General features: G+C 38.4%; 1 protein-coding gene across 2 annotated transcripts; it reads right to left on the bottom strand.

Moving 5' to 3' along the window:
- Positions 1 to 67,174: 67,174 nt before the first annotated feature.
- Positions 67,175 to 115,320, bottom strand: PCTP (phosphatidylcholine transfer protein). Of its 2 annotated transcripts, XM_020991931.2 has the most exons (7): positions 115,063 to 115,320; positions 91,328 to 91,445; positions 80,116 to 80,195; positions 75,304 to 75,475; positions 72,023 to 72,090; positions 71,400 to 71,475; positions 67,175 to 68,836 (listed from the first exon to the last, which is right to left on the bottom strand). In XM_020991931.2, the coding sequence occupies exons 1-6, from the start codon at positions 115,198 to 115,200 to the stop codon at positions 71,401 to 71,403; spliced, it is 651 nt and encodes a 216-aa protein (XP_020847590.1). In that variant the 5' UTR covers positions 115,201 to 115,320; the 3' UTR covers positions 67,175 to 68,836; position 71,400. The 2 variants fall into 2 exon arrangements, with proteins under 2 accessions (XP_020847590.1, XP_020847591.1); XM_020991932.2 differs by lacking the exon at positions 71,400 to 71,475 and having other exon boundaries at positions 115,063 to 115,317.
- Between the last annotated feature and the right edge of the window lie 28,859 nt (positions 115,321 to 144,179).

The raw sequence follows: 144,179 nt of genomic DNA, 5'->3' as shown, positions 1-144,179 counted from the left end.
TTGTGCATATAACACATGCAACCAACATCATGGCATTGGGCAGGGCTCAAAGATCAACCATTCAGAAAACCCCTTCTCTAGTTACTGAAACAAAACTGTCCAGAATTAGGATTGATCATCTGTGAGGAGGCCATATTTACCTAAGGGAGGATCAGCTTAACTTCCTTCCCTCTTTGCAAATAGAAGTTGACATTTTAAAATCTAATTTGGATAACATAGCATCCCAGCCTAGCAAATGTCAAAGGTATTGTACTCACTCTTAAAGACTGATCAGAAGACTAGATTAGAAGACAACGTAATTGGTTTAACTGTACATCTAGTTCAAAGTCCCAAAGGGGGGACTCAGCTGTTCTCTCCACAACCTTCTCCCCCTCCAGCTGTTACAGTTTCTTATTTGTCAGTCCACTTATGGGGAAGCTCAGGAACTCAGTAGATGTGCAAGATCAGAGATCTCACGTTCATAGGTGAATATCAACTGCTGGATTCTACACTGTTTCTTGGAGGTCCATTGGGCCAACTGAGAGAATGTTACAGAGTCAAGCCTAGAGGATCCCAAAGCTCATCTCAGGCACCAGTGTGACTGTGGGTTGATGGCCTGATGTCATAGCAGGAAGGGGCCCTGTTTCAGATTTTAGACCTTTACTAATGCCAAACAGCATGAGTGCAATATACTTTCCCCTATTTTCCCCATCTTTCCCTCCAATCTCGTTACTTTTAGGTATCTAATACCTATTCTGCTACTGAGTTTATTGAATCAGAATACTAAAGGAAGAAGAGTTCTAAGGGAGAAATCATTCCAATTCCCTCATTTTACAGAGAAGGAATTTGAGTCCCAGGGAAGTTAAATAACTGACCCAGGTTCTTCCAGCTAAATCAGTTGTGAAGAAGAGGCTGGAACTTGGGTCACCTGAAGCCCAGTACAATGCTCAAAACACTCAGTGCTTCCATTTACATCATCTTCCCCAAGGACGTTATGGTAAATAATCAAATGCTTTAAAATTACATTATGAAAGTTACATAGATGCTAAACAAAGCAATTTTCAAAAGGAGCACTTAGTTACATTGAATCTAATCAAAGTTGAAGGATATAGGATTTTGTTGGCCAAGACAGATCATAATTTGTCTGTATTTTTTTTCTTTTTTTTCTCTTTTTTTAGGCAATTGGGGTTAAGTGACTTGCCCAGGGTCACATAGCTAGTAGGCGTCAAGTGTTTGGTCTGAGGCCGGATTTGAACTCAGTTCCTCCTGACTTCAGGGCTGGTGCTCTATCCGCTGTGCCACCTAGCTGCTCCAATTTGTCTCTAATTTAATACATTAATTTTAGTGAATTGCCTAAGCCTTAGGGAAATTAAGTGACTTGCTTATGGTCACACAGCTAATAAGTGGCAGAGTTGGGATTTGAACCTGAGCCTTCCTCACTCTGTTGTACAACATTTGAGAAAATTCTAGAAAAAGCAATGTATCTGTATTCTTCTAGGCCATAATAAGATGTTCAGGGATGGTTAAATGATGATATCTCTCAGTGGGGGACAGACCCCCTCTCTAGGGTGATAGACTCCATCGAACATCTTGAAATGTTTTACCAACATTTGTAATTTTGCAATATCCCAAGCACATTTGGCCTTCATCCATTTTTCCCTTAGACCCTGAGCCCAAGTGGAAAATATTAATACATCTGCTCTGAAGTCATTTAGTCATCAAAATGTTCCTTGGTGATAACTATTCAATGTCCAAGGCTTTATGAAAGCAACCTTTTCCTTCTATTTTTTCCCCCTTGGAAATGAAGAGCAGAAATTGTCAATAGCAATTGAATTCATTTTTTAACTTAAAAGACAGGTGGTAAGGTTTGGAGGGGTCACTGACCTTGGGTACAGCATTGTCATAGGATCATATATTTAGAACTAGAAAGAACCTCGGGAGTACTTAATTTAGGGTTCATGAACTTTTTAAAAATATTTCAATAAGTATTTCAATATAATTGGTTTCTTTCGTAATTCTATATATTTTATTATATGCATTAAAGATATTCTAAGTATTGGTTCAGAGGCTTCACCAGACTATCAAAGGTGTCCATAACACAAAAAAAGATTAAGAACCTCAATTTAGACTAACCTCAACATTTTACATGGCAAATATAAATAATAAAGACAGAAATTCAGGCTAGATCTGTAGAGAACAAAGACTCAGCCTCATGGTCTATTTAAACTTTATTTACATGTGAAGAAAAAGAGACTCTTGGGAAATTCTAACCCTAAGTCAAATAGTTGTCTAGGACAGATAATTATGATCTGTATGCTAGACATTTTGTTATTCAGTCATTTTTCAGTCATGTCCTACTCTTTGTGACCCGACTTGGGGTTTTCTTGACAAAGATACTGGAGTGGTTCGCCATTTCCTTTTCCAGCTCATTTTTCAGATCTGAGGCAAAGGGGCTTGGAACCTCTGGGTCAAAGCATGGCATTTTAGTCGTTTTTATTTGCATAATTACAAATTACTTTCCGAAATGGTTGTACTGATTCACAATTCAAACAACAATACACTAGTGTTTCTCTCTTTCCACAACTAGAAAGGAAAATTTAATAAAACTAGAAAGAATAGGGCCAAGTTTTAAATGCCAGAGTTTTTATTTTTATCTTCAAAGTAATAAGGTACCACTGGACTTTATTGACTAGTAGGTAGCATGGTGCAACATACACTTTGGCAAGATTACTTTGGCAGCTGTGTGTAGGACAAATTTGAAGAGAGGAGAGATTTAGGGCAAAGAGACTAATTATGAGCCTGCTGCCATAGACAAGGAGAGAGCTAATGAGATTTTAAATGAAGGTGACAACTGTGTGAGTAAAGAGGAAAGGATGTGTTTGAGAAGTTTTGTGGAAATGAAAACAATAACACTTGATAACTGACTATATAAGTAGAGTAAGAGTGAGGAGTCCAGGATGGCCCTAATGAGGTGAACCCAGGTGAGTGGAAGATTGGTGGTGCTGCCAATGGAACAGGGAAGTTTGGGAAAGGGGTGGGTTGGGGGAGTACGCGGAATATCAAGTTTACTTTGGGAATATATTGTGTTTGAAATACCTCTGTGACATTCCATTTGAAATGTCCAATGAACAATTCATGATTCAGAACTGGAATTCAAGAGAAAAAATAAAGCTTTATATAGGAATGATCTGGGAGTCATTTTAATAGGGGCAATAATTGAGCTTATTTATGTACCTATCCACCATGTTCTGGGCCAGGCTTTATGAAGGCCAGTATTGTGGTTCAGATTTGGGATAGAAACACAATGAGATACTCATGAGCCATAAAATATTGAACAAAGAGAAGCCTATCCAACCATAAAAAGAATTAATGTAGCTACAAATTTTGTTCAAGTGAACAAAATTCTCTTCCCCTCTCTGCATTATTATATCACAGTACTCAGTCAGAAAGATGTATGGAATCCCATGGTAAGGAGAATTCTGTGAAACCTAGGGAACGTGAACTCTCAACTTTTATGCAAAAGGCATAAAAGGAAACCACACCAATGACTCAAAGCCTAGTTCCTCGACCAATCAAATTTGGAGATCCACCTCCTTGCTCCTTTAAAGGGAAACCCGCCTCACCTACATAAAACAGATGCTTCTCTTACTACATAATATTGTTTGGTATTAGGGACAAATAGGGATAATTTTACCTCTATTTGATTTCTTCCTTCCTTCCTTCCTTTCTTTCTCCCTACTTTCATTCTCTTTCTTAGTTTTCTCCCCTTTCTCTCTTTCTTTCATTCATTCTCTTCTTCACTTTTTCTCTTTCTTCTTTCTCTTCTGTGCTCAGAACTGGGCAGCTAGGTGGAACAGTAGATACAATGTTTGACTTAGAGTCAGGAAGATCTGAGTTCAAATCCTATCCTAGACACTTAATTGGCTGTGTACGCCTAGGCAAGTCACTTAACTTCTCTCAACCCCAGTGTCTTCATCTGTAAAATGAGGTTGAAAATAGTACCTACCTAACAGAGTTCTTTTAAATATCCATTTGGATAGTGTATGTATAGTGTTTTGCAAATTTCTATGTAAATTCTAGCTAGTATTGAATCAAATACTAATTTTGACAATGGACAGCCATTTACCCTTGAATTTATTTTAAAGGTTTCTAGTCTTTCTGTAACCAAAAAAGCCATTCCTGGTTTAAAATTGTTTGCCATATTAAGGGAAATTATATTTATTCTCAAGTATTTTCATATTTTACAAATAAATGAGTTTTATTAAAGGTTTTTTATTTATTGCATTATACAAGTTTTATTATTTTTGTCATTTAAATTGTTTAATAGGTGTAGAGTTTTTCTAATGTTGAACCATCTGTGCATTCCTGACACAAAGACATCTTCTAGGGCAGCTATGTGGTACAGTAGATACAATTCTGGGCCTGGAATCAGGAAGTCCTGAGTTCAAATTTGACCTCAGACAAAAGCTGTATGACCCTGGGCTTGTCACTTAACCTCTGTTTGCCTCCATTTCCTCATTTGTAAAATGGGGATAATAATAGTACCTACCTCCTGTGGTTGTTGTTGGGATCAAATGAGAAAATAATTGTAAATTGCTTAACAGTGCTTGGCACATAGTAAGTATAATATAAATATGGAGAATTATTGTTATTGTTAATATTAGCATGAAATTGAATATAACCATAATTGATAAAATTTGATATATACTACTGTATCCTTTTTGCTAATAATTTCTTTAATATATTTGCCAAAATATTCCTTAATGATGTAGGTCTTTAGTCTTACTTCTCTGCTGTATTATTTCTCCCTGTATTTCTTGGGTGTCAAGACCATATCTACCTCATAGAAGGAAGTTTGATAATTTGTCTTCTTTTTCTATTTTGCACTTTGTTTATGTAATATAGAAGTTAATTGTTCTTTAAAAATGTAATAGAATTCACTTAAAAGTCCATTTGGGACTGGGTTTCCATATCTACTGTCTTTGAGAGTTATTTTTATGGCTTGTTCAGTTTCTTTCCCTGAGATTTTATTGCTTAAATTCTCTTTTACTATTGTTAATCTTGATATTTTATCTTTTTGCTAATTTTCATTAATTCCATTCAAGTTTTCAGTTATATTGGAATTATAATTGGCCATAATAGTTTCTAGCACTTTAAAAAAGTTTTCTTCATTATTCTTTTTCATTTTGCTAATTTCCTTTTCACGGGAGGACCAAATTAACTTGTTTGTCTATTTTACTGTATTTTTTAAATCTGCCCTTGCCTTTGTTTTTATAACTGTCATCTAAAAGCACCAGGTTAGAGGTTAAAAAATAAAATGGGAGTGTAGTGGTACCATTCAAAAAATGGAGAAGTTGAGGGTGGGAGGGTCAATTTTGGAGAGAAGATGACATTAATTTTAGAAATGTTGAGGTTAAAGTGCCAGTGGGAAAGCTGAATTTTTTCAACTGATGGGCAAGGCAACAAGTATTATTAAGTACTTACTACGCGCTTAATTCATACTGGGGATACATATATACAAACAAAAAGATAGACAGTCCTTACCCTCAAAGAGCTTCCATTTTCAATACGGAAAGGCAACACAGAAAAAGGAAATGAAAAATGGCAGGGAACGTAACAGGGAAAATACCAGAGTAGGGTCATGATGGAAAAGTCCATTTTCAGAAGCACATCTACATAGATAGGAGAATCAAATTCATAGAAATGATAATCAAATCCACGAGAGTGATAAGGAGATCAAGTGAGAGATGATAGAACTGAGAGTGTAATCTGGCTAACCTCACATATCCATCCATGAAGGGCTTAAATAACTTAAGCCAGGCTTTTGAAGTCATAGTATAATGGCAAACACTTTAAAACATACTTTGCCATGTTTCTTTTTTTTTTTTTGTACTCTATTCCTTCCATTTTAGATCTCCAGCATAAAATTGTGATAAATGGATCAAGGAATTACTGGACCATTAATGTTGCATTTGAGGGGTAACAACACATACAGGAAGATTCAAAATACCTAGTTCAGGATTCAGTTCATAAAGATAGTATTAAACACATGTGATGGAGAGATCCTTCATTTAGGTAGAAAATAGCCCCAGGCTTCATGGAGCATACAGTTTGAAAGGAGGACATGGCACATAGACAAAAACATTATTACGTGTGTGTGTGTGTATAAATATGAACATATATAATATACATATGAATGCACATATATATCTATAAGAGAAGTTCAATAAAAGTGCTATGAGAGGTCTGAGGGTTGAAAGGTCATTATCAACTAGAAAGATCAAGATTTTTTGGAGAAGGTAGCATTGGAATTCTGCTTTAAAATATAGGCAGTAATTCAACAAGCCAGGAGAAAATTAGAGATGATATTCTAAGCATGGAGAACAGGATGAACAAAGTCAAAATCATACCATAATAGATCTAGAGCTGAAGGAGAACTCAGAAGCCATCAATCCAATCAACTCATTTTACAAATTCAAGAACTGAGGCTGAGAGGTTAAGTGATTTGCCCACGGTCACACAGGTATTAAGTGTCAGAAGAGAGATTTGAACCCACGTCTTTCTGATAATAAAATGATAGGCCCTTGCCACACACACACACACACACACACACACACATGCATAGACTGAGTCTATCAGTTCTCTATTTAGAGCTGGATAGCATGTTTTATCATGAATCCTTTGGAAATGTGGCAGGTCATTTTGTTGACCAGTAATTAAGTTTTTCTACCTTGATTATCTTTACAATATTGCTATTACTGTGTAGATTACTACCCTCGTTCTTCTTTCTTCACTGGTATTAGTTCATACAGATCTCCCAGGTTTTTTTTTTTCTGAAATCATTCCCTTCATTATTTCTTACAGAGCAGTACTATTCTATCATATTCACATGCCACACCTCGTTCAGCCATTCCCTAATTGATGAGCATCCCCTCAGTTTCCAATTCTTTGATATTACAAAAAAAGGCTGCTGTAAATATTTCTTTACATATGGATCATTTTCCTTTTTCTTTGATCTTCTTAGATAGTAGTAGTGATGGGTCAAAGGGTAAGTGTAACTTCATAGCTTTTTGGTCATAGCTCCAAATTGCTTTCCAGAATGGTTGAACAAGTTCACAACTCTACTAATAGTACATTTAGTGTGCCTATTTCCCCACATCCTCTCCAACATTTCTCATTTTATTTTTTTTTGTGTGTGATTTTAGGCAGTCTGATAAGTGGGAAGCCATACCTCATTGTTTATTTCTCTAATTAGTAGTGATTTACAGCATTTTTATATGGCTATTGATAGCTTGATTTCTTACTTGGAAAACTGCCTATTAATATCCTTTGACCATTTATCAGTTGAGGAATGGCTTTTAATCTTACAAATTTGGTTTAGTTCATATATATTTTAGAAAAGAGGCCTTTATCAAAGAAACTTGCTACAAAGAGTTTTCCTCCGGTTTCTTGCTTTTCTTCTAATTTTATCTGCATTGATTTTTTAGTACTTTTTTGTTTCATATAATCATAATTGTCCACTTTATTTCCTGTGAACCTTTGTATCTTTTGTTAGCCATGAACTCTTCCCCTATTCTTAGATCTGACAGGTAGACATTTCTTCCCTGCTCTAATAATTTGTTTATGATATCACACTTCATGTTTAAACGTGCATGCAGGATCAATGCTTTACATCCATTATTGACAATTTTTTTGCTAAAAAACATTTAAGGTCAGTTATTGTTGGAGCTTTTTCTGCCACTTATCCTGCATTGTCTTCTGCCTTTTGTTTTACTGCTTTTATTTTATTTGCTGTTGCTACCAATTCTTCTACCTTGTATTTACTAGGTATTATTATTATTATTATTATTATTATTATTACTATTATTAATTCTCTCTGCCTGAGATTTGTTTAGCTGCATTCAGATCTTGCTTTAATTCACCCAAAGAGGTTTTTTTTTTTTCCCAATGAGTTTGGATCTTCCTTCAATTCCCTGAAGGTGTCATTTACTTTGTTGCGCTCATTTATTTCATTGATTGTGATCCTTAGTTTGATGATTCAACAAACGTGTACTAACCATCTGCTATGAACCAAAAACTGCGTTCAGTGTTGGGAAAACAATGACAAAAATTATACTGCCCCTCCCTTCAAAGAGTTTATAGCTTACTCAGGGGAACAATGTATATATAGATAAGTAAAAGCAAATGTATATTATATACATACATTATATATATATATATGTGTGTGTGTGTGTGTGTGTGTGTATACATACATACATACATACACACACACACACACACACACACGCACACACACACACACACACACACACACACACAAAGAAAATTTAAAAAGTAATTTCAAGGGAAGAGAGCATTAGCAGCATGGAGAACAGGGAGGAAATAAGGAAAGAGCTCATGAAGAAGGCAGCACCAATTGACCTTTGAAAGGAGCTAGGACTTACAGAAATGGACACGAGGAAAGAGTGCATTCCAGGCATGGAGAACAGGTCATAGGAATACCCAGAGGCAGAAGATGGAATGTTGAGTATGGGGAGGGTCAAAAAAGCAAATTTGGCTGGACATAGAAATGGGCATTTCTTCTGGTATTTTCCTCCCTCTTATTCCTGATAAACTTCACTTTTTTAAAAGTTGTATAAGCTTTTACAAGTTTTTCTCAGTCTTTGTTGATGCTGCTATATATTCTGTTATCTTTTGGGATTTTTAGTTCATAATTTTAATAAGGATTGTAAGACTCTGGATCTCTTGTAACTTCGTATTCTGTTATTATTTCAGAAGCTGTCTCAGTGGATTTTTAAAGCATTCGGGATGGTTAATCTAAAAGGCACTGAAAGGCATGTTGGCTGATGTAGAACGTGATGATAATGATCCATTATTGGTTTTAAAGGCTGGCTTTTCTACTAAGCTTTCTTGGAAAACCAGACAAGCCCATAAGCTCTGAACACACACATAACAGACTGGATTCAGTCCTAGAAGAGCCTGATCCTAAAGAGAGAGAGAAGGCAGGCTCTTTTTCTCACAGTTTCTCATTCTTCATACTTCCACCTCAGAAAGTGAGAAAAATGATTATTTTCTTATTATATTAATAACCAATTTTATATATGGGACCCAAAGATCCCCCTTTTACTTTCTCATTCAAAGCCCAGTCTCTCAAGGAGATTTCAGGCCTTACCCAAAAATTCACCCCACTCAGACCATTTTATCTAGGTAGAATTCTTACTGTAACCCCACCATTGCTCAATTCAAGTAGGACTGGGTGGAAAACAGATTGTTTTGTAATGATCTAGGATTGTTGACTTGATCAAAGTCACATCCCCCCCCCCAACCTCTCGTTAGAAAAATCCCACCTGTCATAATACTCAATTCCATCATTGTTAACCAATCAGAGTTGATTTTCACCCTCAGGGACACTACCTTTTCCAAAGGCATCTAAACATTCAGTTACTTTGATGCAGGGCATTTGGTCATAAGAGAGACCACTGATGTCAATTTATTATTTGCTAGCCTAATTAATAAATTGATTATTGATTACCCAGAAATTTTGTCTCTCAGACTTTTGGAGCTTTCATTCATCTCAAGACCTAGGGAGAATTACTTTAAAACTTAGGTTTGACTGATGTCAAGGACCTCCCCAAAAGGAAGGGGTGAAAAAGGTACTCAATACAATATAAATCAGGGATAGGACAATTACTCATTTCCTCTCCTCAAAAGAAATGTTTTTCACAAGTGTGCATTAACAAAGACAAACAAGCAGTAGTAATAACATCAACTCTATTATCCTCTCCTGAAAAAAACAATACTTAAAATATCAAAACATGAAGCATTTTGTGGGACTCCTGAGTTTACATTTTACTTGCACTGTCTTCTTTCCAGCAAATCTTCCCAGGTCTAAGTCTTCTGGAAATCCAGGCCAGGGTTTAGGTTCATCTTCTCCAAGAAATACTAGAGTAGTTTTGGGAGGAAGGGTGGGAAGGACCCTTCTACAATGCAATTCACATTGGCTGAGGGATTAAGAGATACCAACCTCTCAAACACAAAAGGTCCTGTCCCAGACTGGAAAAATACATCCCAGGATTTCCATTTAGTCATTTATACTAAGGAAAGAAACATAATTCAAAGAGAAGATATAAGTAAAGCTCTTATTTGGAGTTTCAGAGTTGTCTAAGCCAAGATATTCATTTTAGCTGTCATGTATTTACAGCTGCCAGGATTGGAGAAGGGAGCTGCTCCCTAGAAGAAAGAGGCATAAAGAGTTCTGACATGAATGACAGGGACAGAGAGACAGATGCCCCCTTGAAGGTTCAGTGAGTGAACCACTCCTCACAGGTCTGTGGCAAATCCTCTGAAATGCATCTTTAACACACTCTCTCTGACCCCTCTCCTTCTTAAGCCACCACGGGATGAGAGACCAAGTGACCACTCAAGATTTGCTGCATCATTCAAAGGCAACACGCCCTCCACTAACGGGCTACATGTTTCCCCAGAAGTGACCAACACACAGGCTCAGTTCTCCATCACGTGTATTCCAGCAGAGTATGGGCAGGGGTGGGAGGGAGGGAACATAGATATATTTACACCCTATTATAAAAATTAGGAAGTATATAAATATATAACCAAAAAGGCATTTTGGATTCATTCAGCTTTCAAAGGCAGTGAAAAGAATGCAAAAATGGAAGAGATAATCGGCAACCCAAAAGCAAAACTCCTATTTTTGACAAAAGAAAGGATTCTTAGATAAATTTGCAAATTCAACAACATAAAACAGAATTGTTTTGCATTAGAGTTAGTCATAGAAATAATTATAGCATCCTTTTTGTTTGTTCTTTCCTGATCTTAGTTCAATGAATACCTACCCAAATTTGAAATGTCCAGGCTTGTGGCAGCAGAGGAGTTCTGAACAATTTTTCCGCCGTTCCTTCAGAAGATTGATCCAAGTTTGGATATTTTACTGGTTGACACGTACTTACCCTGCTGTTTTACCACTAGACATGTACCCACCCTGCTGCCAACCCTTTGATGATGAGTCCCTCTATGCTTAGTCAAACTAGTTTGGACAGTTCAGAGGCAAGGTGCCTAATTAGTAGTCCTGCAAATTACTTTCTATTCTGATGAATTTTAAGAATCTACCTGTCAGCAGATTATAAAATTAATTATAAGCTGAATCACTAAATCCTATTTGTCATTCTTAACATAACAGTGAGTCTTTTATCTTTAGCATTTCTTTTGTGTGTAGGAATAAATTACTTGTCCCGAACCTGATTCATGTTGCATATTGACTCTTTTTCTTCCCCCTTTTGGGAGAAACCCAAGACATGAGCCATAACTTAAGCTTTGAGTAAAATCATCCCTGGAGTGCGAGGTTGAGGGCTAAACATGCTAAAGAATATGAGAAAAGGAAGTCTCTCCACCTCTCAATTGAAGATAGAGTCTCCAAGATTTAGTGTGATCAAAACTAGATGGTTGGGTACAGAGAAGGGAGTAACCAAATAACTAAAGACCTGGTGGACTCAGCAACTATTCTTTAATGTTAAACTTTTAAAATGAAAAATATTTATGGGATGAATTTGAAGGATGGAATACATCAAAATGTGGTCTACAGGAAATACAGTCAATGCAAAAATAGAAAAAGAGTTATACAAATGTTCAGCTGAAAGGCTACTCTTATTTTATGACTAACTGAGAGAGGGGGCAGCAGGGATGATATCAGATGAAGGCAATTCAAATCAGAATACATTGTTAGATTAAGCAAAGATATTTTATTATGGTAAAAAGAATAATGAGAGCAATAAGTCAACGAAAAATATGTACACAGTAAATAAGATGGCAATTAAACTAGTAAAAATAAATCTCATCTTTTCAGAAGAAAAAAAACACTTAATTAAATTGTAGGAGAACCTTGTAGAACCTGTAGTTAGATCTTACAAAGTCATTTATTAGGTTGGCATTTTTTAAAAAGCAGTAGCTACAAAACACTTATCACTTGCCCCCCAAATCTGAAGCATAATCTCCCATAATACATATATCATCCACGGTAAGAGTAGGCTCAAATTTAGAGTGCTATGGTAGTGAGGGGTTCATATAGCATATACATATGACAAAGGCAATTCACAATTCCTAGTACTGCAGGTTCTAGAAGTCCTTTTTCTCTTTAGAGTCCTAATACAGTTTTCCTGGAAGACAAGGTCTCCTCTGGGTGGTTTGCTTTTCAGGTTTCATATATATATATACATATATATATATATATATATATATATATATATAGAGAGAGAGAGAGAGAGAGAGAGAGAGAGAGAGAGAGAGAGATACAGAAGATATATATATATATACATATATATATAGAGAGAGAGAGAGATACAGAAGATATATATATATATATATATATACATATATATAGATATACACATACACATATATATGTATATATGTATGTTTGTATATATGTATGTGTATGTATCTGTCTGCAATGTGCCTCTCCAGTCTCTCAATTGTGTCTTGAAATTGCTTGAACTAAACTCTCAAAATTCTAGAAGGGGTGACTCTGACTGTGCTGTTGGATGCCATGTATTATGGGGGAAAAGAAGAAAGAAATCCATTCCCCTCACTCCACAAAGTTCAGGAGCCTGTACTCTCCCTGTCAAATTGTTGAAATTCCTCAAAGACTTGGTTTTTCTTTTTCTTTTCTTTTCCTTTTTTTAAGTCCCCTGGGTAATGGATAATTTGTTTGCTCAGTCAATGCAATTTTTCTTTTCCTGCTTCAATCAGAGAGGTGTTCGCACCTCATAAAAGGCATCACGGGTGTGGTCAAATTTTTATAGTTAGTTTAACACTTTGTTAACACCTTAAGGTTAGATTGTGGGATTGGGGGTAGGGTGGGAATGTGTTCCTTCATAGTTATTTAATATGTCTGGACCTCAGTTTCCTAACATGCAAAATGACGAATTCAGACTAGATATCCTCTGAAATATTTTTCAGCTTTAAAGGTGTAATGCTATGAATTTTAAAAAATCAGTAGAATAATCATTGTTAATGAAGAGGTTAAAATGGATTTGTAATTGCAAATGTTAAAATTATCAATGAGAATATCCAGGAAGCTCTAAAAACAATTAAAATAAGAAATTACTTCAGAAAGGTAGAAGGATATAAGACAGACCTATAAACATCAAAAACTAAGATAAATTAATTTTTAAATACAATAATATCATAAAAATCTAATATTTGCATATTACCAAGACACATAGGAGACCTTTTAAAATCATATCAAAATACTTTTTGACAAATAAAGGAATAATAGGATATTTGGTTGGATAGCACCTATATGTGTTTAGAATGATTTAATACAGTAAAAATGTCAATTCTTCCTGAATTCTTTTGTAGAATCTATTCTGTTTTCAGCCCTGATGGCAGAAGCACTAGAGAACAAATCTTGAGATGAAGTCAATTTAAGAGGTTCAGAAGCAGCTCACTTTAGAAAAGCTGGTTTTGGGGGTAGTAGGACTCTGCCCTGGGAAAAAGTCTACAGTAGGGAAAGAAGTTAGTAAAATCCTCAAAGAAAGATGAAGATACAGATAAAAGTCAAGTTTAAGGTAAGCTAAACTGACTGAGGTATCAGGAATAAGAAGAGGGGAATTCATGGAGTTTACAAAAAAATAAAAATAAAAGATATATTCTTTGCAATAACATCATCTAACAATGCCCTATATTTGGGTATTCATTAATCTAGGCACACAACAGATCTATTTAAGATTATTTCAAGACAGTTTTGATGGAAATGAAGGAACAACTGGAGGACTGGTATAATATCACTTATTCATGGCTAGAATAATTCAATATAATAAAAAATGTCAATACTCTCCAAATTAATTTATAGATTCTGTCCAGTCTTTGACCATGAGTGCAGGGCCAGCCAGGCAACAAAACTGATGGATTCATTTTCATTTTAGGAACAGCATCTGGGGATGCAGACTGACAGGGCCCCTCCCTTAGCTGATTGCTTAATGTACTACAGCTGTGTTCTGATCTGCCTCTGCCAGATCTCATGCAATATCCATCAAAAGACCAATGGGCTACTCTATAGAACTCAATAAAAGTTATATGGAAAAACAAAAGGCAAGGAATATCAAGGAGAAACTACTAAAAAAAAGTTGATGAAAAAGGACTTATCATACCAGAAATCAAAACATATTATACAGCAGCTATTATCAAAATTATCTGGGATTGATCAAAAAAAATTTTGTTTTAAATCAATAGAAGAGAATAGAGATTCCTTAAACAGAAACAACTGTGCATAGCAGGTTAGTATTTGATACAAACCAAGGATATCAAGCATCAGAGAGAGCAATCATTCTTCAAAAATAGAAAAGACAATGTCACCCTAGACTCATACCTTAAACAGTATATTATGGTAAACTCCAAAGGAATGAATTAATATTTTTAAACTACACATATTTAGTTGAGAGAGAGAGAGAGAGAGAGATGCATTTTCATAGTAATATGAAAGTGACCCTTAGTTCTCGAACCAAGATGTCAGAGAAAAAGCAGGGACTTGCCTGAGTGCTCCCAAATTCCCCTCCAAACCACTTTAAAATAACTCCTCAAAATGAATTCTGGGATGGCAGAACTAACAAAAGGATAGAGTGAAGCAGTTTTTCAGCCTAAGATAACTTAGAAGGAAAGTTCTGTCCCACAGGGATGAGAGTGGAGCACAGTCCAACACAGGCAACACCCCTCCCCCCCAAGACAGCAACAGGCTTTGGGGCAACTGAATCAGCAGCAGTAGCTTCCAGAGCTGTCAGCCCACAGGTGGTAAGAGGGTTGACCAACTGGTCAGAAGTGGATTATAGGGGTCCATTTACTGGCACTGGGTGCAAGATTCTGTTGCATTGCTCATATGCAGATCTGGGTCACGGTTCAGGGTCTCAGTTCCAGGGCAAGAAACACTAGCACACCAGAGCTTAAGGCAATAGGGAAGTGGGGACCCTGGCCACAGTTTCAGAATGGAAAAGCATGCTTGTGGTCACTTATAGACCATACATAGCACAGGCCAGGAGGATAGTGAACACACCTCTCCTTAGATCATACCCCTTGGAAGAACTAAAACCTTACAGGTCCACAAAACTACCTCTGAAAATAGCTACACAAAAAGGCTGAAGCTTGGAACAGTGCCATCTCCATCCCAGGAGCAGAGCCTAACTTTAACATAAAGTTCAAAGTCAGGAAATAGGCTGTGAGAAATGAGCAAACAATGGCAACAACAAAAGAACCTGACTAGAGAGTTACTATGGTGACAGTGAAGATTAAAACACAAACTCAGAAAAAGACAACAAAGTTAAAACTGCTACATTCAAAGCCTCAAAGAAAACTGTGAGTTGATTTCAGGACCCAAAAGAATTCCTAACAGAGCTCAAAAAGGATTTTTAAAATCAAATAAAAGAAGTAGAGAAAAAAATTGGGAAAAGAAATGAGTGATTCAAGAAAAACATTTTTAAAAAAGAGTCAATAGCTTGATAAAGAGGCACAAAAAATACTGAAAAAAAATAACACCTTAAAAAACAGGCCAAATAATAAAAGAAGCACAAAAATCCACTGAAGAAAAAACTCCTTAAAAAGCAAAACTGGCCAAATGGGACAAAAAAAAGTACAAAAATTTACAAGGAAAAAACTTCTTAGAAAGTAGAATTGGCCAAATCAAAAAAGAGGTTCAAAAGGTCACTGAAGGAAATAATTCCTTAAAAATTAGAATTGCACAAGGGGAAGCTAATGACTCCACAAGACATCAAGAAACAATAAAACAAAATCAAAAGAATGAAAATATAGAAGAAAATGTGAAATATGTCATTGGAAAAAACAACTGACCTGGAAAATAGATTGAGGAGAGATAATTTAAGAATTAGTTCACTACCTAAAAGTCATGATCAAAAAAAGAACCTAGACATCATATTTTAAGATATTATCAAGGAAAATTTCCTTGGTATTCTAGAACAAGAGAGTAAAACAGAAATTGAAAGAATCCATCTTGTTGGTTTAAGAAAAACAGGGATAGACTTATATGAAATAATGAAGAGTGAAAAGAGCAGAACAAAGAGATTGTTGTGTACAGTAAGAACAATGTTGTACTATGATCAACTCTGAATGACTTGGCTATTCTCAGCAATACAATAATCCAAGATAATTCTGACAGACAAATGATGAAAAATCCACCAGATCAAAGCATACTTTTTGAATTTTCTTTATTTTTCTTGTTTGTTTTTTGTTTGTTTTCTGTTTGTTTTCTTTCACAATATGACTAATATGGAAATATGTTTAGCTTGAGTACACATGTATAACCTATATCAAATTGGTTGCCTTCTTAAGGACAGGAGAGAAGAGGTAGGGAGAGAAGGAACTTAGAACTTAAATTTTTAAAAAATGAATGATAAAAATATTTTTACATATAATTAAGAAAAATATTTTTTTTAAAATGGTTTTGAGTATGGAACCAGCAAAATGAAACACATGTCAGTCAGTTGACTGAGGCCATGGGGCACATGGCCAGTCATCATGGAACATCATTCATCTGTCTCTCAAGATATCTTATCCACATGCAAGAACGTTCACATAGAACTCATTGCCATTTTGACCTTTATAATTCTTTCTTGAATATTACTAGTGTAAAGAGTGGGAACAGGAAGTGCTTGGTCAAGCTCACTGAGCCTAAAGAATGGGGCTTTTGTTCTGCCTTTGAGATATATCCTTAGGAATATCCACATTAACCCCACATTGAGGCAATTTTAATGCAAAAGTTCTTGCTTTGGCTTGTTTCCTGCACTGCTTTGGCAATTTGGTGAAGCCTAAAGCCCTGTTCTCAGAATGATATCTTTAAGTGCATAAAACAAAATATATCAGATTAAGAGAAAAACAATTACATTGAAAACAAGTTACCAAATAACCAAATTATCAAGCTTGAGTTGCTAAGAGTCAGAGTAGAGGAGTATATGCTCCAGCTATGATGGACTACCTATGCAAAGGTACAGAGACAAGTGATGGAATGTTCATCTGTGGAGAAATAAACTAAATGCTGGTGTGGTTAGAGGAAATGTTGGATGGAGACAGAAGTCAAAGATAATTCATGAGAAGCCCCCAAGATTGAAATTGATCTGTGTAAACCCATAAAGAGTTAAAATAACTTTGCTTGTTAGTATCATCTTCCTACATGTTTCTAATTCCACCCAGTTACTGAGACACCCCCGCCCCAGAAGAGACATACACTTGGGGTTTTAAGAGAGCTAACTCTTCATCGTCCAGTGAGTCCCACATCCCTCCTCCACATTATCTAATCAAATATTCAATCATCAAATGGCATAAACAAGCAAGTCATGCAGAAATAAAATTGTAAATGAGTATCAAAAAATTTCCTTTGCTCTCCAGTAATGAAGGAAAAATGCAAATATAGTAAAAACAACTTTGTGGTGCTATTTCATGCTTATCACACTGGTAGAAAAATAATTACAAGTGACAAAATTCAATGTTGATGGTGGACTTGAAAACTGGTGAAATCTTCTTAGAAAAAAGTTTGGTAGTATACAATTAATAATCATTATACACTAATCATACCCTTTGATTCAGTGGCCCCAGTGTTTGTAATTTGCTCTGAAAAAGTAGCTAAAAGAGAAAAAAAAATGTCTTTAATACTTCGAAGAACTACAATTCTGTTCTAAAAGATGAATTCTTAAAGTATGGAGTTATAGGAAATGTCACCCATAGACTTGGGGGGATGCTTTCCTATAAGATTCTCCTTTTCTATATGCACATAAATGGGATTTAGCCCTAAGAGAGGCTAACCCCAAAGAAAGGGAATCAAGCTTTTGTGCTTCCTCTCTGACTCATTATGAGCCCACACAGGAGTTCTAGGGAAAATCTTTTAAAGCTTAAGTATGACTTATACCTAGGATATACTTTCATCCTGTAAAAGGATATCAGTTATAGGATAGCTATTCCCTACACAAATACTTAAACATAAAAGATAAAAAATGTGTGAACCAATACTTTTAAAACATGAAATAATAACTCATCACCTATTATACTCTATTGAGAGGTAAAGATAACTTTTCAGGACTGCTCAACAACTATCTCTTATTCACCTTAGAATGATCATCAGTCTCCAATGAGCTTGTGATTCCAGGTATTCCAACCATCCAAGGCATGACTTGGACCTTTTTAGATGTATCAGCTGCAGTGTCCTCCTGGTGGAGCTAGTCATCTCCCTTAGGAAATCATGGCAGCTTCTACAATTTCCTTCTTTTTGGCATCCAAATTAATACTTTCCAATATTCAAAAAAAAAGTCAATTTCTCAGAATCCCTAGGTTCAGGGAAGTAAACAAGCAAGTAAAACAGAAGAATCAGCCAGTTTCTTTAGGTCCAAGTTCAGTCTTGCCAAGGCATGTACGTGTTCTCATTGCCACATGCACACAGTTACCATTCTTGACAGAAGGAAAGGAAGAGGAGCCACATCCCCCAACACTATGCTGCTGGTGCTTCTCCTATTCATTAAGTACTTTTAGACCTAATATTTGGCAATTTTCCAGCTCACCTCACACTATTCATCTCCTAATGACCACCTGTTTGCAATATGCATGGACTTTGCCCATCCCAAGTTGTTTTGCCTTCTAATATTTTATCTGTCATGATTTTTGTTGCTCATCTGATATATCCTGGCAAGATTCTTGCATTTCATGAATGGCTGGTCTCTTCAGCCTATTACCATGCACAACTTGACAGCTCCTCACCATGTCATCAGTGACCACCATCAATTAGACTCTTTATATGTGACCCAAGCCCAAATTGGAGTTCTGATTTGTGACATATGTGGAGTACGAAGAGGGAACTGGTTACTGGGATGAGAATATTTAACTTGGGGTCCCAGTTTTGTGACTTACAAGTTGTGTGTCTTTGAGCAAGTCATTCACTACTCTGGACCTGTTTCCTTATCTAGAACACAGCTTCTTAAACTTCTTCCATTCACTACCCCTTTCCACTTGAGAAATTTTTATGCGACCCCTGATATATAGGTATATACAATAGGTAAATAATCAAACACTTATTGATAATACATGATAAAGAAATTTATTTTAAGACAATTCTTTGGTATACATATAATTTTACCATTTATTAAAGATGAAAGCAAATTTGCATACTAATGAGATGGAAGTGCTTATTTATTTACAAGTAAATACTTTTCATTGATAGTAACAAATTTCTCAAAATATTGTTTTTCTTTATTTGACGATTTTAAAAGTCATTCAAAATATTCTTTTGGTTCATTGCAGTACACTGCACACTTGGTATTAAGATGCCATTTTAGTTTGTCTGGTTTCATTCTCTCCACAGCCAAAAAAATTTCATTACAAATTAAGCAAAGAGGTTTTCCCACACCATCATCATTATTAGAAGTAAATCCATATTGTAAAATAATTTGACACTTTTTCTTTTTCTTTTTTTTTTTTTGTCAATTTAGGTGTACCTGGTAATGAAAACTCTGGCACATTGTCATCAGTATTTTTACCTCTCCTGTCTACATTTAGACACTTATCTGTAACTGAAAAATATTTTGGTCTAAAATATAAATAAGTATTCCTAATAATTTCTCAAATAAATACTAGCTTTAGTCTATGAAATTACATATGTTTGCGCTTAATTTAAAAAACTGATGTTCACATTTATATACACATACAATGGTGATGGTGGAAAAATATTATTAAAGGGCTTTTGTTATTAATTGCTGCAATTAAACACTTATGTTTCTGTAAAAGAAGGAGATAACAGCAATTTTTAAAATCAAACATTTTAACATAATACAATCCAAAGATATACTAATCTGATATGCTAAGGAATGATGGTAGGAAAACATTAAAAGTCTTTATTTTCCATAATTAAACTATGATGTTTCTGTAAGAGCAGAAAACTGTATGTACAGTATAAACACTGCAATTTATAACATACAATAGTCTTGAATCTGAGATGAGGTATTTCTGGCAGCATTCATTGATGTTGTGTTGCATGATGGCATGCGCAGTGCAAAGCGCACATGTTGTGTGTTCAGAAACAAGACTGCAGTGAAATCAAGCAGTGCAACATGGGCAAGTGCTGCCAGAAACACCTTGGATTCATTATGTGTTTATTTTGAATTAATTTTTGTTTATTACACATTCAAAAACCTTTTACTATTGTCAAATTTTTCACAACCCCCCACATTCAGTTATGCAACCCAATATGCAGCAGAGACCCACAATTTAAGAAGCACTGGTCTAGAAAATAAGGGGATCAGACTATATGATTTCTAAGATTTCCCCCACCCAGAGGATGCAACACATAAGGAAACTGGGCATATAAAATCAAGAGCCAATAAAAAGGAAACCCCATTTGCAATGACTATATCCCCATGCTTGGAACATTCTCCCTTCTCACCTCCAATTCCTACCTTCCCTAGATGCCTCTTACCTTCTGCAAGAGAGTTTTTTCGGTCCTCCCACCTCCCCATCCCAATCAGTCCATTCCCTCTGAGATTATCTTCAAGTTACACTATATATATATATATATATATCTCATAGATATGTATTTATTTGCATGTCGTCTACCCCATTTCAATGTGGGTTCCTTGAGAGAAAAGATTATGTTTTTGACTTTTTTTGGGGGGAGGGGGTATCCACAGCATTTAGAGTAGTGATTGGTACATAGTAAGTAATTAATAAATGCTTGTTGACTTCATGACAAGTAAAAAGGAAGGAAATGACCACTGAAGCTAGGTATTCTCTCCCTGACATTCCATACCAAGTCACATTCCATTGGATTTAAGACTTTGAAAGTTTACCTTTCCCTCTGCAAGGCAGCCTTTTTGTTCATGGTAGTGGCAACAGCTATCCAGAATTGAATTTTCCCTTCATTCTTGGTTTAGGCCTCAATAAGGCCACACTCCCTCAGAATCTGGACAGATTTCACCCAATGTGCAAGAGAAGGGAGCTTCTTTTTTTTGGCGGGGGGGGTTGGGGGTGGGGCCACGGTTGTTAAGTGACTTGCCCAGGGTCACACAGCTAGTAAGTGCTATGTGTCTGAGTCCGGATTTGAACTCAGGTCCTCCTGAATCCAGGGCCAGTGTTCTATCCACTGGGCCACCTAGCTGCCCCAGAAGATGACTTCTTAAGCAACCGTCAGACAACCCAGCAATGGCACTGCAGAAATCAAGACATAGTTCCTTTTTTGTTCATCTGACCTCAAATGTTATGCACTGGCTATTCACTAACATGTGGTGCTGGGCAAAAAGACAACACTGGGGAGCATAATCCAAGGTCTTATGGCCTTGATGCATGAATGTGGGAGGATGTGGCTCAGACTGATTTGATATATTTCATTCTATTTCTCATTTTATACTTTATTGATTTCCCATTGCTTTCTATTTTAATTGATTTTTTAAAAAAATAATAATAATAACTTTGAAGTTAAATAGCAAGTGCTAAATTATTTAAAAGGAGGAAGTTTGCTGGGGTTGGGAACACCTGAGCATTAACTCAGATAATTTGAAACTGAAATCGGCTTTTAAAACTTGAGAGTAGATAAGGAGGCTCTACTTATGATAGCCAGGGCTGGCCTAAAGAAATCACAGGCTATTTCCAAAGTACAGAGTAGGGGCATGGGGTAGAGGAGAGAATCCAACTTTTATATTTCTCTTCAACCATAAAACCCAAAAACCTATACGATGACTTCTGGCTAAGTGACAGGTTGGTGAAGTGAATCCACATGGGCAGAGAAGAAATTCACTGGGGCCTTTGTTATAAACCCAACAGTCTAGTTTCAGCCTAAAGCCTGTGCGTTTCCTGCCCTATTAGAGGTCTGTAAAATCAAATGCCTGATGATAATGCTGACAGCTCCTGAAAGCAGTTCCCTCAAGAAAGAATATTGCCAACCCTGCTCCCAGAACCATGAAGTTTCTGACTGGGCCCCTGTGTGTTATTTTCATTTCAAGATGAAGACTAAATTGCTGGATGGTTTCTTGCTGGGCCATCTGATAAGTCCATCTTTAAAATGTGGTTTAGAAAAGTTACTCCAGGTCACTTGTCCAGCAGACTGCACTGACCTTCTTGTTGTCCATCCTTCTTGCAGCTTTTGCATTCTGTTAAAACTTGATCTTTTACCAGGAAATTCACTCAGACATGGAAGTTCATTTGAGGTTAAAACTGTAAAGTGGCCAATTATCTTTCATTCATTGGTTGCATGTGATCTTTAGCCCAAACTCTGGAAATAAGGACAGCATTTTGCAAAATCTCTGCTCCAAAGCTAATGTTTTGGAAAGAAAAACAGTATATTGGAAATAAATTACATGGTCTTTAATCCATTTTAGTATTATTGCCTGTTAACACACAGTGTTGCTTGCCAACACACGAGAAAGCTACAGTCTTCTTAGCAACCAGCTTTCTGATTTGCTGAATTTATAGCATCTATGTCATATCCTTGAACTGAACAGGACTAGCGAGTAAGCAGCCTGGGGTATTCAGCCTCCCTGGCAAGATGACCCAAAGGAAATCATAAATCACATGGCTATGATTTCAGTTTAGTCACATCACAGGCCTTTAAGAGAAGGGTCAGGTGATGTGGACAGTGATCACAGATTAAGAACTGGAAAGGATTTTAGAGGTCATCCAGTTCAAGCCTTTCATTTTACAAGTGAAGAAATTGAGGCTCGGATAGGTAAGTGACTTGTTCAAGGTCATAGAATCATAGCTTTAGAGTAGGAAAGTCAATAAACATTTATTAAGCACCTACTGTATGTTTCAGGTACAGTGTTGAGTTCTGGGGATACAAAAAGAGGCAAAAGACTGTCCCTGACCTCAAGAAGCTCACAGCATAGTGGGAGAGGCAACAAGCAAATATGCACAAACAAGCAATACCCTGGATAAATAGGAAATAAACATAAGGAAGACAATAGAATTAAGAGGGTCTGAGGAAGGCTTTCTGTAGAAGATGGTATTTTAACTATTGATTAGAGACATGCAAATTAAAACAACTCTGAGGTACCACCTCATAGAGATCAGATTGGCTAATATGATTCAAAAAAAAAAGGAAAATATTGGATTTTGGAAGGGAGGTGGGGAAACTGAGACACTGTTGGTGGAGCTGTGAACTGATCCAACCATTCTGGAGAGCAATTTGGAACTATGCCCGAAGAGCTATAAAACTGCATATCCTTTGATTCAGCAATACCACTGCTAGGTCTATATCCCAAAGAGATCATTAAAAAAAGGGGAAAGGACCTATTTGTACAAAAATAAATATTTATAGTAGCTCTTTTTTGTGGTGGCTAAGAATTGGAAATCAAAGGGAATCCCATCAGTTGGGGAATGGCTAAACAAACTGTGGTAGGTGATTGTAATGGAATATTATTGCACTATAAGAAATGATAAGCAGGATGATTTCTGGAAAAAAAAAACTGGAAAAGACTTACATAAACTAACGCATAGTGAAGTGAACAGAACCAGGAGAACACTGTACACAGTAACAATAATATTGTTTGATGAAGTACTCTGATGACTTAGCTATTCTTAGCAACACAATGATCCAAGACAATCCCAAAGGACTAATAATGAAGCATAGTATCTGCCTCCAGAGAAAGAACGGATATCATTTGAATACAGACTGAAGCATGCTATTTTTCATTTTTTTCTTTCATTTTTTTTCTTTTATTTGATTCCTTTTGTACAAAATGACTAATAGGGAACTGTTTTACATAATTGCATATGTATAACCTATATGGGATTGCTTACCATCTGGGGTGGGGGAAGGAGAGGGAGAAAAGGGAGGGATAGAATTTGGAACTCAAAACTTCAAATAAAAATGTTAATACAAAAAAGAAAATAATAAATTTAAATATGGAAAAAAGAAGATAGAATTTTAGATGGGACTTGAAAGAAGCCAGGAGGCAGAGATGAGGAGTGAGAGCATTCCAGGCATCGAGGGAAAGCCAACAAAAATGCCCAGAGCTGGGAGATGGAGTGTGTTGTTTGTGGAACATCAAAAAGGCCACTGTCACTGGGTTGAAGAATATGTGGTGGGGAATAAAATATAAAAAGACCAGAGAAGGTGGGGCTAAGTTATGAAGGGGTCTGAACATCAAATAGAGGATTTTGATCCTGGAGGTGATAGAGAGCCACTGGAGTTATTCTATGGGAAAGGGAGGAAAGGGAGAGGGGAGGGGGGGTGCCACGATTGGACCTGTGCTTTAGGAAAATCATGTTAATGGCAGAATGGAAGATGGATCTGAGTGAGAAGAGACTTGAGGCAGGCAGACACAGCAGCAGACTATTGTTACAGTCCAGAGTGGTGGCAGTCAGAAGAAAGAATGGGGCATAGTTGAGAAATATTGCAAAGGAGAAATCAAGAGTGGGTTTTTTTTGTTTGTTTGTTTTTAAGATGTGGATAGTGAGAGATAGTGAGAAATTGAGGGTGATACCTGGGGAACTAAAAGGATGGTGGTACCCTTGACAGTACTAGGGAAATTTGAAAGGGGAGAGGTTTTAGGTGGAAAGATAATAAATTTAAATATTGGATGTGTTGAATTTAAGATGCCTATTAGACATCCAGTTTGAGATGTCTGAAGGACAGGGGAAGATGTGAGACTGAAGGACTGGAAAGGATCAGCTCCTCTAGTCTAACTCTTTCCTTCTATAGATAAGGAAGCTGAGGTTCAAAGAAGCTAAGTGACCTGCCTACAATCACTAAAGTCACACAGGTGATGACAGAGGAAGGCTTTGAATTCAGGTCCTTTGATTTCAAATCCAGAGCTCTTTTCATTGAGACTCGCTGCTCCCTCTAGAAGAGCAAAGCCCTAGCTTAAAAATGCCTTTGTTTTTGTTCCTGAGGTGCTAAATGTGTTTGAAATATCTCCCCTCCCTTCCTCCTCCAGCTGCTGCCACCTCCCCCCACCCTTCTTTGAATGGAGTGGAAGGGAAATAGGAAAGGGGTGGAGAGGGAAGGAGATCTTTAGTAAAGTTAATGAAAGTGAAAAGTAGGGAGAGGGAGGCACTTCTTAAGGCAGGAAAAATAGCAGTCAGGTTGACATTTAGCCCCTCTATGTATGCATACAAGGGTAGATCTCAGAATGGAGGGTGAGAGACTGCTGTCTTAGAATAAAATTGTTGTGAATTATATGAATTCTTCTGCAGCCTCTCTTGTTCATTCACCATTGTCTTAGAAGATTAGTCATTAATAATTAGTGAATGATATTGTTCAGTCGTTTTAGTCACCTCTGACTCTTCACGACTCTCTACCTTTTTTTTTCCTGTTTTTGTTTGTTTGTTTTTGTTTTTGGCAAAGATACTGGACTGGTTTTCCATTTCCTTCCCCAGTGGATTAAGGCAAATAGAGGTTAGTGACTTGCCCAGGGTCACACAGCTGGGAGTGTCTGAGGCTGGATTTGAACTCAGGTCTTTCTGACTCCAGGACCAGCACCAAGCCATTTAACTGCTTCCAAGTACACAGTACAAAAGAGAAATTAAATTAAATTAAAAATTCAGCCTTGTCTTTTAGTGACTTTGAGTCTAAAAATAAATAAATAAATAAATGAAGACCTTAAATGATAAAACAGACATTTTTGGCACATTTGGCAAATGGAGCAGTAAAAAGAATGCTGGATTTGGAATCTGAGGATTTGGGTTCAATACCTGCTTCTGTCACTTTGGGCAAGTTATTCAGCTTCTCTGGACCAGAATTATTTCATATGTAAAATGAAGGGTGACCTCTAAGCTTCCTTGATCCTATTATCTTATGTAGCATGTTGTAGGGCAGATATAGAAACCATTTTTTGGTGTTAAGTTCTTCATGGATTTGTTTAAAGGGATCTCCAATATATTACTATGCATTTGAGTAAAGAAGGTGTTAGGTTTTCCTGCAACCTCGAAACAAGGCATAGAGGAATATAAAGGCCATATCGATTTACAAAGTCAAAACTCCTCTGAATCAAAAAAAAAAGAACATTGACTGAGTAAACAAATATTTTTCTTTTTGTCTTTGCATCACCAAAACCTAGCATAATGCTTGACAAAAAATAGATGCTTAATCAATGTTGACAAAATTTAATTAAATTACATTGTATCTGTGTAAGGGGAATAATACTTCCAAAGAATAATAGACTTGGAGTCAAAGGTCTTGGTCTGAACTTTGGCTCTTATTACCACTTTTTACCTATGAAATCTTGGCTCCATTATTTCCCTCTGTTGGCCACAATTTTCTATCTGTGAGAGGATTGGATTAGATTTTCTCTAATGTACTTTCCAGCTCTAAGACCTCACAGAGTAATGGTGAGGGAAGCACTTTATAAAGGGCCCTATAAAAGGAAATTACTATGTAGATCACAGGCTTTAAAGGAAAGGGGCCTTTAAAGATCATCTAGCTGCTCCACATAGGTTAAGTTACATACCTAGGGTCATACCAGTAATAAGTAGCAGAGATTCAAGTCCAGGATCTTTGATTCCAGATCCAGCATTCTTTCCATACTGCTGGGTTGATGAGTGAAGAGTGCAGCATAACATGATTCCTAAAGTCACTTTCAACCCTGAAATCCTACGGGTCTGTTTCTAAGTAGACCCAGGTCTGACCTTACCTCCCCAACAGCCTTTGTGAGACAGTCCTCATTCCCTCTGCACATATCACCGGATATCATTTTTGGGAATATAACTTCACACAATTTGGGCCAATAGCTGACCAATGGCCCAAAGACAACAGGGTTATCAGGTATTACCTCACGTCCCCAAAGCTAACCAGAGCCAGAGGAGGGTCCTTTTCCCAGCACAAGCCTCCACCCACCTCCCTCCTGCTGCTGCAGTGGGGAGCACTGGCTTTGGAAGGATGCCTAATCTCCAGTGTGGGACTTGAACCTTTGGCCTCCGGGCCAGAGGCAACAGAGCTACTAGCTGGGTGACACTGACCTACTTCCTGATTGGGGAACTAAATGGAGCCAGAGGTATGTGAGGCATTTCTTTTACTGGCCTCAGTAGGACCAGCAAAATCAAAAGCTGCCCACCCCCAAGGACAGTTGATGACCTTCAGAGAAGTCTCCCAAAGGGAGGAGTGTATCTAGCTTGCTTGTTTTGGTTTGCCCAACACTTAATATACTACCTGACATATATACATAGTGTGCGTGTGTGTGTGTGTGTGTGTGTGTGTGTGTGTTTGTACATATGTATAGAGGGGGAGAGAGAGAGAGAGAGAGAGAGAGAGAGAGAGAGAGAGAGAGAGAGAGAGAGAGAGAGAGAGAGGGAAGTTGCTATAAGTAATGAATAAGGATTTGAAACCAGGTTCTTTGAACTACAAATTCATCACTCTTTTCACTGGAAAAAATGTGTGAACTTACTGATATTCTCCTAAACACTACATTGCTTACAATTACATTGTATGCTATATCAGCTACAAATTGGTTACAGTTATCTTGTATACTGATTCCATTTGATGGTGCCAATAGAGAGGAAGAGATCTAGCTTGCATCCTCTTGAAAGTCAGTTTCACAGTGTTCCTGCACCCCATTGGTAGCTTTTTTTTCTCCCCTGTTCAACACTCCCTTTTAAATTGTTGGCTCTGAGTTTATCTCCACGTGGGAAAATTGAAACTATTGATTAAAATGAAATCTTTGATTCCAATTATCCTGAAGCCAAGATAGCTGGGAGTGACACCATATTGGATAGGCCTAAAGCACACCACAGCCTTTGCATTCTAGCATATATTGGTCCTTTCCATTCAGTGCTAAAGCCCTATTAAAAAAAAAACAAACAACAACAGTCAGGGGTGCTGACTCTGAAATAATATGTACATCAGAGGTGTTAAACATACAGCCCACAGGCCACATGTGGCCCTCCAGCATTCCTAAGTACTGCCAGAAACAGATTCGAATATAACTTGGAAATGTTTAACAAAATGAACAAAAATACAATAAAACATAGATGGTTTTAAATTTTAAAACTAAATCAATATATAGTGTGAAGGGATCCTTTTCATGGATTAGTAGCCCTCATTTCTGTTTGAGTTTGACACTACTAATCTACATTCATATTGTTATTTGAGTGTTATTAATCTATTATAAGAATGAATCCCAATCTACCATTTGTTTTCTCTGTGTTTCCTCCCTTAAATATCATTCTCCTGGCCAGATAAGTTGGCTTATACCAGCCCATAGTGCAGGACGGGAACAGTCTCCCATACGATTCCATTGATAGGGCTGAATAATTATCCATATTTTATACAAGGAGGTACCTGAGACTCAGACAATTTAAGTAACCTGCCCCAGATTATACATCTAGTAGAATCAAGGCTTGAACACAAGTCTTGATTCAATCAACCACTTTTTTTTTGTTTTGGTGGGTGACTTGCCCAGGATCACACAGCTAGTAAATATCTGAAACTAGATTTGAACTCAGGTCCTCCTGACTCCAGGGCCAGTGCTCTATCCACTTTTCAATTCAGTCAGCCCCAACAGTCAAGCAATCTAAGACAGTTTCACTAAAACTGTTTGAGCTGGTGCAAAAATGGTGTATGTTTATAGAATACTTTAAGGTTTCCAAAATGTTTTTCTCACAACATCCCTGAGGTATGTGGTTCAGGTATTATTATCCCAATTTTACAACTAACAGCTAGATGACTTACTTATAGCTATGTAACTTGGCTTCAGAGCTGGTATCAGAGCCCAAGTCTCCTAAATCAAAACTCTAGCTCCCTGGAGGTCAGTTTACATTCCCCTTATGATGAACGCTAATTTCCCTGATTCTTTGGGGACTCTGGCTTTCAGCTATTCAGCTTATCACTTAGCCCTAGACCCCTCCATAAAACATAAAGCACTCCTAACTCCCTAAACAACCTCATTCCTAGCAGAGTATCAGGACTTTGAGCCAAAACATTACCTAGTTCTTGGCAGGCTCTGGAGAGGACTTGTGGTCACAAGACCACCATGCAGGACTCTCACAGCTGAATGTGAGCATTCTGCTTATTCAAGCTGCAATACCATCCAATAATATTTTGGAGCCTTCTACTCATATTCCAGCTGGATCAGGGAAGTCAAGCTGTCTGTCCAGCTGGGTTTTCATTATTTTTATTTGAAAGTCTGAATCATCAACCGGCATCGTTCTGCAGCCAGGTGGCCTGTTAGGATTCAACGTCAAGTCTGGCTCTTTGGCAGAAGAGTGAGTCAAAGGTACCTCTGAGAAATTCTAGTAGAGTTGAGTATTTCCTCAGTTTTCAGGCAGTCCCCATCTTGAGTTATGTCATCCTTACATGGCAAAGTGGAGGAAGATATTTCCCACTAATAACTGATTGAAACACTGTTGAAAGTCTTGGAAATGATCTATGTGTCCAGAAACTGAAAAATAACTAAATAAGTTATATTACACTTGTGTAATGGAATATTATGGTGCCATAATGATACAAGTATACAAGGAAGTATGTATGAAGTGGGCAAAGTAAAATCAGCAGAATTAGAATTGTAGATAGATTGACTACAACAAGAAAGAAAGAAAGAAAGAAAGAAAGAAAGAAAGAAAGAAAGAAAGAAAGAAAGAAAGAAAGAAGGAAGGAAGGAAGGAAGGAAGGAAGGAAGAAAGAAAGAAAGAAAGAAAGAAAGAAAGAAAGAAAGAAAGAAAGAAAGAAAGAAAGAAAGAAAGAAAGAAAGAAAGAAAGAAAGAAAGAAAGAAAGAAGAAAAAGAAAGAAAGAAAGAAAGAAAGAAAGAAAGAAAGAAAGAAAGAAAGGAGGGAAGGAGGGGAGGGAGGGAGGAAGGAAGGAAGGAAAGAAAGAAAGAAAAACAAAAAGAAGAGATAAGGTGGGGGAAAGAAGAAGAGGGAGAGAGAGAGAGGAAGAGATGGGGGAGACAGAGAGAGAGAGAGAGAAAGAGAGAGAGAGAGAGAGAGAGAGAGAGGAGAGAGAGAGAGAGAGAGGAGAGAGAGAGAGAGAGAGAGAAGCCATAGGTAACAGAACTTCAGACAGACCAGAAAAAAAAAGGACATGGAACAAAAAATGTCTCTTTGCTTACTCCTCATTCATTCATTCCACTTTGTTAGCTTCTAAGGGTTTTCTGTTGACTGTGTATGCTTGGTTAATTATTTTGTTGATAGCTACTAAACTTACATTTTTTAAAGAGTTAGAAATCACACAGAGGGCTGCAAGGAATGCCAGGTTAGAGACTGACCTCACCATAGTCAATATTTTTTGAGCACTTAACCATGTAAGAGTTTCTGGAGACACAGAAGAATCCCTGCCCTTCCAGATCTTGTTATCTAGCTGGAGAGATAAGACAAAGATACAGAAAAAAGAAAAATAATAATGTCAGGCAGTATATGATAAGTGCTAAATGAACAGTACTTAGGTGTTGAGAATTCAAAGGAGGAAGAGGTCAGTCAGCATGGACTAGGATCATCAGGGAAGCCTTTGTGCAGGAAGTGAGAATTGAGCTGGGAACTGTAGGAAGGAAAGGACTTTGATAAGCAATGAAGAGGGAGGAATGTCTTCAAGGGAGGTAGCCTGAGCAAAGGTTCAGAGTCAGAAATACACTCACTTACTCTTAAGGGTTGATGTAGGCCTACTTGGCTGGAATGGGCAGTTTGTGGCGAGCACAATAGATTGTTGATGAATGATTTGCTCATGGTAGCCACAGTCAAATATTGCACTTTCTGATAGACAATAGCATTCACAAGCTTTCATGTGCACAAAAAAGCACACACAGAGATCCGAACAAGCCTCTTTCAAGTCCTCTCAGAAGAAGAGTGATAGCAATTAAATGTAATGAGAAAGATTATCTAATGAGGGCCCTGTCTTAGAAATATGTACTACGATCCCTAACCGTTGACAATCCCCATAAAGGGGTTGATGAGCTCGATTCTGAATGTGTGCAATGATATGGAATGTCTCCTCCATGAGACTGTGAATTCCTTGAAAGTAGAAATTGTTTTTGCTCTTTTGCCTCACTTTATATCCCCGGGGTTTAGCAGTGCTTGGTATATACTCCTTATTAATAAACAATTTATTTAAAATTCATGTTGACTGACTAATGAGGGAAATGTTCTTCCCACCCACCATCAGGCTGGCTCATGTGCTCATGTTCTACTAGACCAGCCAGTGCCTGAGATGGGGTCTCCTCCTTCATTCCTTGGGTATCATTGTAAGGTCTTGAAAGTTAGAAGAGCCACCAGAGATGTAATCACTGACCCTAGGAAGGAGCCGTGCTTGAGAAGTGACTACCTGCTTCACCCAGCCCAGCAATGGATCAGCCCAACAGCCAAGATGCCAGGTCCTGAAAGCAAAGGTACAGATCTATCTATCTGGCTATACTGAGCTTGGAAGCGAACTTGGTAGGGCTAAACGGTTGTGACGGCCCCTTTAAGTTTGAGTTTACTCTTAGTATTTCTGAGGGTGCAGGAGCTAAGAATAGAGCAGGGGTAGGGAACCTGTGGCCTCGAGGCCACATGTGGCTCTCAAGGCCCTCAAGTGCAGCCTTTTGACTGAATCCAGGGTCCCCACCCCACCCCTATCTGTCTGAATATCTGTCTGTGCCTCTCCAACTCTGTCTCTCTCTTTGTCTCTGCCTCTCTTCCTCTGTCTCTTTCCTCTATCAACCTAATAAGGCTTCTCCAACCAAAGCACTTTGTCAATCTTAAAGTACCCTTTAGAAGTAAGCTTTTACTTTTATTGAGTAGGGTGATTCAAGTCATTTCAATGCAATAAACCTTTGTTGACCAACATCTTATACCAGGTGTTAATATTGTAAAGACAAAAAAAAAAAGAATCTCTGCCCTTGGGGAGCTTGCATTCTATTGGTTATAATAAATGGCATCTTTAAAGGCCTTACATCATCATGTCTCTCTAACTTTTAGGGACCCCCATCTAGCACCACCACAGGGTCCCACTGTCTGAGAACAGAAAGCCTCACCCAACCATTCCTATATTCCCCCAATCTGCAGCTGGTGAGTTTTGCAACAATAAAGACCAATTGAAAAATTTATCAGCCTGCTTAACAATGACAATAACAACAGCTAGCATTTATATAGTGTTTTAAAGTTTGCAAAGCAGTTTGTGTATATGATCTCATTTGATCCTGAAAATGACTTTGGGAGGTAGGTGCAATTATTATCTCCATTTTGCAGATGATAAAATTAAGACAGATAGAAGGGAAGGGACTTGTCCAGGGTCATAGAGCTAGTAAATGTCAGGGGTAGGATTTGAACAGAGGTGTCTCCTCCCCCCAAGTCCAGCACTCTATCTAATCTACCACCTAGCTGTGACTTATTGGATATTCTGTGATTGACTAGTCACCTCACTGTGGGGCTTCAGAAATGGATATTTGTGGTCTGGTATGACTAAGTATAGAGTGCTATAAGTGAAATCTATCCAGTAACTTTTCCATTTACAGTGAGCAAGAGGTTTAAGTTTATTATAAATACAGGATACATTCTGACCTGGGGAAGATTAGGGAGAAGAACTGAGGAGACTCATGATGCTAAGAGGAAATAGGCTAGAAAACAAGGGAAACCACGCCCCCCCCTTCCTGATCAAAGTTTGTGCTCTGCCCTGTTTGACTAAGTCACATACAGTGAGTTCAGAGACATGCAAAACTGTGGCATTGCTGGTGTCCTGGGCTCTGCTTAGAGAAAGGCTACAGAGAGCTTGTGTCCTCTAAAAAATTCTGAAATCTCAGAGATGAACTCATTGGTTCCTTCATGTGCTGATTACCCACTGTGTGCAAGGTACTGTGATAGCTGCTACAATGAGTACATATATAAAGAATAGAATGCAATTGGACAAACATTAAGCAACTCCCATATACAGGTTGTTGTGTGTGCTCAGTCCTGGGGATCCAAAGACAGGCATGGCATACACTTTGCTCTCAGGGCTTACAACCTAATGGAGTTAAGGAATGCACAAACAACTATGAAACAGGGAGAGATAATTTAAGTGCAGTGGAGAAGTCCAAGAAAAATGCCATGAAAATTTGGAGAGATGGATCGTTTTCAGAGGAATGGTGAAGATCGTTAAAGAATCATAGGATAATAGATTTCAAGCTGGAAGGGACCATAGGTATCATCAAGTCCAATACCCTCATTTTATAGGAAATGGAGGCACGGAGTCATACAGCCAGTAACTGTCGAAGGTGAGATTTGAACCCAGACCTTTCTAATTCTAAATTCAGTGCTTAATCCAGTATATCATGCTGCAATCTATTCCAACTTATTCACTTGCAAGTGAGGAAACTGAGGCCCAGAGATGTCAATTAACTTTCCAAAAGTAATTCAGGAACTACATGGCAGAGCCATCACATCATTTGAACCCCAGTCCTCTGAGGCTAAAACCCTTTCATGGAGAAGTTGGCATCAGAATTGGGTCCTACAGAAAGGTAGGGGCTTCAGGAGAAGATGAGGAATCCACTCTAAGAATAGGGGACAGAATCAATCATTTTATGAAGATGAGGGACAACAGGACAAGAAATGGAGGGGGCAGATTAGACACAGTCCTTGCCCTCAAACAACATACAATCAAAAGCATAGAATGACAGAATGTCAGGGCTGTAAAGGACCTTGATAAATAGTCTAGACTCCCTCATTTTACAGGAAGGAAATTCTGGCCCAGAAAGGGAAAGTAACGCCCAAAACTATATGTCATGTTAGTAGTAGAGCCAGGACTAGAATGTTGGCCTCCTGACCACATTCCAACTACAGCTAGTCCCACACACAGTGGATAGAGCCCTGGTCCTGGAGCCAGGAAGATCTGGAGTTCACATCCAGCCTCAGACTCTTACTAGCCACATGTCCCTAGGCAAGTTCTATTAAATTCAATAAACATTTATTAAGTATCCACTATATTTCAGGCACTAGGGATACAATTAAGGGGAAAAAAAAAGATATTACTTGCCCTCAAGGAGCTTACAATCTACATCTAACATACATGAGGAAGTTGGAAAGGAGAAAGGGAAACCACCAGGAGTGTGAACCTTCGAGTTCAAACCTTGGAGTTAGAGCAGAGCTATGCTCGAAAAGTGGAGGGTTAGCCACAGAGTTTAAGGTCAGCCTTCTATAAAAGAAAATTTTGAGAGTTTAGTGCTCCATGGAAAGGTATTGAAGACCTCAGTTTTCTCAACTGTAAAACGGGGATAATAATAGCAGCTACCTCACAGAGGTAGGATAGGATTACATAATATTTGTAGTATAGTGCCTGGCACATAGTAGAAACTTAATAAATGTTTATTCCGTTCCCTACCCCCTTTTCCTACCACATTGGTATAAAATTATTCTAATCCCATGACTTTTAAATGGTGGTAAAAGGAATGATGTTATCAAAAGCAGTTATTAGTTCTGTTTATTGTTGGGGACTAGTCTCTTCCTAGCAGGCCATTTCAGAGACAAGATTTAGCCCTATTCTTTGTCAGAAAGGAGAGTCTAGAAAGGTCTCAGTCAAGCATGAGACACAGGCAAATACACTGACCCTCCCTTCACACAATATCTGGTGCCACTTCTGATCAGCAGGAACCTGAACTTCATCACAGGGGCATGATGATGCATAATGAATGTTGTTGTTCACTTGTGTCTGGCTCTTTGTGACCTCATTTGGGGTTTTCTTGGCCAAGATACTGGAGTGGTTTGTCATTTCCTTCTCTAGCTCCTCTTACAGATGAGGAAACTAAGGTAGACACGGTTAAGTGACTTGCCCAGGGTCACACAGTTAGAAAGTGTCTGAGGCCAGTTTTGAATTCATAAAAATATTTTTTCCTGACTCCAGGCCCAGTGCTCTGTGTACTAGTTTCCTGATGTACAATGAAAGCACCACGCAAAGAAGAAGAAGAAAAGTGGAGTGGGATTAGAGAACAAATAGCTATGCTGAAGCATTACTTTCAGCAAACTGAAGAAAAAATAATCTCCTCTGATGTCACAAGATCCCACTACTATGAGGAATATCTCAATTAAATCAGGATTTATTGAAGCATATAATGGTAATATAATACAATGGAAAGAGCCTGATTAGGAATTAGGGGACCCAGGTCTAATGCCAGCTCTGCCACAAACTAGCTGAGTGACCTTGGGCATATTACTTCTTTCTAGGTCTCAGTTTTCTTCTTTGGAGATTAGCCAGAATCAAGAGCAAAGTGGTTAAAAGTTGCCAAGAGATAGAAGTAATCCTGATTTAAGTGTAAGACAGCTGGTCTCTAAAAACCACCCCACCCCCTAGCCCAGAAAGACAAGAATCTAATCACAGAAAGTAAGGGATTGATAAGGTATTAAATTAACTGAAAAAAAACCAACAACAAAATATGGCTGCTCTGGTGACCTCTTTATGAAGCATGAAGAAGTTCTTTGAGTGAATTAGAAAGGGAACTTGTCCATTGGTTGGTCAGTGGTTAGCTCTGCACCCAGACGGCTCTTTAAAGACAGTCAAACAGTGACACAGTACGTTAAAGACAGTCTTTGCCAGGAGCAAATTGGTGTAGTATGACCAGAGCCCATATTAGAGGGCATTAGGCAAAAGATAGACTTTTTCTCTCTTCTTCTCTCTCCTACTTGCCCAATAGAAGACACCCCATTCACTAGGTTAAAATTTTATCAGTTCAGGAGAGTCTAGACATGAACCAATAGTTGTGTAGAGACATGTACTTTTCAGGCAGACATGGATAGAGAGAAGTAGTTACTCGAAAGAGGTAACATGCTCTTTAAGGAACATGACCCCTGGCAGCAGAGAAAAGAGCTGACTGTGGAGTCATGGGAGAGCTAGCTCTCACAATCCAGAGGGGAGCTGAGTGAGAACGCTAGGAAGGAAGAAAAGAACATTGAGATCCTCTGGTACCAGAAGTATGCATTGTCTTGTTTGTGTTTCTCATATGCTTACTTCCCTCTCATTATACTCTAAAGTCATTCCCACTCTTCCCACAGATACTGTGTCTGTTTGTCGGAGACTGTTCCCTAGGTTTGAGCTAATTGTATCTACTAGCTACTGTAAATGTGAAACATATGGGGTAGCTGTAGCCTACAGGTTATCCCCTTGAAAATCAACATAATTGCTGCCCTCTGGAGAAGTAATCCAGAAGCAGAGCTAGGCAAAGAAAAATTTCCTGGCAATTAGAGTTATCCAAGTGGGTATACCTCTACTGGAGGGCTTCAAGGAAAGGGTGGATGGCCACTTGTTAGGGGTATTGTAGAAAAGATGCTTGTTTAGACATGGGTTGGACATGACGCTCCTGGCAGTCTCTTCCAAATCAGATATTCTATGACCAGAAAACCTCCAAGGGGTCTGAGAGTCTCAGACTCTATGACATTAAAGTCAGTCTATTTGACTTGGGCATATCCTTAAAGAGAATCATGGGCTGTTGGCCTCAAAGGTAAGACTCCATCATTACCAATACAGAATATGATGTCCACATCTTATAGAACTTGATGCTGTGGCAATACTTAGAAAGTAGAAGCATAGATTTAGAACTGGCAAGGACCTCAAAGACCTTCTAGTTCAACTCGTTCATCTTACAGAGGAACTGGGGCCTAGAGAAGTTAAGGGACGTACCCAAGGTCACATAAATATAAATAGGTAGCAAAGCCAGGAATCAAATCTGGGTTCTCCTATTCCAAATCCACCAGAGTTTCCACTGTATCACATGGCCTCCTAAATAAACATAATCTTAGCTCCACGTACCATTACCAACTAACCTACCACCACCATGTTGCAAATAGAGCCCCATCCCCCTTTGACAGTATACATAATTCAGCAAACTAAATCAGTGCATTGACCACATCTGAAAATGCATATTTCCATCTGAATTTCTAGTGCATCACAGCTCTGCAAAAGGACACATGATATGCTTCATCCTCTGTCTTTTAAAATTACTATTTCAGATCAGATCAGAGTTCAAAGTTGTATTTCTTCACATGTTATTGTTTTTCAGTCATCTTTCAAGTTTTTTCCAGGCTTTGTGTGTATGTGTACATGTATGCATGCATATGCATTTATTATTTATATGTGTATATGCCTGTATTGTACTGTATGTACATGTTTGCTGACATGTATCAGTGGATATGCTCATATGTATGTATATGTAATATAAAATGTGTACATGTATGTGGATTTATACATACGCATATATACATATGCCTGCATATTTATATGCATGTGTTCTAAATCTAACAAAATTATCTCTATATACACATGAACATGTACATATACACGTGAATATGTGCATGAATACACATATGCACATATCATGTGAATATGTAGTATATACACTCAATACATGGTATATTATATATGTGACATAACAGCATAACATAATATATGTATATAATGTATGCATATGGCCTATACATATGCTATACACACACACACACACACACACACACACACACACACACACACACTTCTTAAAGGAAGAGAGAGAGAAACAGAGGGAGAGGATGTGTGTAAGCAAATGGTAGCAAATGGTAAGAGCTAGCCTTGAAATCAGGAAGATCTGGGCTAAGGTCCTGCCACTGACACATTCCAGCTTTGTGATCCCAGGCAAGTCACTTAAACTATCAGTACTCTAGGCAATTCTCTAAGCTCAGGAGTTGTAGAGAAAGTGCCAATCTGCATTGGTAGAGAGAGTTTCCTCACCTGGGATTTCACTATGCTCTATGAAATCTTATTCTCTATCTTTATATACTTATTTTTTTAAAAAGCTATACATAACCAAAGTTTATAAATTCTTATACAATCCTTATTCTTGTTCTTTTTTGTAAAACAAAATGTTTGTTGATAACTAGATTCCCATTTAAAAAAGGAAATAAATGAACTACTCTATTTGTTGGGACTTTTGTCTTTCCTAGAACACACATCCAATTCATGGATGCTGACACCTCGAAGAGCTGCTGTCTTATGTAGTTCTTTTGCACATGTGACTTGTGAGGCCTTAGATTGAGCTTTCAGATGATATTTTCTTCTCCCTCAATTTCCCTGCCCTTTTTGGTCTTGCAGCCTCCAAGTATCACTGAAAACTCCATGGGTGACTGCACAATACCCGGGTCACCCTAATAAATATTGACCTTGTATAAATTTCACGGGTGAGGCAGACGATGGCTCTCAAGCAGCTTGCACAGAAATCCCCCTTTATGCAAAGTTATAAATCGCTTATGAATAGAGCCCCACATGTTTGATGAATAAGTCTCTTGGATTCAAATGATGACTGATTCCCGGTATTTTTTTTTTTGAGCTGTAGTGCAAAACTTAATTCAAGCAGGCAGTCACCCTCCCGAAAGCTACAATGTCTTTTTGTTGTTGAGTAAGGTGAGAAGCCCATAATAGGATTTCAAATGTAAACATATCATGTCTTAAAACAAACAACACTCAGTGTCATTGCATATTTATACCTCGAATGAGCCTGACCTGGAGGAAAGCCCCCAGAAACCTCTAATGTTATGTTCACTTAACTTGAGGGTTTAGGGGCTTGCTGGTAGAGAAGTAAGGGTGTTAGAGACTAGAGGTGTGGAATCCATTTTCTGTAACCACATTTTAATCAACTCTTTGGTTTCATTTGGAAAATTGTGTTATTCCACACAGAAGGGTCTGTGTAGAGGGGAGAAATTTGAACAAAGGACACAAAGAGGCTATTGGGGGTGAGGGTGCTGTCAAGTGGACAAGGAGAGCTTTTAACCTTTTAGGGTTTCACAGAATCTCAGAGCTGGAAGGGATTTTTTTTAATGTTTTATTAGTGTTCTTTTCTTTTTTCTAAATCACAGTCATATCTCCCAACTCTTCTCCCCATAGACATCTCCCTTGTAACTCATAAGTGCAATCAGGCAAAACAAATCATTATATTAACCACGTTTGACAAGTGTGTATCTGTAGATCACCACTTTTCTATTGAAAGGAGACATAGTTTATTATTAGTCTTCTGAGGACATAACTGGTTACTTCAGTGATCATTGGTCTTCCAATGTCATTTTTCTTTAAACTGTTGCAGTGTGTACAGTTTTCTCCTGGTTCTGATCATTTTTTTCTGTATCAATTCATAATGCAAGTTCCCAGCTTTCTCTGAATTCTTTGAGGGCAACTAGGTGGCACAAGGATAGAGTTAGGAAGACCAGAGTTCAAATTTGACCTCAGACACTTACTAGCCATGTGACTTTGCACAAATCACTTTAACCTCTGTTTGCCTCCATTTCCTTATCTGTAAAATGGGGTTAATCATAGAACCTGCCTCCCATATTTGTTGTGAGGATCAAATAAGATAGCAATTGTAAAGTGCTCACAGTGCCTAGCACATTAACTACTACTATTATGTTTATAGCAATGATATTCTTACATCACATTCTTCCATTACATTCATGTACCACAATTTGTAGTACAATTAGGTCATTTCCTAATTGATTGGGAACCCACTTTTTTTTTTACATTTCTTTGCCTCCAGACATACAAAAAAGGCTGCTATAAACATGTCTTCTTTGGGGTATAGGTCTAGTAATCGTATCATGGGAGACTTCAGAAGACATATAGGCCAAATCATAACTGACCAAGCATCCGTTCTGTAAGAATCTCATCTTTGGAAGGGTTCTCAGAGGCCATCTGTTCTAATTCATGTCTGAACAAGTATCCACTCAATATACATGAAAAATCATCACTCAGCCTCTGCTTGGAGAGCTTCAGTAAGGGGAAACCCAGTTCCCCTTATGACACTGCCCATTCCAATTTGGTGTGGCTCTAATGCTTAGGAAGTATTTCCTTATACCAAGCCTGCTTCTCTGTCCCCTTGGCCCATTGCTTCTGGTTCTGTCCTTTATGGCCAAGAAGAACAAGTCCAGTTCTCTTCCACATGAAGACAGGAATACACAGTCACACTACTATTCTTCACTAAGAAAACTAGGGAGATGGGTATGAGAGAAATTCAGAAGTCTATCTAGTTTCTTTGAATTGGATCTGGAAGTTCGCAAAAGAGGGATATGATGTGGGAGCCACCTGAGAAAACAATGGATCGTTTCTCATGCTTTCCTATTCACCTCTTGACTTTTGCTCATGTCCTTCCCACTAAAGAGCCTAAAACGCTCCTCTCCCATCTTGCCTTTCCAAGTGTCAACATTTTAGCAGTCCTTCAAGGCCAAACTCAAATGCTACCTCCTCAGTGAATCTAGGGTCACATAGCTAGTAAGTAAGTGTCTGAGGCCTGATTTGAACTCATAAGGATGAGTCTTCTTGATTCCAAGTCCAGTGCTCTATCTACTGTGCCACCTAGCTGCCCAAATGCTCATTAATGCCTTACAACTAATAATGATAAACCATATGCTTATTGAAGTGGACAGTTCTTACTACTCCTGAGGCTTCTCTTCACCTCTAATATCTCAGACATCCAAGACAGCAATAGCTTGGAGCCAAAAGATCCTGCAATGCAAAGTACAAGCCTAGGGTCACCTTATTTGCTCATGCATTAATTCAACACGCTTATTAAGTCTCTACTATTGCCAATCACTGTGCTGGGTGGTATTCTGAGAACATAAATATGAAAAGGGGAAAACTTCAACAAGCTTATATTCTAGGGTAGACATAAAATTTACCTAGATAAGTAAGTACAAGGTAATTTGAAAGTATTAATAACTAAGAAGGCCAGGAAGAATTTAGGAGGTGACGCCTAATTGAAAAAAAAAAACACTTGAAATAATCTCACAAACAACCATTTTTTTCTATTTCTCAAAAGTTTGCATATATATATATATATATATATATATGTACACACACACACACACACACATATATATATGTATATATATATATACATATATATATATATACACATATATATATACATATATATATATATATATATTTCCAAGTCATGTGAGATAGGTCACCAGCTATATTTGTGATTGCAATAGAATACATTAGTTTTCATAATTCTGGAGAGAGTAATCTAAAGAAACACTATAACAAACAATGTAATTGGCTTCACTGTGATGTAAAGAATCTTTGATTTTTATCACAAAGGAATTACCTGTGTGGAAACACCTTCTGTCAACACAGACAATACCTGTGCCTTGCTAGATGGGTCCTAGAGAGCTGCCAGAAACATCTAAATGGGGGCAGCTAAGTGGTGAAGTGGAAAGAGTACTGGCCCTCGAGTCAGGAGGACCGGAGTTCAAATCTGGTCTCAGGCCAGACACTTGACACTTACTAGCTGTGTGACCCTAGGCAAGTCACTTAACCCCATTGCCTAGCAAAAACAAACCAAAAAAAAAAAAAAGAAACATCGAAATGTTAAATAACTAGGTGGTGAAGTGGATAAAACGCTGGGCCAGGAGTCAGGCTTCAGACACTAGCTGTGTAACTCTGGGCACTTCCCTTTTTGTCTCAGTTTCTTCATCTGTAAAATGAGCTGGAGAAGGAAATGGCGAACCTCTCCCATATCTCTGCCAAGAAAACCCCAAATGGGGTCACGAAGAGTCAGACACGACTGAAATGACTCAATAACAACAACAGCAACGTAATCATTTCTGCTAATCTGTTATTTGGTCATGAAGACTCCAACAGGACTGAACAACAGAAAGAGAGAGAGCAACGTTTCTTGAGGGTAGGGCCTGTTTCAGTTTTGTGTCAACTTGTCATACCTTGGATGCCATAATAACCTTATCATATCTAAAGTATAAGCCAAGTGCAAGGTAAAGGAAGAAGAGTCAGGAGGAGGCATTTTATATTTAGCACACAATTTGTTTGTACAACCAGCATGATGCAACTGTCTAACATCATCCCTTTCCTGGACTATTGCATTAGCCTTTCAATTTATGTTCTTTATCTCCTCTCTTCTCTCCATTCTGTTCACCAAACAACTATCAAAATAATTTTCCTGAAGTGCAGGTCTGATCATGACACTCATCTCCTATTGGAAAATGGCTGTTGGTATTATATATTTGTATCAATTTTCTATTTTCTTAGAGATAAGCTTTTCACCAGTCATATTCAATGTAATTATTTTTTCCCACTCCACAATTCTTAAATTCTACCTTCAATGGTTTTATCCCTGCAAAACTGTGTTAATTTTATGTGATTAGAATGACTCTTCAACACTTTCTTTGATTAAGAATTCTCTCCCTAACTATAGTTGTGAAAAGTACTGTCCTCATTTTCTTCTGGTTTTTCAATGGTATGCTATTTTATTTAGGTTGTCTATCATATTGCTGGGTGTAGTATAAATTGCTGTCCTAAACCTAATTTGTGCCAAACTATTTTTCCCAATAATTCCTGTCAAAAAAAGGAAATCTTTCCCCAGATAATATTTTATTCTTAACTTTATCAAATACTGGACTACTGGTTCTGACTTTTTTCTGTTTTTTGCTTACCTCATCTGTGCCACTGACGTACTTTTCAACATTTTTAACCACTACCAAATCATTTTGATGATTACAGTTGTGAAAGCTAGATTAGACGTTCTTAATTGTGCTTCCAAAGCAATTGACATCCCCACAAAGGCTTATGGCTAGACTGACAGTGCTTACATGAATGAACTATGGGGAAAGGTTTTGCCCTAGGGAAAAAAAGCAATGCTATCTTTGGGTCAGGACAATGGAAAGTACCTGATTAACTTGCAGTACTTACTCCTACGGTGTTAGAATTTAGTCACTGTGCACCTCCTTCTAAATCTTCACTAATCTCCTTTATATTTCCCTCTCCCTATGCTACAGTATGCCCATTCATGTTTCAACTCTGTATCAACCCCAATTTATTCTGTGACTCCATAAAAAACTGCAAATCAAAAAAATTATAATATAAATACAGCCAAATGGCAGAACATATATTTCTACTCTTGTAACAGTGTGAGCTCTTCATCAGCCATATTATGAAGTTAAAGTAAGGAAAATTTAATGAGATCTGACAAGAAGCCATCTCAAAAAAATTCAAAATTATCAAAAATACCATTGGAAACACGGACTCAAATCCACTATCATTAATAATGAGCCTTAGCAAATCTGTATATCGTACCCTGAAGTATTAATTAATGATAGTATGAAGCCATTATGATTATTGAAACATTTAAAATTTAAGCTTTAATTAGCAAAAATGATAAAATTCTCTCACCTATAAAAATCTCATATCTGCACACTTAAGGAAGAAACTAAGAAAGAGAATTTTAACCTTTTCTTTAAAAAATTATCTTATTTTCAGTGGGTTTTGAGTACATTTGTTAAAAAAATTTAAATACAACCCCTTCTGATTAGTTTGCAAGAATAATAAACAATCAATCAATGACAATTTTTTAGGGGATCAGGCACTGTGTTAGGCACTGGGGATGCAAATATAAAGAATGAAAAAATCCTTACTTGCATGATATTTGTGTTGACATTAGGGAACACGGAAATTCACTAGCTGAATTTCAAAAAAACACTTTCACATAATTAGAGAATGGCTTTGAAAAATGAGTACCATGATTTAATAAGTTCAACCAATGATGCATTTCTTCCATCTGTATCTACATGCTTCTACAAGCTGTCTTTTAAAACTATGACAGTCATTAAAATCAAATGCAGAAAAAAAAAACTTAGAACCAGAGTTCTGAATCCCTGTATCACAAAATACGAAACCAAGATTTTCAGAAATAATAAAACATTCACTCATTTTCCCTAAAAATATTACTATTGATAATAATTTTAGTGAGTCAGAAATGCTTTTATACCATCAATGAATAAAATTATTTTTAAAATATTGTTTATTTCATCATTACTTCATCCGTTTAAAATTTCTGGGTTTTGTACATTTTATAATGTATATAATACATTAGTAGAATGATATATTGTATAATTTGTAAATATGTATACCTATATCGTGCGTGCTCAAAATTTTTATTGATAAGTATACATGTTCAAAAAAGTTTAGAGGCCACTTGTCTATGGTTCCTTTAAGCATGAAGCATTTGTAAGGGGAGGGGGACTTGAGAATCAGACATGTCTACTGCTGCCTCACTGACTTAGTTTCAGAGACTTAGGCTACCTCATCAGGGGAGTATGACTGATATACTATGGCTACAGCCTCATCAGAAGGATCTATTTGTCATTCAATGTTGTCATTCTAGAGTTACTAGATTCCAGATAGATATATAAATGCCATGTTACTATGATGCTCCTCTGGAAGTTACACTTGGAGTTTCTTTCTGTTGCATTCTGTGTATTTTCTCCCTCTGTACTTTGCCATCTATTTGCAATATTTTGGGGCAATTTTTTCTATATGATTTCTTGCAGTATGACCTTTGGGTTTCCTTTTTCATGTCTTCATGGGATATTTCTAATCCTCAAATTATTTTTATATCATATCTTCAAGTTTAGTCTTCATTTTATGTAGCTTTTACGTCTCTCCAATCTTGTTTTTTATTTAAACTTTGTTCCATTAGTTTCTACCTGCCTCTGAATTTTTGTGCTTTAATTTTTAGAAAACCTACTGTCAGAAAGTATCTCTGCCTCTTGTAGTAAGTTTTCTAGTTTCGTATTTGATTTGCAGATTCCTTTAAAAATTCTGATTATATCATCAAATGACAAAAGTTGGAAATAACAAGAAAAAAATCTTTTTTTTTTTTGATGAGGCAATTTGGGTTAATTGACTTGCCCAAAGTCACACAACTAGTGAGTGTCATGTGTCTGAGGCTGGATTTGAATTCAGGTCCTACTGACTCCAGGGCTGGTACTCTATCCACTGTGCCACCTAGCTGCCCCTAAACCTTTCATATTTAAAGAATTAATCAAAAGAACATAGGATTACCCTACGTTTACAATAAATCAAAGGAAAAATAGAATTATATTCTGAGAAGCAAAAGCAAAAAAATTGGGAGTCATCCAAAGTAGCACATCCTATAACTTTGAGCCCTAGCATTAAAGAAACTAATTGCTTATTTAACAAAAATGAGATTCAGATCATTATTTTATAAGAATTCAAAGTTGAACAGGATATTCAGCACACAAACTAACCAAACAGAATAAAGATAAATACTTTTAGATAGGAATTAAAAAGTAAGAAATAAAATGTGCATTTTCATGCGCTCGAGGGCTACACAAGACAAGGAATGTGGGATGAGGGTGTCTTTAACGTTGGCTTAGTCTTCTTTGGAAAAAAAACCCCTCGTATAGTTTAAGGTGACTTGATAAGGTAAAGAGAACATCATTAGACTAAAAACTCTAAAGGGCAAAATTCATAATGAGAAAAATAATAAGGAAATTAAATGGAAACAATAAATCAATACTTTAGGGATGAAATCTCATTCTCTCATTAACAATCAATATTATAGGTTTTAGGGTAATACAAATGACCTCAAATACATTGTGGGCAAGGAGAGGAGAGGATGAGTGGACAGGGAAAAACCTGTGAAGACTTGAGAGAAGAGTGAAATCAGAGGTCTTGAGATTCTCCCCCAAACCTTTGAGGTAGTGAGAGAGTAAAGATGAAATATCAGTTGGCAGATTCCAGAGATAGAACTGGGAAATATGTAATACCAGGAAAAGGAGAACATGGCAATATTATAAAACAAACTCAGAGAGCTGAGAGTGGGTGAAATAGAAATCTTGTAATAAATTGTGCTGGGAGCAAGGGTGGAGATTGGCCAATTCAGGAAATCAGCCTCTACAGACAAATTCATAAGTCTTGGTGCCAGCTCCCATTAGGAGGAAGAAATTAAGAACCCTAAGGAGGTACAGCTCAGAAAAGGTTGAATAGGGAGTCAGGTTCAAAGAGTTTAACATGGGGGCAACTAGGTGGCACAGTGGATAGAGCACTAGCCCTGGAGTCAGGAGGACCTGAGTTCAAATCCAGCCTCAGACATTTGATACTTACTAGCTATGTGACCCTGGGCAAGTCACTTAACCCCACTGGCTAGCCAAAATGAAAAAGAGTTTAACATGAAAAAGGAGTGGATAAGTGATGAGAAGAAAGGCAAAGAACTAGATTGCCAGTCCCTTTCATCTCTCCTCCTCCCCATTAGAGTTATAAAATATTTCCTACTGTACCCTACTGCATTTGTGGAGAACTAATATTTCTGAAAATAACTTCACGAGTCACTTAGAAGGAGAAAGGAGGCCATATGAAAATTATGAGCTAGGGCAGCAGGAGGGAAGAGGAAGGAGGATTGGGTTATAACACTTTTATCTGAAACCAAAAAGGGAAGGATCAAATAAAGTAGGAGCTTAAAATTGCAGCCATCATGAAGGATGCAAGACCTACCTGGTATTTCCTGAAGGCAAGGGAAGGAGAAGATACTCTGGGACAGAAGAGGTCTTAACGCATCCTGGGAGCAGGCTTCCCTTGGGGACACTTTCAAAATGTTAACTCATGGGCTCTTCACCTGGCCCTTAAGCTCTAAGGGTTCTTAGATTTCAAAAGGTCCATCATCATAGATAAGGAAAATTACACCTTTATTTTTCATTATCCTCTAACTTAAATTTAGCAATTCCTTCAACTATGCAATAATATTCTGAGAAGGCGTCCACAGGCTTTACCAGACTGCCAAAGAAGCCTATGATATGGCAAAATGGTTAAGCATTCTTCTTGTTGTTCAGTCATGTCTGATTCTTCATCCCCCTAATTGGGGTTTTTTAAGCAAAGATACTGGAATGGTTTGCCATTTCTTCCTCCAGCCCATCATACATATGAGGAAACTGAGGCAAACAGGGTTAAGTGACTTGCCCAGGATCATACAGCTAGTAAGTGTCTGCAGCTGAATTTGAACTCAGGTCTTCTTGATTCCAGGTCTGGTTCTCTATCCACTGCAGCACCTAGCTGTCCCTTCTTAAGTACTCCTAGGTTAACTAAAGGCTGGTGCCTATAACTAACTATAGCAACCATAAGGTATAAAAGTCCAACTCTGACCAGCATATCCATGGCCAGTGGAGGAGGGGAGGAAGAGCGCCAGGAGTAATAGGCTATCAAACAGGTAATCATTTACTTTTTCTATATGATATTGTGGCATGTTTTCTTGACTTTCTTCTTTCTGGCCATTGTTGATTTGCTGGTATTATATTTGAGGGTTCTTGGATTTGGGGATTGGGGTGGAGGTGGCTGAAAGAATTTTTGTATCAGGTTATCTTTCACAATGCCATCTTCCCAGTATCTTCTCTTCCAGTCTTATTCCTACGGGAACCAATGGTTTTTAAATTTATCATTTTTTTTGTTGTTGTTGAATTGACATTATCACCTTAATTTGCAATTGCCCCTTACCCGTCCTTTATCTTCTACCATAGAACCATTATTTATTTTTAAGAGAGAGAGAGAGAGAAACAAAGAGAGACAGAAAGAGAGACACAGAGAGAGACAGAGAGACACAGGGAGACAGAGAGAGAGGCAGAGACAGAGAGAAGCAGGGGAACCAATGGTCTGATCAGTCTCTAAAGCTACTGTTCTGTAGCTCTGTAAGGAATCATGATGGGTGGGCCTGCCATGCCAAATGACTCATCAAAATGAGCCCACAAAAAGCTCAACTTGTCACTTGACAACTTGTCTCAGTAGTGACCCATCTTGCAATTCCTGGTTAGTGGCCACAGAACCACCAGACCTCTGTCTTGGGTTTTGTTTTTCCCTTTCATCTGCCCAGTCAGCATATGTCAATTTGACTTGGATCAGAATCACATGCCCTGATTAAGCCCTTTGGCTCTGTTGCCTCAATTTCCCCCTGAGTTTGCTACTCTCCACCAGACATCCTGGTAATGAAACAGCTAGTAAACTTTGTTCCTCTGTGGTTTCAGCCCTAGTCCCAGCTGTTAGGAATGCTTACCCAGCTGGCCCCAATTACCATCTTGCCCTAGCTCTCATTCCTCTGATTTCCCTGCCCTCTTATAGTCAGAATCACCCCCTCACTTCCCATCACCAGTCACTGAGTTTTGATGATATAGTCAGAAGAACTCTGGAGTGCATCTCTAGAAACTCTGAAGTGGTAGGTATAATATGAGTGTTCTGTTTCCCTCTCTGTAAGAGAGAGATTTGGACTAGGAGAACATAGATTTAAGAGTCTGGAAGCCATCAGAAGCCATGTAGTTTAACCCTCACATTTTACAGATGAGGAAATGGCTCAGAGAGTGTGATTGACAAGCCCAAGGTCACATAGAGTGAGAACTAGAAGAGATGTAAGTGATCACCTAGTCCGTCCAGAGGCCTAACTTTACTGATAAGAAAACCAAGCTATAGAGAAATGACTTACTTGCCTGAGCCACACAAATAATAAGTGATAGAGCTGGGTTTTAAACCTAAGTCTTATGAAAGCACAGTCGACATAAATTTTTACTATAGCAGAGTCCCTTCTAATGATAATGTCTATAAGATATCCTTCCAGTTCTAACATTTTGTGGCTCCATGACTTGAGGCAATAGGTGGCATTATCATCTCAAAAAGAGCATATGACAAGAGAATGGTGGGTTCCAAAGATGGTTGGCAATGGGAAAGATTTGTTTTCCTGTGTCATGGACCATATACTCAAAATGACAAGTTTTCTGATGAAGGACCAGAATTTACCCCAGGAAGAGAGGGAAGAATATGCAGACTCACTGACTTTATCAAGACAGTTTTAATCTGAATTTTAGGCAGTTCTGTGATCCAAGGGATAGAACTCTGGACTTGGAATCAGGGAGTTATTCAGTCATATCCAATTCTCCATGACCCAATTTGGGGTTTTCTTGGCAAAGATACTGGTATGGTTTGCCATTTCCTTCTCCGGCTCATTTTACAGATGAGGAAAACAGGGTTAAGTGACTTGCCCAGGGTCACACAGTTAGTAAGTGTCTTTGGCCAGATTTGAACTCAGAAAGATGAGTCTTCCTGATTCCAAGACCAGAGCTCTATCCACTGTGCCACTTAGTTGCCTCAGAATCAGGGAGACCTGGGTTGAAATTTAGCCTCTAATACTTGTTACCTGTGAGACCATGGGCAAATCTCTCAAACTCTCTCTGTCTCAATTTCTTCATTTGTAAAATGGGGGTAAATTATAGTACCTACTTCCCAGGTTTGGTGTGAGGATAAAATGAGATATTTGTAAGGTGGTTTGCAAACCTTAGAGAGTTCTATAAATGTTAGCGATGATGATGATGAAGAAGAAAAGGAGACAGAGAGAAATGCAAAATAATATATTACAGAGGATGTGTGCAACTTAGAAAGAAGGAGCAAATAAGGAAAAATATCTAGTTATTCTCAGGTGCAGATATAAGGAACTGAGCCAGGAGCGATCTTAAGGAAGGATTTCTTACCCTTTTTTGCACCATTGATTCTAATAAATTTTATGGACCCCTTCTCAGAATAATGCTTTTAAATTCATAAAATAAAATGCATAGGATTACAAAGGAAACCAATTATATTAAAATCTAGTTATGAAAAAAAAATTGTTAAGCCCCAGTTAGGAACACCTAGTCTATGGTCTTGTATCTCTCTCCATATATAAACACAGAAAACAAATAATCAGAAATACATCAAGGATCTTGGATTTCATAGGCATGGGAATTCATTTTGCCAATACAGATATCAACCTGCCTGTAACTTCACAGGCAAATCTGAAGTTTCTTGGGAGTTGGTGATGTTGGGTGAATTTTCCAGGGCTACATAGCCAGTTAGAGCATTGATAAGTGGGGGATCAAACTTGGTTTCACTGAGAAAAGGTATGGCAAATGAAATGTTCCTCTTTTTGATAGATTTCATTATCAGGGGAATGCCATGGGGCCTCGTGTAAATGTAGAAATTGTTTTTCAATTTTAAAATCAAGAGTTCACACAAACACACACATATCACAGTAGTAGGTTATCTCTAGATGAATGATTAGAAATACTCTGCCAGAAGTCACTCTTTAAAATGTGAAGGAGGCAGCAATAGAAAGAGTTTAATTGGAAGGATTTCAGGAGATCTAGGTTCAGTTCCCCTGACCCCCATTTCTGCTGTTAACTAGCTATGTGATCATAGGCAATCCTATTAACCTGTCTGAGCCTCAGTTTCCTCCTTTGTGAGATAGACACAATGTTATCTGTAGTAATCACCTCACAAGTAATTGCCATGAGTATCAAATAAGATCATTCAATCAAAAAGCTTTTATTAAGAGCTTACCATATGCCAGGCACAGCATATAGAGTACTAGATCTGGAGTCAAAAAGACCCATCTTCCTGAGTTTAAATCTGGCCTCAGATATTTACTAGCTGTGTGACCCTAGGCAAGTCACTTAACCCCAACTGTGAAGAAGAGGAAGAGGAAGAAGGAAAAGGAAGAGGAAGAAGGAAAAGGAAGAGGAAGAAGGAAAAGGAAGAAGAAGAAGGAAGAAGAAGTAATCACTTTGGCAACTAAGTGGAGAATGGATTGGACTGGGAAGACACAAGATAAGAAGACCAATGAGGATCCAACTGCAATCATTGCAAGGGAACTTGGAAAGTCATCTAATTTAACCCCTTCATTTTAGTTGAGGAAATGAGTCCTAGTGAGACTATATGATTTGTCCAAAGTTTGTAGTAGTCAATAGCAGAGATGAGATTTACGTTGATGTTTTCTGATACCAGATCAAACGTCTTTCTATATGTGTCCAATGTATGTAAAATGCTTTGCAAACTTAAAGCAATATATAGATGTCAAGCTTTACTGTCTCTATTATATCAGAGCTGACAGTCTCCCATTATATCCTCTCCAGTAATATGGTAAAAAAAAAATGATTATATTGTTAGGTGCACTCGAAGCTGCTGGGGCAGCTGTATACAAAGCATTTATAGAGGATTTATGGATTGCTCTGAAGCTACAGGAAGGTCTGTCATGGTATGTTACAGGCACAGAAGATGAGGATAGGGATTAGACACATGATTTAATTGATATAGGGAATTCTAGGGTAAGGAAACTCCTTCCACCAATCCAGGGCAGCACTTTCTCTGCAACTTAGTCTTACAGAGTTGCCTAGAGCAACTAAACAACTATGGCAGTTAGGGGATGCCTAGCTAGACAGAGAGCTGAGCGTGGCATTCAAATCTGGCCTCAGACACTAGCTAGCCATGTGACCCTGGGAAAGTCACTTAACCCTGTTGGCATCAGTTTTCTCATCTGTAAAATGAGGTGGATAAGGAAATGGCAAACCTCTCCAGTATCTCCTGGATACCTCCAGGGGGTCATGATGTCAGACATGACTGAACAACAAAGAGTACTGAGGTTAAGTGACTCCTCCGAGGTCACACAATGAATATATGTCAAAGATGTGACTTGGACCTAGGTCTTTCTGGCTCTTTATCCATTGATTCTAATACTTTTTTTCCTTTTTATAGGTGAAAACATAAAAGGAATGCTGACAAAAATCTGTAGGTGAACCAAAACTGGGAAGCTAGTCAGAGCACAAACTACCAAAGCAAAATTCAGAATTATGTCCAGAAGTTGAAACATGAGACTCAACCCCATTTAACAAATAGAAATTTGAAATTCTATATTTGAGGCATGTTTAAGGAAGCAGTTGATATGAAAAAGACCTGGGAGGGGGTTAGCAGACTACATAATATAGGAGGCAAGAATGTGACCAACCTGCTTGTATGTGTCAACAATGTGATGTGACTGCTAAAATAGATAAGGCACTCTTAGATTAAATTAATTAAATTGATAAAAGCTTACTATCCATTATCATGGGAAGTAAGCATCCCTCTCTACCTGTGCTGGTCAGATCATGTCTAGAGTATGTGCTCAGTTTTAAAAAACACATTCTAAAGGTACCATTGACCCAACTAGAGCATATCCATATGGATATCTGAGAAGTTACGGTTTGTCCTTCCTCTCGAAGAGGACCAATGACATCAGAGGATAATGTATGACATATGTGAATTGGATTTAAGTGAGGCAGATTTCCCCAAAGTCATTGGCTTCACCCTCTCTTCCAAAGTCATTAAAGTCCAGTGGCAAGACAAAAATTAAGATGACTGACCATGGCCTGGGATGTAGTAGATGACCTTGGCGTTTTTGATGTCTGACCAAGCTCTCAAGTGCTCAGCAGTGCCTGCTTCAGCTGCCTTCATGGATGTTGGAACAAATTGTTCTTATTTGCCCATTCTGCCAGGGGAAGTCTTCACATGCTTGGGGTAGACCTCCCTCTAAATCATTGATGGTTTTGAAGTCTGTTGGTTACCCTCAACCCAATTTAGCCTTCTGCCAAGACAGTTTTTAGTGTTGTGTGGCTACTGCACATGCTACAACTTCTCTTTTTTTGTGAGGCAGTTGGGGTTAAGTGACTTGCATAGGGTCACACGGATAGTATCAAGCGTCTGGTCTGAGATCGGATTTGAACTCGGGTCCTCCTGAATCCAGGGCTGCTCTCTATCCACTGCGCCACCTAGCTGCCCTCCAAACGCTACAACTTCTTAGAAACACAGGTGAGAGCTGAGTGACAGGTGGACACCAAAGGTGGATAGATAGGCTCAGCAAGCCCTCACATCAGAGGTGCCATTCCTCCCAGAACAAGTAAAAATTAATGAATAACTATGGTACATGTGCAAAAGAGATGCTCAGGCAAAGTGCTATGAGAAATTGGGAGAGATCAATTTCACCTGGGTAGGGGGAAGGGTTTAGCATAGGCTTCATGGAGAAGGCATCTGAGTTGGGCCTGAGATTTCTAGACTTAACTCATTACCTTACACCTGACCCTCCAATTAATTCTGTACTTCCATCCTGAGTCTGGTGCAAGACACAGAATGCTGTAGGGGATAGGGGAACAATACAGCTGAGTTAGCGGCATACCTGTCTATACATGCAGAAACCCTGCAGGCTTTAAAATCTCCCTTTTCCCCCCAATCATATGAGTGGCTGCGGATGAGCATAGATGACCCTTGCAGTCACCCCTTGTGACTAACAATCTAAATAAGGGAAGTCACTGGTTACTTTCTCTAGAGGTTATCTGGCTTCTTTAATTACAGCGCATCAGCCCAGGCTTCCTTGGGCCAAGCAGCTCTGCTTTCAAAACTCTCCCCCAGGCCACCTCGCCCAATGATGTCAGATGGGACAGCATATCGGCTCAGCCCTCCCCTCTCACAAGACGATGATGCGCAAGGGGAAACAAAAGCTATCCTCACTCAGGAAACATCTGGTTGCTCCTCTAATCCTCAAGCAGGGTCAATTGCTGGCTGTTTTATAAGTTCGTGGAACAGAAAACTATGGGAAGATGTGGAGGTGCTGGGATTACTCAATCGAGCAGACAAGCCATAAAATGAACAGCAGTGTGAGGAAATCGCCTCTCTGGCCAGCCATCTCCAGGGACCTGGGCATGGTTGCAGTGCAGTCACATTTCCTAGCCTGTAATGGAAAATGAATGCTGTTTACAAAGCTTAAAGTAACCGAAATGGGAAAATGAGCCAGGCCTTGGCGGGAGGAAGGGGAGAAGGAATCCCACTTGAAGACTTTCGGCAGTTTAGTAATTATTCAACATCAGGTCTGTAATACAGGCTCCTAGTGATGGATTTTATTTATGTCCCCCCCCCCACCAATGAAATGCTATATTCATGGGTGAGCTGAGTCTCCAGTCACTTAAAAACAGAGCTCGCCTTTCAGAAGCTATTTGAGACAAAATAAAAGTCGCCATCTCTCTTCCAACAGGGAAAATGTTCCATGGGCCATCACTATGAGAAGGGAGCTTTTCTACAGCTGGCAGTGGTGATGTCAACTTTAAAAAGGCATTAAATTTGAAGCAGGAAGACCTGGGTTCAAATTCTGACTGCCACTTTTTGGCTGTGTGTGCATGGGCAAAACACTTCCACTATGTGCCTTAATTACCTCATCTGCAAAATGGGATGGTTGGATTAGATTGCCTCTGAGACAGCTTTTTGACCCAGACCCCCAGTGGATTGGAATGTGGTTAGATTTCAGGAGATAGATACATGAACTTGCACAGGAAAAAATAATATATCTTTATTTTCTTCCACCTCAAAACAAAATTTAGTATTTCCTTCCATTATAAGGAAATTCCTTCATTCTACTGTAGGCTTTGCTCCAGACTTCTTTCTCTACTTGCAGCCTCTTATGCAGAAAGATGCCTTCCCCTCAATATAAGGGGAAGGGGAGGGGATTTTCTCTCCAGAAGATCCCTCTACCTTAAAGCCTTCTCATCCTGAAAGATCCCTCCACCCTTAAGGTCACTGCCTCTGATTGGTCAGTTCCTCCCAGAACTTCCATTCTTCAGGAAGGTCTAGGGCCAGTCATGTTCATTTATTCATTCCTCTCCAGTCTCTATTCCTGGAGTCCAGACTTCTGCAGGTGCTACCCCCTCCCTCACCTGCTTTTTAACTTCCTTTATGTGCTGTTTTTTTCCCCCTTTTAAAATGTAAGCTCCTTGAGGGCAGAGATTGTCTTTCTTTTTGCTTCTATTTATATTCCCATCACAGTGCCTGGTACATAGTAAGCATTTAATAAATGCTTATTGGCATGGCTTAAGATTGTTGGCAACCAAGCATTCTTCTGAGAAAAGGTACAGAAGCTTCACCAGCCTGCCAAAAGAGGCATTCCACATAAAACCTCTTGATCTCTTCCAGTTCTAAGCCCGTGATGCTGTGATTTTCTAAGGCCTCCTTCATGCTCTAAATCCCATGCTGCAAAGGAGAAAATAGCTTAGACTTCAATCCTTCTGTCTTATAGTTTGTGTGTATATGTGTGTGTGCATATGTGTGTGTGTACGTGTGTATAAGTTGTAAACCATTTTAAGTGCTGATTCTAAGCCTAAAGCCCCAAAAGACTAGCATTAAAGTTGAATGCTTCTGCTTTAGTTTTGATCTCATAATTCACTCTCAGGAATACAAGATGGATGGATAATGCTATCACCTTCAACAAAGGATTTACAATTTCTAAGTTGAATGAAAATGTCAGAATGAATATTTTCATCCGGTATTGCTTCATGGTTTAAGTTGCAAGTTTAGAGAAAGTGGCAATGTTTTTTTTTTTAATTTTCTTGGTACTTTCACAGGCTGTGAGTCAGGTTTCTGACAGCCCCTTGTATATCCATGACCTTGAGGAAAATGGCAGAGATAGAGGTGGAAAGGTCCTCGGAAAGCCTCTAGTCCAGTTCCCCCATTTAAATGATAATGAAACAAAGACTGAGACAGGTAAGACAGAATGGCGTCAAGCAGGGGTTTTAAACTTTTTATGGGTCATAGACCCCCTTTGATGGTCTGGTGAAGCCTGTAAATACCTCAAAACAATGTTTTTAAGTGCATAAAATAAAATACATAGGATTATAAAGAAAAAGTGTTAGATTGAAGTAGTTCTCTGTCTATATCTGGATGGATGGATGGATGGATGGATGGATGGATGGATGGATGAATGGATACAGGTATGTATGAGGGACCCCTAAGGCCTCCTGGTGAAGAGGCTAGAATGTTGGTCTTAGAATCAGGAATCTTTGGGCTCACGTTTCATCTCTAATACTAGCTAGGTGGTGTAATGGATAAAACACTTGACCTGGAGTCAGGGGGACCCAAGTTAAAATCTGGCCTCAGACATTTATTAGCTGTGTGACCCTGGGCCAGTCACTTAACCCTGTTTGCCTCAGTTTCCTCATCTGTAAAATGAGCTGGAGAAGGAAATGGCAAACTACCCCAGAATCTTTGCCAAGAAAAGCCCAACTGGGGTCACAGAGTCACAGATGCAACAGAGACAATTCAACAAGAACAACATTAGCTATATGACCACGTATTGTTGACAACTTATTTGTCATAGCCAGTGTTGTTGTTGTTGAGCCATTTCTGAGACTCCTTGACTCTGTTTGGAGTTTTCTTGACAAAGTCACTGGAATGCTTTGCCATTTCCTTCTCCAGTTTATTTTACAGATGAAGAACTGAGGCCAACAGGGTTAAGTGACTTGCCCAGGGTCACACAGCTAGTAAATCTGTCTGAGGCCAGATTTGAATTCAGGTCCTCCTGACTGCAGTCCAGCGCTCTATCCACTGTACCACCTGGCTGCCCATATAACTACAGATGAGTCATTTAACTTCTCCAATACATAGTTTCTTCATCTGTAAATCAGAAGTAATCGTAACTTTAATACCAACTTCACATGGTTGTTATGAGACTCTAAAGGCAAAAAAATTGAACCTGTTATTTCATTGATTTCCGGAATTCCCAGGTGAAGAAACTGCCTAAAACAGAGGTGTCAAACTCACTGCCCTCCCAAGTGGAGCCCAAATCAGATTAAAATGGAATTGGGAAATGTTGAACAAAATAAATAATAATACAATACAACATAGATATGGTTAATTTGTGGTTTTCTAATTCAACATGCAACTGGCAGGATTCCATTTCTATTTGAGTTTGATGCCTTTGGCCTAGAGAGCTGAGCAGTTAGATGACTTGCCCAGGGTCAAACAGAAAACACGTCAGGGGTAAGATTTGGTCTCAAGTTTTCCTGGCTCTAAGGATCGCTCTCTATCCATTGTCATAGGCTACTTCTTAACATACATACGTGAAGTTCTTTGCAAACTCCAAGTTTTACAAAAAGATTAGTCATTATTATCAAATGCCCAGAGGTGTGGTGGAACCAGTTGTTAACTTTTCAGTGTGAGCACTTACACTTCAGAAATCAGCAAATGCCATATTTCAAGGCTTGACTTATTGTTCTATTGATTGTCCAGGCTGAAGGTGATGGAGAAAATAATAGTGTAGATTAAGCTTAAAAATGTGCCCTGTGTACATTTTTTCAGACTTTTTTTTCAGACATTCAGACATCTTTTCAGTTGTTAAATATTCTCCAGCACATATCAGGACTTGTCCAAAGTTAACACAGGTAGTAAGTAGCAGATCCAAGTTCTATGATCCCCAAATCTAGCATATATTCCACTTGGGCACACTTCCGGATGGCATAGTAGAAAATTGATCCTTCTCCCTCTGTGATCCTGACTCTTCTTTCATGCCTGAGAAAGCTTCTCTGTGAGTTAAGAGAGGGCCATTTCTGCAGAACATGAGGTATTGCAGCATGGCTGAACTAAACACAACTTAGCACTGTCAACATAAATATTACCCATGGAAGAAGGGGGAGGATTCGATTTGAAGCAATTCACTGGACTCATGACAGCTATTTATTAACTATACTGCTTCATACGCCTTGGTTGGTGAAAGTGCTGATGGGAAAGAGGGCACTAAATCATCTGTCCACTTGAAATCCCATCCACCACTAGGTTTTAGTGACTCCTTTATTGTAAACATAATGGTATTACTTCCATTAATAGGGATTAAAATTAATAGACTAACCTTGGGGAGGAAGAAAGAAGCTTCCTGGAATAAAGAAATAGGTAATAAAGGAAAGAATGAAGGTAGGAAAACTATTTGCATATTTCACATTAACAACCTCCCTGCTGCCTCAGAAGCCGACAGCATCCTTGCTTACAAGCAAGAACCTGGCTTTACTGCAATCTAGAATCAATATATGGACCTCTTATTAAGTTCTTACTCATATCTACTAACTAGTGGTATAACTAATGAAAGATGAATGGACTTTAATAAACCTTGTTTTTGGCTGAAAAAAAAAGTTGAATGGAGCTTCATCCTAGGGCACTAACATGGAAAGGGGCATGTTTCCTGCCCTAAGCATCCAACACAAATGGGCCTGGCTCATTATAGATAGTTTGGGCTCTGCTTAATACCTACATTTCACATTAGGCAACTAGTTGGATCAATGGATACAGCCCTAAACTAGGCATCAAGGAAATGTGGGTTCAAATCCAAACTCAGTACATGTACTAGCAGTGACCTTGATCAAATGACCTAGCCTCTCTCTGCCTCGGTTTCTCCATCTGTAAAATGGGGATAACAATATCTACCTCCCATAACTGTTTTGAGAGTGAAATGAGATAATATTTGTAAAATACTTTGCAAACTTTAGAGTTTCCTAAAGGCAGTTAGGGTGGATAATGGAGCCAGGGAAGACCTGAGTTCAAATCCAGCCTCGGACACTAGCTGTGTGACCTTGGGTAAGTCACTTAATTTCTGATTGCCTCAGTTTCCTCAACTGTAAAATGGGGGTCACAGCACGTGCCTCACAGGTCTGTTGTGATGATCAAATGAGATGTTTGTAAATCATGTTATACAGCACCTGGAACATGGTAAGTGCTCAATCTTCCTATTCCTTTCCCTCTTACCCCACATTCCCACTTTCCCTATTAACTTCCCATTTCAAGGAACCTGGATTCCCAAGTCTGAATGGCTAGTTCCTCATAGAAGGTTTGATTCTTACTGATTCCCTGGGGTGAGGTATAGCCCAGGAGTATTGTTCCTATTCCCTAGCTCCACCCATAACTTCAAACTTGTGTCTTGGGCTCTTACATCTAATGCGTAAGTCAAGGATCTGCCTGACTCCATCTTTTGAAGAGGCCACTGTGACTGCTATTCTGTTTCTTACAAAACTTCATGAAAACAAGCAGTTTAAACAATAACATCAAATAGAGCCCACATCAACGGTCCAGAGAAGACCATGAGTTAGTAGCATTTTTTGCTTAAGGCACGCTTTCTTCTCTTGCAGTCATGGCTCATGTCCTGCATCTATCCCCTTTTTCTATTCCCATGGTCACCATGTTCAGGAACACATCACCCTTCCCTGGTGTGTTGCAATAAACTTCTAATCGGTTTCTTAGCATCCAGGCTTTCTCCTCTCTAGTCCAAAACAAACTACAAAAAAAAAAATCACAGAAGGATGGTGTGATTTTACATAGGAGCTAAGGAGCCTGACACAATGCTATTGTTAGAAGTTAGAATAATAATTGTGGCTTACCATGATGGTTCTGAGCAAATGGAAAAAAAAAGTTAAATATCTTCTATTCAAGAGAGGGAAGTACAAAGTACATTTTATGGGTGAAATAATTATATGAAATTTTTAAACATAGGGATAAGATTCAGTTTTCTGGCATATTCACTTCTATGAAATGTCATTTAAATGTTCTACTTTCTCTCCCAGGCTTCAGCATAAGCTCCTATGAGGGCAGAAGGTCTAAATTATACATTGTTGTATGCCTCACAGTGCCTGGACATATAGGGAAGAAGCAGAACTCTGATTTCAGAGTCAAGACACCTAAGTTTTAATTTCAATTATTTGGGGCAGCTAGGTAGCACAGTACATAGAGCATTGGCCCTGGAGTCAGGAGGACCTGAGTTCAAATCTGTCCTCAGACTCTTATTACGTGTGTGACCACATGCAAGTCTTTTTACCTTGATTACTCCCCTTCTCCCTCCCCACCAAAAAAAACCCCCAATAATTTCAATTATTCCACTAACAACAACAGGACATTGATCAAGGCTCTTCCTTCCTCTCTGTTTCCACCTCTTCTGAACAATGTGGAATCTTGGACCAGATGACCAGTAACTTCCTTTGTAGCTCTAGCACTTTTTGGTTCTTCATAGTAGGTACTCAGTGACCATCTTGATTTAATCTGGAGCCCTTTGTTCTCTAGGAGTGCTAGATGAATGAGGTATTACTAGATTGGTGAGATACCAGCACCTTCCCCTTGCAGAATATGGATTTCAGTAGCTTCAACTACTAGGACAGCTAGGTAGCAGAGTGGATAGAGTGCTAGGCCTGGAGTCAGAGAGATTCATCTCCCTGAGTTCAAACCTGGCCTCAGACACTTACTAGTTATTATGTCTGGGCAAGTTACGTAACTATGTTTGCCTCAGTTTCCTCATTTGTAAAATGAGAAGGAAATGACAAACCACTCCAATAGCTTTGCCAGGAAAACCCCAAATGAGGTCGTGAAGAGTCAGACACAACTGAAACGACTCAACAACAAAGTTTCAAGTGAGCAAAGTCCTGGAGATGGTAGGAATTCAAGAACACTGCTGGTTATTGGCACACTTTTACCCTTGGCCTGAGTAAGTCAGCAGACTGTTTTTTAGCATGTTTAGTAATTTTACTAAAGTATTTTTGTTCAATGATCTGTTCATATTTATTTGGGGAGGTAGTTTGGTACAGCAGGAGTAAACCATTGAACTTGGGGGGTCAGGAGATTAAGGATCCAGTCCTGGCAAGGCCATTTAGTGGTCACTGGATTCATTTCCTAGAGCTGAATTCCCAGCCTGAGAATTGGTTGGGACCTCTGAAGTCATCTATACCAATCCCCTCCCCACTTTACAAATGAAGAAAAGGAGGCCCCATTAGAACGTAAACTCCTTGAGGGCAGAGTCTATCTTTCTTTCTTGTATTTATATTTCTAGCACTTGGCATAGTGCCTATAAGTGTGTTGTGAATGCTCCATTGGCTTGTTTATACCTTTTGTACAAGGTTACAGAGGTAAAAGGTGGTACAGACAGGATTCGAATCACATGTGTCTTCCAACTCTAAATCCAGCCTACTTTCTACTCCACCATTCTCTCTAACCTTTGGCTGGAGTATGTGATTTCTGAGATTTCTTCTAGCTCCAAAGTTCTGCCATTCCATTATTCTATGATTGCATGCATGAATACACACATGTAGATAATGTAGATTAGATTAAATAAACCATTTATCAAGTACTTACAATGTACCAGGCAATGTGCTAAGCACTGGGACAAAAATATGAGCAAAAAGAGACTCTCTTCCCTCAGTTTATATTCCAATGGAGGAAGACAACACAAAGGAGAGCTAAAAACAGATGGGATAGAGAAAAAGAAGGTATCTAGGGGCAAAGGGCAGCTAGGTGGCACAGTGCACAGCTTGGAGTCAGAAAGACTCATCTTCTTGAGTTCAAATCTGGCCTGAAACACTTATTAGCCGTGTGACTATGGGCAAATCACTTAACCTTTTTTGCCTCACTTTCCTCATCTGTAAAATGAGCTAGAGAAGAAAATGGCAAACTGCTCCAGAGTCTTTGCCAAGAAAACCCCAAATGGGGTCACAAAAAAATGGGACACAACTGAAAAAAATCACTAACAAAAACAAATGAAGGTGCAAGATGAAAAAGTAGTCTGGAGAAATTGGGAGTGGCAGGCAAGAGGTGAGCATGGTTGGTTGGCATGGGCATTTCCTCAAAGGGAGATTTCAAAGAGAAATCAAACATCTTCCTGAGTTCAAATCCAGTCTTAGACACTTACTAGCTCTGTGACCCTGGACAAGTCACTTCACCTTGTTTGCCTCAGTTTCCACATCTATAAAATGAGCTGAAGAAGGAAATGGCAAACCACTCTAGTGTATATGCCAACAAAACCCCAAATGGGTTCACAAAGAGTCAGACGTGACTGAAAATCGACTGAATAAATGCTTTAGAAGTTTATATTGAACAGAAATCTAGGCCCCTGTAATTTTCACCTATTATTCCTTAATTCTGCCCTCCAGACTAAGCAGAGCAAATCTACTCCCTTTTCCATGTGTCAGCCCTTCTCTTTTTTTGAAAGCCATTCTCTTGTCCCCCTTTAAGCCTTTTCTCAAAGTTAAAATCACCAGTTACTTAAATCAATTTTTGCATAGCATGATTCTGATTTCTTATCACCATCCTGGTCATCCCACTGTAGATGCCAGAACTAAATACCGTATTCCAAGTGTGGTCTGACAAGAGAAAGAATGCGATGAGGTCTATAAACACCACCTCACCCTTCATCACGGGCGTAGTATGTCTTGACAGCCTAAGATCACATCAACTTTTTTTGCTGTTATGTCTCACCCCTGACTCATACTGCATTTGCAAGAGCCTCTCATTTTTATTGCACATGAACTGGTTCCTAGCTGTGTCTCCCCCATCTTTGTTTATAGAATTGATTTTTTTGAACCCAAGCATAAGGATTTACATTTTTTATTTTAACATTTCTTCCTCTTAGCTTCCATTGCTCTATCTGATCAGATCTTTAGGGACCCAGGTTTTGCCATCCAATGTCATCCAACTATAGGCAGCTAGGTGGTGCAATGCATAGAATGCTGAGGCTGGAGTCAGGAAGAGCTGAGTTCAAATCTTGGTTACTAACTATGTGAGCCTGGATGAGTAACTTAACCTCTATCTCAGTTTCCTCAGTTGTAAAATGGGTCTACAAATAGTACCTTGCCTCCCCTGGTGCTTATGAGGACCAAATGGGATGACTTAAGTAAAGCATTTCATAAACTTAAAAGTACCATATAAAATGGTAGCTTTTTTATTATCCAATGTATTTGTGGTCCCTCTTATCCACAAATTTGCTCACTGTACTATCTAAGTGGCATAGTGGATAGACAAAAATTGAATTAAAATCTGTTTTTGAATACTTACTAGCTGTGTTACGCTGGGCAAACTACTCACCCTCTGTCTGCCTCAGTTTCCTCATCTGTAAAATGAGGATAATAATAGTACCTACTTCCCAGGGATGGAATGAGGATAAAATGAGATGATATTTATAAAATGCTTAGCAAACATTAAAGCACTACATAAATACCAGCTATCCACATCATCATCATCATCATCATTAGCCATTACTCAAGTTATTGGCAAAAACATTGACCAGAATCAGACTAAGGAAAGAGCATGGCACTAGAAGCACCTTCCAAGTTGATTTTAGTTTTCTTATCAGCACTCTCTATGTTCAGTCTTTGGAGCAGAGGGGTCACACAGTGGATAGAATGTTGGGCCTGGAGTCAGGAAGGCTTATCTTCGTGAGTTCATATCTGACCTCAATTGCAACCCTGGGCAAGTCACTTAACCCTGTTTGCCTCAGTTTCTTCATCTATAAAATGGTATAGAGAAGGAAACTGCAAACCATTCCAATATCTTTGCCAAGAAAACCTCACAGACAGTCAGACACAAAGGAACGACAAGCTCAATCATTGAACCAGACACTCTGTCAAATGCCTTGTGGAAATCCAAGTGTCCAATATTCCCTCGATCTACCAGACCTGTTTGTAATGAATGATGGCTCAAAGTAATTAATGCTCTATTTTGTAGTCACTGTGAATATCCAGGAATTGACAGCAAATTCACTGGTCCATAATCTGAACTGTCAATCTTTCTTCCCCTCTGTGAAAATCAAGGCATTTGCCTGTCTCCAGTTCCTTGGTACTTTACACTCTTTGTTGCTTTACACAATAGCTGGTCTGTCCCTTCTGTCTATTCATATGGTCACCATCCTAGTTCAGGCACACACCACCCTTTGCCTCATCTCTTGTAATAACTGGTCTATTGTAACAAATTCTAATTAGTCTCCCAGCATCCAGCCTTTCTCCCATCTATCTAATCTATCCTCCATAATAAATACAATGACTAAAAAAAAAAACAACTCAAAATGATTTATGATTTATCAGAATCTCCATTAGAGGTTGGAAAGCAGGAGATAAAAATCATTTCTTGCCTAGAAAAAGCTGCTTATATGTCCTATTCATCCCCCTCAACTATGCCATTCCTCAGCCTACGGGTATTTCTAGCCTTTGTGGACTAGGAATAAAGCATGGGAAAAAGCATGGGATGGAGGTTTCTGGTATATGAAGTCATTTTACATAGGTACCAACACATGGTATGTCTGTAATAATCTCCACTTCTTCTAATTCTTCTTTATGTATCATGAACCTAGCAAACACCAACAAACATAAATCTTTCAGACATGAGAATTACGCTTGCAGTCCTGGATCTTTACCTCTGCTGGAACAATGAAAGAATTTCAGGCTTTCAGTTGGTTTTTCTGGTCTGGGAACCAGAGAGAGGGAGAGACACATAAGCCAGAACTCCTGCTGTGAGATAGGAACATTTGAAAGGGAAGTGACCCTCTCCTGGAACTCCCTAGTTTCAAGGCAGCAATAAATGTTGGCTGATTGTGCTATGTGAATAGCTGTCCTATGGGGGGAAAATTTTAGCACCATCAGTCATGTTGTGATAGAATTTGTCATTAAACCATGGAACCAGCCCTGATATGGTGTGGGCTGGACCCAATACTGCCCCAATTCCCAAGAAATCAAAACAGAAGCTGTGGTATAGCTCCCATATAGTTTTGGAAATGTTACCACTTAACATCTACTGGTTCTAAGACTCTCCAGACTAAGATAAATGGGAGTCTGAAGCACCCAGAATCTGCAGAATAAAGGATTCACGATGAGGTTAATCCTACATGAGCCCACAGGGAATAAACACATTGGCAAATAGAGTGGTGTAGTGGAAAGAATGCTGCAGGAGTTGAAGGACTTCAGTTCAAATCCCAATTCTGCCACTCGTGATCTGTGAGAGCTTTGTCATGTCATTTAAATACTCTCTGGGCCTCAGTTTCCTCATCTGTCAAATAACAGGATCAGAAGAAAAGGTCTATAAGGTTCCATCCAGTTCTAGATCTTATAATCCTTTCAGCTTAATGTACCCACATGAACTGGTTTGACTTCCTAGATTAGTGTGATTTGTGCATTTCTCTCAAATATTCAAATATTCTAGAGATCTGGAAGCTCAACAAGTCAGATTAAAGAGGAGATGCGGTGCAATACAGTGAGCAGGCTAGGTTCAAATCCTGTCTCTATCATCATATGGCCTTGGGCAAGCCACTTAATTTTCCTTGGCCTAATGATCTGATCCATTAAATAAAGATGGGCAGCTAGGTGGTGCAGTAGATAGAGTGCTGAGGCTGGAGTCAAGAAGACTCTTTGTGGGTTCAAATCTGGCCTCAGACACTTACTAGCCATGTGGCCCTGGATGAGTCACTTCAACCTGTTTGCCTCGGTTTCCTCATCTGTAAAATGAGCTGGAGAAGAAAATGGCAACCCACTCCAGTATCTTTGCCAAGAAAACCCCCAATGGGGTCACATAGAGAACAGAACCAAAATTATAAAATGAAGAAGGACTAAGGTCCCTTAATGGGACTGAGGTTGCTAAGAATCTTTAAAATCAAAAGTGTGTTTAGACTTTTCGATTTTCAGTGTGAGCATTTACACCTCAGAAATAGGTAAACTCTACAAAGCAAGGCTTGATTTACTGTTTTCTTGATTATCTATGCTTAACAAAGTTATGGGAAAATCTTAACAAATGCAGATTAAACTTAAAGTTATGTTACATGTGCTTTTCTTGCAGGGAGGGAGAGAGGGAGTTTTATTTACCCGCACACTCCTGCTTAAAGTTCTAATTCAATGGCCCTGTGAAAGACTAAAGAATAAAACGTAGAGGGAGCATAGGGATGTGATAGAGTAGAAATACTACTGGCACTGGAGTCAGACACGGGTTCAAATTCTGCTACTGACATTCACTAACTACGAGCCCATGTAAATTAACATTAATTAATTAATGACATTAATTAGCATCCTTTGGCATTACTTTTCTTAAGTGTAAAATGAAAGGATTGGATGGACTAGCTGACCTCTAAGATCTTTTCCAGGTTTACATCAATGATACTATGAGCCAATAAGTATCAAGAGAAAATCAGCACTTAAAATAAAGAGCATGGCATTTGGAGTCCAAGATCCTAAATTCAAATCCTGGTTGTTATTTATTTAGTAGGACTTGTCTAAGGCAAAACAGATTTTTTTTTCTCTAGGCTGGCTTCCTTCTGGGTAAAATGAAGAAGAAAAGATATAAGCATTTATTAAGAACCTGTTATGTGCTAGGCCCTCAAGGCCACATGTGGCCCTCTTGGGCCTCCAGTGTGGCCTTTTGCCTGAATCCAAATGTCACAGAACAAATCCCCTTAATAAAAGGATTTGTTCTGTAAAACTTGGACTCAGGCAAAAGGCTGCACCCAAGGCCCTAGAAGGCCACATGTGGCCTCGAGGCCGCAGGTTCCCCACCCCTGTGCTAGGTTAAGCGCTTGGCATATATCTCATTTGATTCACACAACAACCCTGAGAAACAGGTATTATTGTTCCTGCCTCACAGTTGAGGAAACTGAAGCATTGCTGTTGTTTGATCATTTCAGTCGTGTCTGACTCTTTGTGACGTTTTGGGGTTTTCTTGGCAAAGACACCAGAGTGGTTTGTCATTTCCTTCTCCAGCTCATTTGACAGATGAGGAAACTGAGGCTACCAGTGTTAAGTGACTTGCCCAGGGTCACACAGCTAATAAATGTCTGAGGCTGGATTTGAACTCACAAAGATGAGCCCTCCTGACTTTAGGATGGCATCTATCCACTGCACCACTCAGCTACCCATTAACTGAGGCATAGAGTAAGTTGATTTGCTCAGGGTTGTGCAACTTGTGTCTGACATCAGAGTTAAATTCAGGTCTTCCTTGACTCCAGGCCCAGTGTTTTTATTCATTGTTTTCTAGCTGCCTCTGAAGGATTAAATTCAATGATCTCTGAGATGTCTATCCATTCTAAACCCAATGATCTTTGACCCTCCCATTAAAAACAAAACAAAACATACCTTGACACTAAAGGATAGGCCCTAAAGCACCAGTCATATTTTTATGTCTCTGGCCATTCCTACCTGCTTTGGATACCATCCCCTTCCCACGTGAAGCTATGACTCAACTGGAGTTCTTTGAAAGATGAAAGATAAAACTTCCTGTAGTCAAGATACATAAATGCATGTTTAAAACTCATGTCTCAGCTCATGTTATAAGGATTTCTGGCCCTTGTTTGTCAAGGTATTTTCTCACAAATATGGCACCCGGCTTATAACTTCAGTGAATTTTTTTTTTGTATATACTCATAAGTGTTCATGTTGCCTTCCCCATTACAATGTAAGCTCCTTGAGGGGAGACACTGGTATTTTTTGTGTTGTCTTTGCTTCCCCGACCCTGGCCCCAGGCCTTGCACAGGGTAAGTACTTAATACACTCTTGTTGACCAATTGATTGTCATTTTTCTGGAGACATCGTTTTAGGAATACTTGTATGAAATGAAACAAACAAAACAATGAAAACAATATTGACCATGGCTATAATAATAAAAAGGATACCAGTAGAACTGTTATCACAGTAGAAATATGATTACTTTCAATAAACCATCTCATTCCTGGAGAACTGAGGATGACCCACTTCCTTCCTCTCCACAGAAACTTAGCAGGTCAAGGGTATGGAATATTGATTGTATCTATCAGGTAAGGTCTCTCTATCAAATTATTCATAATTTTTATACAAAAGTGGGTTCACAAGTAGAGGGCATGGAAATTAAGTGGGGATAATGATGTGAAAATAATAGACAACAATAAAACTATGGAAAAAATAATTAAAAAACAAAATGAAATCAAGCCAAATAAAAGAGATGATTTATATTACATTCCCATATAGTGATTCTCTGTTCAAAAGACACCACCAAGTCCAGTGCTTCAGAACTGAACATGGCCCTGTGGAACATGAAATCTCTCAATGACCTAGATGGCATTTTCCATTGAGACATCATTTTTTTACAAATGCAAATGCAAAAAAAAAAAAAAAAAGCCAGCCATATCAGAATAATCAATCAATCAATATTTATTAAGTACCTACTATGTGCCAAATACTGAGTTAAGTGTTGAACTTGCTTTTGATTCTGTTTATAAGAAACTTGCTCATGAATGGAATCAAATTCTGGGAATTATGATGTGTAAGTAATGAGCCTTGTAGCTAAAATCAACTTGACTCAAGGTGCACAGATGCCAGGCTTTTAAATCATTGATTCAAACTAGGTCTTTGGAATGCAATTAACTCAACTCCCTTTCTGGGTCCTGCAGCCTCCCCTAATGGTCAAATTATTGGATGAGTGATTTCATTCATGTAAAGGGACCCACATAGATAAAAGCAAGAGCAATAAGTTACTCTCAGAAAAAAGACAAATGTTTTTGTTTGTTTCTTTGTTTGTTTTAATTCAAGCCTCGAAGAATCAATTCCCTTTCACACAGAAGAAACACAGAAGCTGCGAATTGTGGCAGTCTGCATACTGTAATTCTGAACACAGACAATCCTGGATTTCTATGTGCAACAATCAGGATTCCGTGCTATCATATGCTAGGTAGATATTTCCCCTGAGAAAATCACCAAGGCTGCTGCTACCTTTCCTCCTCAATCTCCAATAACCGGGCATGGTTCTGAAGGGAACCAACTTTGAGGCAGAGGTTAGTCAAATCAGGGTTCAAAAGGTTTTCTGGTGAGAGGAAGAGCAGTCAACTCTGGCAGGTTCCCTGAGATAAAAAACTTAAAGCCAGCCAGGCCATAGATCCTAACTGGTTCTAAGGGTAAGCTAAGTGGTCATCCCCTAGACTCTCTAAGTATCCTCAGAGCTGACCACCTGTAAGGACACTTCAGCAGAATGCAGTGTAGGGGATAGATTTATGGGATTCCTAGCTAGGGAGTGTCAGCTATGGACACTAGCACTAGCAAATACATTCTGGAAGACCAGGCAGAGTTTCCATAGATGAATGCTGGAAAAGTAGAAGGGTGGGGACAGGGAGAGAAATCTATAAAATGTGGAGAACTGGAGTATTGCTTTGACAGCAGAAGATCTCACACTTTCCCACAAGGGAATGAGACTATATGAGACAGAGTGGATTGACAATCTCAAATCCTCTCCTAAGGCAATTTACAGAGCAGCAAGTGTCCTGGTCCAGGCTGGCCAATCTCTAGTGCAAGGAAAGCCAATTTTGAATGAAATGAATTTTCCCCCAGCCCTTATGTGCTCAGCAAGAAGCTACCTCCTGAGACAGGGTTGGTGTGGATACTGGTTTGTTTTTTTTTTCTTTTCTGATTTGTTTTCTTCCTTTCTAAAGGGCACAATAGACCAATTGTGTTCCCCAGTAAGGACTTTCCTTTTGAAATATAAACAAGCAGAGTTTTCCTGATCTGACCTAGATTCAACTGTGGGAGAGGGGAATTGTTGCTAGGGTGGGGAGAGTGGGAAAGGAAGTCAGTATTGTAAGTCAGGCGTAAGACTAGCATGAATAGGGAAGACATGCTGGAGAGTGCTTTCAGTTCTCTGGAAGAGAAGGAAAGTAGCCAAGGTTGACTTGCTGTCACCAGGACCTGACAACTCAGTGGTGTTTGTGGAAATGAGGTGAAAGCTGCCTACTTCTATATTTTCTTATGGTAGTTTTTACAGGCCTTCAGGATATCACTCAAGAAGTTTGGAACTCCATTCTGTAAAAGAAAATTAAACTCATCAATTTCACATTCTCCCACAACAAGCTTAATTTCCCATACAATTCTTCTGATTTTTATAAAAGAGACCGAAAGGCCACGTAAAACAAAAATTCCCAGTAGGGTCCTGGGGAGATTTCAATAGAACATGGCTACAGAATATGGTAAAAAGCACAATGGAAAGATCATAGACTTGGAGTTAGAAGACCTGGATTGGAATCACTGCACTATTACTTACTATTATGTGATATCAGACAAAACAAAAACTCCCAGAACTTCCATTTCCTCACCTTTAAATGGTAGAGATGGGCTGAATGCTTATAAGATCCCTTCCAGCTCTAAATTTATGACCCTATAGTCCTAAGACTCAATAGGTGAAATTTCAGAAGAGAGCAACATAAAACCTAAACTCTGGCAAACTGGTCTATTAGTCAAGTATTATAGGGACTGTTCAGCCTGCTTCATTGGCCAAAGGAGCCATCCAATTGCTTCAAAGAAGTACATTTTGAAAAGTATGGCTATTTCCACCAGATTGTCATTTTTGTTATGATTACTGTTTTAAATTGGACTAATCATGCTAGTTGTTTTCCTAATGTTGAAAAGTATTTGCATACCTGGTTTAAGTCTAATTTTATTATAGTGAGGGTTTTTTTTCTTTGAGGACACTGGATATATGTTGTTATCTTCTTGCTAGAATTTTATTAAACACTGCTGCAAAAAAAAATTCATTAGTAATATTGGTCTATAAGCAATGATTCTCAAAGTATGGTCCAGAGACCCTGGGGGCTTCCAAGAGCCTTTCAGGGTGACTATTTTCACAATAATACAAAGTTGCTTTAATTTCTAATATGCTAAATATCAGTGAATATGACCTACATGAACAAAGGCTTTTAGGGTCCTCAGTAATTTGTAAGAATGTAAAAGAATCCCAAGTCCAAAAAGCTTAAGAACCACTTATCTATAGTACTCTCTCTGCTTTATCTCTTCCAAGTTTCAGTATTAGGGCCATAATTGTTTCACAAAAAGAAGGCTGGGGATATCACCAATTGCTTATTATTTGTACTTTCTCAATTATTGAGAATAAGGTTTGTAACATATGTATTGATGGTTCTTTAAATATACGATAGAGTTTACTTGTTAAAATATCTGTTCAATAGTTCTACTGTACTCAACTCTCCCCCTGCCCCACACCTTCTGGGTAGTTATTTATAACTTATTTAATTTTACTTTCTGAAGTTAGACTGTTTAAGATCTCAGTTTCTGACTTTGTCAATTTGAATATTTTATATTTTTTTCAGTAATCCATTTCCTTTAAATTCTTGGTTTTGTGAGCATAAAATTGTATATAATTGGTTCCATTATTATTTTAAATTTTTTTCATTGTGATTTTACCAAGTTAATTTTTATTTTATTACTTAGATTTTATTCTCTTTTTTGGATTAGGTTAGCTAAAGGTTTGTTCATTTTGTTAGTATGGGTGTGTATATGTGTGTGTGTGTGTGTGTGTGTGTACACACATATATTACACATGCATACATATATACATATATGCATGTGTTTTGTTAGTCTTTTTTCAAAATCAAGGATTTTTAAATTTTTGTTATATTTTGTTGTTACATTGCCTTTCTTACTATATCATTCTCCTTCCTCATTCTTAAGACTCATCCCATATAACAATTTTTTTTAAAAAAGAAAAAAATCGGCAAAACTATCACAAATTCTGAAAAACAAATTCTATCATAAGCATTTCAATGTATATGGAGACTTCCTTTTTAATCTATTAACTCCCGGGGCATATGCCTAGTAAAGGAATATCTAGGTGAAAAGATGTGAGCATTTTAATCACTTTTTTCCATAAGGCAAAATTATTCTCCAAAATAGTTTTACCTATTAACAACTTCACCAACAATGCATTGGTGTATCTATCTTCCTACAACCCATCCAACATTGATTATGCCCATCTTACATCATCTTTGACAGTTACTAGGTATGAGGTGAAACCTCAGGTTTTCTTATTGTCATTTCTTTTATTATTAATGATTTGGATCATTCTTTCATATGGTTTTGATAGTTTGCAATTCTTTTGAGAATTGTTTATATCCCTTGACCACTTTTCTACTGGAGAATGGTCTTTGGATACACACACACACACACACACACACACACACACACACACATATATATGTATGTATATATATATATATATATGTATATCTTATATGTCCATTCAAAATGAATATATGACTTCAATATTAAAGATCATACCATAAATATACATAGAAGTGAAGCAGACCGCATGCCTTTCACAGTTATGAGTGGGTGATGTACTCTTAATCAAACAAGAGATAGAGGCAGCTTCATTGCTAAGTCTCCATGTTGATCTTTGTGTGTTGTTTGTGTTCCCTAGACTAATTAATATTTTTACAAGGGATGTGGTTCCTATTTCTGCCTTTTTACATTTATTTGCAGTATTTATGTGCTATGATAAATGGTCAGTTTTTTGTAAATGCTGCAAATGGTATTAAAAAACAAACAAACAGATATTCTTCTGAGAGCCATTTACCTTAGTTTCTCCAGAAAATTTTTTGAATTCTAAATTTTCCCTTTTGCTTATTTTTTTCTGTTAGATTTGTACAAATCTGAGAGAGAGTGAGGTAAAGAAAAGAGGGAGAGAAAGGGTGAAAGAGAGAGAGAGAGAGAGAGAGAGAGAGAGAGAGAGAGAGAGAATTAAAGTCTTCTACTATTATTGTGTTATTGTTTACATCTTGTAATTCAAAGTGTTGTTACATCCCATCCTCCAACCCATGCCTAATTATGCCCTAAATGAGTCTGGCCCTGATTATGATCTCACAAAAGCAGCAACAGCAGGACTATCTTTTTCTTATTTGTATCCCCAGCACTTAGCATACTACCTAGCACACAGCAGGCACTTAATAAATTTTTTTTAATTGAATTGTATGTGACCTGCCCTAGTGCAAACACAAACACAAACACACACATGCGCACACACACACACACACACCCCCATACATACACTACAGTGATCACCAACTTGTACTCTGACCCTAGTTACAAGGGACACTTTCACAGAAAGATCTCCCTGAGTTGAAGATGACCAGTTTTCTCAGGTTTCAAAGACTGCCGATATTTGTTGCACATTTTCTCTCCAGCATCTCAGAGGCTCACCTTTGCCGCCCAGTTGATAAGCCAGGATGGAATCATGCCTCCAGGGTTATCATGGTAGAACATGGAAACTGGGTGGTGAGGGGGGGAAAAGAGAAAGAAGTAAAAAGAACAATTCAGAAAGGCAAGAAAAATACAGGAAAGCACAGAAGCAAAAACCTGTGATATGACTATCCAAAATGGATACCAATATTGCAAAGGAAGGAAACATCTATGAATGGAGGTTACTCTCCAATAATTTTTCTCCCCAAATTTAGTCTTCATAAATGGTCTCAAAGTCAGCAAGAACTGGGTTCAAGTCCCACCTCTGACACATATTGGCATGTGGCCATGGATAAATCACTTCATCTCTCCATGCTACCAGGTAACTCTCTAAGACTTTAGGTTTCAAAACAGATGAAGAAATGCAGAGCTATACTGGTAGAGGGAGATTCCTCAAGGGAGGTCCCTCCACTAATAAAACCACAGATTCAATCACCTCCTTCTGCCCCCCCCCAAAAAAAACCCCAAATAAACAGTCATTAGTTCAATCTGATTTGGACCTGTGATTTCATTAGTGTGATTTCATTATGTCTAAGTTCCTGACAACAAAGCTGATGAAGACTAATCTGAAACACAGTCCCATTGAGGTGCCTCCGATACCAAGAGGCTAAGGAACTTGTTTTAAGGAACAGGACTTAAACCCAAGTCTCCCTGATATGAAGGCCAAGGTACACACATACAAAGAAAGATAAGTAGGGTGTGTGTGTGTGTGTGTGTGTGTGTGTGTGTGTGTGTGTATACACAGAGATATAAATATAGATAAAGAGAGAAAGATATTGTTATTGTTCAGTTATTTCAGTCATGTCCTGTTTATGAATGCATTTGGGGTTTTCTTGGCAAAGATATTAGAGTACCCAGCTCAGTTTACAGATGAGGAAACTGAGGTAAACAGGGTTAAGTGACTTGCCCCAGGGTCACATAGCTAGTAAGTGTCTGAGGCCAGATTTGAACTTGGAAAATGAGTCTTCCTGACTCCAGGCCCAGTGCTCTATCCACCTAGCTGCCTGATAGATAAATTTAGATATATACAAAACTTTTTTCAATATTATTGATTCCCTAATCTATGTATTTTATTTTATCCATTTAGAAACATCACACTGAGAAGGGGTCTAGAAGCTTCATCAGACAACCAAAAGGATCCACAATACAGAAAAGGTTAAGAATCCCTATATTCGACCATTTTGTAATCAGTATTACAATCAATTAATAACATTTTGGAAATCTAGCATAATCCTGATTCACATTCCCTTAACAGCCTTATCTTCACTCTGGGGACCTGAGGAATGATGCCAGCAAAAATGGAAACAGACCTAGCCTGGGGTCGTTAGTGTAGACCAAGCTGGAGCTAAAATCTGGTAATACTGTGATACAGCAAAAAAAAAAAAATAGACCTTGAGTCTGAATTCTAACCATATTACTTACTGCTTGTGAGACCCTGGGCAAATCACTTAACTTTTTTAAGTCTCAGCTTTCTGCTCTGTACAAAGAAGGAGTTTGGCTAAAGCAGGTCTACCTGACTCCAGCTCTAGTGCTCTATCCACTGCACCACCCAGCTGTCCCCAAGACTCATCTTCCTGAGTTCAAATCCAGCCTCAGACACTTACTAGCTGTGTGACCCTTGGAAAGTCACTTAACCCTGTTTGCTTCAGTTTCCTTATCTGTAAAATGAGCTGGAGAAGGAAATGGTAAACTATTCCAGTATCTTTGCCAAGAAAACCCTAAATGGGGTCACAAAGAATCAGACATGATGCAAATGACTGGACAACAACAACAAAATTTTAAAGCAAGGTTTAAATGTCAACTTTTAAAAATTAGGTTTAAGTTTTAGTTTAGTTTGTCTAATGAATAAAAGTAATATTCCTTATGGTTGATTATTTCATAAATGTTCATCCTAAAAAAATAAAATTCCCTGAGTATATATATCCTAATAATATGTGATGCAAATTTATAAATGTCAAATATCTCTTGGCAGAAGATGGCAGACTAGGGTGCAGAATAAGGACATACACTTTCAGATATGTCCAATGTGTTTATTTATTTACTTTGCATCACTATATGGGGACATGTGAAAGGGGGGATGAAGGACATCAATAAAACATATAAAATATACCATTAAAAACAAAGAAATGCCCAAGGGATTATAAACATTAATTTTGCTATTGTATGTTATTTTTAATATGTACTTAAAACAAGTAGGTAACAAGTTCAGTTTTATTATAATCTTTTTTATTCTTATTGTATATTGAAATATTCATATTTATTAAGTTCATTAAAAAAATAAAATAAAATAAATTTTCAAAAGAACAGAAACGGCCAGATCTAGTGCAAGGGTCAGAAAATGGTAATCTTCTGAAGCCAGAAGGCAATATGTTACAGTAGCTAAAGTGTCAGCCCTAAAGTCAGCTAGAACTGGGTTGAAATACCATTGCAAATGATATAACATATGTGCAGTGCTTTGCAAACCATAGGGTGTTTTTTTTTATAAAGTCTAGCTATGATCTCTGAAGCTTATTGGCTTTTTAATCAAGTCATTTAGACTCTCAGAGTCTCTTAGGCAATTCTAAGACATATCTACTAAATTAGGAATGGGTAGAAATCTGCATTGCGAGAAGTGCCCACACCAAGGAAAAATCACAGCTCATTGATATATTCACCTATTTGTAAGAAGAGAATTTAACATTCCCATGGGTTCAGAAACATTCCTGAGTTTCCTATGGATTGGTTCTCTTTCATATACTATTTGTATTTGAAAGATGGCATGATACAGTATAGGAGGCTGGCTTCAGAGTTAGAAACAGCTAAATTTAAGTCCTTCCCCCAGATACATCAATTAATAAGCACTTAAAAAGTACTAAATGTGCTATGTGTGTCCATGGATATAACCTCTCAATACCTCCAAGCCACTCTCTAGGACTCTAGGTTATAAATGACTTGTCGATCTTTGTCACTAAAAAGAATTCACTACACTGATGAAATCATAGTTTTAGACCAAACAAAAAAAAAGGTGTTTGGAATATACTGAAGTGTTACAAGAGTTTTATTTTTCTTTCTTTTTCAATGGGGAAGTAGATAGGAGAGAGAGAAGGTAGATTTTTGTTAAATTAAAAAATACATTTTTGACAGAAAGTCCCATAAACTTTGCCCTATTTTCAGTTCATCACAAGGGCATAACTAGAGAACAAATGCCTCATTCTAACACTGACCAAGGCAGCTATTGCCAAGTGACAGACACGAGTTTTTACCTTTGCACCCATTCTTGCCATCACTTTCAATCATAAGGCTTTGCCTGTAATCGCTGACCCGGATGATACCGTCTTTCTCTGGAATTTCAGGTACGGAGATGCTCTTAGCCAACATCACGTGGACCGTACGCCCATTTAAATCCAAATCTCTCCGATCCCGAATATACACATACTGTGTCCCAGGTTAAGGAGAAAACATCCTCTCGAGTTTTGCAAGTACATGAGAATAGAAAGTCAGTAGACAAGGCTCAGGCCTCCTGAAGTTCTACATAGCAAACCCAAGAGTGCAAGAGATCATGTCACTGGCCTGTAATTATTCTCTGTACCCCTCATTTGGTGCTTGGCACAAAGACTTAAGACAAGAAGGGACCTTTAAGGCTAATCTAGTCCAACCACTTTATTTTTCACGTGAGTTAGCAGAGGCCTGGAGGGGGAAATACTTTGCCCAAGGACACACTGGAGATGACAGAGCTGAAATCCGAACCAAGGTGTTTGGACTCCAAAGCTAGTGCATTTTAATGTTCCAGACATGGTTCTTCATATTAATTATTGTTTTACTTTTATAGCTTCTCACCAAATAGAGTATAAGCTATTCCAGGACAAGGATGGTGTCTCATTCTTTTTTCTTTTTATTTCTAAGCCCTTGTCCAATGCTCTACACATAGCGAGTTTGTCATTGTTAAGTCATTTTTCAGTCATGTCTGACTTTCCATGACCTCATTTGGGGCTTTCTTGGCAAAGATACTGAAGTGGTTTGCCATTTCCTTCTGTTTTACAGATGAGGAAACTGAGGCAAACAGGGTTAAGTGACATGCCCAGGGCCACACAGGTAGTAAGCATCTACAGATTTGAACTCATGAAGTTGAGTCTTCCTAACTTCAGGCTGGGTGCTCTAACCACTACACCACCTAGCTGCCCAGCACATAACAGGTCCTCAAAAACTATTACTGATGATATTTTTAATTGTGGGTAGGGACTGGAATTAGGAAGAACTCCTTCCTCAATGTCATCGGATACTCTTCACTCACCTTGACCCCACATATCCAAAATGTTGTCAAATCTTGTCATTTTTATCTCTACAATATTTCTCATATCGATCCCCTTCTGTCCACCCACACAGCTACCAGCCTAGTTCAGTCACATTGCCTCTCACCTAGACCATCGTGATAGTGTTCCAATCAGTCTCCTTGCCCTAAGTATCTCTCTCCTATAATCAATCCCTCACTCAGCTACCAAAGTGATTTTCTTGGAGCATAGCTCTGAACATGTCAACACCACAGCCACCATGCACACTCAATAAACGCCTGGGGATTCCAGTAGTCTCCATAATCAAACACAAAATCCCCTGTCTGACATTTAAAGTCTTCCTCAACCTGGCTCCTTTCTACCTTTCCAGGCTTCTTAAACTTGATGCCCCATATGGGTCTCAACCTTTCTGAGACTCAGGTGACTCTAAGGCTTACCTATTAAATTTGGAACAATCCAACTATACCAGCATGTTTGCCATTCCCCATATGTGATCCTACATGTCCCATCTCCATGCATTTACACTAGCTATTTCCCATGATTAGAATGTTTTCCCTCCTTCTCATCTTCACTTCCTAGCTTCCCTGGTATCCTTCAAACCTCAACTCAAATCCCAGCTTCCAAAAGAAGCCTTTCCCAGTACTCTCCCCAACCCTACCCCAGTCAGTATCTTTCCTCTAAGAATACAATATAATGTATATATCTTATGTATATAGCTATTTGCATATTGTCTCCCTCCTTAGAATATAAGCTCCTTGAAGGCAGGGACTATGATTTTGTCTTTCTTTGTAAATTTAGAACCTGGAACAAAACAAGCACTTAATAATTGCTTGTTGACTCCCTCATCTGGGTAACACAGTGAATAAAACACTAGGCCTGGGGTCAGGAAGTCCTAAGTTCAAATCTGGCCTCAGACACTTCCTAGCTGTGTACTCCTGGGCAAGTCACTTAACTCCTCTGTCTTGGTTTCCCCAACTATAAAATGGGGATCATAATTGTTGTTCAGTTGTGTTTGAGTGGCATGCGACTTTTTGTGACCCCCTTTGGGGTATTCTTGGCAAAGATAGTGGAGTGGTTTGCCATTTCCTTCTCCAGCTCATTTTACAGATGAAGAGACTGAGTCAAACAAGGTTAAGTGTCTTGCCTATGGTCACATAGTAAGTGTCTGAGGCTAGATTTGCACTTAGGAAGATGAGCCTTCCTGACTCCAGGACCAGCACTCTACCCAATGCACCACCTAGCTGCCCTAGTAATCATAATAGCACCTCCCTAACAGAGTTCTTGTGAAGATCAAATGAAGTCATATTTGTAAAACACTCAGGGCAGTGTCAGGGACATATTAGGTATGTAATAAATGTTTATCCCCCTCCTCTGTTTCTTTCCAAAGCCCCAACCATTAATGACTGGGCCCTATACACAGAGAAAGGTTAATTAATAGAAAAAAAACCCTGATTTTCTATCTTTATTCCCTTTTTATTCACCAAGAATGAGAAAGCCTTTTGTAGGTTAGCTTGCCACTGTTGACACAGAATCTCAGTGCACCCTCTTTTGTCCAATCATTCATTCATGAAGCTTTTTTACTGAGGAGCTGCCCTACCCATTAGACTTCAGGGGAGGGGCCAAGAGGTGGCTGACAACCGGCTTCACAAGGTTGGTGTGATGACTGAATGACAAAATCAATGTAAAAATCTTTGCAAATTCTCAAGTGCTATGTAATACCAGTAGGGCAGGGGGCCTTCTAGTTTTTGTCTTTTTATTTCTAGTACCTGGCACAGGGCTTTGTACATTGTAGGTGGTCAACAACCGTTGAATGGAATTATGATGAGGATGATACCTGCCTTCAAGAAGTTTATAGTTTATGCTAGGGACAAGACACACACACAATTAATAGTAAACAGTGACAAAGAGGAACACTAGATTTGAAATCAGAAGACCTGGGTTTGAATGTTGCTCTGAACCCCTTTTTTTATGTAGGTGTCCTCAGAAAAGTCACTTTACCCCTTGGTGCCTCAGTATCTTCATTTATAAAATGAAAATACCCACCTAATAAGACTACGAGCGAGAGTCAAGTAGAGATAGCATATGCAAAGCTGTATAAACTGAAACATTTAAATGAATGGCAGCCCTCATTCAGTTGGCATTTAAAGCAGCCACAGCCTGGCTCCAATCTATCCTCCCAGTCTTACTATACATGACTCCCCTCTACTCTCCGCCAAACTCGCCGGCTAGTTGTTCCTCACTCATGATTTTCTAGCTCCTATCTCTGTGTGTTTGCACAGGTTGTCCCTCATGCTTCGGATGTGCTCTTTCCTTTCTTTTGCCTGTGGATTCCTTTAAAGCTCAGCTCAAGCACTCCCTTGTAAATGAAGTCTTTCCTTATCCCTTTAGCTGTTAGTATCTTCCCCAAACCATAGGGGAAAATACCTTGTAATTATTTTTATGTATTACATACTGATATATACACATGTATCTGTACATGTATGTATATACACATATACCCCCCCCACACAAAAAAGACTGTAAGCTACTTGAGGGCACAGACTGCTTCATTTTTTAAAAATCTCTAGTACCTAGCATAGTACCTGGCATTGAATATGTACTTAAAACTTGCTTGCTGATTCATTGATCATCATCCTTATCACTCAGGACAAAATTCAATCCATTTTTTAAGCACTTACTATGGACAAGGTACCACTCCAAATGGTAAAGATACAAAGACAAAACTGAAATAGTCTTTACCTTCAAGAAACATCCATTCTGACATGCCCATAAGTACAAGCAGAATCTTTTGCACATTCCTAGGAGCTTCATACATGATTGTCAAATGTTGAACAAATGAAGAATGAGTAAGTGCTGAGGGAACACGAAGGAAAGATCCAAGCAGAGTGGAAGGGGCATGAATCCCGTGAGAAGGCTTCCTAGTTATTACCCTGAGGCTGAGGCTACAGATCTTCTGGGTTGTAGCAGGTTACTTGCTGAAGTCTCCAGACACATGACTTACAACAGTTTCAGCAGAGGCATTCTCAATACAACATACACAATGCCAAACATTTATTAAATGCCTCCTATGTGAAAAGAGGGTCAGCTAGGTAGCTCAGTGGATAGAGCACTAGGCCTGGAATCAGGAGAACCTGAGTTCAAATCCAACCTCAGACACTTACTAGCTGTGTGACCCTGGGCATGTCCCTTAACCTCTGTTTGCCTTAATCCACTGGAGAAGGAAATGGCAAACCATTCCAGTATCTTTGCCAAGAAAACCCAGTGAACAATATTGGCATGATATTGTCCACAGGTTCACAAAGAGTCAGACACAACTGAATGACTGAACAACAACAGCAAATGTGAAAAGAACCATGCTAGTTACTAGGGATCTTTTTTTTTTGGTTTGTTCCCCACCTATGATTTTATTGCCATAGAACACTTCCAGTTAAGGAAATTCTCCACCAAAGCAAATCATCAGCTATTCAGGAACTTATGGTCTCAGGGGACTGTCTGGAGGCACAGAGAGATTTAAATGACTTGCCCAATGCCACCAGCCAGGGTGGGAGGGGGCACTTAAAACCAAGCCAGCTCTCTATACACTAAGCCATTTTCTGGATTGTAGAAAGACAAAAACAAAAGTCTCTTGTCTCCCAGGGTTTTAGAGTCTGCTTTTCAAGAAGGATGGAAAGAAATGTCATCTATACCTGACAAGTCCCCAAAGTCACAACTGCATCTGATGATTCCAAAAGAACTCATAAACTGCTCACAAATGAGGTTGTTTGACAATTCTGTTTAAAAGGATACATCTCTGTTGTACATGGGAAAGGGATATTTCACTTCCCAGTAGACGACCATCTTCCCATTGATATTAGTTTCATAGAGTTCTGTGGAAAGGAAGAAAATAAGTCAAGAATACTCTTTGGTCTCATTTCCCAAATGGCAAATGTATAAAAATTATGAGATTATAAGCCTTAAGAACACAGAGGCCTCAGAAATCTCCTAGTTCAAGTCCCTCCTTTGAGAGAGAAGGAAAGTGAGGTTCACAGAAATGAAGGGACTTGTCCAAAGTCATACAAATACTGCCTGATAGGAGCCCAGATTCAAACACAAGTCTTCTGACTCCAAATATAGTATATCACCCAGCATAATAAATAATAAAAGAGAGAAACATTCAAATGCTGCGTCCACCTCTTAGAGAAGGCAGTATTAGTAACTATTAAGGTGAGGTCCTAGAGATCTGAAAGGTCTCTTCCAACACTAATTAATGATCTATGGCTGTGGAACTCTAGAAAGCATTGAACCAATCACACCACACAGAACAGGTAGCAATGAAGGTGGGATGGGGTTGGAGGTGGGGGGTGGGAGAAGAAATTAGCCTAAAAACAAAGTATGTACAAGTCATTTTATTTCTCAGTGCCCAATATAGTCTCTCTAAGACTTATGTGGTAGATGAATTTCTGATATGGCTTATAGTAGATGTTTAATAAATATTTAATGATTGGCTGGCAGAGGGAATGTCCACAATGAGATTTCTCCACACCAGTGAAATTAATTAATTTATTTTCAGTTTTCAACATTTACTTCCATAAGCTTTCGAGTTTTAAATTTTCTCTGTCTCCCTCCCGCCTCCATTCCCAAGACTGTGTACAATTTGGCAAAGACTCTACATATACATTCCTATTAAACATCACGCCAGTGAAATTATAGGTACAGACCATCCTCACTGCCCTTCTCCCACTCCCCATCCTCCTCCCCCCCCAAAAAAAAAAACAACAACAAGAAGACTTGACCATCTTTGATGCTGCAGACTCACTTTTCAACCTGGGATATTGTTTCAGCTATAGAAAACTAAAATTGTATTTGTTAAGGTTTTTTTTTCCTTTTTAAAAACATCACAATTTCCACCAGAGGTCACCACAGCATCAATGTTTTTACTTTCGGGAGTTTTCCTTCCCTTCACTTTCAAACATTCCTTAACAGTCTTTCATTTTGTGTATAAAAGCCTGCCCTCCCTTGGGACAGCACAGTTAGTGAATATTTTCAAGTGGGCACGTTCACGGGCAGTTTGGTTTTGCTGATAAAATCATGAGTGACTCTCTGGTGGTTGAAAGTCTGAGTGTCAAGCAAAGGCCCACAAAGTTCCAGAGCGATAAGGCCAGACAGATGTTGAGCTGAAAATATAAAAAATTATATTCTCCCATTGGAGCAAAGCTCATCAGAACCAGAATCATTGTCCCTAGGTCAGTCAAGAGACTACAGATAATGTCACAAAAGCTGAGGTCCAGAGGACTATGGGGAGATGAGGTACAGTGTTTGGTGTTTATATTTACGTTTGCCTTTTCTCAAAGCTGAGCTGTACGTTACTTCCCAAGGGGAGGATTAAGATACCAGGAAGTCCACAATCCTTTGAAAATAGTAGTAGTAGTAATAATAATAATAACTAACATTTCTATAGCACTTAATATATGGTGAGCACTGAGCTAAGCACTTTATAATTATCTCATTTAATTCTCACAACAAAGGAGGAAGGTACTATTATTATCCTCATTTTACAAATGAGGAAACTGAGGCAAACAGAGGTTAAAGTAACTTACCCTGGGTTCCACAGGTAATAAGAGTATTCACCAGAAAGATTAAGTACAGCCAACAGAGTTTGATTACTCATTCAATAAGCATTTATTAAGTACCTACTATGTGTGTAGAATACCGAGCTAAATGGTGCCTTTGGTAGAAGAATGAGTAGGTAGAGACACAGGTTGGATTTCTATTTCAGGCATCTTAAGTTCAGGAGCTGACAGTTACTAAGGGGATAAGATTATCAAGGGGATATTAAGACAGAAAGCTCTAATAAATAATGTTACATGGTAAGCATATAATAGTTACATGTGAATTTTTTGTAGGGTTGGTTTTGTTTGTTTTTGTTTTCATATGGAGAAAATCTGAGATTTTATTAATATATAGAACTATCCAGTAGGAAACCTCTCTCTGGCAATGTAGATCAACACTAGCACTGCAATCATAGAGAGTCTTCTAGGGGCACAGAGAGGTTAAGTGACTCACCCAGGGTCACATAATCAGTATGTGTCAGAAGCAGGACTTGAACCCAGATCTTCCTAGCTTCATGTCTAGCCGTCTATCCACTATGCCAACCTGCCCCAAATTTTCCATCCATTCAAAAACTCCTTTATAGGGTCCTAGGGGGACTTGGAGGTTATTTTAAGGAAAAGATAAGAATGTATCTTTTTGGCATGGAATGACAGGAAGAAGCTGCTGGAAAATGAACAAGGTTGCACTGAGATCACATGGCGTTTTGGTAGGGGAGGAAAGGAGAGAGAACAAAGTGGGGGGATAGACTTGTTATCAAGCAGAGTGAAGGACCTTAAAAGATCTCATCCAAGGAGAGGTTATCATTGAAAAAGAAGGTAGAGAACATCAACAGATAAAAGGGGGAGAGGGGAAAGGAATATGCAATATACTTTAAAGAAACTTAAGTAGGCCTTTGGAGACAAAGAACAATTCACTTGTTTTAAATGTTTTGGAAAGAGCCCCAGATATATAAGCATGTATCTTTTTAGAGTATAAGCTTCTTGACAGGAAGGTCCAAGTTGTCAACAGAAGCAGAGACATAGAGCTGGATGAGACCTCAGAGGCAATGCAATCACAGGATGGGAGACTCAGGGCTAGGAGAGACCTCAGAGGACTCTAGGCCCCCTCCCTTGATTTAACTATGAGGAAACTGAGGCTCAGAATAGTTAAATGACCTGCTAAGATCACACAAGTAATGATAACATATAATCCCACCCAGTAAACTAAAAACCAAATCTGGAATAAGCAAATCATCCAAATAATTTGACTTCCCATTATCTGGACACCAGTTAAAAGCAGTTACATTTTGATCCAAAATACCTAGTTGATGGAGGCCAATCTGTGTTTTGTTCTACTCACTTTCTCATTTCAACACTTCAAGAATCCATTATTTCAATAAGCTACACCAACTGCAAATGCCCTCCTCTCAGAACCTGAGTAGAATCGTGAATTTTTAAATTTAACTAGAATGTGCTAGAGGAGACCCGTTTTGTTGGCGCACGGTTGAAAATTAGAGAAACGATAAGAATTCCACTCTTCCTTACATGGAGTCCTTTGTATACTGACTCAATTAAACTTAGTGACTTTTTAAGAACTGCTATGGGAGAAAAGAAAAGAAGAAGACATCTTTGGCCATTATACTTTCCAGGGACTAGAAACTGGTTGTTCCTTAAATTCAATTGAATAAAAATGTATTGAGCCTTTATTTTGTGCAGATCACAGGCAACTTTCTAAGACTTTAAGTCACAGGAGAGATGCAACCTTGCTTTGGTAGAGGGAATTTCCTTTCCCCAGAGGTCCTTGGATCCTCTCTCTATCCCTGTCTCTTTGGGTGAGGCACCACTCTTCACCCTGGAGACACAAAGTTTCTCTGCTTTCAAAAGAGCTTTCATTCTGAGAGATGCGATGTGACCTGTAAACATAATTATATTCATACTTATTGAGAAGAGAGGCTACCCATAGGAAGAGGCCCCTGAGCTGAACCTTGAAGGAATCTAAGGATTCTCAGAGGCAGGGGTAAAAACGGAGTGCATTGCAGTCATAGAGTGGGGTACACAGACCATGCAGAGACATGGGGGCAAGAGATATAGCACTAAGTTCTAGGAGTAGCAATCAGGCTGGTATAGACAGTGTGGGAAGGGGGATAGCTATCTATCACCATCCATGGTACCCTTCATCTGTTTGTAACTGATATATCTCCTTTTCTAATCAGACACCTCATAGATAATAAGTAGTCTTGTGTAAATCTAAAACCACTAATGTATATTATGAGCTATTATTGTTATTAATTACTGCACTGACTTCCCAAAATTTTTATTCTTTGAGAATTCAGGCAGTTAAGTGACAACAGAGAGAGCACTGTGCTTGAAGTCAGGGAGACTTGAGTTCAAATCCAGCCTCAGACTCATACTACCTGTGTAACCTTGGGCAAGTCACCTAACCTCTGCCTCAGCTTCCTCACCTGTAAAATGAGGTTAACATAGCACCTACCTCACAGGGTTGTTTCGAGGTTGAAATGAGTTAATATTTTAAAGTGCTTAGCATAGTACTGCCTCATAGTAGGTACTTAATAAGTGCTTGTCTGTATCACTGATTTAGAACTTAAAATCATTGAATCCTTAAAATAGGAAGGAACTGGAAGGGTCCTCTAGTCCAATCCATCTAGTCTGAAGCATGAAGCAGTGTGGTACAATGGAAAGATTAAGGGTATGAATAGTCACTTAATGCCCTTTGGAGACTTGCTCTGCCTGCAGGGCTATCTCCAAAAGGGTGTTACATTCAGAAGAACAGGACCAGATTCCTGCCTCCGTTCCTTACCACCTGTCACTTCTCTAGGCCTCAAGTCTTCTTATGTACAGCGCAAACCAGACGAGCTCAAAGTTCCCCACCAGCTCTAAATCTATGATCCCATGTATCTCCCCTGCAATGTCCTGATCTGGTATTGTTGACGATCTTTTTGTGCACATGTTCATGGCAGAGTGGTGTAGTGGGAGGGAATCTGGATCTGGAGTCACAAGATGCCAGAATTCAAATACACTACTCTACTACTCCTAGTTACCCATGGGACTCAGGCAAGTCACTTAATTAGCCTGTACTCTAGCAAGGCAATCCTTTTACTCCTCTGAGTTAATGTAATCTTCCTAATGGATTCTCTATACCACTCATTCACATCAACTGTTCTGAAACTTCTCTCTTCAAGCCTCCTCCACCCACTCTCAGCTAAGGGCCTTATCCCATGTTTCACTAAGAAAATTAAGGTCATGTGCCATGAGTTCCCTCTTCACTTCCTTTCATCTCACATTCATCTGACGCCATGAGTTCCCTCTTCACTTCCTTTCATCTCACATTCATCTGACATCAATCATCTCATTGTACTTTTCCTTTTACTCCAGTTTCTGATGAAGAATTGGCCCTGCTCCTTGCTGAGCCCAACCCCTCTATACAAATCTTGATCATCTTCTCCAGCAGGTTTATTCTTCCAAATATCATCCAGTCTCTATCTGCTAGTTCTTTTCCCACTACCTACAAACATACCTATCCTAAAAAAAAAAAAAAGTCTTCACTAGATCCTACCATTCCCGTTAACTATTATCCTTTATTTCTTGTTTATTTTCTCAGCTAAACTTTTTTTTAATCTTTTTATTAATTTATTTTGATTTATCAACAATCACTTTCATAAACTTTTGAGTTTTACATTTTTCTCCTCCTTCCTCCCCCATCCCTCCCCAAGATGGGGCACAATTTGATATAAGCTATACATATACATTCCTATTAAACATATTTTCACATTAGCGATTAGGAAGAACTAGAACCAATAGGAGGAACCACCAGAAAGAGGAAACAAAACAAAACAGAAGAAAAAAAGAGCAAATAGTATGCTTTGATCTGCATTTAAACTCCATAGTTCTTTCTTTGGATGTGGATAGCATTTTCCATCATGAGACTTTTGGAGATGTCTTTGATCTTAAGATCTTAGCTCTTAAGTCTATCACAGTCATCACACAATGTGGCTGTTACTGTGTACAACGTTCCCCTGGTTCTGCTCACTTCACTCAGCATCAGTTCATACAAACCTTTCCAGGTTCTTCTGAAGACTGCCTGCTCATCATTTCTTATAGCACAATAGTATTCCATTACATTCATATACCACAACTTGTTTAACCATTCCCCAATTGATGGGCACCCTCTCAACTACCAATTCTTTGCCAACACAAAAAGAGCTGCTATTAATATTTTTGTACATGTGGGTCCTTTTCCCATTTTTATGATCTCTTTGGGATACAGACCTAGAAGTGGTATTGCTGCATCAAAGGGTCAGCTAAACTTCTCTGAATCTCTTCACAATCCTCGGCACTCTGCTTCTGGTCTTTTTACTGAGTGAACTGACTCTCTCAAAAGTTACCTCAAAAGTCATCTCTTCATTGCCTAATCCAGGGGTAGAAAACCTGTGGCCTCAAAGCCACATGTGGCTCTCTGGGTCCTCAGGTGTAGCCCTTTGACTGAATCCAAACTTCACAAAACAAATCTCCTTAGAATTTGTTCCGTAAAACTTGGACTCAATCAAAAGGCTACATCTAAGGACCTAGGGGACCACATGTGGCCTCAAGCCTGCAGGTTCCCTACCCTTGGCACCTACTCTATTGGCTAATTTATTTCGGTACTCATCTTTTTTGAACTCCTCTCCTGCAGTTGATATTGTTGATTATCTTTTCCTTTTAGATACACTCTCCTTTCTGGGTTTTTATGATGTTTCTCTCTCCTGGTTCTCTTCCTACCTGTTTCCGGTTGTTCCTTGTCAAACTCCTTTGCTGGTTCTCCACTCATGTTATGCTCACTAACTGTGGCTCTACCTCTGTTCTGTCCTTAATCCTTTTCTCTTTTCCCTCTCATTTGGTTATCTCATCAACTCCTATAGGTTCCCACATATCTTGCCCTAACCTCTCTCTTAAATTCCAGTTTGAAGTCATGAACTTTCTGTTGAACACTTCACACTGACTGTCCCATAGGCATCTCAAATGCAACTATCTAAAATAGAACTCATTATTTTCTTCCCTTAAACCTTCCTTTTTTATAATTAAATTTTATTTATTTCAATCAATTAAAATCTGCCTTTTCTCCCTCCTTGAGAAGGAAAGAACTTAACCTCTGTTACAAACATGTATAGTAAAACAAATCAAATTCCCACACTGATCATGCCCAAACAGTTCTCAATCTGACTCAGAGTCTATCACCCCTCTTTCAAGAAGTGGGTAATATGTTTCATCATGAGTCCTCTGGAATTATGGTTGGTCATCACGTTGATCAGAGAAACTCTCCCCTCTTCCAAATGTCCCATTACTGTTGAGGGTCACATCATACTTTTAGATACCCAAGGTTCACAACCTTGGCAACATCCTTGATTCCCCACTCTTTCTCATCCCACATATTCAATCACTTGCCAAAATATAATCATTTATATCTCTACCACATCTCTTGCATATGTACCCTTCTCTCTCCTCACACAGGTACCACTCTACTTCATCACCTCCTGCACAGACTATTGCAATAGCATCCTATTTGGTTTCCCTACTTTGTCTTTCCCTCCTCTAATCCATCTTCCACACTACAACTAAAGCCATCTTCCTAAAGTTCTGATCTAATCATGTCACTCCCCTGCTCAATAAATTCCTGTGACTTCCTGGATCATATTTAAACATCTCACTTTGACATCTAAAGCCTTTAACAACCTGACCCATTCCTACCTTTCCAGTCTTTTTCCAGCTACTGTATATCTGTACATTTTATTTCTGTTATAATGTAAGTTCCTCTGTGGACAGTAACTGTTTTCAAGTTTTGTCTTTGTATCTCTAGCACTTAATACATTGTCTGTTGCATCTTATGGGTTTAATAAATACTTGTTGATTAATTAATTGATTGAAATGGGTTTTAAAGATGGGATAGGGAGAGTCTTTGCCTAAATAAAAAACAAAGAGTCATTTATCCTTAAAAGAACAAAAAAAGTAAGTGGAGGTAGAACAAAGATGGTGTTGTACAGGGAGCAGTTGGTTCAAAGACAGAATAACATACACACTTAGTTGGGTATAGAAATTCATCTCACCCAACAGGGAAATAGGAGGTAAAGGGGATAAAAGAATAGGATGGGAGTGATAGAAGGGAGGGTAAATTAAGGGAGGTCAGAAGCAAAACAGACTTTTGAGGAAGAACGGGTAAAAAGAGAAAGAGAAAGACAGAACAGGGGGTGGAGAATGTTACATGGGGAAATAAGATAGAGGGAACTACATAGTAATCATAACTGCAAATGTGAATGGGTTGAATTCAACCATAACATGGCAGTGTATAGCAGAATGGATTACAAACCAGAATGCAACAATACCTGCTTTACAGGAAACACACTTGAGACAGAGAGACACACACAGAGTAAAAATAAGGGGCTGAAGCAGAATCAACTATGCTTCAGCTGAGTCAAAAAGGCCAGGGGTAAGGGAGCACCTGGGTGGCGCAGTGGATAGAGCACTGGCCTTGAAGTCAGGAGGACCTGAGCTCAAATCCAGCCTCAGACCAAACACTTGACACTTACTAGCTGTGTGACCCTGGGCAAGTCACTTAACCCCAATTGCCTAAAAAAAAAAAAAGGCAGGGGTAGCAATCATAAACTCAGACAAAGAAAAAAAAAAACAAAAATAGACCTAATTAAAAGAGATAAACATGGAAACTACATTTTGCTACAAGGTACTATAGCAATGAAGTAATATCAATAACAAACATATATGCACCAAATGGCATAGTATCCTATCTTAAAGGAAAAGCTAAATGAGTTACAGAAGGAAATAGTAAAACTATACTAGTGGGGGATCTCAACTTTCCTCTCTCAGTATTAATTAAATCTAAACAAAAATTTAAAAAGAAGTTAAGTAGATGGAATAGAATTTTAGAAAAGTCAGACATGATAGATTTTTTGGAGAAAATTGAATAGAAATAGAAAGAACGCCTTTTTCTCAGCTGCATGTGACACTTTCACAAAAATTGACTATGTATTAGGGCTTTAAAACCTCACAAACAAATGCAGAAAAGCAGAAATATTAAATGTATCCTTTTCAGATCATAATGCAATAAAAATTAAATTCAATAAAAGGCCTTTGAATTCTAGATTAAAAATTAATTGAAAACTAAATAACATAATCCTAAAGAATGAGTGGGTCAAAGAACAAATCACAGAAACAATAATTTCATTAAAGAGAATGATACTGAGCCAACACACCAAATTTTGTGGGATGCAGCCAAAGCAGTACTTAGGGAAGATTTTATATTTCTAAATACTTACATAAATAAAAAAAGAGAAAGAGCAAATCAATGAATTGGGCATGCAATTTTAAAGAAATAGAAAAATCCCTAATTAAATAGCAAATAGGAAGTCCTAAAAGTTAAAAAAAAATTAAGTAAAAAAATATTGAACTAATAAATAAAATTAGGAGCTGGCTTTATGAAAAAAAAAACAAAATGGAAAAGGATTGAAATTGCAGGTGACCCAGTGCACACAGGATACAGGCATGATTAATGCATGTGAAATGCCATTTATTACCAATAAGGACTTGTAGAACAGGTTTCATCAGAGATGCTGAGCAGAAAAGGAAAAAGATTAGCTGTTCAAGAAGAATGAAAGATAAGACATGGATAGCCAAGGCTATGCAGTTATACACAAAATAATTAAAGCCTCCATTAGATAGCCTATATACTCTATGGAAAATACACAGAAGGACATGGGCAAGAGTCATTTTGGATGAGAGGGCCTTGATAAGGTGTAATGTGATCTGATGGACAGAGTACCCACCTCAGTGAGATCACAGATCCATCAAAGTAACCTCATAAAATCACACAAGCACAGATTTGGAGCTGTAAGGGATCCTCAGCACTTAGCACAAGGCAAAGCACATAGTAAGTGTTTGTTGATAAATGCTTGTTTATTGAAATAGGTTTGGAAAGGAGCTTAGAGTTATGCTAGGAAGGCCCTTCAATCCAATCCTCTCATTTGGCAGATGAGAAAACCGAGGCACAGGAAGGCTAAGGACTTGCCCAGGTTCACACAGTTAGTATCTGATGTAGGATTTGAGTCCAAGTTTTCCTGACTCCAATTCAGTGCTCACTGGTTTCTTATCTATTTTTCTTCTTCAAATATGTCTGTATGCAAAACACACACGCACAGAGAGAGAGAGAGAGAGAGAGAGAGAGAGAGAGAGAGAGAGAGAGAGAGAAGATGTGAGGAGATAATAATTTGCAAATCTTCAATGGAGACCTAATGAAAGGTACCTTTCAGTCCAACATCCCCAGTTCAAGAATTTGAGTAAATGTTTAAGAGTTCTAAATAACCTATTATGATTTAGGCTGAAATGATGTGGTTTCTGAGCTAACAGCAAATCAGCTTATCTGATCTAATGCCTTAAGATGTTTCAAAACGGTTACCCCATCTCACAGTGATTCTTGCAACCTGGGAATCATGAAACAAGATCATACTTTTAAACCTTGCCATGTTTGGAAACACATAAGCTACAAAAGAGGGCCATATCAAACCTTCACGGCATTCTTCATGCCTTTGACTCCTCAATTGTTGGGAAAGAATCACCTACATGCTTACTGAACAATACAATGCTCAGCCCAGGCCAACACTAAGCAAATGGAAAGACCTTGGGTCGGGAATATGGACAGTATACAAGTGTGCCCTGCCTCTTTAGCAAACTTGCCACAAAACATCCAGATTTAGGGAATATGAATCAGAGAGAAACTTACTTGGTTTACAGGAGGCTTCACTATGGCTTTCCTTTACATATAAAGCTACAAGAGACCCTAAAATTTAATCCAATTTATACACAAAAGCACTCCTGCTACAGGAGGCATACTTATATCCATAATTTCTAAGAAGGAAAGGGAGGGAAAGAGAAAGAAAAGAAAAAGGAGAAAGGAGAAGAGGCACTATGAATGTAGGAACTTTTCCTGTTTTCTTTTGTCTTTCAATTCCCTGTCCCAAACACAACACCATGCAAGTAGTAGGTGCTCAAAAATGCTTAATGAATTGAATTCACCTTGCAAGTCTTCAAAAGGAATGCAGATTACAGCATAGGATATTTCTGTTTCCCCCCTAACCACATGTCCCCCTTCTCTCCTCTCTCTTCCAATCCCTTAATAACCAGCATGCCCTCAGAGAAGACATACTAATTTTTAAATATAAATATAAATTTTAAATATAAATTTGAGCCAAACAACTATACCTCAGCCTTAAAAAATCAAATATATTGTATTCCCTAGGTGAACAGAAGTAGTTCTTGGATTTATCTGCTATTCTATATATGCATATATAGAAAAGCTTGCTTTCATTAGGATGGTTGAGAGAAAACTATTTTGGGGAGTGGTTTTAAAGTAAACTGAATATTCCACTTACCTTTAACATATGAATCCCATTGCTTTCTATATTCTAAGTCCATATAGACATCTGCGCAGAGGGTTGGAGGGCAATCCTTGAAATCACCAAAAGCTTTATATTCATAAAGTCCAGTTTGCTGTTAAAAAAAATATGACTAAAAACAAGGATTTTATAGGCTATAGTTCCTCTTTTTTTTTTTTGCAAGGGAGTCAATCAGGGTTAAGTGATTTGCCCAGAGCCACACAGCTATTAAGTTAAAGTTAAAGAGTGCACTATACTTATTTTCCGTCAGGTTTCCAAACAACATGAAAAATAAGAAATGATTTTAAAATTTCACTTAAGACATACATAGATCAAAATTTGCATCCTGATAGCTGGCATCAGGCTCCATTATCCTAGGCATGAACTGTTCAAAAGCCCTAAAACTTGAGGATGGGCTCTTTGGAGAATACTAGGGAATCCTATGTATTTTTCCATTCATAGCAAGTAGAAAATGAACTCTGAGGGCAGGGATGATTTTTCATCTTCATCTTTGTATTCCCAGCAGCCTAACAAGGTATCTTTCACTTCATAATCATGTCCTGAGACTCAATTTCTTCATCTGCAAAATAGAGGTAATACACTACCTACTTAACAAGGTTGTTTTCAGGCTCAAATTAGACAGTGCTTTTCCTTTTGTTCAGTAATTTTTCAGTAGCGTACAACTCTTCATGACCTTATTTGGGGTTTTCTTGGCAAAGATATTGGAATGGTTTGCCATTTCCTTCTCCAGCCCATTTTACAGATAAGGAGAGTGAGGCAAACAGTGTTAAATGACTTGTCCAGAGTCATAAAGCCACAGCATATGTCAATAGTGGGACTTGAACTTGAGTTTTTTTTTAATTAGACCACTGTACCTTCCAATTAAAAAAAAAAGTCTCCATTTACTTCTCCCATCTTCATGCACAATGGGACCTGTCACAAATGTAACATAGAGGACCTGAGTTCAAATTTGGCCTCAGACTCTTATTAGTTCTGTGATCCTGAGCAAGTCACTTAACCCCAACTGCCTCCACAAAAAAAAAAAATTATTTGAGGTGAAGTGAAATACCTTTATCCTGTCTAAACTACTAAAAGACATTTATAATGATGACTTAGCAATTATTTAGAGAAATTACATTGCTAGATTTATACAATATAGTCCTAAAAGGGAGCTAATTTGGGAAAAGTTGACACTTTCTTATTAATGTAATCTGGTTTGAGATTTTGGCATTCACAGCTTCTCCCCTTACAAATAATCCTCTGTAGCTCTCAGAAAAAAGAAAATCACTGCTGATTTCCTTCCATTTCAATGGTTTATCTACATTTATGTTAGTGGTGAATCACACTTCTCTATCCCTACTAATAGTCCAGGAAACCTTAATTGAATTTCCTTTGTCTCAGAACAACTCATTTCTATTCCACTAGCAGAACAAGGGTCATCTTCATTATTCTCTTCTGGAGCTTTTCCAAGTTTCTAGAGACTTGGACAAGTAAAAGATACATAGAACAGAAAGCTAAGTGTCTCTGGGCTGAAAAGAAGCTGCTCTAATTAAGGACCTTAAACCAGTTCCTGCCATAGAGCAGTGGGTCCCAAACTTCAAAGTCTAGTTAAACCCAATTCAATACTTAGGATCTACAAATACCTTTACGCTTGTTCTGTCTCTACAGTGTCAGCCAAAAAGGATCTTCTACCACAGTATTCCCACCCCCCACAGCCCTTCTACAACCATAGCCACAATTTTAAAAAATACATGGCAAAGATCTGGAAATTGCAGGGATGCCCAACAATTGGGGAATAGCTGAACAAGTTGTAGTATATGATTGTGATGGAATTCTATAGTGCTATAAGAAATGATGAGCTTGATGATCTTCGAAAAACATGGAAAGACTTGTATGAAATAATGAAGAATAAAATGAAAAGAGAACATTGTATATAGTAAAAACAATATTGTTTTAAGAATGACTTTGAGTGGGGGCAGCTAGGTGGTGCAGTGGATAGAGCACCGGCCCTGAAGTCAGGAGGACCTGAGTTCAAATCTGACCTCAGACCAAACACTTGACACTTACTAGCTGTGTGACCCTGGGTAAGTCACTTAACCCCAACTGCCTTAAAAATAAAACAAAACAAAAAAGAATGACTTTGAGTGAATAAGTCATTTTGACTATTATAAATACCCAAATCAACTATAAAGGACATATGAAGAAAAACACTATCTGGATCCAGAGGAAAAAAACTGATAAATAGAAATATGTATAGAATAATTATGTGTCAGCATCTATTTGTGTCCATCTCTGGGGAGGGAGGAGAAAAAAAGGAAAAATTTACATGATTATTATATATTTAAAAGAAATAGCAAGTTGTGCAGAATAGATTTGCAGTTTCATATGCAATCAGATTTTTATTATATTATGCTATGGAAATTCTTGTTTTATTCCATAAATTGAAAAATAAAAAAATAAAATAAAACCATGGATCAGGGCATCCAGCAACTTATAATTGTGAAAGGGCCATGCATGGTACTAGGTGTTCGGGAAAGTAAAGGGGTGTGTGTGTGTGTGTGTGTGTGTGTGTGTGTGTGTGTGTGTGTGTAAAATTATCGTATATATACTTCTATTTATCAGTTCTTTCTCTGGATACAGATAGCATCTTTCTTCATATGCCCTTCATAGTTAATTTGTGTATTTATAATAGTTAAAATAACTTATTTGCTCAAAGTCGTTCTTAAAATAACATTGCTGATACCATATACAATGTTCTTTTGGATCAGCTCATTGCACTTTTCATTATTTCCTGTAAGTCTTCCCATATTTTTCTAAGATCACTGAACTCACCATTCCTATAGCACAGTAGTATTCTATTACAATCACATAACCACAACTTGTTCAACCATTCTCCAATTCAAGGGCATCCCTTCAATTTCCAATTCTTTGCCACCACAAAAGTATAAATATAAATATTTTTGTACATATAGGACCTTTTTCCTTTTCTTTGATCTCTTTGGCATACGGTTTTAATAGTAGTATTGCCTGGGTCAAAGGGTATGCACAGTTTTGTAGCCCTTTGGGTATAGTTCCAAATTGCTCTCCAAAATGGTTGCATCAATTCACAATTCCACCAAGAGTGCATCAGTGTCCCAATTTTTCCACATGCCCTCCAACATTTGTCATTTTCCTTTTCTGTCATATTAGCCAATCTGATAGGTTTGAGGTGGTACCTCAGAGAACAACAAAAATAAAACACAAACACAGTCACATCTCACAGGGTTGTTCTGAGGATTAATTAAAGTGTCTGGCAAACTCTAATGAACTCTATAAATTCTAAATTGTTATCTAAATGGCCAGGAAAATATTTACAGAGACTTTCCTTTCCTTAAACTAATCCATTCTCATTTGGGCCATTTCTGTGAAGAGAGAGGAAAAAAATTTCTCTTGATGCAATGGTTGCCATTGACTGGAAGGACTGAACAATCCAAGCCTGGAATCAGCAGTAAGGTGATTGGTTGGCCAAGAACACCCCAATCCCATCCCCACTGTTCCCACTTGCTCACCTCTACCACCAATTCCAGCTTGTTTTATGAGAACTGATCTCTATCCTGCTATGTCTGAATGACAATTCTTCCAAACCGTATAAATCACTGGGAAATGCATCAGCAAAGTGACCAACCCCCCCCAACACAAACACACACACACACACACACACACATAAAACAGACAATCCTGATAAGTGGTCATTAAGGTCTTGCTTTGTTTCCCATGGGACAGAAATCTTCCCCACCCACCCCACTTTATCCCAATGTCATCATTACCAGGAACCTGAGTGATCAAGCTGTCTTTTTAATTTATTTATTCCTCTCAGGAAAGAAAATCTTGGAGGAAATGGAACCTCTCCAGATAAGAGCAATAGTGGGAAGGAAAATGACTTACTCTGAGAACTCAAGACTGTTTATCATTATTCAGGCTAATGAAAGGGCCAGTGATGTGAATAATGGAAGAACAATGAATAATCTACAAATCATTTCTAGTAGTTGTTAGAATGCATTATATCACAGGGTAGGGGCAAGTTGATCTTTATTAAAAGCTGTATATATTTCCTACTTAAATTAATGCTCATTGAGAAGCATTGTGGCCTAATGTATAGAGAGCTGGCCTAGAAGCCGTGGAATACAGGGCCTCAAAATCTGTTTCTGACAAGTATTGGCTTAGTAACCCTGGGCAAGTCACAACTTCTATGTTCTATAAAACTCTCTAAAGCTGTCAGTCACAGGAAAGGTACACTGGTCAGGGGAAATTCTGTACCTGGGAATTCTCTATACAATGAAATCCAAGGTTTAGCCTCTAACCCTGTACTTATCCCTGAGAACTAAAAAGGCAAGGGAGCCCAGAAAAATACTGGGTAGTAGGGAAGAAAGAAGCCAGGCTGAGCTTAAACACATCTATTAAGTGGCTAACCCATGTTGAGAAAACTAAGGGCTGTCGAATGCCAGATATGTCATAGCTAAATGATGAACAGAAAGATAGTTTTACCTGGCAAAAGAGCAAACTACAGCTTTTCACAACTTTTTCTACTCTGGGCTCTGCTGCCCCCAAATTCATCTTTGCAAGAGCCTCATTATTTGAATTACTGACAAAATAGCCCACACAAAGGCAAAAGGTTTTCTTCCTGAATATTTTCCTTCTCAGTGGCCTTGAATTTTTAGGCCAACTACATGGGAGAGATAGAAGGAGTCCCTGGGAAAATGTTGTTTTCTCCCCTCATGTCTTGGATTAAAGTAATAAAAGAAGGATAGAAATAGGATTTAGCCAGTGTCTGCGTGATACCAGACATCTGGATTTTTCAAAAACAAAAAAATCCAAACTTTATTCCATATTTCATAAAAGACAGCATCCAATATTTTCTAAATAGAAAAGGCAAATTACTGGATTGAATTTTTAACTTTTCATGGAAATAACTCATAATATTAATACAGCCCAAAGCCATAGTCAAGGTTTTTGCTGCAGCTCTTTATTCTAATTCATCCTTTTTCTTCTCTGCCAGGGAAAATCATCACCTCAACTCATCTGAGGAGGGCTGACCCTGAAATAACAATTAATTGAGAGAATTAGGGAGCTGGACTTGAAAGAAAGAAGGCACTTCTGGTTTCAAATGCTATTATTTCTTCAAATGCTTTGTCTTTCTTGCCTTTACGATTTTTCTCAATTAGCAAGCATTTATTTTTCTCTCCCTCTCATTTCCTCTCCACACATTAAAAAAGACTCCTATCAGTCTCTTGAAAGATCTCTGCTTCTTTTTCAGTCTAATAAACTCAGAATTCAGCTCTGCAGAATCCCCAAAAGGAGATGTTTTTTCACATCCTGAGCCAGCTAGATTCAGTACTGTGTTTGGCCAAATAATTAGTAACTGCTTCAACAATGACAACCAAGTACTCTCAAAGTCTGAGAGTTCTTGGTAGTCTGACAGTAATAAAAAGAATTTTAGAACTTGTAGATCAGAGAGGGCAATGGTGAAATAACCTTTTAATCCAAAGACCACTAATAGAAAGAAGAATTCTAAGAGGTGTTCACTGATAACTTAAATCAGATTTTGAGAAGAAAAAGAAAGTCTCTCTTATACACACATCTTATACATATGTACATATGTATATATACACACATACATATATTACATATATACATAGGTGTGGCCACAATTACTTGTGTGTGTGTATGTGTAGAATAGGCGCAAGACATGAGATTAGGATGTGGGTATATATGCATATACATATATACATATATACATATGAGTGTACATGCATACATCTAACATAGATATTCTATTCCCAGATCTAGTCCTTGTTTCACATATATACATATACATATGTGTATATGTGTACATATATATGTGTGTGTGTGTGTGTGTGTGTGTGTGTGTGTGTGTGTGTGTGTGTGTATATATATACACACATGCATAAATACACACGTATGCATATACATACATGTAGAATAGAGACTGGACCTGGGATTTCATTGATATTGGGAGCTCCCAAGTGAGGAAACTCCTTTTACCAAGGCAGGCTGGCGCTTTCTCTATGAGTTTTATTCTTAAAGATTTGTCTAGAACTTTGAGAGGTCAAGTAATTTGCCAAGGGTTACACAAATCAGATCATGTCAAAGGTAGGATTTGAACTCAAGTCCTCTATCTACTATACCATGTTGCTGTGTCTGTTTTTCTGTCTGTCCTGTCTATCTGTCTCTGTCTGTGTCTCTGTGTGTTGTGTCTCTGTGTCTCTTTCTCTGTTTCTGTTTCTGTCTCTCTGTCTTTCTGTCTGTCTCAATCTCTCTATATAGATAGGTGTATATACAGATACGTAGATAGATATGCAGGTATGTATATATATACACATATGCATACATAATACATGCAAACATACATACATATGTAACAGAGTCTGGCACATTTCCTAAGTTCCTGGAATGACATCTTCCCCAGGAACAGCTGAGAAACTTACTTCAAGGAATCTCAACTATGTGGAATAGAAATACTTCAGAGAAATTCAAGCATGGCTAGATATTCTGTAACTGTTCCTAGCAGGTCACTTATGTCATGAAGGCTCTTTGGTTGGTTGTGAAGGCATTTAAAAGACTTTCGTCCATCATCTCTCTTCACCTCATTCATCTCAGCACATTCTTGAGGTGACTCCCTTGCTCACAGACTTCAACGAGGGAAGATACTGTGAAGAAAGAGTGCATGTAGCCCTGCTTCAGGCCTTTGCCTCTGCCATTGGTTTTTTTCTGCTTCAGGTAAAGTTGATTAATCTAGAGGTCCCGAGAATGAGGCAGGAATCATGGAAGATGGAGTCCCCACCAGGTTTTGCAGCCAGTCTATCTCTGATGCCCCAAGGAGAAAGGAGTGATCTTTGGGACCCAGGCCACTGCAAGCTGAAAGGACTCACTTAGAAGTCAGGCCATATCTGGACATTAACTTGAACATCCAGGACTGATATTATATGAGAAATGGGCTATGAATAAATCCCAGCAGTATTGGGGAAAGTATCTCTGTGTTCTTAACACATCTTTGAAGTAAATATCCCTTTATAAAAGCTAATTTCATCTTAAATGGTTAAATGCAACTGGGTCTCTAGTCACTAGCCCCTAATAGTGTATGAGGGATTGGGGAAAACAGCCAGTAGGTACTTGAACTGATGGTAGTAAAGAAGAGAGACACACACACACAAACTCCTTAGGGTACTCAAGAGCCCTCAGAAAGGGAATGTAGCTTGCCTGGTTCTCAAAGAATGAGACAGAGCATACTCACACCACATATAGATACATACATGCACACACACACACACACACACACACACACACACTCACACACACACATACACACACATAAGTGCATGTATAACCCTGAGGTACTCCCTCACAGCTATCAAAATAGCCAAGATGTTAAAAGATAGAAAAAAACTCATTGTTGGAGAATCCATGGGAAAATAAACTTACTCGTTCATTGCTGATAGAGCTATGAATAGGCCCAACTATTCTGGAAATCAATTTCTAATTATACAAAAAGTTCCTAATCATTATTGAGCTAAATATGCCAAGAAGATAGCTGACAGAGCAAGACCCACATATACAAAAAGTGTTCATAGCAGCAGTTTGCAATAACAAAATTTAAGATACAAAACATGTGCTTATTAATCATATTGGTGAACAGATACTCATACGTATGGGAATGTAACTGCACCACAACAAGTGGGGAGAGGAGAATGGGGAATTCAGAGAAACATTAGCAACTTGTACAAAGTGATACAGAATGAAGAAAGAGCCCAAAATGACTGCAACAGAGTAAATAAATAAACATGGAAAGGCCAAACCAAAAAAAACAATAACAAAAACCCTTTGGTAAATTTCAATGGTTAGTGTTTTGTAGTCTGTGGCAGAGTTAAATGATCTATCTCTCCTGTCAATAATCAGTAATTTAACTTTGGGGGTGGGAGGGGAGGCAGTACTTTGAAAACTGTTTAATTTATGTATTTGTTGGGAAATATCTGTTGTGCTAGGACAAAAAAGTATCAACTTTTTTATTAATTAATTTATTTTTAGTTTTCAACATTCACTTCCACAAGATTTTAAGTTCCAAATTTTCTCCCCATCTCTCCCCTTCCCCCACCCCAACAGCGTGTATTTTGAATACCCCTTCCCCAATCTGTTTTCCCTTTTATCACCACCACCACCCCCTTACTCCCTTCCCCTTCTATTTTCCTGTAGGGCAGAATGGATTTCTACACCCCATTGCCTGTATATCTTATTTCCCAAGTGCATGAAAAAACAATTTTAAAAATTTGTTTTTAAAACCTTGGGTTCCAAATTCTCTCCCTCCCTCACTCCTCCTCCCCCACTCTCAGTGAGAAGGTAAGCAATTCTATATAGGTCATACATGTGTAGTCATGCAAAACACTTCCATAATAGTCATGTTGTAAAAGACTAACCATATTTCTCTCCATCCTATCCTGCCCCCCCATTTATTCTTTTCTCTTCTTTGACCCTGTCCCTCCTCAAAAGTGTTTGCTTCTAATTACCCCCTCACCAATCTTCCCTTCCTTCTATCATCCCCTCTCTTATCCCTTTCCCCCCCTATTTTCCTGTAGATAGATTTCTATACCCAATTGAACGTGTATGTTATTCCCTCCTTAAGCCAAATCCAATGAGAGTAAGATTCACTCATTTCCTCTCACCTCTCCCTTCTTACCCTTCACTGTAAAAGCTTTTTCTTCCTTCTCTTATATGAGATAATTCACCCCATTCTACTTCTCTCTTTCTCTTTCTCCTAGTACATTCCTCTCTCACACCTTAATTTTATTTTTTAGATATCATCCCTTCATATTCAATTCACCCCGTGCCCTCTGCCTATATATTCCCTCCAACTACCCTAATACTTAGAAAGGTCTTATGAGTTACAAATATCATCTTCCCATGTAGGAATGCAAACAGTTCAACTTTAACAAGCACCTTATGACTTCTCTTTCCTGTTTACCTTTTCATGCTTCTCTTGAGTCTTGTATTTGAAAGTCAAATTTTCTATTCAGCTCCAGTCTTTTCATCAAGAATGCTTGAAAGTCCTCTATTTCACTGAATTTCCATTTTTTCCCCTGAAGGATTATATTCAGTTTTGCTGGGTAGGTGATTCTTGGTTTTAATCCTAGCTCCTTTAATTTCCAGAATATCATATTCCAGGACCTCCAATCCCTTAATGTAGAAACTGCTAAATCTTGTGTTATCCTGAATATGTTTCCACAATGCTTGAATTGTTTCTTTTTTGTCTGCTTGTTTGTTTGTTTTTTGGTGTGGCAATTGGGATTAAGTGATTTGCCCAGAGTCACACAGCTAATAAGTGTTATGTGTCTGAAGCTGGATTTGAACTCAGGTCTTCCTGACTCCAGGACTAGTGCTCTATCTACTGTGCCTCCTAGTTGCCTTACTTGAATTGTTTCTTACTGGCTGCATGCAATATTTTCTCCTTGATCTGGGAACTCTGGAATTTGACTATAATATTCCCAGAAGTTTTTCTTTCAGGATCTCTTTCAGGAGGTAATAGGCAGATTCTTTCATTTTCTATTTTACCCTCTGGTTCTAGAATATCAGGGCAGTTTTCCTTGATAATTTCTTGAAAGATGATGTGTAGACTCTTTTTTTCAATCATGATCTGATAGTTTTTAAATTATCTCTCCTGGATTTGTTTTCCAGGTCAGTTGTTTTTCCAGCGAGATATTTCACATTGTCTTCTATTTTTTCATTCTTTCAGTTTTGTTTTATATTTTCTTGATTTCTCATAGAGTCATTAGCTTCCATTTGCTCCATCCTAAATTTTAAGGAATTATTTTCTTCAGTGAGCTTTTGGACCCCCTTTTCTATTTAGCTAATTCTGCTTTTTAAGGGATTCTCCTCATTCACTTTTTGGACCTTTTGCCATTTGGGTTAGCCTATTTTTTAAGGTGTTGTTTTCTTCAGTATTTTTCGGGTCTCCTTTAGCAAGCTATTGACTCGTTTTTCATTATTTTCTTGCATCAGTCTCAATTCCTCTTCCCAATTTTTCCTCTACTTCTCTTACTTGATTTTCAAAATCCTTTTTGAGCTCTTCCATGGCCTGAGATGAATTCATATTTTTCTTAGAGGCTTTGGATGTAGGAGTTTTGACTTTGTTGTCTTCTTCTGGTTGTATGTTTTGATCTTTTTATTCACCAAAGAAAGATGTTTTTCTGCTGCTTGCTCATGTTTCCAGCCAATTACTTCACTTTTTAACTCTTTGTTAGGGTAGAGCTCTGCTTCCAGTGTGAAGGGTATACTGTCTAAAGCTTCAGGGGTTTTGTGTACCTATTTTCAGAGATACTTCTAGGGACCTGTAAATTTTCAGTTCTTCCAAGGTGGTATGATCAAAGGAGAGGTGTTTATTCTTTTCTTGGCCTGTGCTCTGGTCTATGAGTAACTGCAAACACTGTTTTCTGTCTTGGAACTGTGAGGAGGACTACCTCTCTACTACTGCCACAAGCTCCACCATACCAGCACACTTCCTTGCCCCAGAACCACCACCCAGGACTGAGACCCAGATCCAAGCAAGCGCAAAGCAAGAGAATCCTGCCTCAGTACCAGCAAAAGGATCCCTGCAATCCCCCACTGATCCACCACTGGATCACCCCACCATCTGTGGGCCAAGAGCTCCAGAAGCAGCCATGGCCACCACTGCTACCCAGGGGCTACCCTAGGGCCAGAATTGAACTGTGCTTCTCTCTCACCCAGGTCCAAAAGACCTTTCCCCCTAAACTTCTAAGTTGGCTTTGGCGTTTGTGGGTTGAGAAGTCTGGAAACCACCACAGCTATGTGATTTAATCCCCTGAGACCTGGGGTTTGCTGGGGGCTTGTCTTTGCCTGCTTGGCTCATGCTAAACTGTGCTCCTCTCCCAGCCCAGCAAAAACAAATCTTTCCTATCAACCATCCAGGTTGTCTCGGGCTGGAAATTTGTTTCACTCTTATCTTTTTGTGGGTTCTGTTGCTCTAGAATTTGTTTAGAGTCATTTTTTACAAGTATTTGGAGGGGTATGGGGGAGAGCTCAAGCAAGTCACTGCTTTTACTCCACCACCTTGGCTCTGCTCCCCCCCAACATTTTTTTTAAACCACACACACTCCAAGCAAAAATTGTAATACTTAAATAACTAAATACCTATCAACTATTCTTAATACATTTTAATAAATCGGTCAATAAACTTTAAGCAACTAACTCTATGCCAGGAACTGTGCCTAGTGCTGAGGATACCAAAAGAGGCAAAAGATAGTCCTGCCCTGAAGAAGTTTACAGTCTAATGGAGGAGACAATGGGCAAATATATAAAAAGCAAGCTATATACTGGAAATAATTAAAAGAAAGGCAGCACTGGAATTAAGAAGGGGTAGGGAAAGCTTCTTGTAGAAGGTAGAATTTTAGTTGGGACTTACAAGAAGCCAGGAAGGTCAGTAATCTGAGCAGGGAAGGGAGAGAGCCTTCCAGGCATGGGGGGACAGCCAGAGAAAATGCTGAGGTAAGAGATGGAGTATCTTGTTTTAGCAACAGGAAGGAAGCAAGAGGCACTGGATCAAAGAGTACATGTTGGGGAGTAAGGTGTAAGAAGGCTGGAAAGGTAGGAGGGGATTAGGTTATGAAGAGCACACAGTACAAAAGACAACATTTTATATTTACTCCTGGAGCCAAAAGAAAGACACTGGAACTTAGGGTGGGGCTGGGGGAGTGACATGATTGGATCTGCATTTTGGAAAAATCACTTTAGTGACTGAATGGAGAACAGGATTGGAGTGAGGAGAATCTTGAAGTAGGTAGACGTATCAGCAGATTTTTGCAATAATCAAGGCATGAGGTGATGAAGACCTGCACTAGAGTGGTGACAGTGCCAGAGAAGACAAGGAGGCATATTCCAGAGATGTTGCAAAGGTGAAATCCAAAGGCTTTGGCAACAGCTTGGATATGGGGATTGGATGAGAGATAGTGATGAGTCCAGAATGACTCCTAGATTGCAAGCCTGAGGGATTGGGAAGATGATGTTGTCCTCTGTTGTAAAAGGGAAGGGTTTAGGCCAGGGAAAAGATAAGCTCTGTTTTGGACATACTGAGTTTAAGATATCTACTGGACATCGAGTTTGAGATGTTTGAAAGGCAGTTGGAGATGTGAGATTGGAGGCCAGGAGAGAGATTGGGCCAGCCAAGGTAGACTTGAGAATTATCAACATAGACACGGTAAATGAATCCATGGGAACTGAGATCATCAATGGAAATGGTGTAGAGGGAGAAGACAAAAGAGCCTAGGACACAAACCTGAGACACACTTACATATACATCTGATGGGCTGGTTGGAGAACCCTCCTATGTCTCTGTGTTGTGACAGGATTTTAATTTGTTCAAAGGATATAATACTACTTTTAATCTTGGGATCAAAACAATAAAATGTTGCTCCCAGGACAGTACTTGAAGCTCTCTAAAGAGTCCCATGCAGTCACATGTCAGGTGTTCAGCTGTTAGAGAAAGCTTTTTAAAGTGAGTTGTTATTTGTACCTATGACAAATACATCCTAATGATAATTAAATTCTGCCAAAGCCTAACTGTTCTTTCCCTTGCAATTAATCAACAAGTATGTTTTATATACTTCCACTGGACAAGGCATTGTGTTAAGGCACTGAACAAGGATACAAAGATTAGTAAAAACACTGTCAAAATCACTGCCCTGAAGGCATGTTTAATGTGGCTGAGAAGAGAAAATATAAACAGGCTATTCTCAGTTTAATAGATGGCTTGGATTTTAAAAGTTCATTTGCAAATTGGTTGTTTGGAACAGAGAGAAAACGTCTTTCTAAAGAAACAGTATCACATACAGTCTTTAGGTTCTCAGGCTAACCCACAAGTCCTTTTCAACTTACAGTAGAGATAAAGGCACCACACAAGAGGAGAAAGAACAGAAAATAATTCAATTTGGCAAATATGTATTAAGTACCTACTAAGTGTGCTGAAAATAGGGATAGGGATTGGCCTGTGATTTTATGGACACAGTGTTGCACCGAGAAACCAGCGAGTGAGGTCCAGGCATAATTTAAGATGTGGATTTATTAGTGCGTGACTGCCAGGGGTATTTACATCCAAATCAAGCAGCCCCCATCAGGGGTCGAGCTAGGGTTTATATAGAAAAGAGCATGGGAAAGAAATGCGAGGAACACTGATGAGGTAATCTAAAGATGCAGGTGTCTTTGGGGCTATGGATGGGAAAGTACAGGGAGTATACAGGACAGGGAGGGGGATGGATGTTTGAAGTCTGGCAAGAGGAAGAGTTCTTGGGCTGGTCAAGGACACCCCTCTCCCTCTGTCTTGATGAGAGAATGCTCTGCAACAAGGGAAAGCTTTCTCATAACACAGGAACTTACTGAGGAATTGGGAGGCTTCCAGAGACATGATCTGAGGGCTGGGGCCTGAGCAGCCCAGCTCTGTGTAGCTGTACCAGGGAGAGAGATAAGGGTCATGCTGAGGCCCACGCATGAATAACTGCTAGGCACAGTGTCCTTGGGCTGGGGAGTGGCTGTTAGAGACAGTGTTTCTGAGACTAGGGAGAAATTGGGGCACAAGTACAAGCACAAGCACCCGAGCACCCCATTATTACAGATCAGAGATCACACAAACCAGACCAGGTGTCCTGGTCTCTGGTATAAACATAATTATCTAAAGCAATTATATTGCAAGCTTTCTTATCCATTTGCATTGGAGGTACGGGCTATGCTGAGCTATGCAAGAGTACATTTCACTATTGTTTAGATTTAGGAGGAAAGAGGTCTGGGGCAAGATGAAGCACCAACTTTTGCTTTCCATGGCTTAAAGGGCCCTACTACCTAAATGGCAAAATAATGTTCTGTATTACAACAGGAACCAGGGACTACCAATACCATCATCACCTTCTCTGTAGGTTAAGCCTCAAGAGCTGCTTGGCAGATTTCAGAAAAGCCTGGAAAGATTTACATAAACTGATACAAATTGAAGCGAACAGAACCAGGAAAACATTTAACACAGTATCAGCAATATTGTACAATGATCAACTATGACTGACTTAGCTCTTCTCAACAATATAACAATCCACAACAATTCCAAAGACTCATGATTGAAAACATTATTTACTTCCAGAGAAAGAACTGATTGGAGTCTGACTGCACATTGAAGTATATTGTTCTCACTTTATTTTCTTCATGTTTTTAGTTTTCATTTTGTTCTGTTTCTTCTTTCACAACATGACTAGTATGGAAATGTGTTTTACATGATTGCATATATATAACCTATATCAAATTGCTTACCATCTTAGGGAGAGGGTAGTAGAAGGACGGAAAAAATTTGGAACTCAAAATTTTATTAAAATATAAATGTCAAAAATTATCTTTACATGTAACTGGAAAAAAAAATAAAATACTATTTAAAAGGGAAAAAAAAAAGAGTTGCCTAGAGCACTGAGACTTGCCCAGAGACACACAGCTAGTGTGTTTCAGAGGTAGGCCTTGAACCCAAGTTCCACTTTCTCCCCCTTCCCAAATTCAAGGCTAGCTCTCTAGCCACTAGTACAGGCGTGGGGAACCAGCAGCCTTGAGGCCACATGTGGCCCTCTAGGTCCTCAAGTGTAGCCCTTTGACTGAATTTAAACTTGAGCCCCACTTGAGGACCTAGAGGGCCACATGTGGTCTCCAGGCTAAAGGTTCCCTCTCCCTACATTGTAACTATATTAGACTGCTTCCCTAGAACTGGGGATATAAAGGCAAAACAAACCAACATCCCCATCCCACCCTCCCCCCCAAAACAGTCTCTGACTTAAAGGAGTTTACATTTTACAAAACAGAATATGTGTACAAAAGTAAGCCTTACTCTAGAGGGCTTTTAAGTTCCTGGCCTCAGATTTTGCATTTTGTGTGAAAGGCAATTGGGAGTCAATGAAGAAAGTTTTTGAATAGTACTGTGAGATGAAGCCTTTCAGGTGGTACCAGTGGAGAGCAGAAGCGCATTACCAACAATTGCTTCAGGTACCACTCAAGGGCACATAGAGATTCAGAGACAATTATGTCTGGAAAGTATCTTAAGCCATCAGCGGGTGCAACGCCTTCATTTTGTTGCTGTTGTTATTATTTGACCTTCCTTCTCTAAAAGGACCACGACATCATGGAGGTGATTCCATGACATGCAAGTGAATTGGATTTAAGTGAGGGAGGGCTATGCAAAGTCACCAGCCTCACTTTCTCCTCCAGAGCCATCTAGGTTCTGTGCCCAGATGAAGATCAGAAAAGTGAAACAGAGTTCTATGCATCTCACCATAATTTCTAGCCCTCAAAGAGAGGTAGACTACAGTGAATAAAGATGCTCTAGCAACACTTTATTAGGAAGCCATGGTTGCCTATTTATAAGTGATGTTAATTTATTTGAAGGGGCAACTAGTTGGCACAGTGTATCAAGCAGTGGACCTGGAGTCAGGAAGGCCTCAGTTCAAATCTGGCCTCAAATATTTGCTAGCTGTGTGACCCTGAACAAGTCAGTTAACCCTAGTTGCCTCAATTTGCTCATCTGTAAAATGACCTGGAAAAGAAAATAGCAAACTACTCCAGTATCTTTCCCAAAACCCCAAATGGGCTTATGAAGAGTTGGACACAACTGAAAGAACAATTTCTTTTTAAAATAGATTTTAATTGATTGCCTCGATTTCTCTGTAGGTCTTTACCCTTCCATGGAGCAATCCTTTATAGAAAAGAATTTTTAAAAGAAAAAGAGTAAGAACAGGTAAAAAAATCAGCAAAAATAATACACTGGGGGGAAATGACATTGTATACAGTATTCCTTATCTGTGGACCCCCTACCTCTGAAAAAGAGTGGGAAGATAGGTCTTCTCTGATCTCTTCTTTGGGGCCAAGCTTATGATTTTACAAAATTTATTTTATTCGTTATTTTATGGTGGGTATTCTTTCCATTTATAGTGTTGTCACTATGTCTGTGTCCCCCAAAGTTGTAAAAGAAGTATTTATTTCTACTCATTTCATCATCAGTTCTTAAATAATAACAATATTCTGCAAGCCAAAATTATACCCTATCAAAAACATAGTTATCTCTGACACCAGGAGCTTATAAGAAGGTTGTAACGCACCTTTATCACATTACTCTCCTATTACACATTTTACTTTCCCTAGCCAAATTAAACTACCCACCCTCTCCTAAAAAAGCTTTCCCATCTCTGAGAAATAGCTCTTGCTGTTTTCTATATCTGAAACACCCTACACTAATCTATCATACCTCTAACTGTTGAAATCTTACCTGCCCCACAAGAGTAAGATAACATATCATCTCTTCAATGAAAGTTTCACTAGGACGAAATGATCTTCTCCTCCTTGAAACTTCTAGAGTACTCTGCTCATAGATCTCTTTTAACACATAGTTTTATTTTGTATTGTCACCACATATATGTCTAGTTATCCCAACTAGACTGTAAGTTCTTCCAAGAGCAGGGAAAAGCATTTGTGCTCACTGATTAAGGTTTGAAACTTGCATCAGCAAAGATGATATAAGCTACCACTGCTGGTGGGGACTGAGTAAATATAACACCTGATGGTGACGTTAACCAATGGAGGTAATGAGTCAAAAGAGCAAAGAGCCACATTTCATGACTTAGTTATGGAAATTTCCCAAGGAATAAGAAAATCCCCTAAAAGGGAACTGGAGTGAAGGGCAAGAGGTAAATCTTTTTTTTTTCTCTGATCTAATAGCAAAGGATAGTAAGAGAAGTAAAAATTTTCTAAAAATGGAAGCCAGTAAGCCAGTGAGCATGACTTTGATCTCTAGCAAAATTATAGATTATCTAACAGTATGAAAGTGATGATGAGTGAACATCATGAAGAATGGTCATGCCAGACTAACTCCATTTCTTTTTTTTGTTTATTTTCTCCAACTGGGTATCCCTCTGTCCTATCCACACTGGATATATAGTCGCCACTCAAAGGCCCAATTCCAATAATCAGCAGAGAGCAGGTTAAAGCTTCCACTTTTCCAGTCTGGGCCCATTTGCCCCTCCTTTAGTAGTCCCATGGCCCTCTGCTTCAAGCGATTCACCATATTAATGATAAACTGTGCAGACACCTTATTGGCTTTAGTCCTGTTGCAGCTCACAATTTCCAACGTCAAGTCGCAGAAGCAAGGATTAAATGCATACATTGTGATACTCTGCTCCTTTTCATTTTTTATAGCATCACTTTGCTGGTAGATCAGAAAAAAATATTGCAGATATTATTTACCTAGATTTCAGGGGCAAAATCTTTCGGTCTATATTGGTTTTTAAGATGGAAGGATATGAGCAGAGATGATAGTGCATTTAAAGTACAGATAAGTGAATTTGGAAGTGGCGAAATGACCATCAGATTAAAAACAGTTATTAATGGGTCAATGTCAACTTGGGAGGGGTCTACTGCCATGCTCCAAGGATTTGTGTTTGGTCTGGGGATGTTTAGCATGTTATTGACGGCACTAAAACATGCTCATCACGTTTACAGATGACATAAAGCTAAGTGGGATAGCTAACACACAAGATGAGAGTCATGACACAAAAGCATAATGACAGGCCACCAGAGGATTAGGTTAAATCTAGTAAGGTGAAATGTAATTGGGGTAAATTTAAAGTTTTACTCTTGGGTTAAAAAAAAATGAATTTCACAAATACAATATGGAGGTGGCTAGATAACAAGGAGCTGAAAGAAATCTGGATGGTTTAGCAGACTACAAGCTTAACATGAATCAACAATGTGATATGATGGCCAGTAAAGTTCACACAGTCTTACACTGCACTGGGCAAGATATGGCATCCTGCACAAGGGAGGGAATGCTCCATTCTGCTCTGTTCTAGCCATATCTCATCTGGAATACATAGTGCAAGCATTACAATTATAGCATGAGTCTCAAAGAAAATGTATGGGGTTTATCTATGTTGAGGGGATACTGCCATTTTATAAATAAGGAAACTAAGACCCAGGGGATCTTAGTCACTTGTCCAAGGTCACACAGGTAGCAAAGTGGCAGAGCTGGGACTTGAACCCAGGTCATCTATCTATCATATGTTATATTACATATGTGTGTGTGTATACACACAGAGATACATACACATATACACACATACATGTGTACACACATATACATATATACATATATGTATATGTATGTGTATATATATATATAATCACAGAGCCAAATTTCTGGTTCATTTGATTTTTCATTTCTGACTTGGTTTTATTTACTTGGTCCAGTTGAGGAGAAGTGCAGTGTTTTTTTTTTCTCCTCATTTTTCTTACCTAATTAAGCTGGCACATTCTGAGTCTGCTTAAGCACAGAAGGGAGCTAAGACAAACCCTCAACCAATAACTTTCATTATTTTACTATAAGGTTGGTGACATCTTTTGTTCCAAAGTTATTGTCTGGTTCTCATCAACTGACCAAAATGAAGAGAAGTCAGATTATTTAAAATTCAGCAGCTAAAAACTCTTCTGGTTAAAAAAAAAATCCAATGCATCTACCAGCAAATTCATACTTATCATATGAACAAACTATATCTTCAAGTAAAACTAATTTCATGAATAAAACAAATAACAAGCAATACATTTTTCTCTTACTAAACAAAGGTGCCTTAAATGTAATAGTTTATTGCGCATTTTCCCTAAAACAATTCTGTGAGGAAAGTGGGGCAACCATTATTGTCTCCATTTTACAGATGTGGAAACTGAGGCCTATAGTCACAGACATAGTATTAGAATTGGAATGTCTTTTTAAAAAAAAGTTTTACTGATGTGTTTTTTCTTTACATTATAAATATTCACAGATCATCCTTATTTTGTGAGGGGTCTCCTCAACCAAGTAAAACAATTAAGTAAAACTAACAACTTAGTAATCTCAAGCAACATTCCACATCTGTAGCAACCCCCCCATTCTACTGTTAATTTTTTTTAATTAACAGAAATCTATTATTAATCTCTCCCATCTCCAACTCCATTGGGGATAGATATAGATAGATAGATAGATAGATAGATAGATAGATAGATAGATAGATAGATATAGATAGATATGTATGTGTGTGTATATACATGTATATATATACATATACATATATCTTTTAACAAATTTGCATAATCAAGCAAAACAAATTCCCTCAATGGATATATTGATACAAACATATTATATATATACATATATATATGCATATATATATACATGTAATTTCTGTATTATACACATATATACAAATATATATTATACACATATTATATATGTGTATACCTATTTTATTTACATATAAATGTGTGTGTACCTCTCATTCTGCATCCTAATTCTATCACCTTTCTGTCAGGAAGTAGATAGTGTATTTTATTATCAATCTTCTGAAATCATGGATGGTCATTGTATTAACCATAGTTCTTACAGCTTTCAAAGTTACTTGTCTTTACAGTATTGTTTTACTACATAAATTGTTCTCCTGGTTCTGTTCATTTCATTTTTTATCAATTTATAAAAATTCTTCAAAATTGTTTATTTTTATACTATTAATGTTACAATAGCAATTGCTCTTCTGGGTTTGCTTACTTCACTCTGCATCATGTCTTTTTGAATCATCTATTTTCTCCTGTCTTACAGCACCACTGTATTCCATCACATGCACAGACCACGACGTATGTAGCCATTCCTCTGTTGGTGGGTTTCCCTTTAGTGCTCAGCTTTTTTGCCACCACATACCCACGTGCTCTGATTCCATGGTGTAATGGTCAGTCTACTATGCCAGGGTAGTGGTGGCTAGGAAAGGCATATCACCTGTCTTATCTTTTACAACTTCTTAGTGGCAGACTGTACTACCTTCACATGGATGTAATGTTTCTCTTAATTAATATGATGATTAATTATGCTTACTTAATGATAAGATCACATCATCATAGCTCTAGAGCCAATTAGGGATTTCAGAGGTAATCTCTAACAGATGAAAATCCTCATCTTCCTAATGCCCTGAAAGGTTAAGTGTCTTGCTTTTTCACCTAAATACTAAGTGCCAGAAGCAGGATTCCTGTAACTCAAAATCTAGCACTCTTTCAATTGATCCATACCATTCCCCTCAGTAGTTTCATTTTCCTACAAATGTGTTTTCTCCCTTCCTTTCCCCATAAAAATATAGAGATAGATGTGGATATAGATAAAAATGGGGGCAGCTAGGTGGTTCCACGGTGCACCTGGAGTCAGGAAGACTCATCCTCCTGACTTCAAATCTGGTCTCAGACCAGATTTGTGTGACCCTGGGCAAATAACTTAACCCTATTTGCCTCAGTTTCCTCATCTGTAAAATGAGATGGAGAAGGAAGTGGAAAAGCACTCTAGTATCTTTGCCAAGAAAACCCAAATCAGGTCACAAAAAGTTGGACATGACTGAAAAACAACTGAATAACATAAATAAAAATATAGCTATAGAAAGTGGAGTTGTTATCACCAGGGTGATGAAACATAATCTACTAATGTGCAGGGGGACACCTTTTCTGAAATTTATAATTTATAGAGTTGCCTAGAGGATCTAGATAACTAATAGGTTAAGGGACTTGCCCAGGGTCACACAACCAGGATGTGACAGAGGGAAGGCTTGAGCCTGGGCCTACAGGCTTTGAAGCCAGCTATCTATCTACTGTAACATATTCCAGAAATTTTCTATCTTTTCTGTTGTTGTTGAGTGGTGTCAGCTGTGTCTGCCTCTTCATGACCTCATTTGAGGTTTCCTTGGCAAAGATCCTGGAGTGGTTTGCCATTTCCTTTTCCAGGTTCTTTCGACAGATGAAGAAACTGAGGCAGACAGGGTTAAGTGACTTGCCCAGGGTCACACAGTGTCTGAGGCCAGATTTGAACTCAGGAAGATGAGTCTTTCTAACTCTATACCTGGTGCTCTATCCACTGTGCCATCTATCATTTCTATCTCTAGAAATAATCATTTTCAGTATAGCTAGTTGGAAAGATCCCTTTATTTGATCCACATCTCCTTCCTGAAATAAAACAAACTTTACTCTTCATCTTAGCCCTACAATGTCCCCCAGCTGAAAAAAAAAAATTTCCCTTCTTCTCAAATTGTCCTAGAACACTCTCTCACTTGACTCCATTTCACATTACCTTGTTTTACATATAGCTACAGAATTCTATCCTTTTCTGTTAAATCAGAAAATAGATCCATACAGGGCTAATAAAGTATCAACTCCTTAAAGGAAAGAACTGTATGTGTGTATATTTGTGGTCCCAACAACTACCACAGTGCCTGGAACACAATCAATCAAATAATAGACATTTATTAAGCAACTTTTAGGTGTCAGTCATTGTACTAAGCTGGAGATATATATATATATACACACATAAAATAGGCAATTAATGAATGTATGTTGAATTGAATTTCCTTGAAGGTGAAAAAAGAAACACTTATCTGTAGAAAAATCAAGTAATTGATAAAGGAAAATCAATTTTAATCAGGACTCTCTATGATGTCAGTTAAAAGTAGTAAAAATATCCTCTAAGATATCAGGAAAATAATTCTTCCCTCTAGTGACAATGAGGGGTTACCAAAGCACCCAAAATGCTTCTAGAGGAGAAAAATCCTCTTTCTAATGTTCTTAAGACTAACTAGATCATAGGTCCTTAAATAATAATAGCTTTAATAACCCTTAAATCATATCCTTGAATAGCTTTTAAATGATAATATCACCATTTTGCTGATGAAGAAACTGAGGATCAGAGATGTTTGCCCATAGTATCTATGTAGACTAGTAAATATCTGAGCCTGGTTTTGAATACAGGTCTCCTGACTCATATTCCATTACACCATATACCATGTTCCATATACCATGTTCTACCATGCCTCTCATTTGTATTTAGCATCTTGCAGTCTGAAAAGCACTTAAAATGTTATCTCATTTGTTGCTCAGACCACCCTATGACCTATGTATTAATATCCCATTAGAAGTGAAGTCAAAACAACAAAGCATTTATTAGACTTACTATGTGATCCTAGAATGGTAGAATTGGGAAGAATATTTTGTTTTAGTTTATTATTTTTATTTCTTAAGTAATTTTAAAAATTAATCTGTCCCTTCCAGTATTTCCTCTCCCAATTGAGCAAATAAAAAAGAAAAAGAAAAAGAAAAACGCAGAAAAACAAATTGCTTAATACATATCTATACAGTTTGGAAAAACAAAGTCCCATATTAGTTATGACCAAAAATGTTAAGTTGTACACCTCCTACCAAATCAGTGGTATGTTTCATCTTCATTCATTCTTTTGGACTTGTGGTTTATCATTACACTGATCAAGTTTATAAAGTTTTTCCAAAAATGTTTTTCTCTTTAATACTGTTATCATTATAAAAACTGTTCTCCAAGCTCTGCTCACTTTTCTCTGCATCAATTCATAAAAATCTTCTGTTCCTCTGAAACTTCACATTTCATCATTAATTAAGGCACAATAATATCCCATTACATTCATACACTACAATTTGTTTAGCCATTCTCCAATAGGAGGCCACCCCCTTTGCAACCAATTTTTAGTTATCATGAAAAAAGCTGCTATAAATATTTTTGAACAAATAGATCCTTTTCCTCTTTCTTTGATCTCTTTGGGGTAAAAGTCTGCTACTGGTATACTACTGCACTTGGGTCAAAACATGCAGTTTGGTAACTTTCTGGGTTTAGTTCCAAATTGCTTTCCAGAAGGGCTGGTCAAACTCAGGGCTTCATCAACAATGCACTAGCTGGGGCACCTGTTCTCCCAAGCCCCTCCTACAGCTATCATTTTGAATTGCAAAGGATCTTGTAGATCATCTAATTCAACCTTCTAATTTTATAGATGGAGACATTAGGAGGAAGAGATGAGAGATATCTTACCCGAGATCACACAGGTTAAAGATTAGCAAAACTGGGACCCCAGATTTCTGACTCTCCCCACTACACTCCCCTGCCTTTCTCAGCACTACTGTCCTCTCCCCATCCCATCAGCTAACTTCTCTACCTAAACTTCAGAAGTACAACGAATCGCGAGGGTGCCTATAAGCACTAGTGGCCAATTAGAGAGCAAAGCAGGTGTAGTCTATAGTCTACTGTAGTATACAGACTTACTGTGTAGTCTAGAGTCAACTGTAGCAGTCCTGGACTACTAGAGCTAGAAAAGGCCTTTAAGCTACTGAAGGAATTGGTCTCTTTAATTTTACAGAAGAGGAAGCTGCGCGCCCGGGAAAGGGAAGCGATTTGCCCAAGGTCACAAACACAGTTAGTGATCCCCCAGTCCCTGACCTATTCCTCTCTACCTCCAACATCATCACAGTCTCCGCTCCCCGCCCACCCACACACACCCTCTGTTCAATCTCCATCCCAACCCCAGTCAGTCCTTGGATAACTCCCCCGCCGCCCTCCCCCACTACAGTAACAGAGGACTCTGAGTTGTGAGCTCTTTCTCTTCCATGTGACATATCATACATAAATGACCTATCTCCCTGCGCAGCCCGTTCCCGTCCGTCCTTTATCAAGGCGCACACCCCCTTGGTGAAGCCGGCCCCCCCCGGGTTAGTCCCCAGCCCTGCCTCCCTGATCAATGACAGCCCGCCCCCCCACTTCCCGACCCAGCCCGCGGTTAGCGTCTTTTGACTCAGCCCGCCCCGGCCCCTACCTCGTCCGGCTGCCGGTAGAGGTTGAAGCCCTCCGACTCCACCAGCGACTCCCAGCCCCCGCCTGCCGGAGCCGGGCCCTCCAGCTCCGCGCAGGCCTTCCGGAATTCCTCCTCTGAGAAGCCGTCCGCCTTCTCCATGAGCAGCTGAGGCCCCAGGTGGGAGGGACACAGGTGGGGGAGAACCGGAGCAGAGGGAGGGAGGGAGCGCAGGGGCCTCGGCTGCTGAGGGGCGGGGCCGAGAGGGGAGAGCGGAGGAGAGAGAAAGGGGGAGGGCCTAGGGAGGGACCCGGGAGGGAACGAAGTGGCCAGGGGTGGGGCTGGAGAGAATGAGGAGTAGTTGAAAAGAAGTGGGTGGGAAAGACAAGAAGAAATTACGGGGGGGGGCGCGGAGGGGGTTGTAGTAGTAACAATAATAATATTTAGTTAATGTTAATTTTATTTTTATTAATTTAATTAATTATAATTATATAACATATAATTATAATATGTAAAATACCATATAATAAATTAATTTACCATAATAATTTTAATATTATAACATTAATAATTATTGATAATGATGATGATAATAGTTAGCATTTATGTAGTGCTCTAAAGTTTGCAAAGCATTTTACAAATATTATCTCATTTTATCCTCACAACCACCTTTGGAGGTAGTTGGGTTTTTTTTTATCTCCAATTTGCAGATGAGGAAACTGAAGTCATTAGAGGCTGAGTTGTGCATAGTCACACTTAGCTAGTGTCTGAGGCTATATTTGAACTCAGGTTTTCCTGATTCTAGCTCTAATGCTCTATCCATTAGGCCATGGATAGGGGGAAAGGATGGAGACACAGAAAGACGTAGAGAGCTAGAGAGAAGAATAAACAGACTGAAAGAGGAAGAAGTATGAGACAGAAAAGAATGGGCAGAGAAGAAGGAAGCAGAAGATGGAGCGAGGGATGGGGAAGAGAATGTATACAAAGGGAACAGATGGAAAAGGTGGGAATGAACAGGGAGAAGGCTAGAGTGGGAATGGACAAAAGAAAGGAGAAGGGATGAAGAAAGTAGAAGAAGAGTAGAGAAAGATAGAATTGGAATTAGGGGGGAAGGAAGGTCAGAGAAGGATAAAGGAAAGGAGAGAGGAAGGATAGGGAGTAAGGAGTAAGGAGAAAGAAGGATGGAGAGCTAGGTGGGAAGTAGAGGAGAAAGCAACTGGAGAAGGGTAAAGAAGAAAGGATAGCAGGGGACAAAGTAAAATGGAAAAAGGAGAGGAACACTGAGAGAGGTGCTGGGACAAAGGAGAAAGGGGACTGTTGGAGGAGGAAGGAACCAAGTCGAAGGAGAGAAAGAGAATGGAAGGATCAGAAAATGGGAAAGAGAAATAAGATCAAGTGTTGGAGAGTGGAAAGAAAGGGAGAGTGAGAAAGAAAATTAATGTGAGAGAGAGAAAAGAGGAATCAAGATTGAAGAGGAAGAAGGGAAGGATAGAAAGGTAAATGGAGGAAGAGGGAATAGATCAAAAAGGGAGAATAGAGGGATGGGAAAGAGGGACAAAGAAAATAATGGAGAAGGGGGGTAATGAGGAAGTGATAACAGGGAGGTTTAGAGAAAGGGAAGGGTTGGGGAAGAAAGAAAAGGAGTTTTAGAGGAAGGGCAAGGAGTAGGGTTTGAGAAAGGAAGAGGAAAGAGAAATACTGAAGAGGAATGGATAGGAAAGAGAAGAGAGAGAGTGAGAGGAACAGAAGAGTGTATACTGAGAAAATATCAGAGCAGTGAAGAATAGATACAGAAGGATGGAAAGTGATTTAGTGGGAAGAATTGCAAGGAGAAGATGAAAGTCTAGAGAGGACAGGGCACAAAAGGAAGAGGGAGAAAATGAAGGAGGTCTAGAAAGATAAGAATAGAGAAGGAGAAAACCAGGCATTATCCTTTCTTTGCCCCTTTCTTTCCTTCCCCATTCATGGACTGATGATAGAATGAGAGGGTAAGATTAGAGAAGGTCTCAGAATATATTACATAGGGTGGGGTCAATCTTTGCATCAAATATCTCAGCATAGTAGAGTAGAAAGAGTGCTGCCTCTGAAGTCAGAAGACTGAATTCCAATTCCACCTCCAACCTTTATTACCCATGTGGACAATTCACTTTACCTACTTGGATCTCAGTAAAATGAAAGGTTTTGGCCAGATGGTCTCTAAACTCCATTCTAATTCTAAAGCTATCATTCTATGATCTCTGATAATGTTATAATGTCCAAGACATGTAGGGAACTAACACAAATAGGTGTGTGTGTGTGTGTGTGTGTCTAATTCTGTGGTCAATGATATGAACAAAGGATATGAACAAAAAGTTAAAAAAAAATAACCAACAACCTTGACAACTGCATGGAAGATTTATCCATATTGCTTGTAAGAGAAAAGCGAATCAAAACCCTGAGGTTATACTTAACACCCACCTAATTGGCAGAGAAAACAAAAGATGGATTTTAGAAATACCTGGACTTACCCAAAATAATGAAGAGCAAATGAGCAGGACCAAGAGATCATTGTATACAGTAACAGCAATATTGCTTAAAGAACAACTTTGAGTGAGTAAGTTATTTTGTCTATTATAAATACCCAAATTCACTATAAAGGATATGTGAAGAAAGACACTATCTGCAACCAGAGAAAGAACTGATAAATAGAAGTATGTATAGAATAATTTTACATATATATGTATACACACACACGTGTGTGTGTGTGTGTGTGTGTGTGTGTGTGTGTATGACATACTGAGTTTAAGATGTCTACTGGACATCCAGTTGGAGATGTGAGATTGGAGATCAGGAGAGAGATTGAGGAAAGCAAAGCAGACTTGAGAATCAACATAGACATGGTAAGTGAATCCATAGGAACTGATGAGATTATCAATGGAAATAGTATAGAGGGAGAAGAGAAAAGAGCCCAGGACAGAACCCTAAGACACAATTACATATACATCTGATGGGTTAGAGAATCCTCCTATGTCTCTTTTAATTTGTTCAAAGGATGTAATATTACTTTTAATCTTGGGATCGAAACAATAAAATGTTGCTCTTAGGACAGTACTTGAAGCTCTCTAAAGAGCCCCATGCAGTCACGTGTCAGGTGTTCAGCTGTTGAAGAAAGCTTTTAAAGTGAGCTATTATTTTTACCTATATCAAATACATCCTAATGATAATTGAAATTCTGCCAGAGCCTAACTATTCTTTCCCTTGCAATTAATCAACAAATATGTTTTATATACTTCCACTGGGCAAGGCACTGTGTTAAGGCACTGAAAGGATACAAAGATTAGTAAAACACTGTTAAAATCACTGCCCTGAAGGCACGTTTAATGTGGCAAAAAAGGGAAAACATGAACAGACTATTCTCACTTTACAGATGTGTTGAAATTTAAAAGTTCATTTGTAAATTGATTGTTTGGAACAGAGAGAAAACATCTTTCTCTTTTTTTTCCCCAACTCATGTTTATATAGACTTAAAATATATAACATGTTTATATAGACTTAAAAACTTATATATGTTTGTCAAATATATTTCCTTTTTTATTAGTTTATTTTGATTTATCAACAATCACTTCCATTAGCTTTTTTTTTTCCAGCCAAAGACAAGGTTTATTAGAACATCCGTCATATTGGGCAGACTCTTAAGGAGTCTGAAAATTAGTAAACTATTGGCTAGATTATAAGGATCTGAGCAGTGGCTAGATTTTAAGAATCTAGGCATCTTAATAGAGACGAGATGGACCTTATATACAGAAAAACTGTGGGAGGGATCTAGGAGTGGCCAAGTAGGCTGGGGTGGGGGGTGACTGTGAGTTAATAGAAAGCCGGGGACCTGGACCACGGTGGTCAAGGGAGAATGGAGCCTAGCTAGGATTAAGGGTGGGAAGCGGTTGGGGACCATGGGGTAAAAGAGGTTGGGTATAGCCACAATGAAAGGCCAGTTGATGGGCTTATTGCCTCAGGCAGATGCCAGAGATTTAGCCAAGTGGGAAAGTCTAGGGTTTTTCCTTTTTGGGGTCTAGCTCCCATTCTCACCATTCCCCCCTCAAAAAAATGGGACCCAAATTCTTTAGGGGTAAGGGGCAAAGGTCTTGGCTTCTGAAACTGCTTCCTGCTGGCAAGGGGCATAGAGTTGTCCCTGCCTCGAGGGGGTCCCAAAGAGGAGGTTGACTGGAACTGAGCACAGGCTGCATGCAGAGAACAATGGGGGGACATTGGCTAGTACCCACTGTTTGCTATAAATTGTAGGTGAATGGCCTGTAGTCTAGAAGACACAAACCTGACAGAAAAGACTTCAGGGCCCAGGTATGACAGGATAAAACATCCTTAGTTTGGATTCAGATAATTCAGATACCCAACCATGCAATATCAAATCCACCTCATAGCCAGACTCAGGAATAGCCAGGTGGGTAACATTCCTTTTCAAAGGAACATAATGGAGAAACTGAGCTAGGAGGATGCCATCTTAGACTGAGGCTAAAATTGTCCTCTCAGCTTTTCCTAATGCTGACTTCCCACCAGTATTACATTCTCTGAGTAGCTTGTGGCATTTCTCTCAGATTGTGGATTATTGATTATCATTAGATTATTATGATCCATCAGACAACTCAAAATAAAATCCTAGAAGCTTTTACCTCAAACAGCAAGTTTCACTAATCACAACTTAGGAAAAGCTCTTCCAGGATTTACATCTCAAACTTAAATTTGTCCTGGTGTAAAAAGCCAATCATTAGAGATTTCTATACATTTGCAAATTCTTAGCAAACCATAACCCAAACAAGCTTTTTGGCTAGTTTACACGTTAAAACAATAAACAACAATAGCCAAATTACTTTAGTGGTAACCAAATTATGAAAAGTTGCTTGACATAACTGATATGAAAAGTTCAGCAATTTTAAAACCAATTAGGTAACTTCAGTTTTGTTAAATGCATTTCCAAATTACGCAGAAAATCAACATCTCATCATTAACAGTTAAAACTACAAATTTAAGAGCGTGCTTACCCAAGTTCAGAGGCTAGCTTCATTACCTTGAGCAGGATGTACTGAACCTGGGTGATACTTCCAGGCAAAGGTTGTGGTAGGGCCCAAGGCCATTGCCAGGGGGGCCCACAATGTAGCTGCTGCCCCCTCCCCCCTCCTTCCTTTCTTAGGTGGGGGAGGGTAAAATCAAAGGTGAGGGATAAAGGGTGAAATTCTCTTCTCCTATTAGAGGAGTTGACTCAAGGGAAGGGAGTGGGAGGAAAGAGTGACCAGGGTTGTAAGGAGGAGTTTCAAAACTCCTTAATGATCCATCACAAAACCTCCAGAATCTGCCAAGATATTTTTAGCTATTCTAAGTTTCCCCTGTAACATCTATGAAGGAAGATTCATAGGTATAGAGGGAAGGGAATAAGTAAGCCTCAGGGAACCAAAAAGCAACTGCGGTTTTCTCCCATTCCCTAGCACTGAGAGAATTAATAGAATTGAGTATACACTTCCAGATAGGGCATGCATCCTTGTCTTCTATGCTGCGGAAGGTGTACCCAAGTCCATGGCCTCAAACCAACCCAGTGGACCAAGAGCCTGAGAGCATCAGGCCAAGTGTGAGACAGCCTCATAACTGTCTGCCTGAAAAGCGCCTCCAAGCCTTGGTGTTGGAGAGCAACCCCAACTGCAGAACAAGAAAGGAGGGGGAGGGAGACTTACATACCTTCCAGCCTTGGCTGGAGAAGAACTTAGGGTTAGGCAGTTTCCCCATATGAGCCACCAAAATGTTGAGGTTTAGGGGTTAGGGGTGTGGGACCCCAAAATCACAATATATGAGTCCTACCTGAAAGAATTCGACCCAAGCCTTCTTTCAGCCGAAGACAAGGTTTATTAGAACATCCATCATATTGGGCAGACTCGTAAGGAGTCTGAACATTAGTAAGCTATTGGCTAGATTGTAAGAATCTGAGCAGTGGCTAGATTTTAAGAATCTAAACCTCATAAGCTTTTGAGTTTCACAATAAAACATCTTTCTAAAGAAACAGTATCACACACAGTGAGTGGATGGCATCTCAGGCTAACCCACAACAGTCTTTTTTAACTTACAGTAGAGATAAAGGCATTATACAAAAGGAGAAAGATTGTGAAATAATTCAACTTGGCAAATATATATTAAGTACCTACTAAACGTGCTGAAAATAGGCATAGGGAATGATCTATCATGTGTCATATATTCTATACACACACATATGTATATATACACACGTATATACTTATATACACATATACATGCATGTATCTAATATATACACATATGTATGTATACACATACATATATGCATATATGTGTGTGTATATATGCATATATATAAATTTTTACAGAGTCAACTTTCTGACTCATTTGGTTTTTCATTTGTGACTTTATTTTATTTATTTGGTCCAGTTGGGGAGAAGTGCAGTTCTTTTTTCTCATTTTTCTTCTCTGATTGAACTGGCACATTCTGAATCTGCTTAAGCACAGAAGGAAAGTAAGACAAACCCTCAGCCAATAACTTTCATTGTTTTATTATAAGGTTAGTGACATCTTTTGTTCCAAAGTTATTGTCTGGTTCTCATCAACTAGCCAAAATGAAGAGAAGTCAGATTATTTAAAATTCAGCAGCTAAAAACTCTTCTGGTAAAAAATTGAAAGCACCTACAAGCAAATTAATACTTGTCATATGAATAAACTTTATCTTCAAGTAAAACTAATTTCATGAATAAAACAAATAACAAGCAATGCATTTTTCTTTTCCTAAACAAAGGTGCCTTAAATCTGTAATAGTTTATTGTGTACTTTCCCTAAAACAATCCTGTGAGAAAAGCAGGGCAGCCATTATTGTTTCCATTTTACAGATATGGAAACTGAGGCCCATGGTAACAGACTTGGTGTTAGAATTGGAATATCTTTTCAAAAAAAAGTTTGATGTGTTAGTTTTTATGTTATAAATATTCACAAATTATTCTTATTTTATGAGGGGTCTCCTCGACCAAGTAAAACAATTAAGTAAAACTAACAACTTAGTGATCTCATGCAACATTCTACATCTGTAGCAACCCCCCAATTCTATTTTTAATTATTTTTAATTCCCAGAAATCTATTATTAATCTCTCCTACCTCCTACTCCATTTGGGGGAGGGGGAGAAAACATATATAACATATTACACACACACACACACACACACACACACACACACATATTTTAGCAAATTTGCATAATCAAACAAAACAAATTCCCTCAATTCTCTACTGATTGCTCTCTCCTCCTTGAAACTCTCTCTTCTCTCTAGGTTTTTAGGATATCACTCTCTCCTGGTTTTCCTTCTACATATCTGACTGCTTCTCTGTCCTTTTTTCTGGATCTTCTTCCAAATCATGCCATCTAACCCTAGATGTCCCTCAGGGTCCTGTCCTAGGTCCTCTTCTCCATCTTTACTACTTCATTCAATCAGCTCCAATGGATTTAATTATCATCTCTATGTTGATGATTCTCAAGTCTGTCTTGCTTGCCCCAATCTCTCCTCTGACCTCCAAGCTCACATCTCCAATTGCCTTTCAGACATCTCAAATTAGATGTCCAGTAGACATTTTAAATGGTCCAAAACAGAACTTAGTATCTTTCCCCCTGAACTCTTCCCTTTTATTGTAGAAGGCAGCAGCATCTTCCCAGTCCCTCAGGTTTGCAACCTAGGAGTCATCCTGGATTCCTCACTATCTCTTACCCCCCATACCCAAGCTATTGCCAAGGCCTTCAGATGTCACCTTTGCAACATCTCTTGAATATGCCCCCTCTGCTCCTCTAACACTGTCATCATTCTAGTGCATGTTCTCATCACCTCATGCCTTGATTATTGTAATTACCTGCTGGTGGGTCTGCCTGCTTCAGGACTCTCGCCACTCCAATCTAGCTTCCATTCAGCCGTTAAAGTGATTTTCCTAACACTCGAATCTGTGATCATGTCACACACTCACTCACACACACACACACACACACACACACACACACACACACACACACACACACACACACACACACCGTACACACACATAATAAACTCCAGTGTCTTCCTGTTGCCTCCAGGAGCAAATAAAAAATTCTTTGGCATTCAAAGTCCTTATTAACCTAGCCCGTCCTACCTTCCCAATATTCTTATACCTTATTCCCCAACACATTGTACTCTTTAACCCAGTGACACTGGCCTGCTGGCTCTTTCACAAACAAGATGCTCCATTTTGTAGCTCTGGGCATTTTTTCTGACTGTCTAGAATGCTCTCCCTCCTCCACTCTGACTACTGACCTCCCTGGCTTCCTTTAAGTCCCAACTAAAATCCAACCTTCTCAAGGAAGCTTTCCCTTATCCCCTCTTAATTCCAATGCTTTCCCTCATTTAATTATTTCCTATATATCCTGTATATAGCTTACTTTGTATGCATCTGTTTGTGTGTTGTCTGCCCCTTTAGATCGTAAGCTCTTTGAGAACAGGGACTCTTTTACCTCTTTTTGTACCCCCAGCACTTAGCATAGAACCTGGTACATGGTAGGTACTTAATAAATGTCGATTGATTGGCGAATTGGGTGGAGCCACTGTGACGAATATATAAAGATATGGACAGCAGTGTCCCATGATGAACAGTTATGTATAGGTTATAAGCCACATCATTGGAAGAAATATACCCATTTATGGGATCACAGCTGTTAAAAGAGCATTTTACAGAGGACATCATATTTTCATTCTAAAATCCAAAGTGTTTTAAAGCTGACTTCATGAGTCTATATTTTAGAGGCTTTAAGATGAAAGTGGTTAATGACCATACTTTTATACTTTTTTGTGTTCATGATATCATCTAATAGTACAGGTTGACTCAGCGCCTTCTAATCCTATCTGATTCTTGCGCCTACCATCCCATAAATTCTGTGTAGGATCCATAAAATGCACTTGAGGTCTTAAATCCTTATCACACTTTATGGACACAAGTGTAGTCAAGCTGCCTGTCTGTGGTTCTTCTTGCTATCTGCTACTTGATTGGGTCAGCTCCTTTCCAGATCACAGATTACAGAATCCCTGAATTGGCATCCTATGCAGTGGCATATTTACCTATCTCCAATCTACCTTTCTCATTTAAGTCCCTAATTTCAATCAGCCTGTGTGCTTGGTTTTGTCTCTTGGGAACATCTTGCCTCCTCCACGATAAGCTGATCACCTGAAATCTCATCACTATGTAGACTGATTCAGTTTTTCATACTCAAAACCTTCTTAACTCCCTCAATTACCTCTCTCCTCTGATCTGCACATATGGGTACACCCCAAACCCTGTGATCATTGAGACAATGCAGATATCTAGTCTCTATGTCTCTGTCAGACACTTCCAATAGGAGCAAGTAAATGTTCCCCCTCTTCTTTACCACTCCAGGGCACTGATTTTCTACTGCTAGGGCTGGAGGGTAAAGCAATAAACTCTTCCCAAAACCTTCCTTTATAGAGGACTCAGAACTTTCGACTAGGTGGCACAATGGGTAACGTACAGGCCTGGAGTCAAAAAGAGTCATCTTCCTGAGTTCAAATCTGGCTTCAAACACTTACTGGTTGTGTGACCCTAGACAAGTCACTTAATCCTGTTTGCCTCAGTTTCCTCATTTGTAAAATGAGGTGGAGAAGGAAATGACAAACCACTCCAGTATCTTTGCAAAGAAAACCCCAAATGGGGTCATGAAGAGTTAGACATAACTAAAAGATTACTGAACAACAGAATTTTCAGAACTTTCCAGGTAACTCTCCATTATTTATCCATAATCCTGTTTGGACTATTTGACTCTGCAGAGCATCATGCTTCTGGGCCATGTATCCTCTGGTGTCCCCTCCCCCATCCTCACTGCTTTTTAGCTTCCTTTGGTGTACTGTCTTCCCCCATTAGACTGTAAGCTTCTTCAGGCTCTGTCTTTCTTTTTCTTATTTGTATTCCCAGAACTTAGCACAGAGACTGTCACCATGCTAGGCATTTAATAAATGTTTCCTGAATTTAATTGAATAGCATTATTATACATTCCTCCCTTTCATATAACTGTGGTCCAGCCAAACTATCCCCTTTCCTTACATTTTATACTCCATCTCATATCCCTCTGCCTTTGGACAAGCTATTCCCCATGCCAGGAATTCACTCTTTCCTCACCATCTACCTCTTAGACTCCCCAATTTTCTTAAAATTTAAGTACCACCTTCTGTGTGAGGTCTTCCTCAAGTCCCCCCAAATTATCTTTTACTTACCTTGTGTAAATCCTGTGCATGCTTAGATATGCACATTCTCGTCTAAAAGAACATAAACTCCTAGAGGGCAGGGCCTATTTAATTCTTTTCCTCTTCATCAGAAGTCATAGCAAAGAAAAAGGGAATTGAGGGCAATGATTAAAAATATTTATCAAATATAGAATATGGAGTAGATAAAAAGAGAGAGTTTACCATGAGTGATCTTCCATCCTTTCTTTCTTCCTTCCTTCCTTCCTTCTTTTTCTTTCCTTTCTTTTTTTCTTCGTCTTTCTTTCTTTTTTTCTTTCTTTCAAAAATGAGAGCCAACATCCTCCACTGAGAAGGAAGGAGACAGAAGGTTGTCTAAGATTTGAAATGTGATGAGAAGGTTCTGACTTGCAGTGATAGAGGGAACCAGGATTTCTTCATACCAATCAAATTACAGTCCAGTCCCTATCCCAATGTATTAAAACATCTTAAAAACTTAGAAGGAAGCACAAAAAAATCAGGGTAGCTTTGAAAATGATGTGTAGAATTTATTACATAGTTGGGTTTTTTTTAAGTAAAGAGTGTGAAGTGGAAATTCATTTTATATTAAATCCTCTTTTTATGTTGTGCGATATACATGAAAGTATATGTACTCTTTTTATTGTTTTTATTTCTTTATATTTAAGTTCAAAATTGAAGAATTTTTTTTAAAGTTAACTAAGATTATTAAAAAAAAAACAACTTAGAATGGGTTTAAATTTAAAGAAAATTTAAAGCCCATGGCTAACATGCAAATATATTTTGCATGACTTCATATGTTAAAAAAAAAAACCTGCAAGTCAGACTTCTCACTCAAGACTCATTCCAGACCTAGGTAGCCCTTAAGCAGTCTGTGCTCCTCGAGACAATGCAGCTATCTAGTCTCTATGTCAGCCACTTCTAGTAGGAGCAAGTCAATGTTCCCCCTCTTCTTTACTACTCAAGGGCACTGATTTTCTACTGCTAACTCTCTTATTGGCACCATCCTCCAATCCTGCTCTCTCATTGGCTAACTTGTCTGGGACTCCACTTTGTTGTCACCAGTAAAGCAGTGGAGGACAAAGGAGGGCCTGGCATGGAGACAGGTGTTTTCAGCTTCAGTTCCTCCCTTTCTACTCCTGAACCCTGCCCCATCCTATGGGATTTGGACCCAATGTCATTTTCTCTCCATCCCTTTGACTTTTTGCATATTTAGTCAAAGTTTTATGAGAACTGTCAACCAGAAACATGAGATGACCAAATGGGGATGTGAATAGAATACTTACTACAATAATATTTTTGAAGTCCAATATGAATAACTGAATTGTTTAAAATAGTATATCTAATTTAGGCCCTCTAAACCATAGCTTGCTTGACTGAAAAAATGAATATCTGGAATTTGTAAAGTGTGTTAAAGCTTTCAAAGTAATTTACAAATGTTATCCCATTTAATCCTCACAACAACCTTGTGAGGTAATTATTACCTCCATTTTATAGATAAGGCATCTGAAGCTGAGATAGGCTAAGTGATTTGTCCAGGTTCCAATGTGTGGTTATTAAGTGTCTGAGACGAGATTATGAACTCAAGTCTTCCAAACTACATGCCATGCACTATCTTCTGAACCAGCTAGTTACCAAATTCTCAGAAGCCAAAAAAAAAAAAAAAAGACATGTCAAAATACTTCTCAAATATGGGCTTCTATATAGGATTTAGAAGGTAGATTTTATTCCAAAAAATACTGATTTTTCAATTTTCTAAGATTAAGGAGCCAAAAAGAAAACAAAAAACCTGAAAACAAACTAAGTCAAATGATTAAAAAATGACTGAATAAACCACAGTTAATTAATATAATGGAATATTATTGGGCCACAAGAAATGACAAAAGAGGCAATGGAGTAACTGAATAGAGAGCTCATCTCTGAGTCAGAAAAACTTGTATTTCAATCCTACTTTTAACATATACTGAATGTGCAATATTAACCTCTCAACAATCCCATGCAAGTTCCTTAAATACTAAGTTACAGAACCGTTGACAATTTGCGTCAATTAAAGGAGTTTCCTTTCCAGGGAGGTCTCGACCCAGATGAAAATATTGGTCAAGGAAAAGACAAAAAGAAAATAAAATGAGAGGAGGAGAAGTGAAAGAGGGGAGGGAAGGGGAAGGAAGAATAAAGAATGCAAAGACAGAAGTGAAGTGATACAGACTGAAGAAAGCAGAAACAAAACAAAAACATTAACTGAAATTAGTAATTTGAGTGACAAAATCCAGAAATACAATACATTGAATCTTAGATTATAAGGGTTGGAAGGAATGATATTGTTCAGCTGTTCCCCAATTGAGTCAGAGTGGGACACAGAAGGAAACAGGATATTTTTTGTTGTTGATTAATTATACAAATTTTTTAAAAATTAAATGCTCAAAGTATACAGTTTCATGCATAATCATTTTGGTGGTGGTGGGGTTTTTAATGTGTATTTTTGTTTATTGATTGTTGCTATTTGTGCCTTCTGTTTTTTATCTGCCACAGGAAAGAAAACAGGTCAATATTTCATCAGTGCTTCAAGAATCCCTTTTTAGCTAGAGGCACCATGACATTGTGGCTAAAGAATTTCCTTTGAAACCAAGAAGATCTGGATTCAATTCCATTCGTTGACATAGACTGGCTGTTTGTGCCTGTGCTCTAGGAAACCCTCTCAGAGTATAAGTTGCAGAAAAGGTGTTGAACTTCATTGGTAAAAGGATTTCCTACAACAAGGAAATCAGAGGTCTAGTACCTATCTCCCTGTCCTTCAGGCTAAAAGCAAATTTATTCTTATTAACTGGCAATGTCTACAAGATACCAAACATCTTAATTAAAATGAGAAACACAGTGAAATGGTATATAGACAAAATATTTGTCTCAAAGACTGAATTTTTCACTTTTTCATTTAGATGTTCCACACTGTACACTAATCATTCCTGACTTGACTTTATGGCAAGCTTTATGTCTCTAGTTTTTTCAATAGAATCATAGTAAATTCTCAAGGCAAGATTCATTTTGGTTCACGTAAATTTTCATTCTACTTATTTCAATATTTGTTTAGCATCTATTCTGCATTCAGTGCTGTGCTATGATATGAGTGGTGATACAAGAAAAAGATTGAGTCCCCATCTATCACCCCCCAAGGAGTTTCCATTTACGAATAAAGAGACAAAGCATACGGTCAAGGAAAATAGGACCATAGGAACATCTGATCATATCCATTTATTGATAAAGGGTCAAAGTATAGACTCAAGGAATATAGAATGATATCCATTCATTGAAAAGGGGACAAAGCATAGATTCAAGTGAAATAGGACTATAAGAACATAAGATCATATCCATTTATTGACAAAGGGACAAAACATAGACTCAAGAAACATGGGATGATACATTTAGAGTGAAGGGACTCTGGAGGCCAGGTAGTCAAACCTCCTCATTTGTAAAATGAGGAAACAAAGGCCTAGAAAGTTTAAGTGGCATGGCCCTGTTAACACTGGGCTTAAGTGACAGAACCAGGATCTGAAGCAAAGTCCACTGACTCCAAGTTGATCACTATTTCCATATTGCTTCTCTGTTACATAACACTTTGCACTCTTAGAAATAAGACAGAAATACATTGAATTTTAGATTATGAGGGTTGGAAGGGATGATATTGATCAGCCCCCTCATTTGACTTAGGCAAAGAGAAATAACCCCTTGATTTCATATTAAATCTAAAGAATACCCAGGCTATTGAAGGTCCAAGCTGATTGAGAATCACTGGTGCTATCTTGGACTATATTAAATATTCATGATAGGGTGGAATGAGAGCATTGGTTATGAAATCTCAGTGCCAGGACAGGATGCATCAATGATTTTGCATGTTCCAAAGCACATTTTGTGGGAAGTAGCCTATATATAAAACAAGAGATCAAAAGGTTGGATTGCAACCTTGTTTGATTCCTGGAAAAGACTGGCAAATAAGGCCCATCCATTTCCAGTCAGGCAATTCCAACGATGAGCTGAAAGGTATTATATTACCCAGGCCCCTTCCGCTTCAGTAACTAACCGTCTCAGGGGATGGGAGTTCAGAGCAGGGCATTGCAGCGTGAGGGTCTTGGGTTACGCTCTGGTGGTGATACCTGGCCTAGAGCAACTTGCCCTTTCATTTTAATAAGCATAAATGCCAGCAGCCTTATTCTGAAATCCTTGAGTCATCTTAGAAGTCTGGGGCGAAGGCCAGGATTCCTAAGTGGCTTTCTCATGAATGTGAAATATGCCCTGAGTATCTTTGATGGACTTAACTCATAGCTACTACCACTCCCCCCAAAAAGAACTTCTCCAGGCTCCTGGCCAAATCTCATTAGGGTCGTGTGTGTCTCTGTAGCCAGAATTTACGTTGGAACTTTGTAAATTCCAGATACTTCAAGGAGCTGTCATTTCATGGGCTCCCTCCCCCGATACAGTTCACAACCCCTTTTAATGGTCTTCAAGAGTTGCCGTGGCTGAAAAAATAATGAAGCTTTGACAACCTGCCGAGGACTGGGTCCAAACTTAGTCAGGCTGGAACTGAGGCAAAGGACATGCGTAGATCTGTCAGAGTTTATGCTCTGCAGGCCATGACCCTAGAGAATCCTGTACTCTGGACTGAAAAATCAGCAAAGGATTCCAATAGAGAGTAAGCCTTAAATCACTGAATATACTCTTGGTGTTATTAATGATCGTGTCAGAAGTGTGGGAAATCCCAGTGGTGTTGATAATAGCTGAAAGTTATTTAGCACTTTAATGTGGGCAAGGAATTTTACACTTGTCTCATTGGCTCCTCACAATAATAGCCCTGTAAAGTAGTTACTAATGTGCCCATTTTGCAGATAAAGATCCTGAGGCTCAGAAGGGTTAAGTGACTTCAGTAGTCACAGTTATCACACCAGGAGCAGGATGGCACCTACTTGACAACTTATTGTCTTAAAGAAGAAGGGTTTTTTTTTTAACCTTTTTTTGTGTCATAGACCCCATGGGCAGTCTGGTGAAACCTGTGGATCCCTTCTCAGAATAATGTTTGTTGTCTACATTCAAAAATTAAGGAGAAGCTAAATTTCCATTAGAGGTTAGTGAATATAAAAATGTAATATTTTTTCTTATGCAAGTTCAGAGAGCCCCCAAAAGCTATCCACAGCCTCCTTGAGGATCCATGGACCCCAAGTCTAAAATATCTCTCTTAGAGAGTTGCCTGAGTCACAAGAATTGACTTGTCCAGGTTATATAACTAGAATGTGTCAGAACTGAGCTTGAAAATAGGTCTTCCCTTCCCTGAGGCCACCTTGCTACCCCATCCTGCCTCTCAGGTCTCTTCTGCCTCTACATTTCCACTCACTCCATAATGCCCTGACGTAACACCAACAGGATGCATTAAACCACAGGTCTCATGTTCCCTGGTATCAAGTACTTTAAATGTACCTTAAAATATATATCATCATCATCATCATCATCATCATCAATCATCATCATCATCATTTTTAAAATTCCTGGGTCATTCTCACTTCCTTTCTCAAGGAATTTAGTACCTGGCACACAATCTTCTTCTTTCTCTAAATCCTTGAGCTTATACTAGGGAAATTCAACATATCCATTTATACTAAGTGATTCTCTGCCTTGTGCACTACAGATCTGATCCTTTCCTTCCTTTCCCTTCCCATCCTTTGTCTTTCTTCCTTTCTTCATTTTCTCTTCCCTCCTTTCTAAGCTGAGGATCTTGCCTCCTAATTTTTTGCATTTTTTTCTTTTTAAAAATATTTGTTTATTTTATAAGCATTTATAATCTCTCTATTCAACTGCCTCTCCAAACAATTTTCAAAGAGAAAATAAAAAGAAAACTCTAATAACAAATATTCATGATCCAGAAAAACCTACATCAGCCACGTCCAAATATGTATATTTCATTTTGCATTTTAAGTCCATCGCCTCTCTAGTAAGAGTTAGATAGTATGTTTCATCTTCAGTCCTCCGGACTTACAGTTTATCACTGCAATGATCAGAATTTTTAAGTCTTTTAATGTTTTCTTTATAATGTTGCTATCATATGAATTGTTCTCTTCATTCTGCTCACTTCACTCAATATTAGTTCATAGATGTTTTCCCAGTTTCCTCTGAAATAGTTCACTTCTTCAGTTATTATCCTATAGTATTATTCCATTACATTCTGGTACTATAATTACTTAGGCATTTCCTAATAGGAGAGTACCTCCTTTAGTTTTGGAGTCTTGGCTACTATGGAAAGAGTTACTGTAGTTTCGTACATATAGGACCTTTTCCTCTTTCTTTAATCTCTTTGGGGCACAGGCCTAGTAATGCTATGGCTAGACCAAAGGGTAGGCACAATTTAGTAAGTTTATAATTATAGTCCCATGTTGTTCCATGTTGCTTTCCAAAGTGGCTGCACCAAAAATATTTATAGCAGCTCTTTTTGTGGTGGCTGCACCGATTCACAGCTTTGCTGACAGCGCATCAATGTCGTGGTACAATTTGAAAGTGCAAATGGAAGCATTTCGGTCACAGAGCATTAAAAAGCTCCCTGGCTAAGGAACTGGATAAAACTGCGTTCAGGTAAGTCCCTGCTCTGCCGCTTAACAGCTGTACTCCTCTTGGCAACTCACTTAGCCTATCTGGCCTTTAGTACTGACAACTGTAAAAGGAGGATACTTATCCTTTGTACTACTTCCCTCATAGCATTGTTATGTGACACAATCATGTAACAAAATGGATGGCAAAACAGCAAGTGCTCTGGGTAAACAGGAAGGGAAGTGAATGCAGGCTGAACATTTCAGGGAAGGCTTCATGGAGACAAGATTTGGAATGAGAATAAAGCCACCCTCCCGGCGGTTGCCTAAATCTCCTCACTACAAGACACAGAAGAATGAAGGAACAGATTAATTGGAAGTGTTAGTTGCCAAGCCCTTTATGTGTATAATAGTGTTGTAATACCCAAATGAGGGAAAGAAAAAGGGAAAAAAAAGACCTATAGAACAACATCATTAATGAATACTAGTTCAGGAATTTTAAATAAGATTCTGGCAAAGACTTTAGAATTTTAACTAAGAAATCATTCATTATGACCACATTATATTTAAATCTATGATAAATAAAAATGCCTCAATTTAGGAAAAAAAAAACCTGCAAAATTACTTAGGCATCTAGGTTGTTCAGTGAATAGAGTGCTGAACCAGGAATAAGAAAGACCTCAGTTTAAATTCTTCCTCGGACACTTAGCTCTGTCATCCTGGACAAATCATTTAATTTCTTTCTGCCTCAGTTTCCTAATTTGTAAAATAGAAATAATAACAATATCTACCTCCCAAGGTTGTTGTTAGAGAGAAAAAAAATGAGATAATATTTGTAAAGTGCTTTGCAGGCTTTAAAATGCTATATAAATGTTAACTATTATTATTAATTAATCATCTTAAAAAACAAACAAAAACACATAATTAGCTCATTAAAAAATGAAGAAAAACTTTTGACAAAGTACAACACTTAATAGTGTTAAAGAAAAGAAAAAAATTAAGTCCTACAATGTGTAGGCATAGAGGGATTTTTTTTAATATGATAAAAAAATCTACCTAAAATTACAAGTAAACATTATATACAATGAGGATGATATACTAGAAGTGTTCTCAGCAAATATAGTAGTAAAATGAGAATGTTCCCTTCCTCCACTATTATTTGGTATTGTTCCAGAAATGCTAGCAATAAGACCAAAAGAGAAGAAGAAAAAGAAAAATTCAAAGCATTAAAGATAAACAAAGAGAAGGCAAAACCATCCCTATTTGCTGAAAGCTTACTTAGAAAACTCCAGGGGAAAAACAAAGAAACTCATTGACACAATTAACTCTTGTTATGCTAATTGTGTTAACACAATTAACTGTCTATTATCTTGTTGCTGGCAATAAAATAAACTCAGCCAAGATCAATAGTGGTTTTATATTTTAATTTAAAAAACCCAAAAGACAATAATATGGAAATTCCATTCAAAATAACTACAAAATGCATACAATACTTAGAAATCAGTCTACTGAAATGTGCTTAATATTTCTGTAGATTCTATTATTCGATGCTTCTTAAAGATATAAAGTACAATTTAAATATCTAGAGAATTATTCAATGCTAATAGCTAGGCCATAGCCATGTAATAAAAATGATGCTCTTACCAAAGTTAGTTTGTAAACTGATGTGACTTTATGTTATACAAGTAAACTACCAAAGGGATGCTTTACAGTTACATAAAATAATGGCAAAATTATTTGGAGGAATGAAAGATCTAGAACTTTAAGGGAAATTATGAAAAAAAGATAGAAATGAAGGGGAAATAGCACTTCCAGACCTCAAATTATATCACAAAGAAGCAATTTTCAAAATCATTTGAAGCATGGTTAAAAAAATAGAAAAGTAGATCAATAAAACAGACTAAACTAGGGGGAATCAGAAGTAATGGAACTCTATAACACGTGTTCAATAAATTCCGACAGGGGGCAGGTAGTTGGCGCAGTGGAAAGAACACCAGCCCTGAAATCAGGAGGACCAGAGTTTAAATCCAGCCTCAGACCAAACGCTTGACACTTACTAGCTGTGTGACCCTGGACGAGTTGCTTAACACCAATTGCCTTAAAAAAATAAATAAATTCCAAAACATAATTCACCTAGGAAGTAACTTCATATTTGAATTTTTAAACTAGCTGAGGAAATTGTAAAGCAATCTCATAGAACTTAGAATTGGGCCACATTGCACAATCTTATACAATATTACACAATATCTGGTGAGTTAGGCCTTAAGCACATATCTTAGATACATTCAGAAGTGGGGAAGGGGAAAAGAATATCTTTTACCATATTGAACAATAAATTCAAAATGTACATGTGAACTGAATATTAAAGATCACAAAATTTGAAAAAAAATTAGAGGAGAAATAGATCATATATTTTTCATACCTTTGGACAAGAGATGGATTCTTAACCATATAAGAGATAGAAATAATTGCAAAATATTAAGTAGATGATTTTGATTATGTGCAATTGAAAAGCTTTTGTATTAACAAAATTGTGTATCTAAGATAAGAAAGGAAGCAATTGACTGGGAAAAAATCTTTGCATTAAATATTTCTGATATTTTTCATATCTAGTATATGCAGACAGATAACAGATGTGTATATATATATAAATATAACCAAAATCTATTTCCCAGAACATGGTTAAAAGATATGAACAAACAATTCTCAAAAGAATAATTGCAAACTATTAACAACTATGTGAATGAATGCTTCAAATTGCTAATAACAAGAGAAACACAAATGAAAAAATTTTGAAATTTCACCTCACCCCTAGCAAATTTTCAAAGATGCTGAATGACAAGAATAGTTAATGTTGGAAGGGTTGTGGAAAGGCAAGTACACAAAGGCATTAATGAAGGTGTGAGTTGGCTAACCATTCTGAAAAGCAATTTAGAAGCGTGCAAATAAAGTGACATGAATTACTTGAATTGGGTGACTCTTTGACCCAGTAATTGTACTGCTAGGCATACACATGAGGAGGTAGTTGACAAAAAGAAAAGCTCTCTTTCTCTCTCTGTGAATATATACTAATATATTTACTTACATATGACATGCACACATGTACACATATGCATATATATATATGTGTGTGTGTATATGTGTGTGTGTGTGTGTATGCGATATATTAGTACTTTTACCTGGTAGTAAATATTTGCAAATAAAGGAGATACACATTAATTTGGGAATGGCTAAATAAATTATGGTACATTAATATAATGGAATATTACTGTGCTATAAGAAATAACAAACGTGGTGACTACAGAGACTCATGGAAAGACTTGCATGAACTGATGCAAAATAAAGCAGAGTCGAGAAACAATATATACAGTAATTACAAGAAGATAAATGTAAAGGGTAGAAACCATAAAACAATCAAAATGGAATGTTGTGAAATTAAAAGAATAAACTCGACCCAAAAAAAAGAGATAAGAGAAGACATCCCCTTTGCTCTACTGCAGAAGTCAAGGCCTATCAGCATGAAACATTGCATATAATGTCAGACTTTATCTAGTGCTGATTGGTCTTGCTAAATTCTTTCTCTTCTTCCTCCTTTTCTTTCCTTTGAAAAATTATTTATTATAACAGATTACTTTTAGGGAGAGGGAATTTGGAGAGATAGGAGAAGAAATTTAAGCGATGTAAAAACGGTAAAAATCTATTTTTTAAAAAATTTTTAAAAAGTGCGGATTTCGTTTGTCCATGCAATAGAACGTAGCAGACACTAGAGGGGGTGACAAGAGAAGTAAGGGGAGCTGGGTAGAGATGCTGGTACAGAGTAAAGCTGTGTGTTGTTCCTAACAAGTAAGATATGTTCATCTTTCTAATAACTCACTTATCCAAGGTGGGAAAAAAAAAACTAAATGTGATTCCTGTTAGTTGCCCCAAGGATTCCCAATAATTGGCAATCAGGAATCCAGAGAATCAGAAAGACTTTTTTAAAGTTGCTGCTAGGCTCCATTCAGATATTGTGGCCCTACGGAAATACATCTTGAACAAGAAGTTGGATAAAAATTGATGATTTTGAACTTTGGGTCATATCTCATTGAAGTGAGTGCTATGAGTCTAAAACTCTTTGACCCATTGAAAGATTTAAATCCCTTTCCAAAGCTGATTATTTAAATAAAATAAATGTACTGCCAGAATTCTAGATTATAGATGATTGGATCTGAAAGAGATCTTAGTGATTATCTTAAACAATAAGTGAGGAAATCAAGGAAGGGCAGGAAAATTGATGTCCAAGGTCACATAGCTAGTTAAGGTACAGAATCAGGGCTGGAAATGAGCTTTCCCACTATATGGTAGCTATCTCCTAGTACTGCCCCAGTACTGGAGCTCATCACAACAGGATTTGACCTGTATAATTTAAATCTCTGGACACCAAATTCATTACTTAGGGTCACATGCCTTATCACACACCTTCTGTTTTAAAATATATATTTAACCCAGCATTACCAATTCTTTTCATCATCGACATTTGTGATCTCATATGCACAGGTGAGAAAGCTCCCCCTGGCATGCACCCCAGCAACTGTCCTGCAACTTACAGTCTTTAAGAGCTGCTGGAAAGACTGAAAAATTTAACAACTGGCCTTAGGTAGCAAAGCCAGAAGGTATCCCCTCAAAGCACTACCTCTGGCTGCCTCTAAGCCCACTCTAAGCCCCAATAATATACAATCCCGAAGTTTAAAGTTAGAAGGGACCTTCAATGTTTTTCAGATCAAAATTCCACAAACTACTCCCACAGGCAAATTATTAATATAGATTTGAGTTTAGCTGAAGTGTCCTGAGGAGGGAAACCAAGATGGTGAAAGCCTTAAGTTCACATAAAATGAGTATCAGCTGAAGGAACTAGGGATGCTTAGCCTGGGAAGAAAAATATAGGAAACAAGGTAGGGGTCTCCAAGTATTTGAAGAAGTGTCACCAGAAAAAGGGATTACACTAGTTCTATAAGATCCCCCAAGGGCAAAATTAAGAGGAAAAAGATAGAAGTCACAGAGAATAATCTTAGCTTGACATAAGGGAATATTTCCTAACATTTAGAACCATCCAAAAGTGGAATGGAATGCCCTGTTATGCCTTTTACTGGAAGTTTTTTAAGCAAAGACTGGATGACCATTTGTTGGGTATGCAATTGAATGGGTTCTTTTTTTGCATGTGAGTTAATAATTTTTTTTTTAAAAAGAGATAAATTTTCAGCTGATTTGAAAGAAGCTAAGAAATTTAAGAGCTTAGGGAGGAGGTATTCTACATAGCACATTAAATCAAAACAGCCCAAAAAAGAAATATAGGATGTCACCTATGCATCACTAGAGGATCAATTGCCTTACCAGGGAAATATTATTAACCTGTTGCTTATCAAAGATTTCCCAGAGTTGGCTTTGCAGTCATAAGAGACTTGGCTTACTACTGGGATCTTGTGTGTGTGTGTGTGTGTGTGTGTGTGTGTGTGTGTGTGTGTGTGTGTGTGTGTTTAATTCAATCATCAAAATCATAGCATCACAGATTCAGAGCTGGAAGGGAGTTTAGAAAACAGTTAGTAAAACCCTGGGCCCTCTGGCTACAAATCCGGTGCTCTCTCCACTAAACCACAGCAGCTCTGGAACCAGAAGTGATTATTACAGAGATTTATTATTAGGGATTGGGCGGCAAGGAGCCGCAAGGAAATCTAGCTTCCACATGATAAGAGCACACCCTCTTGGCAGCTTCCAAGAGAGGTAACGTTCCTCTCTATTGTGTCCAAGTTCTCTTTCCCTGGTGCAATACCAGTGCCCACTCCCCATTCCCCAAGCTTCTCAGGCTTTGGCTACTCTAATATCAGGGACTTTTCCCTCAGGTCGGTGGCTCACAGATCTCACAGCCTTTAAGTTAAGGTCCTTGATGGATTCCCCAAAGCTACAGAGACACTGGTTATAGCAGTGTGTTTGTTTAGCCAGGGCCTGTCATATTCTGCTGTGTATCTAGTGAGCTTAACGTCACTGCAAAGACTGGTAGATAGAGAGTGCTGTTACGAATCAAGGATAGGGGTTAAATTTATGTTTCATTAATATAGGAAACTCAGAGATGCAGAAATTCCCCTCCTCTACCAATGCAGGTCTATAACTTACAGTCTTAGAGAATTACCTAGAGTGCTAAGAAGGTTAAATGATTTTGCCTAGGGTTGCACAGCCAGTGTGTGGGGACTGTTTCATACATTTTATTTATATCCCCAGCACCTTGCACAATGTCTAAGACATAGTAGGCACTTAATCAGTATTTGCTGATTAACGTAACAGGGGTTGGACTTGATCCCTCATCTTCCTAGCTCCAACGCCAGCTTGTTTTTTACCATACAGTACTTCTCAAACATTTTGTCTTAGGACCCTTTATACTCTTTTAAAAAATACTGTTCTTATTTATTTAATACTTTTTCCTAAACACTTTATACTCTTAAAAATTATTGAGGACTCCTCTAAAAATTTTTGTGTACATATAGTTATTAATATTTACTGTATTAGAAATTAGAACATCGTACTATAATTGTGAAAGTATTTGTGACTTTGTAGTCACAACCCCTGCATGGGTTTCAGGGACCCCCAAGGGACCCTTGACTGCACTTTGAGAACCACTGTACAATGCTAGGCTGCCACTGAAAATGGAGAAACTATTGGGAAATGGAATCTCAATCAATTAATCAGCAGTCATTTATTACAAACTAATTATGTGCTGGGTGCTGTGCTAAGCCCTGGAGATATAAAGAAAACATGAAAGTGCCTTAACAAGAGGCTAACAGGGGGCTCAATGGATAAACCTCTGGGTATGGAGTCAGGAAGAACTCGGTTCAAATTTGGCCTCAGACACTTATTAGCTGTGTGACCCTAAACAAGTCACCTAACCTCTGTTTGCCTCAGTTTGCTCATCAGGAAAACGGAGATAATAATAGCCCCTACCTTCCAGGGATGTTGTAAGGATCCAATAAGATAATAAGTTTAAGTAGCTTAGCACAGTGCCAGACACACAGTAAGCACTATAAATAATGTTAGCTATTCTTATTAAAACAGCCTCTGCCTTCAAGGAGCTTATATTCTATCAGGGAAAACAACATGTACACATATACACAATGTATAAAAATACACAGATACAAAATATATACAAAGTACATCCAAGGTCATTTCTTGGGTGGGGGCAGGGAGGAACTCTCATTAGGAAGGATCAAGCAATTACTGATTCTGAGGCTATGAACAAATGCTGAGGATGCAAAAGGAAAATCAGAAAGACCAATGCTTCTAATAACGTGCCTAGAAAAGCCTCAGCTCTACTCTCGTGAGTGATATTCAGATTATTTGTGACCATGACTGCATAAAAATGAACGAATGTCCAAATTAACAACTCGGATCACAGATGCTTATCCATCCACTGATTTTTTCCTTCGTGTTCACCCAGACCTGTAATTTCAGTGGTCTAGGGAGGTCCTGGCATGTAAGTACCTCCACCAATGCAGATCTGTGCCTCTTCTGTAACTTAGAATCTTGGAGAGTTGTTGCTGCATTGGCGTTTCTCTTTAGTGGGGTAGGTTATAGCTCTCTAAGTGGCTACATTTGCTACTTTTTCAGGTTGGGTTACCTGCATTTTCCGATAATTGAAGTTTAAGTTGAAGCAAAATCCATGAGCTTTTAGAGCCGGAAAGGGCCTTAAAAATCATTGTTGTTGTTTTTGTTGTTTCAGCAGAAGATATTGAAGCACAGGAAAGCAAAGTGACTTCCTCAAGGCCAACCAGAGCATCGGTGACATAAATGGGGCTCCAACTCATTTTCCCTACTCCTACTCCAAGTGATTTTCCTACTTTATTTCTGGGGTTTAAGAAGAGGAGCATTCAGCGTTGCTCTTGAGTGTGTCCAAAATTTAACTCCATCTCTCTGGATTCATAATAATGCCTATAATTTACATAATGCTTTAAGAATTGCAAAATACTTTGTGTATATAATCTCATTTTATCCTTGCAACAACCCTAGAAAGTAGGATCTATTATTTTCCCATTTTTCAGATGAGAAAACTGAGGAATAGATAGGTTCAGTGGCTTGCCCAGAGTCACACAGCTAGTTCAGGTCTAAGGCAGGGTTCAAACTCAGGTTTTCCTAACTCCAAGTCCAGTGCTGTCTCCCCTGTACCAGATGAGAAAGGGAGCATGTTGCAGTGGGAAGAAGACTTGTGTTGGTATTAGGGGCCCTAGATTCAAGTCCTTGCTTTGCTGTTTAATACCTATGTGATCTCAGGCAAGTTATAAACTCATTAGGTCTCATTTTTCTTTATCTAGAAAATAAAGAGGTCAGGTTAGATGATCTGAAAGTTCCCTTCTGTATCTCAATCTATGATCCTGTGAAATCACAATAAAGTTAGGAAGGATAGTTTATTTGAACTGTTTAATCAAGAACTATACCCCTGGTGTGTTGTTGTTCAGTCTGTTTTCAGTCACGTCTGACTCTTTGTGACCCCATTTGGGGTCTTCTTGGCAAAGATACTGGAGTGGCCTGCCATTTTCTTCTCCAGCTCATTTTACAGATGAGGAAACTGAGGAAAACAGAGTTAAGTGACTTACCCAGGGTCATACAGTTAGTAGTTTGCCATTTCCTTCTCCCGATCGTTTCACAGAGAAGAAACTGAGGGAAACAGGGTTAAATGACTGACCCAGGGACACACAGCTAGGAAGTGTCTGAGACCAGATTCGAACTCAGGAAGATGAGTCTTCCTGACTCCAGGCCCGGCATTTTATCCGTTCCACCACCTAGCACATCAATACTTCTTAAAAAAAAGTGGCAATGCTATTCCATTCAAGAAACACAGTTCAGGGAGAGGGAGAAAATAAATCCTCCAAAACTGTTGTATCCATCAAACTGGAAGGGGGCCAATCATTTTCTGGCAGATTTATTAACTGAATGCAAATGGCCAATTGGCATTGGAACGTTTCTAAGCTGACCTGACGTCCTTTAACTCACAGTCATTGTAGAAACAGATCGTTCTTTTCTTTTTTCCCCCCTGTGGTCATGCGTTATCTTGAGATCATCAGTTTTTGGGTTTTTGGGTTTTTTTAGGTTTGGAAGAACAATAATGCCAGCTTCCTGTATAGTTTTCTTAAGTAAACAAAGAGGAGATGACAAGGTGCAGTCTCCTTTCTGGAGGATTTAAAGATTCAGTCTAAGAAAACCAAGGACCCATCCTCTGAATTGTTCCAAGGCCTGAGTCCAGAAGATAAACATCTCTACATAGGTCTACTTTGGTGTGGCCAACATTTAGTTTCCTACTACCCACTCTGTGGCTATTGAAGTCTGTCTAAATAGCTGAAACCATCCTTCTAAACATTTTCTTGAGCTACTGATAATTTCAACATATATCTGCGTGCAAAAGTTTCTGTGTGAAGGGCTATGCTTGTTTTTTTTCCAAATGAAGCAATCCTTTGGGTTACAGAGTTTCTCTTATTTTGAGCATTTCATAAACTATGTGGAATCATAACTGAGCAGTGTTCATTCAGGACTATACCCATTATTAGTGTATGTAGCCTATGACTCTGTTCTGTATGATCTACAACATTCTGATGATCCTGGAAAATGTTGTCAAAATTCTAGGTTATTGTCTACCTGAGACTAAGCATTTCGACATCTGAAAACATTTCACGTGGATAAATAACCAGATTTTTTTTATTTTTTCCATTTCTGCCTCATCACGGTACAGTGGAAATCTCAATGGACTTGGAGAAAGGAGAGAACAGGATTTGAATTCAACCTTTAACACTTATAACATTTCGAAGACAGATTTCAGTAACCATTGAGTCCAACTCAACCCAACACATTTACTAGCTGTTGGATCCTGGCAAACACTTTATGTCTCAGGCCCTCAACTCTTCCCCAGTTGTATAGACCCCCAATTGTAAAATTGGAATGATAATAACTGTAATGCCTACTTTACAGGGTGGTTGTATTAAATGAGGCAACATATAGATAAAATTTTAGAAAGTTAAATCATCTTCATGATCATTATCATTACCGAGAATAAATGTTCAACCTGGAAAATAGAAGACATGTGGTAAGAGGAGCAGGTGGAAAGGAATGCTAGCTATCTTTGAGTATTTGAAGGACAGTAATATGGAGGAGGGGTGGGACTTGGTCTGCTTGTCTTAAGAAGGTAGAACTAGGGGAATTGTGTGTAAATTTCAGAGAGTAAAATCTAGAGTTGATATAAGGGAGAAAAAATTCCTAATCAGAGCTATCTGGTACCTACTTTAAAAACAGAAAGGTAGGCACCAGGAACAGACTAAATGAATAAGAAACAGAAGGAATTGAAAACAGTAGGCCAGAGTCTGATAAATACAAGGACATAAATTACTGGAGGGAAGCAGTGCCTTCTTGATAAGAACTTCTGAGAAAATTGGAAAGGAGTTTGACAGAAATTGGGTTTATAACAATATCTTATGTTATATAATAAAATATGCTCAAAATGGATATGTTAACTAAATAAAAAATGTCACTTCATAGCAAAATTAGAAATTCATTCATTCATTCTTCCTTCCTTCCTTCCTTCCTTCCTTCTTTCCTTCCTTCCTTCTTTCCTTCCTTCCTTCTTTCCTTCCTTCCTTCTTTCCTTCCTTCCTTCTTTCCTTCCTTCCTTCCTTCCTTCCTTCCTTCCTTCCTTCCTTCCTTCCTTCCTTCCTTCCTTCCTTCCTTCCTTCTTTCCTTCCTTCCTTCTTTCCTTCCTTCTTTTTCCTTCCTTCCTTCCTTCCTTCCTTCCTTCCTTCCTTCCTTCCTTCCTTCCTTCATTCCAACACAGTTAGAGGATATTCTAAATTCCATCTAGCCATCCACCAAAACACCAGAGCCTATCCAGTATGCATGGCCATCTTTTCATTTGTGAACCACCCTCTTTCTGTTTTCCAACTCTTGTTCTTGGAACAATTTTAATCATTTTTTTATTATTAATTATCAAATTAATGTTAACAGGTAAAGAGATAAAACTGTCCCTATTTGCCAATGGTATGATGGCTTGCTTAGAAAATCTTAGGGAATCTGCAAAGATGCTAATTAAGACAATTTATAACTTCAACAAAATTGCAGACTATAAAAGAAATGCTCAAAGTAATTACCATTGCAACTGGGGCAAGTATGGTAATCTCCCACACTGTGGCTTCACTGACAGTCCCTATAACTGTCAGCTCTTTTCCCTCATTACTACTCCTCTATGTATGCTGTATGACCCTGGGCAATTCACTTAACTGCCAACTGCCTTAGTTTCCTCATCTGTAAAATGGAGATCATTGCACCTTTCTCAAAGGAATATTAGGATCTGATCAGGTGAGATAATATCTGTAAAGCTTAGCCCAGAGCCTGTCACATAGTATGTCCCATAGAAATACTTAATCATCCTCCCCCAACCCCTTAGAATGTAAGCTCCTTGAGGGCAGAGACTGTCACATTTTTGTATTTGCATCCCTAGCTCCTAGAACAGTGCCAGGTATTTAATAGGCACTAAATAAATGCTTTTTTGATTGATCATTTGAGCATAGATTATATGTGAGAGCGTGTGCTAGTCACTGAGAATACAGACACAAGGATTCAAAATCTCTGCTCTCATAGAATTTAAATGCTCCTGAGTCAATGAAAATGAACACAGATAAAGTCACACGAGATTACTTCAGGAAAAAGAATGCTAACAGGTGAAATTAGTTATTTAAAAAATCAAAAAACATTATTTTTGAGCGCTGATCAACTGTGAATGACTTAGCTTTTAAGATCAATACAACAATCCAATTCCAAAGGACTTATGATAAAAAATGCTATCTACCTCCAGAGAGAGAACTATGGAGGCTGAGTGCAGAGTGAAGCATAATTTTTTCACTTACTGTATTTTTCTTACTTTTTTCTTCGCAAAATGGACAACATGGAATATATTTTGCATGATTTTACATGGATGATTGATTTCACATTTCTTGCCTTCTTAATGGATAGAGGCCAGAGGGAGGGAAAGAATTTAGAATTCAAAATTTTTAAATGAATATTTAAAATAAATAATAATTTAACAACTTAAAAAGAAGTTGAAAATTATAATTGGGAAATGTTTTGCAAAATCAATAAAAAATACAATGCAAAACAAACAAATGAACGAACAAACACATGGGTTCAAGTATGGCAGAGCTATAACTAAGGAAGAATGATCAGAGCTTTGCCCCAGAGCACCAGAGCACCAAAAATTTAACACATGCCCTCACTCAGAAGCAGAAGCAACTGAGCT

Source organism: Phascolarctos cinereus, unplaced genomic scaffold (genome assembly GCF_003287225.1).
Source record: "Phascolarctos cinereus isolate Bilbo 61053 unplaced genomic scaffold, phaCin_HiC Scaffold_5;HRSCAF=322, whole genome shotgun sequence".
Lineage (NCBI taxonomy): Eukaryota > Metazoa > Chordata > Mammalia > Diprotodontia > Phascolarctidae > Phascolarctos > Phascolarctos cinereus.
The sequence above is the reverse complement of the archived record's forward strand: the minus strand, read 5'-3'. Positions and strand labels throughout refer to the sequence as shown.

Excerpts from the sequence above, each read along its gene's own strand:
- PCTP (XM_020991931.2), bottom strand. The coding sequence starts at position 115,200 with ATGGAGAAGGCGGACGGCTTCTCAGAGGAGGAATTCCGGAAGGCCTGC. Across the intron at positions 80,196-91,327 it reads ATGGGATTCATATGTTAAAG|AACTCTATGAAACTAATATC; the intron begins GTAAGTGGAATA and ends TCCTTTCCACAG. Across the intron at positions 71,476-72,022 it reads TTATCAACTGGGCGGCAAAG|ATTTGTACAAATCTAACAGA; the intron begins GTGAGCCTCTGA and ends ACTCTCTCTCAG.